Genomic DNA, 121,896 nt, shown 5'->3' with positions numbered 1-121,896 from the left:
AGGGAAGTCCCACAATAGATGCTTAAATCTATTATCCCTAACCCTCTTCGGTAGGTATAACCCCCTTTTACATGTTTAAAAAAAATAATAAAAGGGGCTGTATTAGTCAGGGATTTCCAGGGTGATAGATCTATACCTATATATGTATATAGATGTACAGGGTGAGTCAGCAAGTTGGAGATGATCTAGGAGATGCGATGGTATAGCTCCAGTCCAAAGACTGGCAGGCTTGAGACCCAGGAAAAGCAGATGTTTCAGTTTAAAGGCAGTTAGGCAGAGAGAATTCTCTCTTCCTCTTGAAAGGGTCAGCCTTTTTATTCTACTTAGGCCTTCACCTGATTGGATGAAGCCTACCCACATTAGGAAAGACAATCTGTTTTACTTAGTTTATCAATATAAATGCTACTCTCATCCAAAAACACCCAGAATCATGTTTCACCAAAATCTGGGCACTCTGTGGACCATTCAAGTTGACACATAAAATTAACCACCACAGAGATCCACAGAAAATTATTTCTTCAAGTGGCAAAGCAGGGATTTAAACCTAAGTCTGATTTACAAGCCCCTGATTCTTGCCCCAGTCCACACGTTGCCACCAGAGGTAATAAATGCAGTTAGAAGCACTTCCAGGTTGATAAACCTTTGGTCTTTTTCATAACAGCTTTCTCTTTTCCCAAAGCAATGTCCAGACTTTAAATATCCCAAGTGCCACGTTTCCCCCCAGTTATGAAGCATCACGTGCAGACCGTCTTCAAACAAACTGATCTGGACAGCAGTATTTGCTCGTTGGTTTTTATACTAGAAGTTCAGGCACAGTTGATTAAATAATAGCCAATCTGGTCAGGATAAGTAATTCAGTAAATTTTCCTAATAGGCATGATCAAAAGTCTGTAATACTGGATATAGAGGAGCAAATTTAAAAAAAGATAATCAGGATTTGGAAGCAGAACAAGACAGAAATATTGACTTTTTGACAATTACTTTTGTATCCTTTTAAAATGACATTAAAATCTCTTATTAATTAAAACAAGTATTTATTGAGCACCTGCTATGTACTTGTAACTGTTTGGGGTACTGGGCATATTGTAATGATCAAAATTTGAAACATTTTCCTTCTCAGAGCTAAAAAAAAAAGAAAAGAAAAGCAAGTCATGTAGCATTACCAATGTCTTGGCAAACCAGATGCCCAAAACACAAGAGAGTCACAGAACTAAAAACGAAACTTGCCAGTGACCAGACTTCTGGGCTATAAATAAAGGTTCCTTAAGGTCAGGGACTTCAGTGCATACACTGGATGGCACTGTTAAATTAAGAAATGTAATTTATGATTTAATATTCTCATTACCAGAGAGTCTACACTAGGTGGCGTTCAGGGTCAGGATAGAAGCAGTAACCAGCAATGCAAAGTCAATATTGTTTCAGTGTCTGTGCTAGAAGCAGCTTCCTGGTGGGTCCTGAGAAACAGTATTAAATGAGAAAGGGATGAGGTTGCTTTAAGTGATGATCACAATGCTCTTCCCTGGAAGGGCTGCAGAGGTGAAGAGATAAAGAAAAGGTTCATGTGATGGCTATAGAGCAGACTGCAAGTTGGAAAGACAAAGGCTGACCAATTCTAAAAGTGTAAAATCGTGATATTAAGGGGAACACAGCCTTACTGTCTAGATCAAGGAGTGGTAGCCCATACCAAGAAAGTTTAGGATAAAGGATTGCTGTGCAGTGATGGAGTACATAAATGGAACTCTACCTTTCATAGTTGGGAGATTTTGAAATAAATTTAACAGATTTAGCTAAGTTTAATGGTGGATACAGCCATAAGAAACATCATCTCTCATGTCTATCTTATATATGGTGTGAGATGAGCCACTGCCTAACCCAATAATGAAAATGTCTATAGGCAGTATTACCAGCAGAAAAACAATTTATCCTATAGTAATGAGCATGTGGGCAATGTTCAAAATTATTTTAAATGTAAAATAAAGCTGGAAATCTATAAAACTCTGATACTTACAAATGAAAACAACTTTTGAAATGGCACTTGAAGAAGCAGGTCTTGACAGAAATTGACTTCTGCTCATCTGTGACAGGTTGGAAGAACTAGAAAGAAATAGACTATCCTCAGAGACACAGGTATTACTGCAAGTGAAGAACATCCAGTTTACACAATGCCTAGCTGACAACATTCTCAGCTTGGCACTCTTCAGTGCCATGTTTGAGGTCGCACTGCCTTTTTTGTTGTTCAGAGACCTTAGGGCTAACGCCATATCGATACCCTTAATTTATAATCTGAATGATATTCACCCATTTACTGATTAAAATTTTATTTCTAGTCTTTCCCCTTGGGCATGAGTCCTGGTAACTTCAGCTCATATATGCATTTTTTTTGTTTATGAAATACTTCTTAGGTCCATAAAAAATACTTTTCTCAGAAAACGCAAATGTGCAGTTAACAATCATCTTGTGCAAATCTCAGTGTTGTGTATTTTATTTAATCCTTTAAAGTCATAAGTTGTGAAGGGATTGGGATAGACTGGCATTATTCTTAGTTTGGATCATGACGGTAAGTTGAATGAAAGTAAAACCACTCTTTTACATTAATAACTTTGCATGAAGCCTCAATGCATTGTGTTAATAGTCATATATGAAAAATTTCAAATACACAAACTAAATATCAAAATCCATAAAACTGTACTGTTTTAACACCTTTATAAAATAATTACTAAGTCCCAGAACTTTAGATTAAAACCTTGGCTTTAGATAAAAACGTGGTTCCAGATATTTAGATTTCATGGAGCAGTTAAAAAAAAAAAAAAGTGGGGGCCAAGATAGGGCTGCCAACTTTTTATTTTGCCAAGAATATTGAAAGCAACTAATACTACTATCAATGCCATTTCATAAAAGGATACTTCAATACCACAAAAGTTGGTATAATCATGTAATAAAAATTAAATTCAAGTTGATGACCTTCTGTCAACTTTTTTTTTTTTCCTTTAGGGATGCTGAAATTTTAGTCTTGGCTTAGAATTGGGGAACAATGCCTAAAATGCCATTTTGTCCAACCATTTCAATTAAAAGGCTAAGAGGTGAGTGGCTTTGCCTGACATCAGATAGCGTTAAAATCGGGGAGGAAAAGCAGAGCTTCTGACAACCAGTAGAATAAAACACTGTCACAGATAACCCAAGTATTGAACATGTGGCTAATTAGGAACCTTAACCAATGTTTATCTTAAAACAAAATCATTCATAACTAATACAAAATCAAATAAACCCACCTACTCTGTAGAAAGACTTGGTATACATGACTGCACCTGTTACAATTTGTCAAGGAAAACAACCCCAAGTCATAAACTATCATAATATAACCCATGTCATAAATGATATAATCTAAACTGTGAGCTTTGAATTCTCCAAAATGTTGTGTTCTCAATTACATCGTCTATAATAAATGCTTAGTAAATGTCTGCATGAACAGGAGTGTGTCACTCTAAACTTGTCACTGCAAAACAAGTTTCTTCATGACATTAGAAACTTCTCAACCTGGCACAAAATCTTACTGCAGAAATTACTGAAACATAAATGATACAGAGAAGAAAAGATGGTGATGGTGTTGGGGAGCCCCAGTTGCCTGATCTCTCTATCAAATGAAAAAGCAATTAGAAGATTTAGGGTATTTCAGTGAGAACAGTAATTGTACACAATGATTTTTGTGTAAAAACATCTCACATTAACTTAACCACACCTACTTTACTTTTTAGGTTAACTAATAACATGAAAAGGTTTTCATATCCTAAAGGAATTCTAGTTCAAAAGCATGTAATAGAATTTTAATATGACCATGGGACTACATTTATCTAATTATTCTGGACTATCAAAATGCTACAGTAGATCTGCATTTCACAATAAGGTGACCATTTCCAATTTTACCATAATCATAGTCACCCACTTACACCATTGAAAGTAGTTTTGAGAATTGGCACTAGTTTCTTTTTTTTTTTTCTCCCACTAGCTATAAAAATGCATGACTCATAATAATTTCAAATTCAAAATTAAGAATACAGCTTAGTGTGTTCAAAGGATGTCCTCCCCCCCTTTTTTTTGGCTGCACCACGTGGCTCATGGGATCCTAGTTCCCCCACCAGGGATCGAACCTGGGACCCTGGCATTGAGTGTGGAGTCCCAACCAATGGACGACTGGGCAATTCCCTCAAAGGATGTCCTTTTACCTGTAACTTTGGGAGTTCATAGATGTATTCTTCTTTAATAAAACAATTAACCTTTAAAAGCATGATGCTCTCTATTGCTGACCCAATCATACTTATTTGAAAAAGGAGGAAGAGGCATGAAAAAATTCATCCTAAGAATCTTATAGGTAGAATCAGGGTTTGTAGTACTTGAGATTTTCTGCTTAAGATGTGCCTTAAAGACAAGTTCAATTAAGTCATGTGGACTACTTAAAAACTGGTACACACAATTTTGGGATCAACTTTACCTACTATAATATACAAAACCGTACATTAAAAAAATATCAATGATCATACTTAATATAGGAACACTGATGTTTTAGTTGCACTGATTCCTGTTACTTCCAAGGTAATTCTGGATCCTACCAAGTAGAAACATGATTGACTACTACTGAGAATTCAAGTGTCTGCAAAGAAATGAGAATGTTTACCTGTTACCTTTGTCAATTTCAAATTCTGTCTGCTATATTACGTATATATTTTCCCTTCTAACCCATGAAATCCAAAAACCTAATTTCTCTTAAAAAATATAGTAACTACTCCTGTCTTAACTCTTTTATTGCTCCTAATTATTTTCAGTTTTCATATCTGTTTCTGAATCAGCAATGAAATGTAATGTTTCTGGTCTGAAGAAAGTCTCTTTGAAGAATATTACATAAACACTTGTCTTCAAATTTTTGCTTTTAAGATTATACAGTTTAAAAGAGGATGTAATTCTTATTTTTCTCCCAAAACAGCTTCTTTACTAGAATTAATCATGGGCCTGATTATCGAGAATGAGGAAATAAAAATCTTCCCATGCCTCTGATCTACCCTCACGACTACTATTTCTGTCAAGGATGTGTGGCTCTGCGTACAGGAGACTTGATATTATGTGTTCCAATACCTTCAGTGTCCCCAGTTCAAGTGTTTGCCACTCCTTGGCTAGAATTCTGGAACATTATTACATTTTAAGACATCCTTCATGACAACTTTAAATCTCATATCACTTTGATCTAAATTTCCACTACTGGTTTCTTTAATGGATCAATTAAATATCCATGAAGATGAATACAAAGAAGCTACTGTCCCTTTATTATTGACCTGGCCCACTTATAATTATCAGAGTTCATTTTGATTGAAAACACAGAAGCCGTATTTTCTCAGTGTCATTACCACGATCAAGAAGAAAACCAAGGTCATAACAGATTTTTCCTAGATTGTTATTAAGAGATTAACGTAGCTTAATCACACCCAATTTACTTTCTAGGTTAACTAAGTAATATTGAATGGTGATAAGAAACTTACAAGTACAATCTGCACATACACGATTTTGAGAATAATTTAATACGTTAACTTCGCCATACAACTATATTGTAATGCCATTTTTAAATGTAAAGAAATGGATCCTTACAAGACCAAAATAACCCACAGTCCATGAGATTGGATTTTCCTTTTTCCTTGTTTTTTTTTGTTTCAACAAATGTGCACCACGATGGTTCAACAAGTAAGGCAAATGCCGTGAATATGAAAGCTGTAGTTTGCAATATACCACATCTAGAACCCAGGGGAGATGAATTAGACACAAGTGGTACTCATTCTAATTAAACGATCAGGAAACATCATGACAGGTTGGTCTGCAGCATCAAAAGTGTCCATTTAAGTGTCTTTTTTCTTAATGATCAGAGGTCCCACGTTGTCTCCAGTTTCTTCATTGTGTTTTGTGTGAGAGCCATCACAGAGTGGGAACTAGGAAGAGAAAGAATGTGAAATGTCTAATTGCAAAATCAGTATTACGTTTTGGCAGAGTGGGGGTGATGCTTAATTCACATGACATGATAACTCAATAGATTTTTCTTGGCTACCTTTTACAGGTTTTCTTAATGAGCATATGTGAAGTGTACACACTAAGGAGGAGGAAGAAATTGACTTGTGGATAATACACAGATCATTAATTGAATTTCCATTTGTGACATTTGATTGTGGATGTGGAAAACCTTTTCCATGTTTATGTACTAGTTATATTTCCTTTCTAGTGAACTACGTCCATGGCCTATCTATTGGTAAGAGCCTAAGTTCATTTGTTTAAAATCAATCTGTTCATTATTCTTTTGCTGATCATCTTTGCAGCAATTTTTTACCCAACCCTTTTTATTTTGCTTATTCGTTCATATCTTTAATTTCTCTACTTTCATACAAATAAGTATTTCCCTTTTTATCATCCTTCATGGAGACTTCTTTCTCCTGGAGATGTGATAAATTTCCATTCCTTTCCAAGATTTCACATTTTAGAAAAAACAGACATTTTCGTGTCCAGTTGAAGGAAAAGGGACAAAACTAAATATTTAACACAGTGTTTCCCAGAGTGAGCTCTGCAAATTAAGAAGTCCTACAAAATATTCTGATTTAACTTCATTCTGTGTTTAAAAAACATATACAGTTAAGTCACAACATATATTATTATTTTAAAGAGGTTCTGCTGTAAAAAACACGATTTTAACCCCAAATTTCCCAAGCTGATTGGATTATGGACACTTTCACTTTGATACCCATTATCACGGTGTTCTACAGAGCACAATTTGCAAAATTCTGTTCTAAGATCCTGTTGCTTCAATATTATTAGAAGTGATTGCTTCCCAAATTGTTATACCTTTATTCATAAATTTATAAAACTTAATTATACATATAAAAATGCTTATTTATAGGTTCTACATTATCATATTCATCATCATATTCATAATGGGATAATGACTGTGTTTAAAATGGGCTTCAATATTTGGTAGGGCTGGTTTTCCTTCACATTACTCTTCTTTGTTAAACCTTTCCTATTTATTCTTTACCTAACTTTATTAAACTTTACCTATTTATTCCTCCAGATAAACTTGAGAATTTTTTGGCCACGTCCTATTTTATTCCTCTTGTGTTTTTCATCCTCAGGTCTCATGCATTTTCTAATAAGATCATTTCTGCCTTACATGTTTTATGGTTATTATAATTAGGTATATATTTTCATACCTGATTACTCTTGATATATATTATATATATAAATATATGTGTGCGTGTGTCTGTGTGTGTATATATATCACTGTTTTTTGAAAATGTCCTTCCTACTGTTAAATGATAAAAATAAGAATGCAACGTTTTAGGTGTCTCCTCGGGATTTTACGATTATCAGTACATTATTTTGTTTTTTCCTTCTATATTATACCTTTAATTTTTTATTTCATGTCAAATAATGATAGCTAGCATCTTTGTTTTATTCTTGATGTCTGGAATGTACCTGCACTCTAGAATCTAGCTTCACTGTTTAGTATAAGGTACACTGTTGCACTAAAGGAGCCTATTTAGAAGAGTAAAGTAACAGGAGTCCTGGCCTGAAGAGTAAAACCACCCATTACTCCATTAAGGAAGTATAATTTTCAATACCTGAAACTAGACAATGATGGTATATAATCTTAAACTTTGATGAGACTTGTCTATTCTAAGATTAAAATAATATTTGGTTGATGTTAAAGAAATTCAATTTTAATTTTACTATCTGCATATAATTCTGGGAGGCGGTAAATTAGTTAAAAACTACAGAAAAACTCAAGGTATCGTCACATCTTATATTTCCAAGTATAAATTATATCTTGGGTGCCAATATAAATTCAATGTATATAAAAGTTACATTATTTCTGTCAATAAGATATGGTGCAGTATATTCATATTAAAAACAAGTCCATGCAACAAAAACATGACCCCAAGCTTTCAGTGTTTTCTTGGCATGGATGAGGAAACAGGCCATAAAAAATCAAACTGAAATGTATCCCACAGCAAAGAACAGCATTTCAAAGTGACATATGTTTAATAAACAAACACAGATGATTTTACAGTGAGAATAAAAGTTTACATTGTAAAAAAACTCCATTTTTATAAATAGCACACACAAAACACGTCACTGTATGGTTTTATGCCCACAGGTTATAAAGTACATTTCTGAAAAATGAAATATTCATAAAGTAAAAAATCTCGAATAATTTACTAAAATAGCATATTTAACTTTTTTTTTTTTCAAGATTTTTTTTTCATGTGGACCATTTTTAAAGTCTTCATTGAATTTGTTACCATATTGCTTCTGTTTTTCGGGGTGTTTTTGGTTTTTTGGCCGCAAGGCACATGGGATCTTAGCTCGCCGACCAGGGATCGAACCCGCGACCCCTGCATTGGAAGGCTTAACCACTGGACCACCAGGGAAGTCCCTAACTTTTATTTTTATTTTAATATCACATTGAAAATACTAGAAAACTAATATATTTTCTCAAATTATTTTTCTCCATATATAAAGAATAGGAGAGAAATCTATAGAGAAATATACAAAAGATAAGAAAGCCATACATCTAAAATGAGGACATAATTTTATAATAATCTGGTTCTGCCTAAAAATGGAAATTCACATGTTTCATCATGGTCTTAAAAGTAAACAAGTAAAAAATAAATATTTCTTTAGGGCTTCCCTGGTGGCGCAGTGGTTAAGAACCCACCTGCCATTACAGGGGGCACGGGTTTGAGCCCGGTCTGGGAAGATCCCACGTGCCGTGGTGCAACTAACCCTGTGCACCACAACTACTGAGCCTGGGCTCTAGAGCCGGCAAGCCACAGCTACTGAGCCTGCGTGCCACAACTACTGAAGCTTGTGTGCCTAGAACCTGTGCTCCGCAACTAGAGAAGCCACCGCAAAGAGAAGCCAGTGCACCACAATGAAGAGTGGCTCCCGCTCGCCGCAACTAGAGAAAGCCCACGCGCAGCAACAAAGACCCAATGCAGCCAAAAATAAATAAATAAAATAAATTTTTTAAAAGATTAAAACAAAAAAACAATCTAAAAAATATTTCTTTAAAAAGTAGTGAGTGGGGGGAGGGATACTTTGGGATATTGGGATTGACATATACACACTACTGTATATAAAATAGATAACTAGTAAGGACCTACTAGTATAGCACAGGGAACTCTACTCAGTACTCTGTAATGACCTATACAGGAAAAGAATCTAAAAAAGAGTGGGTATATGTATAACTGATTCACTTGCTATACACCTGAAACTAACACAACATTGTAAATCAACTATACTCCAATAAAAGTTAAAAAAAAATAGTGAATAAGGAGATCCTGGCTATTTGTTAATAAACTTTCATGCTTCTTTTAAGTACAGAAAGCTTTGTATGCCTTTAAAATGTAAACTCGGTATTCAAAATCATTCTGCTCAGAGGCACAGATATCTCTTAATAGTACTTCCTATATCACTTAACACTAGTCAGAATAATCTCCCAAACTTCATGTGAAGATTAGGCATTCTCATATTTATCCATTAGAGATGTCTCATTTTAAGTTAATGAAAAGACTAAACATTTTTTTCAACCAAGAGCCAAAATGAGTTATCTCAAGATAGGATTAGCAATTTCTTAAGAATACATTGTATGTGTTAATGGAATATATTTATTAAAATTAATTCATGATTCTGATATACAGTATAAATGAATGAATGGTAATTACTTGGCATTAAAATTCAAATGGTAAATTACATAACAATATTTGTGTTTTTCCAGAAGGTGCCTTGTTTCATTTTTGACCTTTCTATACAGGAGAAAAAAAACATGTGGTGGATATATACTTTCAAATGTAATCTAGGAAGTATAGCAGTTTTTGTATTAAATAATAATATAATGAAAATGTGAATTTTATTAACACATTACAAATTTTAAATGTGTTAAAAATGTCAAGCAAAGAGCTGAAATTGCAAAAAACACAAAGGGTATATTTAATTCAGCTCATGTATCAATACTTAAAAATAAAAGAATCAGAAAATTGATGACAAAAAAGTTTAGCTCACAGATGATTCTAACATTTGTTCTAAGATGTTAACCTTTGTTTATTAACAAATCCTGGAGAAAAGTTTGTGAATTAAATTGGTTGAATTTCCTGTATGTCCAGAAAATATCTTATCATATTCGTTAACCCAATTAGAAAACTACGAATCCCAAATACCTTTAAAACTAAAGAGAGGGTGTGGAGAAGAGGTGGAAATAAATGTTTAGGGGTAAAAAACACTAGAGATCCTTGCTCTCTACTTGGAAAGCTAGCAACCTTGTCAGGGTCTTCATAAAAAACACAAAACTTGTTTCTTTTTAATGGTCCCACATCTCAAGTTACGATGTTTCTGTTTTTAGGGTGATTCAAGATGGATATAAATAACTGTTCATCCTTGACTTATCTCTTCTACTTGCAAAAATTAAAAGAAAACTTTTTTGAATCTTCCTTCTCCAAACTTTGTATTTTTAATTAGAGTTTGGATTATATTTTCCAAGGAAGTTGCCTGGGGCCATTTGGCTCATTACTATAAACTGCTCTGAGAAACAAGCTTGCTTCGGTTGAGAAAGAAAATAAAAGCAATGAGATCTTTGAGACTAAACAAGAGAATATGACATTTTATACCATTCTTATGTACTTACTTTAGTAAGACGTATGATAGTAGATATAGTAGGAAAATATGTAAGAAAAATTAAGATTTTACAAGACTGTCTTTTTTTTTTTTTAATTTAAATTTTATTTTTTTGGCTGCGTTGGGTCTTCGTTGTTGCGCATGGGCTTTCTCTAGTCACGGCGAGCCCGTGCTGCCCTTCTTTGCAGTGCACAGGCTTCTCATTGCAGTGGCTTCTCTTGTTGTGGAGCACGGGCTCTAGGCACACGGGCTTCGGTAGTTGTGGCACACAGGCTCAGTAGTTGTGGCTCACGGGCTCTAGAGCGCAGACTCAGTAGTTGTGGCGCACGGGCTCAGTGGCTCTGCGGCATGTGGGATCTTCCTGGCCCAGGGCTCGAACCCGTGTCCCCTGCATTGGCAGGCGGATTCTTAACCACTGCGCCACCAGGGAAGCCCTACAAGACTGTCTTTATGTGGATTGGGCAAGCAATGTAACCAATGATCAGAATATTGTTTCTATGAAGAAATGGAGTCAGTGTAATTCACTTTTTTTTTTTTGTGGCCCCGCTGCGCCACTTGTGGGATCTTATTTCCCCAACCAGGGATCGAACCCATGCCCCCTGCATTGGAAGCGTGGAGTCTTAACCACTGGACAGCCAGTGAAGTCCCATTTCTAACCATTAATAGGGTGGAGACTTTCCATAACTCATGCACACACACCCACACCCACACACAAACCCACCAAAAACAAACCCACCACGAATAAAAAAAGCCAACTCAAATCCAGAAATTGTAAAGGAAAGAAAATGATTCCACACAGTTACATTTCATTTCAATTTCAGTTGAGCTCCTGGCATGAACTGGCTCACCTTTCCTCTCTTTCTTGATTATCTCTTAGTCTGCCTTCTCCTGCTGTCCTTGTTCAAATCTCTCCTGCCTCCCCAATGGCCACCATACAACTCAGCAAACGACATAATCTACCCCAGGTGAGTGGGGGGTGGGAATCTAGTAAGACTATGTTGCACATTCTTCCCTCTGACACCAATGTTCCCTCACCTTGTTTCGAAAGTAAGACTATCTCTTTCTTTCTAAGGCTGAGTCTGAAATCTGTGCTCCTACTCTCCTTTCCTTCCACCCCCTCAACATACCACTGTCTCAAATAGTATCTTTCCCTGTAGTTGCTTTAATCATTTCCTTTGTATTGGTTCCTTTTCTTCTCACTTCACTTAGGGACAGCCCTTTTGTGAAATACTATGAAACAGTCCAGTTTCTGAAACAGCAGAGGGCACACCAATCGGGGGGAAGAGAGGAGGAATGAAGTGTGTTAAAAACATGTAATTTCTGCACATGACTAAGAGATCTGATTCATTAGGTCTGAGAAAACTGCTCAAAATGATAGAAACACACAACAGGTTACTCGTGACTGTACCTTAAGAATGAATTAGAGGGGGGAGGGACAAAATTAAGAGTATGGGATTATCAGATACAAACAACTACACATAAAATAGATAAACAACAGGATTTACTGTATAGCACAGAGTATTATATCCAATAGCTCGTAATAACCTATATTGGAATATAATCGGCAAAAAAAACCCTCCAAAACTGAATCACTATGCTGTACACCTGAAACTTACACAGTATTGTAAATCAATACTTCAATTAAAAAAAAGAATGAATTAAAACTGAATTAGTTTATATCACATATAACTTTTTTTTTAGATAGTAGTTTAAATTTCGTTGTATTAGAAACACAACTGGTGTATGAGGAAAAAACTACTGAACATAAACTCAATATAGCCATCTAATCAAAGGTATCAAGCCTTCTGTGGACAGGCATGTAAGTGTGTGACTTGGCACCTGCGTGACAACCTTAGGAACCTCAGGAATGTGGGAAGATTCCAAAGATGCCTGGAGAATAAGAACATACACTAACTTGAATAATATTCAAAGTGAACTTTGAATCGACTCATGTGGGAATAAAAAGTGCCCAAGATTCAGGGAAAATTCAGAACCGACAAACCAAAGATGCAAAGAGGATTAATAATGGTATAAAAGATAAGCTTAAAAAGAAAGAAGACATTGAGAAAATTGAAAATAAAATGACTGGTCTCGCATTCCTTTCCTTGAAGTCTACCTAAGGGAAACTCTAAATAGTATGATGAAAGAATAATCCTGGAACGTTCTGTTGACTTATAAAGTCTAATAAACATTTAAACCACTAGCTTGGCCTGTCTCCATTTGTGATTCTTCCTGAAATACTTGAGATCTTAGTCCATAAAAGTCCACATTTGCTTTATTGACCCTTTACCCTCTGGAAACACCCAACCAAAGCAAATGCCCTTTACTTGGCTTCAAAGCAAAGCTTCAGCGTTCACTCAAGCAGTCATCATATTTTTTTCTTTCCATCCACTGTCATATTTACCGAAATTTTGCCATATATTCAGACTTCTGGCATTTCTTTAGTAGTAATTCATACTGTAATCCATTTGGACACAGCTTCTATTCTAATTATTCTGTGAAAATGACACTAAAAGGTCAGTAGCCTAATTGTTTAACCCCACAGTCTTAGTATAATAGTCTATTCACCTCCTGGTCTTTTGCACAAGCCGATGTTCACAATCAAACCTTCTTTGAAACTTTTCCCTTTTCCACTGTGAAGCCACAATATTCTTAGTTTTCTTCTAACTCTGGGGCCCATTTCATCTCCTTTTTTGGCTCTTCTCTTTACAAAATGCAGAAAATTCTCCAAGATTTCATACTTAGCCCTTGATTTTTATCTGTACCAAGGATCTGCTGCATTCCTACCCTTGACTCATCAGTTTTGCTGATCGCTATCTCCAACCCTCATGTCTCAGCTTTAGTCCCGCATTTCAGACTGTCTGCTGTACATTTCCATTCAAATGTCACCTCAATGTCACTCTTTGAAATTGAACTCCTCATTGGTGTCCTGGAAAATGAGCCATTCACCCCGAATTCCTTATTTCCGTTGATGGCACCACCTCTTCTAACCCTACAATCCTATCTTAAGATACTTCAATGAGCTTTAGTCTTCCTCCCCCAATCTTTCACACAAATCAGTCATTGCATTTGGCTGATCCTTGCCTCAAAATGGTTCATGTATCTGTTCATGCTTCTCCATTTCCACGGCCAGCACTCTGGTGCAAGTATAACTTTATGTCTGAAATCCCTGACAAGAAGCTCCCCCATGTTGGGAGGCACAAATTCCTCACGCTGGTACTCAAGACTCTCCTCAATTTGGACTTATTCCTGCGAGGAGGGAGGTGCAAGGACCAGACTAGATTCCTCATCCATCCCACTTTCACTCATGAGTCCTTTCCCACAGATTCTGAGAAAGAGTCCCCAATACTTGCTAGTGTATTCCAATGCCACCAATCTTTCCAGGGGCAATTTAACTCCCATGTATATATTACTATGCCTTCCCAGAAAATTCTAGCCCACAGTGCAACAAGCTCTTCCTTTTATTTAAAGCACTCGTACTGCATCTACTACACACATCTATGATACCTGCTGTTTTACTATTTACCTGTTCTCAAGCATGTATATAGTAATAGAAACTAAATGAACTACTTAAGATCACTGACTAAAGAACTATTACAACTCCGGACTTAGAAATTCCTTAATTTCTAAAGGTATTACTTTTTATGTTTTGGAGAGCAACAAGAGAATGAAACCTATTATAGGTGTTAATTTTTAAAAAACAAACCAGATCTAGTCTACAGAATATTATTGAGGATTATTTTCTAGCAACTCCACTAGTACTTATAAACAATCCCACATTCCAAATGAACAGTGCTCTTCTTAAGGAACAATTTTTGTAATGGGACTATTAATTTTTGGTTCATATTCCATATGTTCATCAAGCAGTTTTCAGACACAATGACATAATCTAAGCACTCTATCACCACTGGATTATACAGTATCAATTGTATCCAGAGACGGGGTTAGTGGAATATGCTTTCCAGTACCTAGTAATGTGACTTCTTCCTTATCTGTGATACGTGATTTATGATAATGGCTTTCCACTGTGGGAAGAGGTCCCTGACACAACATGTTTTCAGAAATAGATACATCATTTTTATTGTCTATTTTCTTAGGCCTTATAGTGTCATCTTTAGTAAAATCCATTTTATTTAAATGCTAATAGTGGCAGTACACACAGTATTTCACCATATTTCTCTAAATATACCAGAAATTCTGAAGTCATTCAATGTATGAAGCTTTTCAAGATGACCTTAGGAGAGCATTTTACCATCTTCAGATCACCAGCTGTCATCGCTATCTAAAAGCTGCAGGTATCACAGAGATAATTCCAGACGGAACTTGATAAAATGCAATTCTCACAAAAGAAAATAAAGATACAAAAAAATCCTGTGTTAGATAAGATATTTAAATATAGGAGCTGCAGCTTAAAAAAAGCTTAGGATACAGAGTCAATACATATGTACCAGGTAAGAAATTTTCAGGGGTAATTTTCCAAAAGTTTCTCTTGATATTTCTAAAACTTGTGCTAGAATCTAGGAGCTTGAAATCTCAAGGGAAAATAAATGACCTCTTCTGTTTCTCTTTGTATTTAGGCTGCATACTCCTTTTCCTGGGATAGTGAATGCTAACACCCACCTGGGGAGGAAATTCTAAGTGTAAATAAAGGGATTTTTCTCTCTTCTTTGGCCAAGAATGTGGTTATATTTGCCTAACTCGACAAGGGTACGATGCAATTTCACTGCATGGTGGTTATACATTTTAGTAAATATATTCCTGAAGAGTACACAGAAAACAGAGAAAAACAGAATCCATTAAAAAAAAGGAAGCAAAGGAGAAGGGATATCTTGATATTTGATGGTACCAGTGTGACAGAATAGTTTAAACGAAATGTTGCATTAAAGACGGCACTGGCATAAAGGACTTGCTTCTCTTACCTTCTTGGACCTCCAACAACGGCAGTACACAGCTTTATCTCCCAAATCCTCCATGTCAAAAGCGTGTACTACCTTGGGGTTGTCTTTCTGGATGTGAGGGTTTACCATAGATTTGTTGCGATGATCTTTGACATAAAATCTTTTGTAAGCTAGATAACCAACTGCAGCTGTCCCAGCAGCAATGGTAACCGCTGCAATCCATTCAACTAGAGCAGGAAAGGAAAACAGGAATGATTATCAAAACCAAAATCTATACTAATAATCTAACACGAACGTTCAGGAAATCCAGTTTTTGAGTACTAAGCATCCCAACAGTCAAAGGTGTTTAACATTAAAAAAATGATCGGAACACACTGGTGAAGTAGTCCCTTGTTAAAACCTTCCCCAGCCCTTACAGAGGCAATTGTGTATCCTCTATTCAGTATTGTTAGCTAAGTTAAGATAGAAGAGGGAAACTTAAAAATTATTTTATAATTGGAGAAGAAACAAAGTTTAGTAATCTTTTTAAAGTGTTCATAAATAGATTTAAAATAACCTGTGAGCCTGCAGATACCTATTGCTTTAAAAAAAAAAAAGATACATATAAAAATTCAGATTACTAATAAGGCCATAAAAATTCAGATTACAAACAAGACCCTCCTCATCCCTCTAAAGATCAGGAGGTGATTATGTTAACAAAATGACTCATCAGAGTTCTTTTTTTTTTCTTTTTGGCCACACCTGAAGCATGCAGGATCTTAGTTCCCTGATGAGGGATTGAACCTGTGGCCCCTGCAGTGGAAGAGTGGGGTCTTAACCACTGGACCGCCAGGGAAGTCCCGGAGTTCATTTCAATAGTAGGTCCCTTAGTCATTTAAAAATGCATAACCACAAACAGAATTGGTATCCAAAGAAAAAGAAAGGACAAATAAAACAAAACCAACCCTTAATATTAAACATTCAGAGGAATATATCCAGCAGCATTCTGGGCTTCAAGTCATTCAAAAGCTTTGTTTTTGTTTTGTTTTTTTAATTTCAAAGTGTCTCATTAAAATAAAACTCAGAAGGTACTAATTTTATAGAAAACATAATACAATTAGTTAGATTCTCCTTTAATAAATTCTAAATTTCCATTATCCACCAGTGGATGATCTGAATTCCCTATAAACTTCATTTTAAATTTAATGACATTTTTTCTGCGCAATTATTTGCTTGACTAATAGGCCATCTATTAGTCAAGTAGTTTTTCAAGGATCCCTTAGAAATCCAAGCACTTAACAACTACCCCAGTTCCAGAGAATTTTGGAGAGGAGAGAGTTCTGCATAGTCTGGTTAGCCTCAGCCTCAGAGGAGAGCTGTCTATTCCCAGCATGGAGTGGACTGCAGGAAGAAGTTGAACAGGGGTCAGGATAAACACACTGGACTGCGTCCCAGCATTTCCTAAGTCAGATCTTCACAGTGTTTGAAATAAGTTCCCAGACTATCAAATAAAGCCCTAGAGAGATAAGTACAAAAAACACATTCCAAGACCAAATAAAAACATATAATGAATAATTAACTGTATGGCTTACTTGCACTACTGAGTCAAATTTCTTATTGTACTAATGTGATTAATCACTGAACCTAATGGTTCCTTACATAAAACTGGAGTTCATTCTTACAAAACTCTAATGGAAAGGAACAACCACTCTCACACTTAGTTCCTTTTATCTTGGTCTTCTCTTCTAGCTTATTTAATAATTTAGTTTTCATCAAGTGTTCCTAATAAGCATGTTCCTTGGATTCTATTTTCAACCACAGTTATTTTTCTCTATGAAAAAATTTAGTTTGTTTTCCTGCCCACACAACAGTTCTATTCCTCCCTGCTATAATCCCCTAAAATAAACATTAACTTTATGCCCTTCCCAGACGCTGTGTGACTGAGAAAAGTTAATAAGTCATTTGATAGCTTCAAACCTTTGGCTTCATTGAAAGATACTTTAAACTACACACCTTGTGTAGATTTGCCCTGAATTTTTTAATTTATTATTTTTAAAAATTTGTTTTATTATGAATGTCATCATTTTTTCTCATTGGTAAAGGATACTTTCTTTTTTTTTTTTTGGCTGCGCTGCACAGCTTGTGGGATCTTATTCTCCCAACTAGGGATTGAACAGGAGCCCACGGCAGTGAAAGCTCCAGTCCTGGAGCTGGAGTCCTAACCACTGGACCGCCAGGGAATTCCCTGCCTTGAATTTTAGTGCTGCTTCATGGTATCATTCTGTGGCAACTCCAAGCAGGGCTTAAACTTTACTGATTTCTAGCTTGATTCATGATCTTCCTTTCCTGATGCATTTTTTACCATGGAAGTCCCTTGAGAAAATGTCAGGAGTTATAGCAATCTACTTCTTAGCTAATGGAAAGCCACTCTGAATAGTTAATGTACCTATCACAAAATGGGCTAAAATACTGCTTTGCCCATATATATTCAATTATGTTTGCTGAATGTTAAATCCTTAGTATAAACTTAAAAGAGTGAAATATCCCAAAAGACTGAAATAATACAATTCCCTAAATGCTGTTGATCTTAGTTAATACCTTACTTTTGAGGTGAAGTTTCAAGTAATCTCTATCAAATTTGTTTTAATGATGCCTACATATTACATAAAGGTCTGAGGTCCAAAGAACAACTACAATTGGTTAGGATTAATTGGTCTCATGATATAAAAAAAGAATCCTATAGGAATTTCTACCTGAAACTTATGATAGGCCAGAAGAATCTTTCTCAGCCATTAAAACATCCTTCTATTCTCTTTTCTCATTATTACCAACTGAATCCATATGGTGACTTTTTAAAAACCTTTACTTCCCTTGGATTTTTTGATGGTGGAAGAAATGACAGAATAACTGACACAGAGGGAACTAACTCTAGATATTACCCAAGAGTGGCTGCCCTGTGGGGAATCAAAACATGCACTCTGTGACCCTACCCCCTAAGGAGGGTCACTGATGAACCTTATAAATGTCATAGCACCATATGTGTGTTAGGAAATGGCTTTGCATTTGCTCCAATGAGTTTTTTAGACTCACAGAGCCAGATAAGGTCTTAAGAAAACAATTTCCATCCCTCCCCCCTTCCCAGATTCTAATTCTCTAACCTCATTAGAGACAAATGTAAAAGTTCCCAGAATAAGAAAAATGTTGCTGTTTATCATTTCATTACTGTAGCCTGAATCAGTCTTTTCTGGCAAAAAGCTATGGATGCCACTGGCAACTCTAGGGAAAAGAAAGAAAAGGAAACTATATGGAGATAGACAAGAGTGATGATGGATTCAAAAGTCAACAATTACAATAGAGAAAGAACTGAAAACCCAAGACAGTAAACAAATAAACAATAAAACCCAAGTAACATTTAGTTCTTGATAGCGTACATGCCTATTAAGTACAGACACCATCTCAGGTTGAACAAGGGACTATATCAAGACCCAATTTCTAAAGATATTTCAGTTGGCACCTTTCAGACATTCTTTCAAAACTGGTGTCCAGAAATATCCTAAGCCTTATTTTTGCCTCTTCTACTTTATCCTTACTTCCCTTTTCTGTACACCTCTCTCAAGGTATAGTGTTCCTATAGTTAGATAAAACCCTTACCTTGCTTAACAATGCTCTCTATCTATACAAATACCATGAATACATCAATATAAAGAAAATACAAAAAATACATTTCTAAATAATCCCTCCCTCTCTTACTCTTCCCCTGGCAATCTTTGTATAATCTTTGGTTTTCTCTCTTAGGATTATTCAGAGATAGAGAAAACATCAACTTGTTCCCAAATCCCACACCCATATTTATCCCACACCCATATTTATAACTCATTTCTTTACTGTGGGAAATCATTTTGCTTTAACCTAAGACAGAAATCTCACCCTGCTTCTTTTCCTTTAGCCCCTTTGGTAGCCCCAAACTGTCCTCTCCTACCCAATGTCAACTGCCATAGAATCAGAATGTTCCTTCCACCTCAGGAGCGGGGGAGGGGAGCTGTGTTTAAATCTTTGCCTCCCTTAGGTCCCCCTCAGATTGGTAGGCTGTGCCTGGTAACATTTTTCTCTCAAGGCCTGGTGTACAGGCAGTGTTCAATGTTAGTTAAGTAAAAAGAAATAATAGATTCCTAATTTGAATTTGCAACTCCATCTGTCCATCCTACTATCACATTGCTCTTACACCAAATGACTTCTCTTTGGCCTCATCTTAACCTACTGTATCAAACTGTGGAATTTCAATACTTCCTGAGATTAAAAATAAAACTTCATTATGGAACCCTTCAGACATATACAGAAAATACTGTAATGACCTCCCATTTACTCTCACCCAGCTCCAACAAGTATCAACTCACTACCAATCTTGTTTCATCTACAGCCCCCAAATCCCCTATTATTTATTGTTCATAACCCATAGGAGCGAACTCCTGTATTCACAGTATGATCTGCACATTCCTTCTCAGATTAAAAGCAAACCCTTGAATAGTTACTTTAAATGACTCAATAAATTTATTGAACCCAAACAGTAGTTTTATATGTTGAAGTTAAATGGATTGGAAAATTATGAGTTAGTTTCAACAAAAGAGACAACGATATAACAGTCAAAGAATAAGAACTTATGAAATTTAGTTTTGGTTACAAGCATTGTAGTGCTCAGGGTTTGGGAAGTACAATAAAGCACAGGCAGATAGACTAATGCCTATTTGTAACTGGATGGTAAAGCAAAATATGAAGAAAAAAGTGACTTGAGGGGACAGCAGGAAGAAGGAAGGCCTTTAAAAATATTTGGTTTAGTTGGCTTTTTTTTTTTTTAATGAGGGTGAATTATGAGTGACTTTGGGCTGAAGAGAAGAAAATCCCTGTGAGTGAGAGGCCAGAAGAATTAAGAGCCATTGGTATCATTACTGAGGCAAGAGCTTAAGGAAGCAGGAGAAAATGGAATCTGGATGATATAGAGAGAACAGCCTCAGATAATCTCTTCCTTGCAAACAGAAGGGAAGGGATTCAGAATGAGAGCAGATTCAATGAGTCTTGGAGATATTAAGGAGCAAGAAGTTTAGTAAACTTCCTAGAGGTCATCTATTGGGTATGAGGAGGAGTCACTAGAGAATGGGGACTCTGTAGCAGTGAAAGGCACTTAATGTTTCTTAATGTTTCTTACAGTTTCTGAAACTGTAATAAATATTTGGTATCACATAAAAAATAAGTTTGGTATAAGTATGTCAATTATACCTCAATAAGGAAAAAAGAAGTTTGGTAATATCGACCAAAAGGGCATCAAAAGCCATCTCACTGACTGGGATCTTCGGATTACCATTCCAATCACTCATCCTCACTGCCTTTCCCAGATTCATGTCCTGACCTGATCTCCATTCATTTTATTTCTAACCCACCCATTATTTTTTTCCTGAATATAAACAAGAATTCTGCATGCACATACACACCCTTTTATTTATTTAACATATACTTATATAGTGCTTACCACTGCCAAATACCATTCTAAGTCCTTTATAATTATATAGTATATACACAAATTATAAAAATATATATATAATTCACTTACTTAACTGAGAAAAGACATGGTCATCTTCCCCCAAATCAAAAGATCTAAATTGATTTTCAATCTATAGGAATGAACAGGTTTGGTTTAAACACTGAGAGTAGAACAATTTGAGATCTAAACATTACAAAACAGATATTCTGTCCCTACCTTGCCACACCACTATATTTGAGGAAGAAAGCACGGGTAGAAGTGATTTACAAAAGCTTTGGGGTCCCTCCCCATAGTCCTCACAGCAGTCCTTACGCTTTTAGGTGAAATAAAAAGCAGTTACTTCTTGGGCTTCCCTGGTGGCGCAGTGGTTAAGAATCCGCCTGACAATGCAGGGGACACGGGTTTGAGCCCTGGTCTGGGAAGATCCCACAGGCTGCGGAGAAACTAAGCCCGTGCGCCACAACTACCGAGCCTGCGATCTAGAGCCCGCGAGCCACAACTACTGAGCCCGCGTGCTACAACTACTGAAGCCCGCGCACCAAGAGCCCGTGCTCTGCAACAAGAGAAGCCACCGCAATGAGAAGCCCACGCACCGCAACGAAGAACAGCCCCTGCTCGCTGCAACTAGAAGAAAGCCCGCGTGCAGCAACGAATACCCAACACAGTCAAAAAAAAAAAAAAAAAGTAGTTCTCCTAACAAAGTTGAGTACCTAAAGTTTAAGCTAATAACCCAATTGACGAAGCAATTTCCTATCCCTTAGAAAATGGCAAAATAATGGGAAAGTCACCTTTGGATTCCCATATAGTTAGATCAAAAAAATAACAAACTTGTCTTGATTACAAGAAAGATTAGCTTATAGTCTTAAGAAGTCTTAGGGTTCACCTATTTCACATTTCAATAGTATGCTACCTAAATGGAGTTTAGTGCCCAATTATACAAAATGACTCCACATTAAAAAAAAACACTTGGAATCTTTGTCCCATATCACACAAGTGCAAACTGTCTTCCTATAAGATTATCAGTGGCTCAAGTCACATGAATATCTTATTTTACACAACTGTCGAATTCCTGGGAAAATTTTTCTTTTTACAGTAAAAATCACTCCCTATTTTAAATGTACGAAGGTGCCTCTATTTAAAGGAGCCTAAAGATGAGTATCCTTTGAAATACGGTTTGCAAATAATCACCTCCTATATACCCGCATTAGTAACTTAAAAATGTCATGGGTTATCACCCTCACTCTGACAGATAACTTGGCAACAAGTGGAATTCTCCAATTTATAGAATCTATTACAAAATTAGGGCCAAGTTAGTAGGGACCTTTTACAGAACCTGGCACTCCAGATGCTCAATATTTACTAAATGAATCAAGTAGACTATTTTAAATTAATTTCAATTATACCTCAATAAGGAAAAAAGGACAATCTACCTTTACCTAACTACTGTTACAGGTAACCAAACCTTGAGGGTGGTATTTTATACCTGGGCAAAGATCACATGTATCTCGTAGCGGTACAAACAATTATATTAACAATTATACTACCACCAAGAATTGTTATAAAGTGAAGCTCTAGAAAGTCTCTTAATTTTAATCGGACCTTCTGTGAAGTAACATTTCCAAACGCTAGGTACTAGCACAAGGGAAGCAAGGCTGAGAAAGGTGAAGGCTCAATGAGCTCAGTTTTCAATCCTCTCTCCTGGACTACTGCCACCGAGGTCCAGATGCCAGAGGCATTAAAAACAAACAACAACAACAACAAAAAACCCTGGGAAAACTGAAGACCTCGGATTGGGTGCCTTCCCTTTAAAAAATGTGCAAAACTAAGCTGTGATTAGTCATGCATCACTTGAGGGTTGCAGGAAATCTACGTTCTCACTCCACGGTAATTTAAACGTTGAGAAGGGGGAAGAGGGGTTTTGTTTTTTGTTTTCACCTTTCCTTTTTTTCCAGGCCCTGTGACACAACAGAAAGGAGTCTCAGGGGAGAACAAGAAAAGCTAGCAGCGCCGCGGGACAGTTAGGGGACTACCCAGACCTGGGTAGATGCCTGCATGGCCCCCACGCCACTTTTGCCCCGGGATCATACCCTGACCTGACCCCCGTGCCCCGTGTGGCCCGGGGAGCCCGCAGGTCCGCGGAGCGCTTGCCCTTCTCCATCTCAAGGTTACAAGACTGGCGGGAACGCAGGGCAGCCGTAACAGCCCTAAGAGGTGCTGACGAAGCTGCAACCGGTGCGCAGGCCGCCAGCCTCACCCGCTCCCATGCCCCACTTCACCTCGTACGCTGGAAGTCATACTCATGGCGCCGTCGCTTGCAAGGATGTGCACAAGACACTGAGCACAGACCGGCTCGAGCGGACAGCGGGAGTCAAGGTGCGACAGGCGTCTGTCCTAAGGGCGAACTGCAGGCTGCGACCGCGCAGGCGCCGCGATAGGCCATAAGCACGTGTGTATTAAGCAGCCGGGCTGATGCTGAGCATGCGCGAAGCTGCGTTCCGGGCCTTTAGGAAGTCCTAAGTCCGGATTTTGACAGCCGTAAGAGGTGGGAGGAGGAAAAGACCAAGAGAGGTAGCAACTGAGTTTGCGCAATCCTGAGGGGCTTGGTCCTGGAGCCCAGCGGACGGGCCTTTGGAATAAGGAATCCGGACCAGGTTTTACGTCTCTCCCAGGTGTGCGGATTTATGGGGGCAGAGGGTGTGTGCTGCTATAACACTTGCCATAATCAGTTATCAAAGGTTTTACCCAAAATTTTCTTGCTTAGTCTGGTACCTGCAAGGCCAGGTCCAGTCTTCACTTGAAATGCCGGACACAGGAACCAACTGTGGTGTCCCATCCCAGAATCTTCCCCTCGCTCCCAGCGTGCATCCCCTTTCTCTGCCTTCCAGCCAATTCTTCTTGATCACCTTGGAACTTGCGATAAGGGTCGAGTGGGAGAGAGAAAAAAACGGCTCATCTCTTTAAAAAAAATGTGCTCACTTTTTAAAAAATTAAGATTATTCCCTATCTTCTACAGTCTGAAATCAGTGTCGGTTTCAAATTTTTTATATTAGCTGTTTAGGGGCAGCAATTTGGGGAGGGGGGATAGGATTACTTGAAGGATGTTTTGGAGGTGCGTCTTCTAAGAAGCTGCCTGTTTTTACTCCTGTTGTATCTGTGCAGGGTGGGAGTTGGAGGAGGGAGGTGATTGCAGTTAAAGGGTGGTCTTCCAAGCCTCCCTGGGCACCGCTACTGCCTCCCAACTCTCCTAACGCGTGACTGACTGCCCCTCACAACTGGGAGCCCCTGATGTCTTTGAGCTTAACCCCGAGAAGCGCTGAAGCGCGCACTGAATGAATGAAGGCACACCAGCCCTGGCGGCACCGTAAGGCCAACCGGGTGGGAATGAGAAGAGTCGTGAGCGTGGTCACCTCATCCAGGTCGCCTTCCGCTCGCCCCGGCAGCGCCGAGCGCGCGCCCTGCCGCGGGGGTCCCGTCTGGCGGCCTCTGGGCATGCTCAGTAGCGGCGGCGGCCGCGGGTCGCGCAGTAGGAAGCTCGCGGCGGAGGCGGCGGTGCTGGCGGTGCTGACGCGCGCGCGGCAGCTAAGGGGACTGGAGGACGGCGGGAGGGGGCGGGGGCACGGGAGGTGGGGCCGCCGTCGCCGTCAAGGCCCCAGGGAGCGCGGGGCGCCACCGCTGCCGCCGCTTATCCGCTGGGGTCAGTCTCCTGGGCTGCGCCCGGGTCGGCGGCCGCGGCGGCTGAGCAGCGAGAGCCGGGAGCCGAGAGACGCGCTCCGCCGAGAGTTGGGCAGGGCAGAGCCCGCGCCTTCGCGGCGTCATGGGCCCCCTCCTCGGGCCACAGAGGGCACCAGCCGCAGGAACCCCCGGGCCTCCTCGCGGCCGAGCCTGAGCGACCCCCGGGTTCTCCGGCGTCCCCTCCCTCCGCCTTATTTTCTTCCCTGCTCCCGCTGCTGCTGCCGCTTCAGCTCTCCGTTATGGCAACGGAGCCGCCATCCCCTCTCCGGCTTGAGGCGCCCGGCCCCCCAGAAATGCGGACCCCACCGGCGGGCGAGACCGCCCGCGAGGGCACCCCGAAGCCGGCGGGCGGCAGGCTCCGCTTCCTCAACGGCTGCGTGCCCCTCTCGCATCAGGTGGCCGGGCACATGTATGGGAAGGACAAAGTGGGTAAGTGGGGGTGGCGCGGAGCTCGCCGCACCCCTTCCGCCTTACGCGAGCCCCGGGCCGGCCGAGGTAGCCTGGGGCCCGCTGGCCGGGCCGGACGCCCCTCCGGGTGTGTACGCCGCACCCCCGGTCTCTTCCGCTTTCCCCCAGAGCCTCGCGACCCGTGCAGCAGGGGCTCGAAAAGTGGTACGATTTCTGGGGTGTGGGGCGTCAGGCGGGCAGCAGGAGGTGGCGGGGAGAGGAGTGTCTGGCCTCCGCAGGGAGGGTGGGTATTGATTGAAGACGGCTTTCGTTGTTAGTGAAAATAAGGAACTTCATTTTTACTGGACGGGGAAGTAAATTCTCTCCTGAGCACAAGGTCTGTTTATTATAGGCGGGCAGCTAGTATTGCAAAAGAAAAGGAATGAAATGCAGATGATGCTAATCTAGTGCTTCTCTTTTGGGTGCAGCTGCATAGCTGGAGGGGAAAAAACAAGTGTTTTTTTGTTTTTTGTTTTAAAATGTTTGTTTGTTTGGGTTTTGGTTTTGGTTTTGGAAGCTTGTCCTGGTTTATCCGGGATCTCTCTCCGCGCCCCCTTGAGAGGTTTTTCTGATATCTCCTGGATTTCTCCGGGAGGCGTGGTTTCAGGAATGCTGAAACTCGGATTCACGTTAGGAAATACACCCTACTATTGTACTAGGATGGTACACAAATAAGACAATCAGTTATTCTTGATCATCTTTATAAGATTGTGTCATGGTCTGTGTAGTACATTTTTTGAGTCACGGCGTTTAAAGCACAATCCAGGGCCTTTTTATTCTCTTGGTGATGTAAAAGTTCGGTTTAGAAACTGGAATTCACCTGGCTTACACTGGTTCCTAGGCCATGATTACTTGGGGAATCAGATGGAGGCGTATGTGAGTAATGCGGATCTTAGACCTGGAAACCATTGAGGACAATTTGGTTTGTGCTGATAAGATGATTCCGGTTTAGGCTGGTAAGATAATACTGACATTTTTAGGCGAGGTAACTGAAGCCAAGGCTGGTTAAGTGACAAGCCTAAAGTCACAAAGCTACTGTGTGTAGAATCTGGAAACCAAGGGTCCTGCTTCAGAGCACTGTTTTTTTCCCACCGTGTATTGTGCTTGTAGAAAACCACTCAAACAAGGATTTTTGAAAATGGATGAGATTGAATGTATGTTATTTCCGAAAGAACAACATTTCCCACTACTTTGATCTTTACCTACTCCTTTTCTCTTTTTCAAAATTAGGGGTTAATGATGTGTCAGTTGCGTGCCTTTCTACCCATTAAATTGTTAGTTAACTTGTTCCTTGAAGTTAGCTCTCTCTATATATTGATACATACGTAATTTGTTTTTTTCTGAACTATTTGAGAGTAGGTTGTATATATCATGCCCCTTTACACAGTAATACCTCAGCGAGTATTTCCTAAGAATGTACTTTAGTGTGTATTTCTGTAACCACAGCGCATTTATCAAATATGGAAAATTTAACCGTGATACAATGCTTTAATCTGTAGTCCATATTCTGATTTTGTCAACTCTTCCAATAATGTCTTTTATCATATTTGGTTTTTTTGGCATAGGAACTAGTCCAGGATCATTTGTTGCATTTAGTTGTCATGTCTCTTGGAATTCTTTAATTTGTAAGTTTCTCAGCCTTTCTTTGTGTTTTTTTTTTTTTATGATATCAATTTTGAAGAGTACAGGCTAGTTATTTTATAAAATATTGTTTAATTTGGATTTCTGATGGGTTCTTATGATGAGATTCAGGTGATACATTTCTGGCTGGAACATTATAAAAGTGTGTCCTTCTTAGGGTATCACGTCTAAAGTCCACAGTGTCTATCTGCCCATTATTAGTGATATTAACTTGATCATCTGGTCCAAGTGTGGTCTGGCTTCTCTACTACATAGTTAATATTTTCCACCTTGCAATAATAAGCTGTCTACGGAGAAATGATTTAAGGTCATGCAGATATTGGGATCCTCATACTTTACCCCTAGATTAGACATCTATTGATGATTCTTGCCTGAAGCAGCCTTTACTCTGATAGTTGAAAAATTGTGATTTTTCCAATTCTACCACTCCCTCTATTTTAACAGTCAGCATTCTGTTGTAAGAAATAGCCCTCAGAGAGGAAGAAAAAAAAAAAGCCTTCCACTCACAGATACAGAGAACAAACTAATGGTTACTAGAGGGGAGGGGCAGTGGGAGGAGCAAAATAGGTGAAGGGGATTAAGAGGTACAAACTACAAACTATGAGGTATAAAATAAGTTACAAGGATGTTATGTACAACACAGGGAATATAGTCAATATTTTATTTATTGAAGTATAGTTGACTTTGTAAGAAAAGGAAAAAAAAAAAGAAATAGCCCTCCATTACTACTATGCATATGTGTTCTTTTTTATGATCACTTTGGAGTCGTGGATTCTTATTTTATAAAGTGTCATAACCCATTATAGAGCTTGTTTATTTTGCTGTCCCAATTGTCCTAGATTTGGCCAATTGGGAGCACTTCCTTCCTTTCTGTCACAAGTTATTTTTGCCTTATCTCGTGCCTTCCCTTCCCAGCTCTGGAACCAGCCATTTTCTCTAAGGAGCCCTGGTTCATTTTTAGTGGGAAATGGTATTTAGAAACCAAGATCTGGGTGCAGGTTTGCTCATTGCCACTAGGGTGTTATTGCTTCCAGGTCTTTTCAATACACGTAACTAAAAAGTATGTATAAATATTTTAGAAATCATAAGTACACACTGATACTTCCAGTTTCATTCCAACTCCACAGAGTTGTTTTCCTTTTCCTGATTCTAAATGTTTCCCGTTTGCCTCAGTGAGAACCTGGCTCCCAGCAATATTAATTTTTTTTTCTTAATCCTATAATCTTCAGGATTTCTATACCCATACTACTCTAGAAAACAAACCTAGAATAAAGAGTGCAAGATGAGATTCCCTTTTATTGAAGGTATGTGGTTGGAAACTCTTCAAAAGTTATTTGGATTAGGATTTTTTTGGTGTGTGTGGTTATTTTTACCCCCCTCTTGTCAATGGTAATATTATTCATTTGAAATACAGTTGGATTCATTTGTTTCTGTTTAAATTCAGTTCCCTTCCTTCAGTGATATATCAATATTTTTGAATGGTTATAAAATTACTATGCTTCCAAAAGTCAAAACTTTACAAAAAGGTATATCAGAAGTGTCACTCTATTCCCTATCACTCCATCCCATTTCTCAGCATCCCTTGTAGGTAACCAATTTCATTGTTTTCTGATTTATCCTTTCTGAGTTTCTTGTTGCAGAAATAAGCAGATCTCTGTAAGTTTTCTCATTTTCCCTTCTTTCTGACACAAAAAGTGGTATGCTATATATACTGTTTTGGACGTTGCTTTTTAAACTTAACAATATCTCCTAGAAATCAGTATTATCAGTTCATAGAGTGCTTCCTCATTGTTTCTTACAGCTCATTTGTACTGTATTGTGCATATACCCCAGTTATTTCAATTTCCTGCATTTCCTTTTGGACTTTTGTTTCACTGATTTGTTTATCCTAGCAATAATACCTCATTGTCTTAATTTAAGCTGCTGTATAATAAGTCTTGATGTATGGTAGAATAAACATCCCACTTTTTTTTTCAAGATTATCTTGACTATTTCTGGCCCTTTGCATTTCTGTATAGATTTTTAAATCAACTAGCCATTTTCCCCAAGAAACCTGATAAGATTTTGTGTCTGCTTTTAATCTATAGATTGCTTTGGTGAGATTTGATTTCCTTATAATCCTGAGTCTTCCAGTATTTGAATATGGTCTATCTCTCCATTTATTTAGGCCTTCTTTAATTCTCTTAGACATAGTTTTCAGTGTAAAGGTCTGACACTAGATTTTCTCTAGGTATTTGATGCTACTGTAAATCATGCTTCCTTTTTAAAGAATTTGTGTGTGTGGGAACATTTCAAACTTAGAAAAGTTGCAAGTATAGTACAATGAACTGAATGAATGAATGAATATATTACCATTCATCTAGATTTACCTTTATTAATGTTTTGCCACATTTGCTTTATTACTCTCTGCATATGGTAATGATTTTACAGAACCATTTTTAAAAAATTGCAGGCATCATGACCCCTTTCCTCTAAATAATTGTGTATCTTCTCAAAATAAGAATATTTTCTTACCTAACCATGGTAAAATTAGCAATTCCAGAATATTTCCATTTGGCTTTTGCCATTATTCCTATAGTATTCTTTATAGCAATTTTCCCCTAATATTCTTTATAACAGTTTTTCCCCTTCTAAGGCTATATACATTGCATTTAGTTATTATGAGCCTTTAGTTGCCTGTCATATGGAGCAGTTTTTAAATTTTTTCTTTATGTTTCATAACTATGAAATATTTGAAGAGTATAGGCATTTGGCTTTTTAGAATATTCTTTAAGTTTGTCTAATTATTTCCTCATGCTTAGAATCAGATGAATGCATTTTTGGTAAGAATACTTATGAATTATATTGTTTTCTTGAAGCATCATATCATAAAGCACAGGATGTCAGTTGCATTACTGGTGATATATTGGGATGGCCAAAAAGTTCCTTTGGTTTTTAAGGAAAAGCAAAAGACACATTTTTCATTTTCACCAAGAACTTTATTGAACATTGTATTCACCATTTTCTTCTAATAACCTCTGCCATTTTTCAGGCAACTTCATAATTCCACCTTCCCAAAACTTTTTATCTTTTTGAGCAAAGAACTGTTCCAGGTGCCTTTTACAGTCTTCCAGGGAATTGAAATTTTTCCCATTAAGAGAATTTTGTAAAGACCGAAATAAATGGAAATCCAAAGGTGCAATTTCTGGTGAATATGGCAGATGAATCAGAACTTCCCAGCCAAGCTGTAACAGTTTTTGCCTGGTCATCAAAGAAACATGCGGTTTTGCATTATCCTGATGGAAGATTATGTGTTTTCTGTTGACTAATTCCAGATGCTTTTCATCGAGTGCTGCTTTCAGTTGGTCTAATTGGGAGCAGTACTTCTTGTGATTAATCGTTTGGTTTTCCGGAAAGAGCTCATAATAGAGGACTCCCTTTCAATCCCACCATATACACATCACCTTCTTTGGATGAAGACCAGCCTTTGGTGTGGTTGGTGGTGCTTCATTTCGCTTGCCCCACAGTCTCTTCAGTTACACATTATTGTACAGTATCCATGTTTCATCACCCGTAACAATTTGTTTTAAAAACGGAACGTTTTCGTTATGTTTAAGTAGAGAATCGCATGTGGAAAGAAGTTTTTTTTCGCTTAATTTATGTGGAATCCAAACATCAAAGCGATTAACATAACCAAGCTGGTGCAAATGATTTTCAACCCTTGATTTGTATATTTTGAGTATGTCGGCTATCTACCACGTGGTATAACGTCGATTGTTCTCAATTAATGTCTCGATTTGATTAATCACTATCAATTTCAACTGGTCTACCTGACCGTGGAGCATCGTCCAGTGAGAAATCGCCAGCACGAAACTTTGCAAACCACTTTTGGCACGTTTGGTCAGTGACAGAACCTTCTCCATACACTGCACAAATCTTTTTTTGCATTTCAGTTGCGTTTTTACCTTTCTTGGAATAATAAAGCATAATATGCCAAAAATGTTGCTTTTTTTTCTTCCATCTTCACTATTAAAATGGCTACACAAAAATTCACCAATTTTGATAAGTTTATTTTTAGTCTACGCTGATATGACAGCTGTCACAAAATAATCTAACAAAATTGTTTCAAATGAAGTTAAAGACAACTAAGTGCTACTAGAGCCAGCTTACGGAAAAAACCGAACGAACCTTTTGGCCAACCCAATAACTGATCACCTGATTAAATGATATCTGCCAGATTTTTCCACTGTGAAGTTTTATTTTTCCTATTGTAAGTAAATAATTTGAGAGGAATATTTTGAGACTGTTAAAATATCACGTTTCTCATCAAAGTTTTCATCAAATGTTGTAAGCACCCATTGATGGTATTTGACCAACTCACTAATTACTGTTAGTTGGAAAATGGTAATGTTCTAACTCTCTTATTCCTGCTACATTTGTTAGTTGTCATTCTTTTTTTTTTTTTTTTTGGCCGCACATCATGGCAGGCAGGATCTTAGTTCCAGGACGAGGGATCAAACCTGTGCCCCCTGCAGTGGAAGCGCAGAGTCTTAACCACTGGACTGCCAGGGAAGTCGCTATTTTCTTTTTTTTTTTTGGCATTCTTCTATAAGGAATATAGATTTCCCTCCTCTCTGTCTCTGTCTCTCTCTGTCTCTCTCTCTCTTTAATTAGTAGGATGGAGTAATGGATTTTTCAAACTTCAGTGAATGGGTCTTATCCATTATTGTTGCTACTTATTTTGATGCTCAGTTGTCCCAGACTTCGGCAGTGGGAGCTTCTTCAAGCTGGCTCCTGTGCCTTTTTTTTTTTTTTTTTTTTTTAATAGTTATTTATTTATTTATTTTGGCTGTCTTACCCACTGAATCACCAGGGAAGTCCCTCCTGTGCCTTTTTAACATTTCCATATTTTCTTTTAAAGCATTTTCTCACGTTGTGGCATAAAAAGATGTCCCATGTTCATCTTGTACTTTCCCTGTCCCAGTCCTAGAATGAACCACTATTTTCCTCAAGAATCTAGTTCCTTTGGGGGTAAATGGTATTTAAAAACCAAGATCTGGGCAACAGGTGTATTCATTGCTCCTTTAGTGTGGTTGCTGTTTGTCCTTTCAGCAGACTAGATTAAGAAATAAATAATTTCATATTCTTAAAAAATAGAGTTCATATTCATACCTATAATTAAAATCTAATATCACAGGGTTCTTTACCTCCCCCTGTTCTGTATTCATATCTCCCTTTTTTCTCACAGAGAACTGTCTCCCCAGACATCAGTATATTTACTCATTTTGGAATATTTATTTATTTATTATTATTTTTTAAAGGTTATTATTATTTATCTTTATTTTTGGCTGTGTCTGGTCTTAGTTGCGGCACACGGGATCTTCATTGTGGCGGGAGGGTTTCTTTCTACTTGTGGCGTGTGGGTTTTCTCTCTCTAGTTGTGGCACGCGGGCTCCAGAGCACGGGGGCTCTGTAGTTGTGGCTCGAGGGCTTAGTTGCCCCACGGCATGTGGGATCTTAGTTCCCTGACCAGGGATCGAACCCGCATCCCCTGCATTGGAAGGTGGATTCTTTACCACTAGACCACCAGGGAAGTCCCCTGAAGTGTACTATTTTTTGTTTTGTTTTTGTTTTGTTTTGCTCCACATAGAGTATAATCCCTTCCCTCTGTTTAGGGTGAGGGGCTGATAAATCATATTCCCCCTTGGATTTAATTGAGCTGGTGTGGGCTGCAGTCTTAGATTCAGTTCATCTGGTATTCGTTCAGCCTTCCAAGATGCTTCCTTTCTTATCATGACTGTTTTTTGGCTGTGAGGTATTTGGCTGCAGTATAAGGTACTATTGGTTTACTTTTAGATCCTGGAATTCATTCACTGGGAGAATGTCTGGTGTTACTATCTTCTACTCCATGTCTGCTTTCTCTGAAAACTTGGAGGGGGTGTTTTGCAGAGTGAGTAGTGTGGGAGAATTGCTGGACCAAGCAATCTATTTTTGTGTTAGGACTATTGTCTCTAATCCATCCTGCTACCCCCCACTGTTGTCTACAGTCTGGCTGATTTCTGCTTGCCTGCTAAAATATTTGTCTAATGGCAGGTTCACCTGTCTCTAGATGAGGTGTCTGCCCCAAGGTAGGGAAGCTTCATGGTTCTCTTCTCACTTATGAATGCTCCATTCCCCCCCCAACCCCCAACCACAGTTCAGTTCATCAAGGAGTTTTTACATCTACCATTCTTCATTAGCCTATTGAAAATGTCTATTACCATGGGAGTGAAGGCCTTTCTTGTTCTACATCCCAGCCTTTGGGAATAGAATTTCTCTTTAGTAACTTTTAGCTATATTAGACTGCTCCTTGAAGTCCCAAAAACCCCTACCAACCAATCTGATCCATATGAATTAATGTTTACCTTCCTTCTAGTCTATAACTAGGACTTAAAACAAATAAACTTGATTACTGTTTCTCTTAAGTTGGTACTTTCTGCCTCTGTTGATTAAACTCTGCATTTTTGTCATGATTAAAAATTCCTGGCATTGCCAAAAGAAATAGAAACTTAAGTGGCGTATTTTACCAAAATTGTAAATAGATTTATTTGAGCTATGTTGTGTTCTAACTAGTGTGATTTTATGAAATCTCAATATCTGAAAATTTAAGATTTTAACATATAAACTTGGGAGTGAATCTTCATGGCATAGTGACAGGGGCAGTGCTAGTATATATATATGATGACTTTAGAAAAAGTTTTTCCTTTGAGTGGACATATTATAAAAAGTTACCCTTTCCTGCTCCAGGCTTGGCCCCTGATTTCAGCCCCCACTTTTCCCATTGCCTAGGTGCCCTCATGCTATCTGTACAGCTGTACACAGTGCATCTGAATCAGAAAAAAATTTTAGTTGCTTTCTTATAACAGATGAGAGAAACAAAAAAACTACAAAGTAGGAAATTCATATAGAACCATTGTTAACATTTTTTTGTTTGCTTAATAAAAGGGGGATCAATTTATGCTACTGCTTTTAACTTGCTTCTTATTTAACTATAAATTAACATCTCCTGGAAAGTCTATTACTGAAGAATTTCTGTAAAAATTTACATGTGTTCTATTTATTAGAAAGTCTGAGGGGGCTACAAGGGAAACAGTGGTTGGAGACAATAAAACCAAGCTGTTTAGAATTTGTGTTCTGGTGCTTTGCATATAATAAGCACTGAAATATGTTGGTTGAATGTTAAAATTTCTGAAATAAGTATAAGGAATCCCTTAAATTTATGAAAGTGGTTTATCTGTAACTTTAGGAACAAATCTATGATGCAAGATACACTATTATTTAAACCATTTTAAAATATGTGACTTCTGTTCTGTAGGTATACTGCAACATCCAGATGGCACAGTTCTGAAACAGTTGCAGCCACCTCCAAGGGGTCCAAGAGAGCTGGAATTCTATAATATGGTAAGTGAGGTAAGATATGTTTTGTTGTGTTCAGAGTGTTTTTCATAGTCTTCTAGTGATGACTCAGTAAAAAATACATTTGACGGCATGTCTTAGTATACTGTGTATGTGACTGAAACAAAAGCTTCAAGAAATACAATGCTTATCTTTACCGATGCATTCTAGTATTTTCTATTCTACTTCATTTTTTAAAGATTTGATCTACTAAATTGATTTCAGTTGATGGGTTGTGACCTACATTTTGAAAAATGCTTAGCTGAGAGACTGTATTTCTCAGAAATGCTGAGTTTAAATAGGTGTTTTTTTACTACAGGATTTCTTAGAGCCTTGAATGTGCTAATGTGTACTGTGCAACTCCAAAGGAGGGTAGGGGTGAAGGGGGGCACTTAACATCTAATTAACCATATTACTAGGAGTACTTTTTGTTAAACTTATTTATTTATTTAACATCTTTATTGGAGTATAATTGCTTTACAGTGGTGTGCTAGGAGTACTTTTCAGAACATTCACAGTGTTTTGCAACTGCCACTTCTATCAGTTACAGAACATTTTTATCACATGAAAGAAAACCCTGTACCCATTAAGCCATGATGCCCTCTTCCTCCCTCCCCCCAATCCCTGCCAACCACCAATCTGCTTTCTATGGACTTACCTATTCAGGGTATTTCGTATAATTAGAGTTTCACAATATATGACTTTTTGTGTCTGGCCTCTTTTGTTGAGCATGTTTTTCAGGTTTGTGGTATGCATTAGTACTCTGTTCCTTTTTATGGCTGAGTAATAATACTCCATTATACTTACATACCACATTTTGTTTATCTATTTACCCATTGAAGGACATTTGGATTGTTTCCATCTTTTGGCTTTCATAGATAGTGCTTTTATGAACATTTATGTATAAGTATTTGTTCGAGTACCTGTTTCCAGTTCTTTTAGATATATACCCAGGAGTGGAATTGCTGGGTCATATAGTAATTCTACACTTAACTACTTGAGGAACTGTCGGAAGTGTTTCCCAAAGTGGCTGCACTATTTTACATTTTCACCACTGATGTATGAGGGTTCCAGTTACTCCATATCCTCACCAACACTTGTTAGTTTTTTGTTTTTTGTTTTTTTTAATGGGCATTCAAGTGAGTGTGAAGTGTTAATCTTATTGTGGTTTGTTTTGATTTTCATTTCCCTAATGGCTAATGATGTTGAACATCTTTTCATGTACTTACTGGCCATGTGTGTATCTTCTCTGGAGTAACGTCTAGTTAGATCTTTTGCTCATTTTTTCATTGGGTTGTCTTTACCTTTTTTCCATATTTTAGATATAAATCCTGTATCAGATATGTGATTTGTAAACATTTTCTCCTGTTCTTTGGGTTGTCTTTTCACTTTCTTGTTAGTGTCCTTCGAAGCATAGACTTTGTGTCATATTTAAGGTCATGAAGGTTTATGCTTATATTTTCTTCTAAGAATTTTATAACTTTAGCTCTTAAATTTAGTGCAAGTAAAAAAACGATGCAAACCAAAACAAAAAACAAGTACTGCTATAATGCTTTATCACCATTAGCTCATTTAACAACCACCTGTGAGTTAGGTACTATTCTTATCCTCATTTTATACTAAGGCATAATTAGTTTAAATAATTTGACCAAGATCATTCAAACAGTTAATCATGGCCCCTGGATTTGAACATAGGCAGTCTTATCTCTAGAATATGCTTTTAACTGCTAACACTGCTTCTTTTTTGAGGAAAGTATTTTATATTTACTCTGTAAAAGTCTTGCACATAATTTGTTGGATTTATTCTAGGTACCTTATTTTTTGTTTCTATTGTAAATAGTATTTTTTTGAATTAAGTTTTCCAGTGATTGCTAATACACAAGAATGAAATAGATATTTGTATAGTGTTCTTATATATAGTAATCTTGCTGAATCCTTTTTTTTTTTTTTTTGCCCACCCTGCGAGGCATGTGGGATCTTAGTTCCCCGACCAGGGATCAAACCCGCATCCCTTGCAGTCAGGGACTTTAGTTCAGTGCCTAATTGAAGCAATGGTAGGGGCATCTTCCTCTCATTTAGTAGAACTGCTTCTAACATTTCCCCTTTAAAGTATGACTTTCAATCTAAGTTTTTGAGAGGTGCTTCTCCCCAGGTTAAGGAAATTGCTTTCTTTGTGAGTCAAGATTCTGTCAAGGAACAAATGGTGCACTCTGTCAGTTTAATAAAAGGACTGTAGTCAGAGTTTAAGGCCACCTGCAAGAGATAATGCCATACCATCCCTGGGCCTAATCGGCAAGGAGAGGGAGTGGTTACTGGAACTCAGGGAAGGTAACTTTATGAGAGGACTTGAACTGATAAGGAGGGAACTAGAGAAGTAAATAAGCTGACCTCAAGTCTTCTCCTACCCTCCAGTCTCTTGTACCAGGAAGAGACAATGGCAAGAGGGCAAGGAACCCTCCCTGATGCAGTCGATTCATATGAGCTTCTTGGAGAAGGAGAAGAAGATACATAACATCCTTCCTATTTTTATTTCAAGAAACAATTCAAAATACGAATGGGTATTGAATATTTTTCAGCTGCCTTTCTGTATCTATTGAAAAGGTCATATGAGTTTCCTCTTTTAATCTGTTAACGTGGTAAATGCCATAATGGATTTCTAACATTACACTACCTTTCATTTTTGAAATAAAACCTACTTGGACATGTCTTTTTTAATTTGTTTTTTAATAATATGCGTTACTGGATTTTGTTTGCTAGTGTTTTATTTAAGATTTTTTTTCCAGCTATACTCATAAGTGAGATTGGACTATTATTTCTTCACATATTGTCCTTGTCTGGTTTTGATATCAAGTTTCTTTTAGCATCATAAAATGAGTTGAGAAGCATTTCTTTCTCTATTTTGTGGAAGAATTTGTATCAGATAAGGATTTTGTTCCTTAAAGGCTTGATAAAACTTAACCTAAGAATTCATCAGAGTGGCCTGTTGTCTCTTTTTCTTCCTTTCCTCCTTTCCATCCATCTTTTTTTCTCTCATTCTTTCCTTGGAAGGGATGTGTGTGTGTGTGTGTGTGTGTGTGTGTGTATATTTTTTTTTTCTTTTTTTTAAAACATCTTTATTGGAGTATAGTTGCTTTACAATATTGAGTTAGTTTCTGCTGTATAACAAAGTGAATCAGCTATATGTATACATATATCCCCATATCCCCTCCCTCTTGCATCTCCCTCCCACCCTCCCTATCCCACCCCTCTAGGTGGTCACAAAGCACCGAGCTGATCTCCCTGTGCGATGCTGCTGCTTCGATCTACTTTACATCTGGTAGTGCATATATGTCAGTGCTACTTTCTCACTTAGTCCCAGCTTACCCTTCCCCAAGGGATGTATTTTTAAACTAATGATTCAGTTTCTTAAATGTCTTGATTTTTTCTTTGTTAATGTGATAGTAAAATACAGATTATAGTTTTATATAATTACCCACCTGGCAGAGTTCTTCATAGTATTTTTTAAAATGCTATGCTAGTTTAGTTATGACTCCCTTTTAATTCCTGATATTGTTTATTTGCTGTTTTTCTCTTTTTCTCTATCAGCTTGACCAAAACATTCTTTATTTACTCTTCTTGTTTCAGTATAGTAGCTCTATCCTCATCTATGACTAGTCCTTAAGTTCATCTATCCTTTGGTTCAAGTCTTCAGAGTGGACCTCTGTGAGCCCAACATCACTGCTCAGCTTAGCACTTTGGGTTTCCTCTTTATTTTGGATCCCTATGAATTTCCTTTTTAACCTTGGGAGCTCAGTTATGCGTTTAAGAAAATATTTGTTATATTTTATCCTACATTTCTAGGTAGAAAGCTTTTTAGGTTAATCTTGCTTGGCATATTGCAGTAAATACCAGTCTTACTACTTTAAAAAAATATTTAAAGTAAGAAGAGAAAGTTTACCTTTCTACTCTTCCAGTTTTTATCTTTTCACTTATATATATATCATAGACTTCTTTAGGTAAGTACATAGAGATAAACTTGGTTCCTCCATCTTGTTGTTAGGTCATCATGAACACTCTGTGCCCTCACTGTAATTGTGCCAGGAACAGAGGGATGGTAAGGTACACCCTGCTCTTAATTACCTTGGCCCAGAAGTGACTAATATCACTTCTGCTCATATTTCAATAGGGGAACCTGGGAAATACAATGTATCATGTGGATATTTGGTGAGTTTCTGTCATACTTGAGTTTATTCTGTAGAATTATGTTGTATGTAACTACTTGACATAAATGTGGTGTGACACATAGAATTCTGATACTGAGATTTCATGAGCATTTTACATGAGTAAACTTAAGTGGTTTTGGATAATTAGGTAGACCTTATTTGGCAAGAGTTAATGGGATAAGATGTCTTACAAGTTGTTTTTAAAACAAAAATATTTTCTCTCCTTTTCTAGGAAAAAAGTTAAGAATCTAGTTCCAGGATATCTGGATATTTCTAGTCTTTTCTAGAATTATTACTGGTTATAAATCAAAGAATTAAATGAGCAATAATAGTTAGACTTGCATTGAGTTAAACGATACTTTTTTTTTGAGGTAAAATCACAATTTCCTTACAGATATAAAATAAATACATGGTAAAGATTTTGTTAAACTCATTATTTAATGAGGGAATAAGGCAGATTTAAAGCTGGCTCAAAAGAGAACTCAAAGAAGCACAAATTTATTTGGCATAAAGGGAAGGTGAAATGAGTGTACATAGGAACACTGTAAACTCTCCCCTTTCAGGGGGGTTGGAGGGAAGTCATTTGACCCTCCTCTGGCCAGAATTTATTTTCATGTCTATGGGCAAGAATTCTTTTACATTTGCTAAGAGTTATCTACAACTTACTTTGTTGTAAAATAGTTCAAGGACAGTGAAAGGCTAGAATTACATAACCAAGAAGAATGTGCTCTAAACAGTACATGGTTTTTCATTGAAGACAGATAGTAATCTTTTTTTTTTCCCCAGATTTACTTACAGTTAAAACTCATACCAGATAAATTATGATTCAACAGTAGTGTGTTATTTGAGAAATGTATGGGGCAATTATAAATAAAGCATTATAAGAAACTAACATGAAAATATTATGTTTCTCTTTGTTTCAGGTTTATGCTGCTGATTGTACTGATGGTGTTCTTTTAGAGCTACGAAAATATTTGCCAAAATATTACGGTATCTGGTCACCTCCCACTGCACCAAATGGTAATCTTTTCTTTAAAATCCATCTTTTAGCCTTAATTCATGAGAGTTGCTTTTTAAAAGGCTTAAATAAGATTAAGCCTAGTATATAAAAACAATATATCCGTTTTTCTTACTACTCTCTCTTCTTCATTAAAGAAAACTTATTAATATTTTTGCTGTTCATAACCAGTTTCTTAGATAGCATATACAAATTAATGACCAATCTCTTATAATTGAATGAAAATATATATACTAGTATTTAATACTGTATTAATTTACAGATGTTCTTTTTTCCGAACTTTTTTTTTTTTTATAAATTTATTTATTTATTTATTTATTTTATTTTTGGCTGCATTGGGTCTTTGTTGCTGCACGCGGGCTTTCTCTAGTTGCGGCGAGCGGGGGCTACTCTTCGTTACAGTGCACAGGCTTCTCATTGTGGTGGCTTCTCTTGTTGCGGAGCACGGGCTCTAGGCCTACGGGCTTCAGTAGTTGTGGCTCGCGGGCTCTAGAGCGCAGACTCAGTAGTTGTGGTGCATGGGCTTAGTTGCTCCGTGGCATGTGGGATCTTCCCGTACCAGGGCTCGAACCCGTGTCCCCTGCATTGGCAGGCAGATTCTTAACGGCTGCGCCACCAGGGAAGCCCCTTCCGAACATATTGAGCAATCTCTTTTCCCATTTTGAAAAAAAGAAAATCAAGAAAAATATTTTCTTTGTGTACCTTCCTCCCTATCTTCTGTCTCACTCCTTCATCCCCCACCTGCATGCTTTAAATAGCAGTCTTTTAAAAAATACTGGTAAGTTTCATAGTTAGAGGACAAAATGATCTATGTAAGGGCATAGCATTTCTTTCTTAATATTAGTTAATACTTGAAGCAGTATTTGCCACATCAAGGCCTTTGACAGCAGACAGAATTCAGTTAAACTGGTAGCATGACTGCTAAAGATTGAAGAAGATTCATGAATGAGGGAAGAGTTTCAAACTTGACTGAGTTTAAGAATAACCCATAGGCTTATTAAAATGCAAATTAATAGGCTCAATTCCCAGACATTTTGATTATGCAGATCTGTGTTGGAGTTTAGTGATATGCTTGTTAAATAAAAGCTTCAAGTTTTTTGATATAGATAGTGCTTGAACCACATTTTGAGAACAGGAAGAGAAGGGGGCTCCTTCTCTCCTTCTCTGAGCAGTTTCAGCTTGTGCTTTTCCTCGGTTCTTTGTCTCCCTTCTACTCATTCACTGCTTTTGCGAAGTTTCATTAATAGGGAATCGTGGTATCTCCCTGTGAGTATCCTCTGATAATAGTAAATCACTGGTTCCCCAGGGTATTTAGGATTCTTCTGTATTTCAGTTGTATGGCGGGTGGGTGAGCTTTGCTTTGCTCTCCTCCCCTCTTCTCCTCTCCCTGCCCATCTCCCCTTCTTTCCCTTTCGTTTCCTTTTCTCCCTCCCTGCCTCTTTCTTTCCCCTTCCCTTCCTTTCCCTTATCTAATCTAGCCTCGGGATAGTTAAATGCTCAGTTTAAAAAATTATTTAGAAGGGGTAGAGGGAATTCCTTGGCGGTGCAGTGGTTAGGTTTCCCCGCTTCCACTGCAGGAGGCACGGGTTCAGTCTCTGGTTGGGGAACCACATGCTGTGCAGTGCAGCCAAACCAAAAAAAAAAAAAAAAAAAAAAAGAAGGGGTAGAATAACTGACCAAACAGCATCATTATTTGGAAAAGTAGAGTATACTGAAAGAGTTTGGGTAAGAGAAGAAATATTTTAATTGAAAGTAACATTTTATAGTTTAGGATTACTGGCACGTGATTTAAAAATCAAAGACTTACTAGCAATCAACAGCCTTTTTGGTCTTCAATACCAAATAATCTTGAGGGACATCTCTGCTAATGTATTGTAGAGCAGTAACTTTGAAGTCAGAAGACTTGGCTTCTACATTAGTTATTTCCAAATTTTGTGAACTTTGCTAACTCATTAACCTTTTGAGCTCCACTTTTCTTCTATAAATGGAAAATAATATCACATAGAGTTGTGAAGATCACGTTATGTGAGAATGCTTTGTAAACTCTAATACTCTTATTTTAATATAAATGGAGATATTGGTGCTACTGAGATGAAAAGATGAGGTGAGGAAAATGAGAAAAGAGAGGAGAAAATGTCAATAGAAGTGTACATATTTAGAGTGGTCCTGTAATACCAACAATTGTCTCAGGGAATTTCCCATTCCTTTCCAATTAAAAAAATATATTTTAATTTATTTTTAAAAATAAAAACAAACAAACAAACAAACAGTTTTTTTTGGCTGTGCCTCGTGGCTTTGGGGAGTTCCCTGACCAGAGATTGAACCCGGGCCATAGCAGTGAAAGCGCTGAGTTCTAACCACTGGACCACCAGGGAACTCCTGTCCTTTCCAATTTTTTTTTTTTTTTTTTATATTTAGTTACTTTTAGCTGCATGGGGTCTTTGTTGCTGTGCGCGGTCTTTCTCTAGTTGCGGCGAGCGGGGGCTACTCTTTGTTGTGGCGCGCGGGCTTCTCATTGCGGTGGCTTCTCTTGTTGCAGAGCACGGGCTCTAGGCGTGCAGGCTTCAGTAGTTGTGGCTTTAGGGCTCTAGAGTGCAGGCTCAGTAGTTGTGGTGTACAGGCTTATTTGCTCCACGGCATGTGGAATCTTCCCAGCCCAGGGCTCGAACCCGTGTCCCCTGCATTGGCAGGCAGATTCTTAACCACTACACCACCAGGGAAGTCCCCTTTCCAGTTTTTTAGCTCTGGAAGGAGTTAGATAAAACTGTTGCACCATACAGATTGTTCAGCTTTGATTTTGCTAGAGAGTTCATGGAATCATCATTCTGTTTTTATCATTTTGATTGTAAATGAAATAAATATAAGATAGGAAACTTTTTGACATCTTTAGCCCACGGGATCATGAAAACAAATATTTTCTTAAATTTTAGTAGAAAACTGGTTTGTATTACTGAACTTTACATAGTATTAAATTAATGACATAATTTATTTCTTGACTTTTTTTTCCCTCTTTTTATTTGAGCATCTTTTCTTATGTGCTCAAGGTAGAGTTTTATACAGCTTTGTATAATTCTTATAATCCAAAGTTGTAAAATGTGGAAAGTACTGCCAGTTTGCTCAGCAAATTATTGTCACTTAAGAGAAGCATAAGGATGTGCTGACCAATAGGGTGTTTTTTCTTTTAAATTTTGTACGGCAGTTTTATTGAGATATAATTTATGTACCATAAAACTCACCCATTTAAAGTGTACAATTCAGTAGTTTTTTGTTATAGAGTTATACAGTCATCACCATTAGCAAACCTTAGAACATGACCAGTGGGTTTTGTTTTCTTTTTGTTTTTTAAGGTAAAACATTTGTTAGTAATTACATTTGAAGATTTGGAGCTATTTATACACATTAAATCTCATTTTACTTGTGTGTAAGTACATAGATACCTAGTACAAGTACTATCAAAAGCCTTTTATTGTTAGTTATTTGGAGGAATGGAAAAGTGTATCTTCAAGTAGGTTTGAGCAAATTGAGAGTTCTCAAATGTAATCTCCAGTCTCATTGATTGGTAGGTTTCTGGATCTAGCTACTAGTCAAGTTTCAGGAAGCATGGACTGAAATTAGCTGTTCCCTTTATCCCACATTTGGAGGCTCAAGGTCTCTTCTATTTATAATTCCTTTTACTTTCAGCTTCTGTTACTGTTAGAAATAGCTGAAGATTGATGTGAAAAACAGAAATTTGGCTTCATAGATGGGCAGGGATTCACCACCAGGCCTTTTCTCCTTTTTGGGAGGTTCAGAAATGAAGATGGTAGCCAGTACCTAGATATGGTGGGGAAGAATGTGATGAAACTTGGAACCCATATTCTAATGATTTATACAATCAATAATATTCATTAAGGGGATCTGAATAAGTCTTCCTTCAACTCTCTAAATGTCTTCACCCTTGTCTTTCCTTTAAAAGAACTAGTTATCTCATCTTGACTGTTTAGTTTTTTGTAGGTCTTTCAATTTTTCCACAGTATTTCAAATGTTTTTATTTTTTTCTCCTTTGATACTGGGGAATTTTCTGCCTTTTTTTTTCTTAGAGTGTCAGGACTATATTCTGTCAGTAGAATTTTTTTTATGCTTAATGTATTAGAAAACAATGTAAGTATTTAATTTATATTAATATTTAAGATAATTATATTTAATTGTATATATTTAAATAGAAAATATATTTAAAATAGAAAAACTTTTTCATTTATAGTAACCTTGTGTAATCTTATACATACTATCATCAACAGCATGAAATATATAAATATTTTGAGCATGTTAACTATGCCATTGGTATAGCCACTGAGAAGTCTTACTTAATAGTCTGCTTATAACAGCATGAAGTGGTGTATTTTAGAATACCTGGTAGTTATTTTCATGATTTTTACCTCAAAAAATTAAGGAACTATGGAAATTCTATATATATTTTCCATAAATTAATATGTAAATAACAGATATATCCCTTATGGCCACAGCCCGTTAAACTAAACTATACTTCTAGTCAGTGTGACCTCTTGTAATGAGATCCATGTATTTATGAAAAATAGATGTCCTATTATTTATTATACAAATACCAAGACTAAGCTTAATAGAATATCTTTTAGCTCCGAGGTTCACATATGCCAGTCCTTAGACCTCTGACAGACTGGCTTCATCAGAATCTGTTGTCCTAAATAGAGCTTTTAAGAATTTAAAAAAGTAAATGTAGTTATTTTGCTATCTTTATGATTTATACACACATGCATATATATGTGTATATATGAAAAAATCAGCTCTCTTCAGTTTTTAATATTCAAAAATCTGTCTTTACTTACAAGTTACATCATATCAAATAGTCATAATTATTTTCCAAACATCATATTAATATAGTTTAATTTATTTCTTTGACCTTGGTTACAATGAACCTAAACTATTCCAGATAGAACATTATCTTATTCTTAGTTCATCAGATTTTGGCAGTGGAGTTTTAGAACATATTTTCTGCATACCTAAAGATTGAAAAATATTGTTCCACTATACCCAGAGGGGCTTAGCTGAAAAAGTGTCCTTTGTTATCCAGTCTGTAGCATTGCCTTATAAATGAGGCTCCCCTGTTGTAAAATGCCTTTGGTCATTTAAGTTATTAAGTCTTGAGATTGACCTACTTTGAGTTGAACTGTCTTCTACTGAAATAATTTGCTAATAGCATTTTTTCAGAGGGAATTAGTATTCAGATTAATTTCTAGTGATAATAACCTGTAAAAAAAAAATCAGCTTAGATCTCATTGCTCAGATCATGCCTCATTTTCCTATTTACCTATTTTATTCAAAAGCAGTTGTGGCAAGCTGCTAGATATATAGCATCATATTCTGTTTTTAAAACTCTACATCTCTAAAGCAGGTTTTTTTTTTTTTTTAATAACTTAGAGAGAAAGAGAAATGAGAATTTCAAAATCTTTTCACTTAAAAAAATCAAGGCCAGAGAACTGAAAGAATACACTAAACCAACTCTCAGTAGGCCTTAATTTAAGGATTATTAACTTAACACTAATAATCAATAATTTAGCAGTTATTTGGTAATTCCAATCATATAAAACATATCAAGAACCCGAAAGTAAGATAGTGACAAACATTTGCCTAGTCAAAATAAATGTCAAATAAAATCGATGATACTTAAGCCTGTTTACTGAAGGAATGGCTCAACTTATTACAGGATGAGGAAGGCCAAACCCAGAGTTCCCCTGGGCAGTAAGAATGAGAAGGGCAAACATTGATTCTTTCAGCAAACATTTATTGTATTCCCACTATAAAGAAAGTTTGCATTTGTATTTTTCTCCTTCGCAAGAGAAGGAAAAAATGGGGATTTTATATGCAGTTTGCAAAGTCTCTACTCTAGCTTCTGACGTTTCTATCTTATTACAACAAACAGGTTATTTTTTGTTTTTAATCACTACCAAATTGGCAAGTAGAAAATAATAACCCTACACTGAACTATAGATGCTGTGATAGCTAGGTTTACACACTATCTTTATACTCACATACATAGCCTCACCTCAGTAAGGCTTTTAGGGTTTCTTGAGTTATGGAAATTAATGATGATAAATTTGTGAATGCTAATGATTTACTGTATTAGGATCTAATTAGTCTTTTCTGATACTTGAAATATAAGCCTAGTTACTGAAATTTGTATACAACTTTAGGGAGAGGATGGATTGGTTTCCTTCTGTTTTGCTCAAGGTAGCTGAAATTGGGAAGAGAGAATCTGAAGGGGCCTGTCCTGTGCTACCTCCTTTCTCTTCTCGTCCGCCCCTGTGGTTATCTTTTAAAGCACAGAAATGGGTTGGTTCCAGTTTCTTGATCAGGATATTCCTACCTGTCTCATTACCTTTCACTGTCGGCAGGTTCATGTGTGTGTCCAGACCTTTTACTTTCTCTTATCCTGTTGAAGATGTCCATTTGTTAGAAACTTTCTTAAAATGTGGCATGCTCCTTCTTGTTTCTGCCAGTGCTGGTCTCTTAGGCTGCAGTTCCTTTTTTGTCACTTGACTTCACCTAGTTCTACAAGGTTATAATCCTCCCTCTCGCCATTTTCCTTTCACTAAGAGATAAAATTTTAAAAAATAAATTTATTTACTTATATTTTATTTACTTTAAAGAAGTAAAACCTTGTTACTTTGATAAAAAGAAAATATAATCACTTCTGTCTGTGAGGAAAAGTTTTTACGAGAAGTGCTTCCTATTACATTCGTAACTGAAAATTACGATCTCATTCAGAACTTTATTTGGGAAGATTCATTCACCCAGAAAGTGGGGGAAGAATTTCTTTCCTTACTTCTTTCCCTCAGTGCACCTGGACTCTTATTCAAGCTAAAACTATAAGGTCAGCTACCGTGTGTGATAACTGGGATGTTTATTTTTTTACTTGAATCTCCATTTATAATAGTTTTCTGAGGAAAGATGTATACAGGATGCCAAAGTTATTTACAAATGAACTTTTGAGGATTTCTTGTGTTCTAAAAAGCAAGATATTTGTTTTTCCTTTGGGACTAGTAACACTAGAATGTATATTTGGCAGTGACCATCATTTGGATTGATTTACCTTTCTTAACCTATACCTGTTGTGTCCTCTGTGGGAAGGATTTATTCCTATTACTAATTTTAAATGAAGACTTAAAAATTATTAAAATACTGATATCTGCTGAGGCATATATGATATAAACTATATTCAAAAGGAGAATGTATTCTGGGACAACTTTTAAAATAATCTCATTGCCTTTTTAATGTCCTTGGAAGCCTTATATCTAATTCATACCTTTTGTTTATGGTTGAATATTATTTATTCCATCTCCTGCAAGAGTTTCCCTGTGACATTTATACCTGTTGTAAATTGGTTGGTCAGTCTTTTTTTTTTTTTCTCTCTCTTCAGGTGGAGTAATAATAATTGTTGACTCTGGACTTGTTTTAACTTTTTTCTCAGTTTTAAGATTTCCTCATTTTTGTTTTTCCTTGAGTAGTAATATGTTTTCCTATTACTAATTAGGATTTTTCTTTAATAACAGATTTATACCTAAAACTGGAAGATGTGACCCATAAATTTAATAAGCCCTGTATAATGGATGTAAAGATAGGGCGGAAAAGCTATGATCCTTTTGCTTCATCTGAGAAGATTCAGCAACAGGTCAGCAAGTACCCATTAATGGAAGAGATTGGGTTCTTGGTGCTTGGCATGAGGGTAAGAGTGATTTTTAGTGTAATACACACGTTTCTTGTTACATATTCTTCCCTTGAAAATTATGTCACATATATTTTGGAATTAGGTTATCCATAACTCCCCAGTGTGGGCAGAGATTTTTACCTCTTCTGTTCACTGGTATGTGGGCAGTGTCAGGAATTATTCTGATATACAGTACATGATTAATAAGTAAATGAATAGCTAAACCTCAAGGCTCTGACTCTGATAATTTTGTATTAAAGAAGTCTTAAGTTTAGGTGCAAAATAAATAACATGATAAGTGAATGTGATATTATTTATGATTTTCCCACGAGAAAAGTGCTAAGTTTATATATTCAGTAATTTTTCTGTATATTTAAAACAGAAGAGTGAAATTAAAAATTAGGATATTGTTTCAGACTGTGATTTAAAGCTGTTGTTTTCTTTGCTCATGTTTCTCTGGATTGGCAATTTGAGTTGGGCTCAGGTGGTCAGTTCTTCTGATCTCATCCAGGTTCCCTCTTGTGGCTGCACTCATCTGATGGCTCAGCTGGGGCTAGGTGGTCTAAATGACCTCACTCTTATGTCTACAAATTGATACTAACTGTTGGCTGAGCCTTTTCCCATGAGGTTCCTCATCTTCCAGAAGGCTAAGTGGAGCTTCTTCATGTGCTACATTCCAGGAAGGCAAGAGTGAGAGCTACAAGAGCTGTTAAAATCTAGGTTTGGAAGTCACTTTCTGTCATTTCTATGGAGTTTTATAGGTCAAAGTACATCACAGGGCCAGTCCATATTGATAGGGAGAAGAAGACCCCACTTTTGATGGTGGGAATAGGGGAGTCAAAATACAAAGGGCAGTGTGCACAAGGATGTTGAGGCCATCTTCGCAAACAATATGCCACAGTTAAGAATGTGGAATAAAATCCTCTAAATAAATGGTATGTCTAGATGTCTGGAGGTAAAATTTGTATATATGATAAATTATTGCTTCTATAAAAACATAATGGGTCATTTTGAAATTCATCATGTAAGATGATATACAGTCTTCCTTTTGAGTTTTAAACAGGAGAGTTAATAGGAAGCATTATAAATGAATTGTTACTGTGATAGTTAAAACAGCACAGTTGAATTTGGTAGTCTGTAAATAAAACCAAAGAAATTATTGACACAGTTATTTCATTTTAGAAAACTCTAAATGTGGGTATATAGTAAAGGGGAAAAGGGTAGTGGAATAATGGTAAAACAAACAAGGAATAAACATCTCAAAGGAATCTGACTGGGCAGTTATTTAAACCTTCACTGTTTTCAAATCTCTCACCCTCCTGCTTTCCTTCTCTTTTAGCAGATAACTTTGCCTTCTGCTTCAGAAAAAATAAGCCATCACACAGGATTTCCTTTAATTTCCTGCTAACAGATGTACATACCTAACCTGCAAGTGCTTTCATTTCCTCCTTATTCCTTCCTGTCACGTTGAAGAATTTTCCATCTTCCTAAGGACAGCCCTTCCCTGTGTCCTCTGGATCTCATTGTCTCCCACCTCTTCAGGAGCCTAGTACTGTTGATTCTCTCTTGTCCTTTTTATATCTTCAACTTCTGTCTCTCTTTACTCTTTTTTCCTTTTGTTTTAAATATGTTCAAATCACGCTCAAAAAAAAAATCAGAACCCATCTTTATCCTGTTCTGCTCTCCAGCAATGGGTTTAAATTGTTTCCACTTTGCACCCAAACTAGTTATATTTGTTTCTGTTGCCTTACTTCCCACTCAGTATTCTTCAGCCCATTCCAGTCTGACTTCGGCTACATCATGCCACTAGATTGGTGTCTCATGAAGGTCCCTAATGACGTCTCCATGTCACTAAATCCAAATGGCATTTTTCATTACTCATCTTACTTTACTTTGAAAAGCAGCCTTCAGCACTGACTAGGTCCTCCTTGAAACATTCCTTTTTGTGTCCACAACACTACACTCTCTCTTGTTTTTTTCCTAAGACCACTTGGCAGTCTTCTTTGCCAGCTCATTTCTTTCTGTTTGTTCTTTAAATATTGAGGTATTCCGCTTAGTTCCATTTTACTGCCTCCCTCTCTTTTTTATTTCTTCCTAGGTAGCATCCTTTGTTCTCATTGGTTCAGTTTCACTTACACTGATAACTCCCAAACATATATTTTCAGCTTCTGGTTTTTCTTTGATCTCCTAATCTATATAGCTAACAGCCTATTAGACATTTTACTCGGATAACTTAAAGACATCTAGGACTAATGTGTAAAAAACTGACATAGATCTGTCTTGCAAAATATCAACCACAATAGTAGCAGCAAACCTGTTATTCTCTGTCTCAGTAAATGGCATCACCATACATCCAGTTTTACGAGGGAGAAACCTCGTAGTACCATCACCTCTCAGATCCATCCATCAATCCTGTTGATCTTAATTCCCAAGCACCTGAGTCCCATTGTCAAAATTATTCCTCTCTAGACTAGTGAACTCTCAATTTCAGTTTTGCTGAAATTTACTGAACTCTCAATTTACTGAACTCTCAATTTCAGTTTTGCTCTCTTCCAGTCTGTTCTCCAAACATTGCAAAATGTATATCTAATTGTGACATTCCCCAGCTTAAAAACTCTTCAGTGGGTTTCCATTGCCTTTAAGATATGATTTTGCTCTCCTGTGTTGTGTTATTTCCCCAGACAAATGAGGTTCCTCTGTTTATATTTTTTAATAACATTTTTATTGAGATATAATTTATATACCATTCAATTCACTCATTTAAGGTATACAGTTGATTGGTTTTAGTATATTCATAGAGTTGGGCAGCCATCATCATATTCAATTGTAGAACGTTTTCATCACCCCAAAAGAAATGCCGTACCTATTAGCAATCACTCCTCATTTCCTTCCAACTTCCAACCCCCTAGCCATAGACAATTCTAATCTACTTTCTGACTCTATAGCTTTGCCTCTTCTGGACGTTTCATATAAACGGAATCATGTAATACAATAGGTGGTCTTTTGTGACTGGCTTCTTTCAATAATGTTTTCAGAGTTTGTCTATGTTAGCATAAATCAGTATTTTATTCCTTTTTATTGTTGTACGGATATACCACATTTTGTTTATCCATTTGTTCGCTGGTCAACTTTGTGTTGTTTCCACTTTTGGGCTATTATTAATAATGCTATCGTGAACATTCATGTACAAGTCGTTACGTTTTTATTTGGGGGGGGGTAGTTCCTGAATTTGAAATTGGTGGGTGCTATGATTAAGTTTAACTTTTTCAGAAACTGCCAAAGTGTTTTTCCAAAGTTCCTGCACCATTTTACATTTCTACCAGTGATATATAGGAGTTCCAGTTTCTCCACATCCTCACCCAAAACCCAAACCTTGTTATTGTCTCTCTCTCTTTTTCTTTTTTTAACTATAAGCCATCCTAGTGGATGTGAAGTGGTATCTCATTGTGGTTTTTATTTGCATTTCCCTAATGGCTCATGGTATTGAGCCTCTTTTCATGTGCTGTTGCCCATGTGTATATCTTTGGAGAAATGTCTATTCCAATCCTTTGCCCATTTTTAATTTGGGTTGTTTTTTCTGTGGATTGTTTTTCCACTTTCTTTATAATGGCTTTGGAGTACAAAAGTTTTAAATTTTGAAGTCTAATTTTTTTTTTGTCTTTTGTTACTTGTGCTCTTGGTGTCATAGTTAAGAAACCATTGCCTAAACTAAAGTCATGAAGATTTACTCCTATTTTTCTTCTATAGTTTTAACTCTTACATTGAGATATGTGTACATTTTAAGTTAGTTTTTTGGGTGTGCTTTGAGGAAGAGGTCAAACTTCTTCTTTTGCATATGGATATTCAGTTGTCCTAGCACCATTTATTGAAAAGACCATTCTTTCCCCCACTGGATGCTCTTGACACCCTTGCTGAAAATAAACTGACCATAAATGTAAGAGTTTATTTCTGGACTCTCAGTTCTCTTCTGTTGATCCATATTGTCTATCTTTATGCCAGAACCACACTGTCTTTTTTTTTCTTCCCCCCAGCTTTATTGAGGTATAATTGACGTAAAGATATTTAAAGTATACATTGTGGTGATTTGATATGCATACACATTGTGAAAGGATTCACTCATCTAGTTAATTAACATATCCATCACCTCACATATTTATCTTTTATTTGTGTATGTGAGAACATTTAAGTTCTAAGTTCTACCCTCTTAGCAAATTTCAGTTATGCAATACAGTGTTATCAATTTAGTCACCATGTTTTACATTAGATCCTCAGACTTTATTCATCTTATAACTGAATGATGAATACCAACCTCTTCCTATTTCCCCCACCTCCTCCCAGCCCTTGGTAACCACTTTCTACTCTCTCTTTCTATAAGTTTGGTTTGTTTTTTTGGATTCCATGTATAAGTGATACTGTGCAGTATTTGTCTTTCTCTATCTGGCTTATTTCACTTAGCATAATGCCCTTAAGGGCCATCTATGTTGTTGCAAATGGCAGGATTGCCTTCTTTTTCATGACTGAATAATATTCCATTGTTTATTTACAGGCGTACTTGGAAGTATTGTGGGTTCAGCTCCAGACCACTGCAATAAAGCAGATATCACAATAAAACAAGTCACAAGAATTTTTTGGTTTCCCAATGCATATAAAAGTTATGTTTACACTATACTGTAATCTGTTAAGTATGCAATAGCATTATGTCTAAACAAACAATGGGCATACCTTAATTTAAAAATACTTTATTGCTAAAAAAGTGCCAAAACAATTATAATAGTAACATCAAAATTCACTGATCACATAACATAACAATATAATAATAATGAAAAGTTTGAAATATTGCGAGAATTACCAAATGTGACACAGAGACATGAACTGAGCAAATGCTGTTGGAAAAATGGTGCTGATAGACTTGTTTAATGGAGGCTTGCCATAAACCTTCAATTTGTGAAAAACACAGTATCTGTGAAGTGCAGTAAAACGAGGTATGTGTGTACACACCACATCTTTATCCATTCATTCATTGATGTACACTTAGGTTGTTTCCACATCTTGGCTATTGTGAATAATGCTGCCATGAACAGGGAGTGCATATAGCACCACGATATCCTATTTTCTTTTTCTTGGGTGTATACCCAGAAGTAGAATTGCTGGATCATAATGGTAGTTCTAGTTTTAAGTTTTTGAGGAGCTTTCATACTGTTTTCCATAGTGGCTGCACCAGTTTACATTCCTGCCAGTAGTACTCAAGTGTTGCCTTTTCTCTATATTCTCACCAACACTTGTTATTTGTTGTCTTTTTGATGATAACCATTCTAACAGGTGTGAAGTGTATCTTGTGATTTTTTTTTTTGCACTTTTTTTTTTTTAATTTTTGGCTGTGTTGGGTCTTCGTTTCTGTGCGAGGGCTTTCTCTAGTTGTGGCAAGCAGGGGCCACTCTTCATCGCGGTGTGTGGGCCTCTCACTATCGTGGCCTCTCTTGTTGCGGAGCACAGGCTCCAGACGCGCAGGCCCAGCAGTTGTGGCTCACGGGCCTAGCCGCTCCGCGGCATGTGGGATCCTCCCAGACCAGGGCCCGAACCCGTGTCTCCTGCACTGGCAGGCAGACTCTCAACCACTGCGCCACCAGGGAAGCCCCTATCTTGTGATTTTGATTTGCATTTCCCTGATGATTAGTGATGTTGAGCACCTTTTGATGTTCCTGTTGGCCATTTGGATGTTGTCTTTGGCAAAATATCTATTCAGTTCCTCTGTCCATTTTTGAATCAAAAAATTTTCCCATCAAATTGTCTGACTTCTTTATATATTTGGAATATTAACGCCTTATCAGATATATGATTTGCAGATATTTTCTCAGAAGCACACTGTCTTTTTTTTTTTTTTTTGGCTGTGCTGTGCAGCTTGCCGGATCTTAGTTCCCTGACCAGGTGTTGAACCCAGGCCCACGGCAGTGAAAGCACTTAGTCCTAACCACTGGACCACCAGGGAACTCCCAAGAACTACACTGTCTTGATTAGTGTAGCTTTGGAATAAGTTTTGAAACCAGGAATTGTTAGACTTTCAACTTTGTTCTTCTTTTCCAAGATTGTTTTGGCTGTTCTGGGTCCCTTCAACTTCCACGCGAATTTTAGAATCAACTTGTCATTTCTGCAAAGAGGTGTTGGCTGGGATTTTGGTGTAAGGAATAGTTTTGGATCTGTAGATCAATTTGGGTTCCCCTATTTTTGTTTTCATGGCTTCCTTTATATAGTAGTTAGCAGTTTATAATTACATATTGTTTACTTATCTGAGAAAGGATATGATTGAAGTGTGAAATAATAAATGAGAATGAGAATGTGAATATAAATTTAATTATGTTATTCTAGAATGTTAAAATTGGGAGACATACCTTGAATTTAGTAGGAGTTATGTTAGGATTTTTTTCAAATAGTTATTTCTTTAGTAAGTGGTAAATTCATTAAACTTTTTAATCACAGTGGGTTTATAGACTAATAATAAAGATAGACTTGAATAATTTTAGAATGAATGTTCCAAATTTTAAAAATTCTCCTCCAAGACAGTCCTGCCTTTAAATTAAAAAAAAAAAACCAAACCAAAAACAACCCTTAATATAACTGAATAGACTGAAATTTACCAAATATATCAGTTTTAACATACTTTTCTGTTATGTTTAACCAGTAGTAGGAAGAGGTTTGGTGGGTAGAAGAACATGCCAATTTAGGAATTCCTTATTTTTAAATGACTGTCAGCAATTATACTGTTATTTCCTTGATCCCAAGATGGTGTAGATGATAAGACTCACTTTGATTTAACAACAAGATTTATTAAGATATGTGCAACAAAAGAGATAGAAACTGAATAGGAACTATATGAACGAGGGAGTCACAAAAGGAGGAGTATAGAGTGCCTTTGGAAAAGGTGGTATTTTGAACTGGCAACGGGGAATATAATAGGTAGAAAACCAAGAAGCAGAGCATATTATGAAATAGGAGTTTATGTAAGGTGACTGGAGCATACTATATGTAGGAAGGTGGGGTGTATTTTAGCTTAAAGTATCAAACTTGAGAGAAGTTAATATATCAGCAGCTTGCTTTGGGACTTACTGGCTTTTTGACATAGCATCCTTTTGGGTTAACTATTTGAATGGTTGTTTAATTTTCCAGTTTTGTATTGACTCGGAAAACACATGCTGTATAACTGTAGGGGTTTATTATATTTATTAACCACAAGTAATTGAAATACAATTTGTAGAAATTTACCTGAAATTTCTTTAGAACTTGTGATTCAAGATTTTAGATGATTTAATTTTGGATGTTCCAGTATATTTTTGGCAATAACTTAAATTTTTGGCAAAGAAATAAATATTTGCACTTAAGAGAGAAGTCACGTTTCTTAATCACTGATTCCTAATTACTGGGGGAAAAGATTCTTTTGATCTTTATTTATCACATTGTCTAAAAATCAGACTCTTTTTTTGTATACCTTTTCTTCCTCTATAATAGTGGATAACAGTAACCCTTCAAATTTCTTTTTTCCATTAATAGGATTTGATTTAATAGGAAATGTGTTTTGCTAAAGATATTTGAATTGGTTTGCTCCTGACATGAGTTCCTGTAAAATAAGCAACTCATATGATCCAGGAAGTGCTGGAGCTTTTTTTTTGCTTGTTATTCTGTCCTACTCATGTCTTCCAGCTTACCATTCCGTTAAAAATATTTTCAAGGTGGTACTGTAACTTTTGATTTATAGATATCTTTGTGACTGACCAAGACTGGACAGTGGGTAGAGACTGAAGAAATTCTCAGACCTCTTGATATTCTAGCTTTAACTAGTAAAGTAGAAGTAAATAAAGATGCCTGAAATTAATACAGCATTGTAAATCAACTATACTCCAATAAAAAAATAAATGAATAAATAAAAATAAGTAAATAGAGGAAGAGAGAATATCAATAAAGGAGTCCCACTGAAACTAATTAGCTTTAGTCTATTTGCGAAATTTATATTTTTCATATGTGAAATCTAACTTAGCTCAGAAAATACATCCCTGAATAGTATTTGAAAATTCTTCTCGTTTGTTTTTTGTGTTTATTTAATATATTTCCTCTGATTATTAATTTCTCAATTTCATCCTTTTTTATTGCAACATAAATGATATATAACATTGTGTATGTTTGAGTTGTACAACATATTGATTTGTTACATTTGTATATTGCCATAAGATTGCCACATAGCATTAGTTAATACCTCTGTCACTTTGAAAATCCTCTTTTACACATATTTCTGTGCATAGAGAACATGAGTATATTTTTTTAAACACATTTTGGTTATGATTAACTGTTCTTATAAAAATATTTTTTCCTGTAGTCAAATGTAATTTTGGTATTTATGAAATGCTTTCTTCTATTCATAGTAACACTTTGTTCAAGATAAATTATCTTTCTTTAATAGGCTGTAAGAACACGGTTCTAATTTAACTCTTTGAATAAAGTGAAGCATTTGAGATAGATGGTAATTAGCCATATCAGACTGAAAGTTATAAAATATCAGTTTCTAAAGCAATGTATTCTTTTTTTTCTTTTTTAAAATATTTATTTATTTATTTGGCTTTGCCGGGTCTTAGTTGCGGCACACACGGGATCTTTAGTTGTGGCATGTGGGGTCTAATTCCCTGACCAGGGATCAAATTCGGGTCCCCTGCATGGGAGTGTGTGGACCACCAGGGAAGTCCCTAAAGCAATGTATTCTTAATGCTTCTTAAAAATATTTAATTAAAATTTGATGAGATACATTGTTATACGGCTCAAACTCCAAAAAGTATAGAAATATATACAGTGAGAAGTCACTCTCCACACAGGATACTATATTATAGTGATTTTTTTCTCCAGTGTATCCTTCCAGAAGTATTTTAAACATATACAAGTAAATGCTGCATATATGTATTCCTTTATTGCAAAACCTACCTACTTTGAACACTGTTCTGTATCTTGCTTTTTTTTTTTGTTTAACGTATCATGAAGATTTTTCCATAGTGGCACAGTATTATAGTTTAACCAGCTTACTTTGATGGATCCTTTGACTTGTTTCCAGTCTTTTGCTCTTACAAGTAATGTTACAGATGACTAACCGGAGACCTACCTCATTCCACCAGTGTGCTAGGGTATTTATGGGATAAGCTTCCAGAGGGGAATTGCTGAGCTTGTATGCGTTTATAATTGTGGTAGATATTGGCAGTCTGCCTGATATCTAGAGCAGTGGTTTTGAACCAGGGGCCGTTTTATTCCCCAGGGAGTCATTTGGCAGTGTCTGGAGGCATTTTTGGTTGCCACAATTTTGGGGTAGGCTGTGTTCCTGGTATGTTTGAGAGCTGTTTGATTTCAGTGAACTCTTCAGATAATGTTGTTCATTTTCCCATAAGAGTAAACATGCCCTTTGTTCATCATATAAATTTCAAATACCTTTTCTCTGTTTGTCTTTTGATTTCTGAATGGCAAAAACACTATGAACATTTTAAAAAACATATTGTATGTGGTAGAAATTTTTGAGTTTTAGTTGGAAATGCCTTCCCTAGTTATCAGTTATTGAAGGATTCTTCTATCTTCGGGTGGGGAGGCATTTTATTTTGCTCATTTTGATCTTTGATGTATTTGGAATTTATCCTGGTATAAGTTATAAATACAACTTATTTTTTCCAGATCACTAGTTAATCATACTAACACCATTTAATAATAATCCATCTTTTTCCACTGGTTTAAAATACCATTATCACATACAAGCTTCTCATGTTTTTTGATTTTGAAGTATGTTTTAATGGAATTACTATCCCAAAGAGATATCTGCACTCTGTTCATTGCAGCAATATTCACGATAGCCAAGATATGGGAACAACCTAAGTGTTTGTCTACAGATAAATGGATAAAGAAGATGTGCCTCTTTAAACAATGGAATATCATTCAGCCATGAGAAAGAAGGAAATATGGATGAAACTAGAGGGCATTTTGCTAAATGCAATAAGCCAGCCAAAGAAAGACAGATACTGTGTGGTAGCACTTATATGTTGAGTCAAAAAAAGAAACCCAAAAGACAAAGCTGATCTCATAGAAACAGAGAATAGAATGGGGGTTTCCAGGGATTTAGGGAAGGGGGAAATGGGGAGATGTAGGTCAGAGGATACAAACTTTCAGTTATAAGATGAATAAGTTCTGAGGAGCTAATGTATAGCATGGTGACTATTGTTAATAATACGATATTGTATACTTGAAATTGGCTGAGAGTAGATTTTAAGCATTCTCACTGCATACATACACTAAAAATGAGTTAACTGTATGAGGTGATGCATGTGTTTATTTTCTTGATCTTAGTCATCATTCCACAATGTATATATATACCAAATAATTACATTGTATACTTTAAATATATACAATTATACTTGTCATTTATTCCTCAATAAAGTTGGAAAAAGTATAAATAAAATATGTTTTAATATCTAGTAGGATGGCAAGGTTAGTCCCTCCTTACTGATCTTATTTGGATTTTCCTTAGCAATTCTTGATTTTCTATATGAACTTTAAAATTAGCTTATATGATTAAAATAATTGTTGGTGTTTTGTTATAATCTGATTTTACTCCTAGATTAATTGTATCTTTTATGATGTTGAATCTTCCTTTCTGAGAACATGGGTATGTGTTTATGTGTATATCTTAGGAGTGTTTTAAAGACGTCTTTCTGTAGATCTTAGGCTTTTTTAGTTTATTCCTATGTTTTATTTCTTTTTTATTTGATTTTTAAGTAGGGTCTTCCATTACATTTTCTAGCCAGTTGTTTGTATATATGAAAGCTTATTTTCTGTTTACTAATTTGTACTGTCACCATTTCAAGTTTTTATTGTTTTTGTTAGTTTTTAAATTGATTTTCCAATATACAACCATTATCTACAAAGAGTAGTATTTTTGTTGCCGCCTTTTCAAATTATTATGCCTCTTATTTCTTTCTCTTATCTATTTGCATTTGCTAGAAACTCCAGAACAATATTAGGTAATAATGATGATAAAACACATTGTGGTTGAGTACTTTTTGTGGAAGTTTCTTGTATTTTAGGACAGATGCTTCCTTATTTCTACTTTAAACTTGAGGCTAACTTTTGGTGGATTGAGATGGATAATTCTTTTCATATTGGAAGTACTCATCTGTCTTTTTAAAGAGTTTTCATTGATAGTAGATGTAAATTTGCTAAATGCCTTTTCAGCATGATAAGACAATATGATTTTTTTTTTTTCATCTTAACTCCATTAGAATGAATTATATGAGTAGATCTTCCCATCTTTAACCATCCTTGCATTGCTGGGATTCCCTCCACTGCTCCTCACTCCCAGCCCTGGGTCAAGGAGTATTAGTGTTTAATATTCAGTGCTTTTTTCTGACAGGTTTATCATGTTCATTCTGATAGCTATGAGACACAAAACCAGCACTATGGAAGAAGCTTAACAAAAGAAACTCTAAAGGATGGTAAGGATTGAAAAACCATACTTCAATGCTTTTATTACTACACAGTTATCAAAATAATTCTAAAGTGATTTCAGTTTTAATTCTCCTTTGGTATAATGATTCAGTTCACAATAAAGTCTTAACATATATGCTTCTAAAATATTTATGGCCAAGATATTATAAAAGCAGTGATAGCACAGATTTCCAGAAATAATATTCTTTTAAAGTTTATTATTAGCTCTATCCAAGATGGGGCAGAACTTAAGAGTGATGTAAATACTTTGAAGAATTTTTATTTTATGTATACAGAATAATCATCTATAGTGTGCCCTTAACAATTAGTATTTGCCTTGGTATACTTAACCAATAGCAAGCTAATATTCAGATTGGCTGTTGTTTTTGGCCATGCTGTGCAGCTTGCGGGATCTTAGTTCCCTGACCAGGAATCAAACCCATGTCCCCTGCAGTGGAAGCATGGAGCCCTAACCACTGGATTGCCAGGGAAATCCCCAGATTGGCTCTTTATTAAAATATTTCTCAGGCTAATATGACTATTTTTAGCAGTTTCTGTTCCGAAGTAGGGGAACAGCAAAATTTAATTACATATATCCATAAATTCCCAAATATGATAAAATATGCATAAATAATTTTATAAGAGGCCTAATCTGATAGGTTAAAACATGTAAAAGTCTCAATTTTGAATAACATACTCAACTTGGAGTAGTACTAGTCCCCATAGTGAGCTCAACTTTTGTGAAAAGACTGATTTAATAAATATTTTCGAGAACATAAATTAAGTACAGTTATGGTTTGGTATTTTGGTAATGGGCTGTTTGACATCATTAAAAATGGTTATGATTTGACTCTAGGTTCTAGATTAGTTCGTGAATGTGATTCTAACAAATATGTAATCTTACTGTAAAATTCCTCATAATAGCAAATGACGCAAATCTTGGAATCCTGTTCCTTAAGAGAATGTATAGAGAGAGCACTAAACTAGCAGTCTACCTGTAGTAAATTTTTTGTCTAAATAAGGTACTTCACGTTACATAAGTGTCATTTATATGTTTTCTAGCGAGAATATCTTCACCAGAAATTAAGTTGAGCTCCAAGATTCTGTGTTTGACTAGAATTCTTATCTGTTCACTTAATTGCAGGGGCTGATGGGAGAAAATTAAAGAATTGTATCTAAGATGAGATTACTTCCCAAGTGATAGTTATTTCATAATTTCATTATAATCCTAGCATTTTCCTTTTTATAGGAGTCTCCCGTTTTTTTCATAATGGATTCTGCTTAAGAAAAGATGCTATTGCTGCCAGTATTCAGAAGATTGAGAATATTCTGCAGTGGTTTGAAAGCCAGAAGCAGCTTAACTTTTATGCAAGTTCATTACTGTTTGTTTATGAAGGTTCATCTCAGCCAACTACTGCAAAATTGAATGACAGAACTTTAGCAGAAAAGTTTTTGTCCAAAGGACAGCTCTCAGACACAGATGTACTAGAGTACAATAATAACTTTCATGTGTTAAGTTCCACAGCAAATGGAAAAATAGAGGCTTCAGTGGGCAAAAGCTTGTCCAAAATGTATGCTCATCACAGAAAAATGTATTCAAAAAAGCATCACAGTCAGACTTCGTTGAAAGTTGAAAATATAGAACAAGACAATGGGTGGAAAAGCATGTCACAGGAACATTTAAACGGAAACGTACTTTCCCAACTGGAAAAAGTCTTCTACCATCTTCCCACTGGTTGTCAAGAGATTGCGGAAGTAGAAGTGCGAATGATAGACTTTGCTCATGTGTTCCCTAGCAACACAGTAGATGAGGGATATGTTTATGGGCTGAAGCATTTAATTACTGTACTGCAGAGTATTTTAGACAATTGAATCCTTTGCTGCAATCTTTTAAAGGGGTGGGGCAATCATAATGAAGAGTGGCAGTTAATAACTCTGCACTTGTAATGCTGTGTAAAAAATTTGTATTGTGAGTCTACATTTTATTTGTCTTTATACTTTTGGTAGAAGGGTTAACTTTTTTATAATCTTACTCAGGAAAACTAATTATTTGTTCTTTAGAAAACTATAAAGAATAAAGAAACTTAGGAATGTTAAGCAGGGAATGTGGTGGTACGTGGCTTAAACATCTATTTGGCTTAAGCAAAATGCAAACCATTATTTAGTCATTACGAGTTTAGTTAGCTTTCTGTAGCCAATTTATTGTGAAATCTCTGTCCACCCACCCTTGACAATGAGCCATATCTAAACTCATTACATTATTAGAACACTTTCAAAAATCTAGAAAGCACAGGTTGATATCCTTAGTATTGCTATGTATGAAGTTATTAAAACTGGAGAAAATTCTACAGAAATAAGTACTGTTTAGGTTTTATATTAAAAGTTCAGACCAGCATATCAAAAGGTGCTTCTTAGAAGTAAAATGATTTAGAATTATTGTATTCCAAAAGCAGATTTTCCCTTTAATTTCCATTTATATGCATATTTCAAAATACTTCTTGAAAAAGATCATTGAAATGGACAACAACAACAACAAAAGTCTGACATTAAGGGCACTAATAATTAGTCTCGCCAAGTTTAGGGAAGAGAGAAGTTATTTGCAAGGAACAAAATTTTTTCTTTTGAAATCTTTATGGGAAAATTGGAATTTTACTACATTGTGACAAGTATTATAAACCATATAATACCTTTTACTGCAGCTTCAAAAAGGTGGATGATTGAAGCTCTTCTTATTTCTCCTTTAAATAACTTTTGAGAGTTTTTTTCTTTTACAATTCTTGTAATTACATGTCCCCATTTAGTTAAGCAGTGGTATGAATATATGTTGCTAAAAAGTGTTTCTCAGAATTCTAATAGGCAGTGAAAGACAACATCCAGTATGGTGAGTGTTAGCAAAAATACTGTGTGTAAATTAGTACGTCATACAGAGTTTGGTACATGTCTAAATTCATGCTCCTGTTTCATTCTTAAAACAGTTGTATATCATATTCAAGAGAGAAATTATAATTTAACTTCATGGGGGGGCAGTACTATTTTTCTTGGAAAAATTAGATTTGTAAGTATTATCTCTGTTTCACATCTACCCCTTTTAAAAAATAACTAGTTATTTGTTATTGGAAACATTTAGAACTTTGAAATTAAATTTGCAAGTATGTTAAATGTTTATGTTTTCATTTCTTGCACTTTGATTCACTAATAAAACATCTAAGTAGTCAACAGTCTTGCCATATTCCTGGAAATTGTTTTAGACTTGTGAACTGTTAGACTGTTTTCCCCCCAAAATTACAAATTAAACTTTTAAATTCAAGGGCCTTTTTTTAGTGTGAAGGAAAGTATCACAATTTTATGTTTATCTCACCTTCCCAGCCCTCTCTGAGTGTACTTTTGCAAGTATCTGAGCACAAAGAAAAGTAACAAATGCCCTATGGATTCTGTGCTTAGTAAATATATTAGGCCTGAATACCTTTAAAATTCATATGCATTTGTTATAGCAAAATTTGATTATTTAACCTTTTTTATTTAGAGTCAGTGTAGGTATTTTCCATAAGGACTTCATATTTTTCTCTGCTGCCTAAATGGGTATTGCCATAGCTTTTTTTGTGGGGATGAAGTTCAAGTCATAGTTAATAGAAATTTTTTAGTTTTACTTTTTTTGTCCCACAGCGTAGACTTTTGTTGTTGTTGTTATTTGGATAATGGTTCAATAAATCTTAAGCTCATATAATTTAAACACTATTTTGAATCTTAACAAAATGAGACTTTTTTTTTGTATGGGGTGGTATCAACCTATATGTACAATGAAGTTAATAAATTTAAGTATTATCAGATTTTTTGCGCATTTTAGCTCAATAAAGTGTGAATCAGTTCCATATTTTCTTTATCCATATTTGGAAATTTAGTTTTGTATAATCAGTGTCTTACCTTTTTGATACAATAGATAATGCTTTGTTTTAATAAAACAAGAAACACTTTTATCTTTTGTTCTTCAGGGAAGGGATTCACATTTAATTCTGTTTGTTTACATTTTTTTATCACTGTTATCCAATGCCCATTTTATGTTACTTTATAAGTAAGCTTACATGTAACAGAACAAGCATCTATTTGTGTTATCTACATGTGACTATTTTACTGTCTAGTCCAGTCATTTAACATGCTGAAATTTACCACTGTGGGGATGAGTGATCACTTTTCACCAAGCATATTTAAACATTTAAATGTTCAAGAAATAATAATAAGGATATAGTTTGGGTTAATAGGATTACCGTAGTTTTTTCCCCCTAGGAAATATAAATGATTTTAGTGTATTTCTTATGGAATGCACTCATGAAAAGGACTTTAAGAAATTGTGGATAATGAATAATACATTTCTCTAATAAAAATTTAAATTGTATAATAGTTTTATAATAAAGTATTTACATTAATTGATATTTTAATATGGATGAAGTTACATAGATTCAAATAAATTAAAATTGATACATGCTAAATATTTTATCTGAATAGTTTTTCAAGAAACAGTTGTGAAAATGTGTGTATTAAATGACTGTAACATGGAGCATGTCGTATTTTCAACTCAGTATTCGTTATTTGTTTTATGTGTCTGGAAATTGTACTTACTATGCCTCTTTACACTACAATTTGCTGTTGTGGGGCTTCAGATTGTGTTCAACTGAATAAGATCTTTTTTTATGATTTTAGTTGAGTATAATTTACTATTTTATGATTTCCAAGATGATGTTCTTCATATCTCTATACTGTATACACATCAAATTTATAATTAACTTGAGAAGATAGAATTAATTTTCAGAGATATCTCAGTTGCGATTTTCTTGTTTCATGCAACTGGAAACATATTTGTTTCTAGGACTTGGAATATTAAAGATGATATAGGATGAAAGAAAATGGTAGAACAATGAAAGAATTTTATTTGTGAAATTACAGAAATTTTGTCCACTATTTTAAAGCATTGTCATCATTTTAGTACCATTTGCTCTTAGTAGTTTGGCATTTGATACTTTAAAACTTGATTTGCTTTAAAAATTGTTTACAATGCTTTGTAATAATCTTCCTTATCCAGTGCCTTTAACCTTGATTTGATATATTTGTAGCCTTGGTTATCCTTCCATTACATCCTGTAATGTCTTCATAGCCTAGACTTCAATTAAAAAAAGTCAATTTGGTCATGTAAAGAGGATGCAATTGTCTATTAATGCTTTAGGAAAACAAGTAATGTTGTGTATGGAGGCCAGGCATCTTAGTTCATTCAGAAATATAAATGTGACAAACATTTTTAACCCCTGAATATATAGTTGTGATCCAATCAGACAAAGCCCTAACCATTTCCAGCATTCTCTCTAGATGGGGGTGGGTTGGGGGCTAAATTAAAATAGAGTTATGGAGAAATGCTTATTTAAAGATAATAAAGTTAACTAGCATTCAACTTTGTGTAAAGATAAGGTAATAATTGAGTTGAGGTGAAGCAACTAACAATATGTTAAAAGAGGTTAAAAATAATACTTTGCAGCATTGTAACCTCTATTTGACATTTGAGTTCAGGTAATAATTATAGATAGCATTAGAAGGCCTTAATTTTTCACTTTTACTGGTAAAGGTACGTTTACTTAGACCGTTCATGTAGAATAGTGTTTTAACATAACATTACTGTGAAAAACATTCCATTACACATTCACAAGCAAATTACTGCACATTTTAAAAATTGTACTTTACAATTTACTGCAAATATTTTAGGGCTCAATCTTCAAATCATTTGTATTTTAAATTTGGCAATGAATATGAAATTACTTTTTTGACTTACAGAATGATTGTATTGTTACTTAAAATGCTCGTTAATATTTTAAGAAGGTTGGAGTCTCCATGTTTCTGGAGTTAATATTTAAATTCTTATTACTTATTTTGATAGTGTTTAGTAAGAGGAAATAGTACTCATGCAATTAAACAAATTAGAATATACTGTAAAGAATATTTTTAATTGTTAAATTTGTCATCACTGAGGTTAAATTTTGGCCTGGTATTCACTTACAATATATATTAACATGTTTAATTATGAAGTGAAATAGTCTTAAGTATGATGTATGATGCACCTGCATATAAATGGATATGGTGTGCACAAAGACACTTTATTGTGGGAATTGAACTGGAAGATACATGAAAGCATGTGAAATTGCACCTAAAATTGTGTTATTAGTGACTATGCTAAATTTATTGTACTTGATGAATGAATGTATTTAGTCTAGTCAAAGTTACTTTGGTTTAAATGTCTAAACAATGTCTTTTTTAAAAATGTGTTTGTAATTTGTACTATTGATGGGGGTGGTTCTTGGACTGCAGGGGTTGTCGTCAATGTGTGATTTGTGTTTTTATTTTATAGAATCATCTAATGTGATACACCAATTTTTATATAAGTGATATTTAGATAATTCTAATTACTGTATATTTGACAGCCTATTAAAATGTTTTGCATTGGAGGTTTTTTCATTAATTGTAATATGCTAACAAACTCACAGTAGTTTGAAAATAACCTGTTCATTCAACAAATATTTGAGTACATGTTATATACCAAAAACTATAGGGATCATTAGAGATTCAAAGATGATTAAGACAGGATGTTAATGGAAAGAAGCATATGCATTGGAAATGAAGAAATATATAAACTATTTTGTATGAATATTTATTTTTTCTATCATAGTCTAAAATCTTTGGAATCAATCTAGTAGGAGAAGTAGACTATAGGAGAAACAAGTTGACTTGGCTGTGAAAATATATACTGTAATTTTAAAACACCAGAAATAGGTAAGATATTTTTGTTTGTATTTTACATGAATCAGTTACTTAATTAGTGACCAAGTTGTTTTTTTTTTTTTCCATTCATTAATTAAAAAGAGAGAGCACAGTCCAATACCTACCTATGCCTTATCATGCAGTGTATTTGGCCTTGGAGATTTTAAAAAGTTGAATAAGGGATCTAGTACTTGTCCTCGAGATATGTGCTGTCCGGTAGAAGAATACCATGTAAATGTGGGAAAAATGTTATTGGGGCTATATTGTATACTTACCAATATCCAGCAGGGATGGAGAGGGGAATCAGTTTTGAATAACATGTAAGAGGGTGAACAGTTCACAGCCTCACAGCAGTTGTGAGTCAAAGCTCTCAAAGGTGGTATGGCATTGCTCTTTTATGTGCTGCTGTGAACTGTGGGGAGGAGCAGTTGCGTGTGAAGTACACTCCCTCGGTATCCACAGGGGATGAGTTCCAGGGGCCCCCACCTATACCAAAATCCATGGGTGCTCAAGTCCCTCATATAAGATAGCTAGTACAGTCAGCAGTCCGTATCCATGGGTTTCAAATCTGCAGATACAGAGGGCCTACTGTATATCTAAAAACCATATATAAGTGGACTCACCCAGTTGAAACCCATGTTGTTCAAGGGTCAACTGTAGTTTCTTCCTTTTTAAGATAGGCTGCCTAAGGAAGAAAAAAAAAAAGACTGGCTGCCTAACTGCTGAAAATAACAGGGAATCCCATTGCCATAGTCTCCAAGTTAGGGCTAAGTATAGGAACTAAATAAAACCTGAAATGAAATAATAAGTGAAAATAATAGTATAATTAAGAGTGAAAGTAATCACTTGGGGATCTTGTTAAAAATGCAGATTCTGATTCTGCAGGCTTGGGAGGGGTCTGTCATGCTCGTGGTTCATGGACCACACTTTGAATAGCAAGGTTTTCTAAAAGATTTTTTTGGGGGTGGAGTGTGTAGTGGAACTTGGATTACTTTGGTCCAAGGAACAGAGCTGTTTGAAAGCCAGGAGAGAGCTGACAAAGAAGTGGGTTTACAATGTGCAAAAATACAGCCAGCAATGGTTCAAGGTAATATGGCCATTCTCAATTGGAAGAAAAGTTCATTAGCTATGCTAGACACACCATTAAACCTTCCTTTGGTAACAGGTGTTAAGAATTCTGTAATAATGGACTTGTCATTTTCTATTACTTGTATGTGAATGTTGACTACTTTGCCAACTGAAGGAAACATTTCTGCATATGCTTGTTAATTATGTTGTACTTGCCATCTAACAACATTCTAGATATGCTTTAGGCATAAATGACATTATACGATTGGTTTAGATACTCTGAAATATTTTAAGTCAGATCTGTGTGTTTCTAAGAGAAGTTAGTTTAAATTGTTATTAAGTTAATATAATTTGACAAACTACTTTGGGATGGGCACAAAAAAGGTGATGAATGTGGAAGCACCATGTGGACACATGTTAGTCTGTGGAAGAATAAAGAGTATCACATACATTTTGAAGAATATAAACTTAAGTTAAATGTATAGGCTTAACTTAACAGCTTATAATTCAAAGAATATCCTTGTTTTTTTAAATTTGTAAAAAAACCATAATATAACTTTTAGTTTTCATCAGTCTTAACTTCCATTTTTCACTCCCTAGTATGGTTGACCCTAATCCAACTAGGTTACGCCTGAGGCAGTAAGTTTTGGTAGCCTGACCACTCTGTCAGCAATTATTTCTGCATAACACCTCAAAATGTAAGTGGCTTAAACAATCGACCCTTCTTTATTATTTGTATGGATTTGTGAGTCAGTTGAGTGTTTCTGCTGATATTGGCTGGACTTAGGTTTCTATCGAAAAATCAGCTGGCAGGTCACCTGAGTGGAGGCTAGTGAGGATGGGTTGTGAGCTAGTCTAGTCAGGCTAGCCCAGGCGTTTTCTCTTAATGGTAGTAGGGGTCCAAGAGAAGATGATGAAACATGCTAACAGGTTTCAAGCTTGTTTGAGTCAAGGTTGCTACTATTGGCAAATCCTGAGTCAGTGTGGGAGGATACTACAGAAGGACGTGATGCTGGGAGGTCACAAGGCAAACAATAGCATACTCCAATCTCAGGCCAGCTCACACAGGGCACCAGGAAATTGAGTCTTAACATGCCATGGTCCATGGTTTCATCAGGAAGCAATATTGAATCAAGTTAGACAATGGATATTTAATTCTGGTGATGAAATCAGGCAGAAGGGCAAGGAGCATATGCAAATTTTAAAATCTCTTGTTCCTTTTTTTTTGATTTCACTGAAGCTTCCACCCATGGCCTCCCCTAGGTAGAACCCACTGGGCAGTTTCACAGTGTTGCCATCCTCAGTTTATATATATATATATATATTTTTTTTTTGAATTTGAATTTTATTTATTTTTATACATCAGGTTCTTATTAGTTATCTATTTTATACTTATTAGTGTATATATGTCAATCCCAATCTCCCAATTCACCCCCCCCGCCCCCGCTTTCTCCCCTTGTTATCCACACGTTTGTTCTCTACATCTGTGTCTCCACTTCTGCCATGCAAACTAGTTCATCTGTACCATTTTTCTAGATTTCACATATATGTGTTAATATACGATATTTGTTTTTCTCTTTCTGACTTCACTCTGTATGACAGTCTCTAGGTCCATCCATGTCTCTACAGATAACCCAATTTCATTCCTTTTTATGGCTGAGTAATATTCCATTGTATATGTGTACCACATCTTCTTTATCCATTCATCTGTTGATGGGCATTTAGGTTGCTTCCATGACCTGGCTATTGTAAATAGTGCTGCAGTGAACATTGGGGTGCATGTGTCTGTTTGAATTATGGTTTTCTCTGGGTATATGCCCAGTAGTGGGATTGCTGGGTCATATGGTAATTCTATTTTTAGTTTTTTAAGGAACCTCCATACTGTTCTCCATAGTGGCTGTATCAATTTACATTCCCACCAACAATGCGAGAGGGTTCCCTTTCCTCCACACCCTCTCCAGCATTTGCTGTTTGTAGATTTTCTGATGACATCCTCAATTTATATTACTATGTTGTTATAATTTGGGGAGTGGTTTGGTATCCTCGGCAATCTTGTCTTATTCATGAGTTTCTTTGGTAATAGCTTGAACGTCAGTTGATTTTCTTCCAGTTGTGTGCAAACTCTTATGTTTCTATGCAAAAATTATGCAAAAAAGTACTTTCTATTACATATTATAGACACCAGTTCACCAGTTGATATTAAAACTATTTTTTAAAATTGAACTAGTAGTTTGGGTTCAGTTTTTAGGTACAGAGGCTGTTTAATTCTAAAATAGTATTTGAACTTGAATGTGCTGTTTTATTGTCTGTTTAGCTGGATTTTAGTTTCCCTAAGTCAGAATTTCACATCAATTCATTAATTGTCATTTTCTCCCTACTGTTTTTTTCCTGTTATTAGTATGTAATATAACAGCAAGGGTGAAAATTCTTAGAATGAATGTCTGTTTACTTCCCTATTTCCCTTTCCTATGCATTTCCTATTCATTTTCCCCAGAGGAGATACCATTATGGTTCTTACCCTTTAAATTTGTTCTGAGTATATTTCTTGGAGAAAATAAAATTAATGCCTTTTTAAAAGAATGACACATCTAGTGTCATTCTTAACCTGTCTAAAGCAGTCAGTGGTTTTATCCCTAATTTCTAGTTTCTAGGTCTATGATAATTCTGTATAACCTTAAGTGGGATGATTAATCAGACTTGTGCTCAGTAACTACGCAAATATATGCTATGTAGCTTTTCCTAGCTGTTTAATTTTTATTTTTTATAGCTTTTGTAGAGACCTTGCTTTTACAAAGGGTTCAAGTATCTCACTCTTTGAAATATGATTTTTATATTACACCATAAATAGCAGATAACATATCAGAAGCTTCCACACAACAAATCTACAAATAACTTCAAGTATCACAATGTTCTTAAACTATTTATAGTAATTCTTCCAAAAGGCTTTGTACAATTTCTTTCATTTACAGAAGAAGATATTGAAGGTACATGGCGACTGTTTTTTTTCCCCACATCTAAATAAGTTTAGGCCAGGAGGTACTAGGTGTTCTGTAGTCATTTCCAGAATCATTGTTATTTCTGCCTCTTTCCTTGAACAAAACAAAAAATATCTATAATCAAATCAAATGCTGAAAATATCATCCAAATTCAAAATGTGGGTTTATGGGCTCTTACTCTTTTTTTTAAATTGAAATATGATTGACATACAACATTATATTAGTTTTAGGTGTATAGCATAATGATTTGTATACGCATATATTTTGAAGTGATCATCACAATAAGTTTAGTTAGTATCCCTCACCACACATAATTACACAAATTTTTTCTGTGTATGATGAGACCTTTTTATGATCTACTCTCAGGCAATACTTATTTCAAATATCCAATGCATATAGTATTATCAACTATAGTTGCCATGCCGTACATTACATCCCCATGAATGACTTATTTTATGACTGGAAGTTTGTACTTTTTGACCCCCCTCACCCATTTTGCGCCCCCGACCCCCCACCTCTGACAATCACCAATCTGTTCTCTGTGTCTATGAGGTCTTTTTTTTTTTAATCCCACATACAAGTAAGATCAGGTGGTATTTGTTTTCTCTGTCTGACTTATTTCACTCAGCATAATGCCTTCAAGGTCCATTAGGGGCAACATGCAGATACTCTGCATGTTAAAGATGTTGAAAGCCAGAACTAAATATCGGGTCATTTCTATTTGAGACTACTACATAACACAGGAAAAGAGAGTTTAAATATATACTTAATTACATTGGATCAGATTATAGAAATGAATTAAAATTTTTAACTTGTAGCTAAGCAGAGAGCTTTCTTATGAATATACAAAGTATATGAATGCTCTCGATATGCCATGTATAGAAATGTTTATTTTCGCTTTTTTTTCCTTTTTACCATTTTATTGAGGTACAATTCAAGCCCTTTTAGTAAATTTGTGATTTAAATTTGTAAGCCATCACCACAATCCAGTTTTAGAACTTTTTAATCGCCCCTCAAATTTCCCTCAAGCGCATTGCACTCTTTTCACTGTTCTTAATGAGACAGAAGAAACACACACACACACACACACACACACACACACACACACAATCATCTTATCTTAAAGGGAAAAGAAAAATCACCCAGTACCACCTAGTGGTAAGTAGATAGCAAGTTTAGCAAGTTGTTACTCGAGTTCTTGAAATCCTCAGGTTCACGTTTCCTTGTTTTCTTCTATGGGATCACTAAATCAGCTAAAAATAGTTGTGGTTTATAATTGAAAGTCATCTTAAAAATTTATACAAGATTATCTAAAACCCTTACTAGATAAATTTTTTAAAGTTTAATGAAAATTAATGACATTCTTTCTTAAAATGAGAGTTTAATTGGAGCCTCAATATGTTTAGCTGTTAAATGCTTAACAAGTTTGATTGAAGCAGGGATGGGGGGCCACTTGTTCCCCCACTTGCTGAAATTAACTTTATAAAGAAAAGACTGGAGAAATACACAAAAAATAGAAAGAATGGTTACCTTTGAGTATTGGAAAATGAGTGAATTTTTCCTTTTGGTTTTATTTTTCTCTTGAGTATGTATTTATAATTAAAAACTTTATTTTTAAAGGTGAACATCGAATTTCAAAATATTGCAAAAATGTTCAGCAAAATCCGTGAAAGATAGTAATTTTCCATGACTATCCCCCATCTGGATTCTTCCCTCTTGGTGGCAGTAAGTACATCACTCATAGCATAAGATTGAAGGCAGTGGCTAACCGGAGGGGCTCCTGCCCCAGCCTCACAGTCTGACTCTTTTGCTGGGGATTCCACCTGTTACCTGACTTCATTGGTGCTCAATGTCCCAAGATTAATTAAATTGTGATCTACAGTGTAAGATTCATATGGTGAAATGCACGTAATTCTGATAGCATTCCTAGGAAACAGTGCTTTAGTACAGAAAAATTATTCAGGGAAACAATAATTTCAATTATATAATTAGAGACATCAAATTAATAATAATGAATACCTAATATAGATTCCAGTTCTGGCTCTGATTCTTACTATCTGTGTGGCCTTGGGCAAGCCACTTGACCTCCTTTTGTTGAATTTATTTCTCAGCTATAAGCCGGAGATAATAACCTACCTTATAGGGTTCTTAAGGTATTAGGTGAAATAATACATGTATACCATATATTAAGAACACAATAAATGTTAGATATTGTTACTATTATTTTACTATTAGTATTATTTTCTTAGAGTGGTGTGTGAGAGATCTGGCTTAACCTGTGACTGTAGAGTAAATCTGATCACACCAGTCCCATAGGTGTAGATAGAAAACTAAAAGTATGGAAAGGTAGGATTCAGGTGCTGTCCTTGGTTCTGAAACCACCATCACTCAGCAGGGCAAGATGTTGTGAACCTTAGGATACTGGTGATTCCCAAGTGAAGGGAAATGTACACATACACAGAGAGAGAGAGAGAGGGAGAGGGTGAGGGAGAGCGAAGCATAGCTCCTGAGAATTTACCAGGATGTTTGGTGGGAAAAAGTGCTTGCTGTTTTCAAATTACATTGCTTGCTATCATCAAGACAGAAACAAACAAACAAATCCCTTGCTTTTGGCAGAGAGCTTTGGGTGTGTATCTGGGGGAAGTTTGTATATTTCTTCCCTCAAGCTATCTTTGGTGTATTTCCTTATCACAGTAGCTAATCACCTTGAGATTAGTATCTAATCACTAAGCTGCAAGTTCCCCGAGGGCAGGGACTGGGTCTTGTGCACCCTTGTGAGGACAAAGAATAATGCCTGTTTCATAGTCAGCTCGAGCTGCCTTAACAAAATACTGTAAACCAACTGGCTTAAACAAAAAGAATTTATTTCTCACAGCTCTGGAGGCTAGAACTGTGAGATCATGGTGTCAGCCTGGTTGGCCTTCCTGCTGTGTCCTGATATGGTAGGAAAAGAAAGAGAGAGAGGGAGAGAGAGAGATTGAGAGGATAGAGAGTTCTCTGATATCTCTTCTTATAATGGCACAAATCCCATCCCACCTACCCTTATGACCTCATCTAACCCTAATTACCTCCCAAAGGCCCCATCTTCAGACACCATCACATTGGGGATTAGGGCTTCAAAATATGAATTTTGGGGGAACAAAAACATTCAGTCCATAACAGCCCGGAAAGTGGGAAGCACACAGTGCCTGTCGTACTGAAGGCCCTCAAGAAATTGTAGTTATATATAAAAGGGAAGCTGCAACCTGGGCCTCAGTGTTTTGGTTTCACTGTATAATTCTTTCCCATGTTACAGATCACATAAAATGAACTGGGTAGTAGCACATACAACTTTGTCAATGTCTTTGTTTCCTTAGCCACATGTACCTGCTTAGCATAGAGATGTTCAGATTGACTGTGCTGGGAGAGGTGATGAGCTGGAGATGTGAAACACATCAGGATGGAGCCTTAGTGCCGGAAAAGGCCCTAGCTACACTCAGCGGAACACTGTTGGTTGGAGCCTATGTGGACTGCATTCTAAAGGTAGTTTAATGTAGCCTGCAGTCATAGCTAAGACTTACATAGCAGTTATTATGTGCCAGCTGTTCTAAGCACTTACATATGTTGACTCATTTTAATTATTACAAAAACCCTAAGGGATTAAAAGTATTATTATTGCAATTTAACAGATGAGGAAACTGAGGCAAAAATATGTAAAGGACCTTGACTAAGGTCACACAGTGAGTGTCACAGGGGAGGTTTGAATTCAGGCAGTCTAGCACTAGTGCCTGTGCTCATAACCACCATTATACAGTATCTTCCCTGAAATTTAAGCAACATACTAAAATTACACCTTTTCCTCTTGGGTTTAGTCCCTCGGCATATACTCGTCTTCTTCCTGTTAATATTCAAAGACTGTGAGGAGTGGTGGAAGGAAAGACTGGGGATGGGCATTGAGAAGTGACTTCCTTTGGCAAAGGGATTCACTCATGTAAAGGAATTACAGTGTCTTTAAGAAGGTGGGGACCAGCCTCATCAGGCAGGGGCAGAGAGGCTGGTTCAATTGTCTGAGAAGGTTCATTTGGGGTGGGATGTTGGAGGCTTAGTGTAGTCCAAATCTTCTAAAACCTGCCATATATCCTTAGTCAGATTCTTGGTATCCCACTCCTTTATGACCGATGCTGTAACTGCCACGTAAGAAATCATGAAACTGTCAACTCAGCAACCTGAAGGAGTTTGGTCCCCAGCTATCTTCTTCTCAGCCTTAGGTTCTAAGTAATAACAGTCTCTAGTTGATCCTGGCCCAAAGAATTTAAGGATTTGAACTTCTCTTTGTTTAACTTTCTGGTTTTGTTAGAAGCATCCACCCACAATTTTGGATTCCTCATGGTCTTCATACTATTCTATGGCCAGGAGAGCAGTTCAGTTCAGTTCCTCTAAACCTCCCTCAAAAGTCAATTCATTCCAGGTGATACCAAGAATTAGTTTAATTAGGTGATTCACCACAGCATGCTATGAGTTGCTAAAGTTTCATTTCTAAGCATTAACATGGTTTTCACTGCCTTCAGGCCACATAACCAATGCCAGATTTTTCCCATTCCTGAGGGTCTATTGCCTGCAACTAGCTCCTGATGATGTAATATATTAGGAAACTAATCCATCTGGATTAGTTTCCTAAGGCTGCTGTAACAAATTAGGTACTGGGTGGCTTAAAAAAACAGATATTTACTCTCTCACAGTTCTGGAGGCTAGAAGTCTGAAATCAAGGTGTTTGGCAGGGCCATGCTCCTACTAAAGGCTCATGGAATCCTTCCTTGCCTTTTTCCAGGTTCTCGTAGTTGCTGGGCCACGGCATTCTTTGGCTTGTAGCTGTGTGACTCCAATCTCTGCCCCTTTCTTCACATGGCTTTTCCTGCCTATGTATGTCTGTGTCTCTGTGTCTCCAAATCTCCCTCTCCTTATAAGGACAGGAGTCATTGGATTTAGGGCCCACCCTAATCCATATGACCTCATTTTAACTTGATTACTTCTGCAAAGAACCTATTTCCAAGTAAGGTCACATATACAGGTACTAGGAGTTAGGACTTGAAACTCTCTCTCTGTTTCTCTCTCTCTGTCTCTCTGGGTCTCTCAGCTGCTTAATGGTTTAACGTTTACTTTTTTTTTTAAATTTTTATTTATTTATTTTATTTATGGCTGTGTTGGGTCTTCGTTTCTGTGCGAGGGCTTTCTCTAGTTGCGGCAAGCGGGGGCCACTCTTCATCGCGGTGCGCGGGCCTCTCACTATCGCGGCCCCTCTCGTTGCGGAGCACAGGCTCCAGACGTGCAGGCTCAGTAATTGTGGCTCATGGGCCCAGTTGCTCCATGGCATGTGGGATCTTCCCAGACCAGGACTCGAACCCGTGTCCCCTGCATTGGCAGGCAGATTCTCAACCACTGCGCCACCAGGGAAGCCCCTAACGTTTACTTTTAAATCAAATTATACATTCACCGTGTATGGAAAAACCTAGTTTTTTCCATCTGTGTAGGGAAAAACTCAGTTCTTCCCTACTGTGTCTCTCTTTTTCCTGTGTTTCTTTCCTCTGTGTCTGCTTTACCTTCACAGAGAGCACTTCACGTCTAGTCACCAAAGGTGTGAAAGAAGCACACATTGCTTGTTGGTGTGGGGAAATGTGTTTTCCTCACGCCAACAAGCAATTATTGGATACCAACAGAATGCCCAAGAATTCAGCTCAATTCTGACACTATCTACCTAGAGATAGTATTAGATTCCATAGGTTAAGGGCTCAGTCCCACAAGAACGTTCCTCCCCACCTGCCTTCAGATGCTTCTGACCAACCAGCTATAGACTGGAGGCTCCAATGACTCCCTCCTTGAGTTCAATTAATTTGCTAGAGCAGCTCACAGAACTCAGGGAAATGCTTACATACATTTACCAGTTTATGAAATTATATGATAAAGGATATAGATGAACATCCAGATGGAAGAGATGCATAGGGCAAGGTAGGTGGGAAGGGGCATGGAGCTTCCATGCTCTCTCCGAGCACCTACACATGCTCCCAGCCTGGAAGTTCCCTGAACCCCTGCTATTGGGATGTTATGGCAGTTTCCTCACATTGGCATGATCAATTATTAATTTCCATTCCCAGCTGCTCTCCTCTCTGGAGGATGTGGGGTGGGGCTGAAAATCCCAAGCTTCTAATCATGGCTTAGTCTTTCTGGTGACCAGCCCCCAATGAGGACCCCACCCAGAGTCACATCCTTAGGACAAGAGATGCTCCTAGTGTTCTTATCACTTAGGAAATTAAAGAGTTTTACGAGCTCTGTGCCAGGAACTGGAGGCTAGACCAATATACATATTTTGTATACTCTCACACACATAAAGTGCTAAATCATTCTGGAAATCTCACTTTTTAAAACAGCCCTTGTATACCCTCCATCCCATTTCTTTTTCTCACAGAAAACCCTTTGGTCACAGAAGCTGCTTTAAAAATATTTTAGTTTTCATTTCCTGAACACTGCTACCTGTGTTTCAGCTCCCTCGGAAGTCTTGCCCTCTTTGTGAGGCCTGATGAGCATTCCTTTTTGTGGGACATAATTCAACTCACAATACTGTCCTTGCCCAACATTGGTGTTTATAGCTCCTCTTAATCATTTTCCATTTTTGCATATCTTGTACCTGCACGTTCCTGCCAAACCTCTCCCAAGACTTGACTTCTGAAGTAGGCGTGAGGACCAGTGATGGGAAATGCCTCTGCGCAAACACATTTCAGAACTCAGGACACAGGAAAATGTATGTGTCACGTAAAAAGAAGCTGATTTCCACTGGCTACAATTAGATCCATGCCTAGGGTATCATGAATTCCTTACCTGGTACTGGGCACTGACTGGTAGGCAGCTAGTGGTACCCCCAGTAAAGAGACAGTGGTGCCACTTCCTACATTCCTCTCCCTTTTATGTACTTTTTTGGAACAAATGTAAATGTTAGATGGATTTTAGTTGTGTATCTACATTTCTTTGAGTGATATGGGAGACAGCAGAGAAGAGATAAAATAAAAAGTGGTATTTCATCCCTGTTCAGTCAGTGGAGTGAGATCTTGGTTCTGCTGAACTGTGATGTAATTACAGTGATCTTGAACTCTAGTACTGGCACCTTGCTTTGTATCACAACCCTCCATCTCTTGGTTTTTACTTTTCTCCCCATTCATTCTCATTTTCCTGCTTGCTTCTATCATGAGTCATAGGTGCCAATAGGTCTCTTGAATCTTTCTGTGTGTGACAGAATCTTAAGATTTTGCCGTGAAGGTTGGAACCTAAAATGTGCCTATGTAAAGAAATTAGGCTTTTATAAATTGATAAGCCTTGGCTATCTTTTTTCTTGGGAAATAACTGGAAGGGGTTGGTGAGAAGAAATTATGGCTTTTCAAATTAATTGGGAGGAGTCAGTTATTCCAAAGAAAATATTCTGCTCTGTATTCAATTAAACAACTAATTGATTTGTCAAATGCCCATTCATTTAACAGAGATACAAAAGAGATATTAAAAGTTCTTGTCATATTCAGACTATACTACAAAGCTACAGTAATCAAGACAGTATGGTACTGGCACAAAAACAGAAATATAGATCAATGGAACAGGATAGAAAGCCCAGAGATAAACCCACGCACATATGGTCACCTTATTTTTGATAAAGGAGGCAAGAATATACAATGGAGAAAAGACAGCCTCTTCAGTAAGTGCTGCTGGGAAAACTGGACAGCTACATGTAAAAGAATGAAATTAGAACACTCCCTAACACCATACACAAAAATAAACTCAAAATGGATTAAAGACCTAAATGTAAGGCCAGACACTATAAAACTCTTAGAGGAAAACATAGGCAGAACACTCTATGACATAAATCACAGCAAGATCCTTTTTGACCCACCTCCTAGAGAAATGGAAATAAAAACAAAAATAAACAAATGGGACCTAATGAAACTTAAAAGCTTTTGCACAGCTTTAAGGAAAACATAAACAAGACGAAAAGACAACCCTCAGAATGGGAGAAAATATTTGCTAATGAAGCAACTGACAAAGGATTAATCGCCAAAGTTTATAAGCAGCTCATGCAGCTCAATATCAAAAAAACAAACAACCCAATCCAAAAATGGGCAGAAGACCTAAGTAGACATTTCTCCAAAGAAGATATACAGATTGCCAACAAACACATGAAAGGATGCTCAACATCACTAGTCATTAGAGAAATGCAAATCAAAACTACAATTAGGTATCACCTCACACCAGTCAGAATGGCCATCATCAAAAAATCTACAAACAATAAATGCTGGAGAGGCTGTGGAGAAAAGGGAACCCTCTTGCACTGTTGGTGGGAATGTAAATTGATACAGCCACTATGAAGAACAGTATGCAGGTTCCTTAGAAAACTAAAAATAGAACTACCATACGACCCAGCAATCCCACTACTGGGCATATACCCTGAGAAAACCATAATTCAAAAAGAGTCATGTACCACAATGTTCATTGCAGCTCTATTTACAATAGCCAGGGCATGGACGCAACCTAAGTGTCCATCGACAGATGAATAGATAAAGAAGATGTGGCACATACATACAATGGAATATTACTCAGCCATAAAAAGAAACGAAATTGAGTTATTTGTAGTAAGGTGGATGGACCTAGAGTCTGTCATAGAGAGTGAAGTAAGTCAGAAAGAGAAAAACAAATACCGTATGCTAACACATATATAAGGAATCTAAAAAAAAATGGTTCTGAAGAACCTAGGGGCAGGACAGGAATAAAGACGCAGATGTAGAGAATGGACTTGAGCACATGGGGAGGGGGAAGGGTAAGCTGGGACGAAGTGAGGGAGTGGCATGGACATATATACACTACCAAATGTAAAATAGATAGCATAGGGAGATCAGCTCAGTGCTTTGTGACCACCTAGAGGGGTGGGATAGGGAGGGTGGGAGGGAGATGCAAGAGGGAGGAGAAATGGGGATATATGTATATGTATAGCTGATTCACTTTGTTATACAGCAGAAACTAACACAACATTATAAAGCAATTATACTCCAATAAAGATGTTAAAAATTTTTTTAGAAAGAAAGTTCTTGTCATAGCATGCAAGGAGGTTTATACTTTTTTTTTCAGAGTGAAAAGATTTGAAAAGATAAAAACATCAGTGAATCATGGAATATCATAAACAGAAATGCAAAATAGCCTGATTTTAACTATATGTAGTTGACTGCCATCAATCCCCAGGGTTTGAACTATCTGTCAGTTCCACTTTATAAGACCACAGATAGCATTAATTCGAACATTCCATGTAAGGCACATGCTTAAAAACTCCAAGTAATTAAATACTGGACTAAAAAAAGTTAAGAGTTTCCTAGAGGAAACTCCATACTTTTTTTTCTTTCTAAAGCTACTTTTGGCATGTTTTTGGAATCCAAATCTGAGCAGCAAAGACTGTTTTACAACTAAATGAATTATCTGACACCATCACAAGGGAGCTGGATTCCTCATAGAAGTCCAAGAGTTAAAAAAAATTTCACTTCAGCGTGTTACCTGTGACAGAGCATGCCAGCTCTCTACCCAGTATCCATTCTCTGCTCCTTCAACAGTAATAGAAACCCCAGTTAACATGTTGGTACATGGAAGTCTTACAATAAAGTATACGTATCCCAGACCTTCAGAAAGCTCTGAGGTGTCATGTGTAGTCATGTGACAAAGTTCTGGTCTGTGGGTTGTGAGTTGTGGTCATGTGTGCATCTTTCAGGCCATGTGCTTTTATTTATTTATTTATTTATAAAATTTTAGCATTATTCTGGTTTAATTAAATAAGACAATTTGGCAATCATTAATGAAGTTATCAGCTTTCTACATCATCACCATACTGGGAGGAGTAGCATAATTCTAAAAACTATCACATAATTATATTAAATTTCACAAGTGTTTTCTGTATTTATACTTTGAAAATGTTGTTTAAAAATGTGGTCTTCTAAAAAAAAAAATGTGGTCTTCTTACTCTACTATGTGCATACAAAGATCTGCTGTCCTATTTGATTTTTATTTCTCATAAAAATGAAACTGAATTGTGTAAGCTACTATGTTTTCTTTCTTTCTTTTTTTCCCCTTGTTGGTTATTTATTTTAAATATAGCATTGTGTACATTGTCAATCCCAAACTCCCTAACTATCCCTCTCCCACCACCCTTTCCCCCGGTAACCATAAATTCGTTCTCTAAGTCTGTGAGTCTCTTTCTGTTTTGTAAATAAGTTCATTTGTATCTTTTCTTTTTTTTAATTCCACATATAAGCGATATCATGCGATACTTCTCTTTCTTTGTCTGACTTACTTCACTCAGTATGACAATCTCTAGGGAAGGGATTTCCCATTCCCCTCCATTTCCTTCTTTTTCTGATGTCTGGAATGCAAATATGGACTATGCAGATGTGTGTAACAAACCAGCCTGTATCTCATTGTTTTCATTTGCTTATCTCTGAATATTAATGAGGCTGAGCGTCTTTTTTCATACACATATTAGTCATTCAAGCACAGCATTTAACTCAATGAATTGGAAAAGGGTAACTAAGCACATCCATAGAGGTAAGAAGAAAAGAAGTAATAAAGATTTCTATTTTTAGCCTTCTTAATTTCTGAGTGCATGTAGAACAATCAATTTCCTTCTAAGTACTGCCTTAGCTATGTCAAACAATTTTTTACATGAGTGGTGTTTCGTTTGAATTCAGTTCTAAATAGATCTTCATTTCCTTTGGGTTTTTTTTTTTTTTAACCCCATGGGGTGCTTGGTCTTATGTTATTTATGTTATTTAGTTCCCAAACATTTGAAATGTCTTAATTGCTATATTTTTGGCATTAATTTCTAACTTTATTGCACTATGGTTGAAGTAGTCTGAATTGTATATTGACCATTTGGGATTTATTAAGATTATTTCAAAGGCCTAAAAGGGTTTACTTTTATAAATGTTGTGTGTGTGTCCAAAATGTGTATATTGTTCATTGGCTGTATGTATGTGTGTTTGCATGTGTGTGTGTTTGTGTGTGTGTGTATTCCAATATTTATTTTATACATTTAATATATTTCATAAATCCAGTACAGTATTAATTGTTCATATCTTTGATATTGTCACTTATTCTTGTCTGCTTGTTATATCAGTTTCTGAGAGGATTATGTTATAAATCTATAACATAATTTTAGAATTATATCAATAGTTGCTCTTAGAATAATGCTTTTTGCAATTATTTTGATGAGCATCTTACGCTTATTCTGGTCTTTGTCAAACAATTACAGAAGTTGATTGTATTTATATCTTGGCTTGATTGGATTTTTTCAATTATTTTGGCATTTGGAGTGCATTCTTATTTTGAGAGGGGAATTTTATTTTAGTTATTATTTCTCTCTCTCCTGCTGTGCTCATCCACTCTTCTTTAATGGTTTTGCAACTGTAAAAAGAAGGGTGGAATTTCAACAAGAAGGAATGTTTTCAGGGAGTTTTACCCAGAGTGCCTAACATCATGAAAAGATTCAGCTGAAAATGTGGGGACCATGCAGAATGAATGCATAGTTATGTTTAGCACTGGCGGTGTTGTGCATCTCTGGGAGGGGAGTCTGGAAATGGATGCTGGATCCATGACAGTGAGAATCTTTGAAACAAGGCTCTTCACTTTATTCTGCAGAATTTGTACAGTTCTTAAATACTCTGTTGTCTTGGCTTTGATTCTGATTTCTTAATAATAGAACAGGGAAAAGATTTACTTAATATTATTCTCAACGTTGTCATGTGACTATTTGTGACATTATTTGAAGATCTGAAATGATAAACTCCCAATGGCTGAAAAATTATCTCATTATTATTCTCAAAACAATGTCTTCAGTGAATGTCTAAAGCTATATGTGATGTGCCTGAAGTCTCTGGCTGCCACAATTTGACTTTTATTATTATTTAGTATTCTTTTGGATCAATGATTTCCCAATTTGGCAGTGTTATCAGGAAACCAATTTGAATTATAGCTGCTTAGCTTTCCAGAAATATAAAGCCAAATACATTATTCCCTTATTTTGTCTTATTAACACTTACTAGCTTGTATTGCACTATAAGTAATTATTTAAATCTGTGTGTTAAAAACTTATAGTTTTTCCCCAGTATTCATTGTTCTCATCCCCAATTTTTAAACCCCAATTTTTGGTTCTGTGCATGGTTACTCACAGATTTCCCAGCCTCCTTTGTAGCTAGATGTGGCCAAATGACTCTGTTCCACTCAATGGGATGTATCTAGAAGTAATGTTTAAAGGCAGAATGCATCTGCCTTCTTTATACTTCCTTATATTTCTTGGCCAGAAAAAGATGTAATAGCTGGAGTTGCAGTGTTTATCTTGGACAATGAGGTGACCTTTAGAATGGAAATCCTCCAGGGAGCAAAAACAAGATAATGAGCCTGATCTTTTACACCTTTGAGTGCTTTAACAGTTCTGATCTGACTACCATTGGGCTTCTTGAATATGAGAGAGAAATAAACTTCTATTTTTGTTTAAACAAAAATTTTGTTTAAGTCTGCTAAGTCTGGAAAGAAAGAGGCTCAGGGGTAGAAGTGGCAGAGGGTATATTAGAAAACAAATGAACTTTTAATAAGTTTTGTTAAAACTCATTAAAATATACCAAATAGGCATTATTAATTCCAGTTTACCTAAGAGAAGTTGTATAAATGGCCTGAGGATTCACAGTCCATGTAGCCAGGGCCAGGACCCAATCCCAGATTTGTCTCACTCCAAAAACTGTGACTTTTCCTTTCCACCAGTTTGCCTTCTTAAGGCTGACTTTATTTGGTGAGACCGGGCACGTTCACTGTGGTATGGCCGTAGACAAGGCTTACTTTATTTGGAATAAAAACTCCTATAAAGCACACAGACTTACTTCCCCTTGAGTTTTGTCATATAAGTGTCATGCCATAGGGTAGAGATAAATACCTCTAGTGGCACAAGGGGTAAGTGTAAAGTGAGGGTTATTGGGGAAGATTTAAAGAAGGTCAGCCCATCATGTGTAGGGTGCTTAGTTTAGGCCCACCTGGATGCACTGTCGAAAGTGGTCCATGAGAATAATCCTGCCATGGTACCTCTTTAAATATAAATGGAGAATGCTGTGGTCTGAATGTTTGTGTCCCTCCAAAGTTCACAAGTTGAAAACCTAATGTCCAAGGTGATGGTATTAGGAGGTGAGGCTTTTGGGAGGCAATTAGGTCCTAAGGGTTGAGTCCTTGTGACTGGGATTAGAGCCCTTATGAAAGAGGCTCCAGAGGGCTAGCTTGTCCCTTTCATCACGTGAGGACACAGTGAGAAGTTAGCAGTCTGCAACCTGGAAGAGGGCCCTCACCAGAACCCGACCGTGCTGGCACCTTGATCTCAGACAAACAGCCTTGAGAGCTGTGAGAAATATGTTTCTGTTGTTTATAAGCTACCCAAGCTGTGGTATTTTGTTACAGAAGCCTGAAAGGACTAAGAAAACAAGGGAGGGGAGCAGGAAACACTTGTCTGATCACATACAGTGAGAGTTTTCTGATGGTAAGAAGTGGCCTTGTTGAAAAAAGGGAGTGTCTGGAGCCCAGGTGTCAATAGTTTAGGGGGTTCACATGCAGGTGCTGGTAGGAGCTACTTACCTTGTAGGGCTTCAGCTGAGCCAGCTCCCTCCTGCTGAGTGAACTCTTTGGCAGACCACTCAAAGGGTGGGCAGTGATAAGGGGGACAGGAAGGAACCAGGTGTAGGTGGAGCCACCAGGGCCATCCAGCAGGTTTATGGTTTGTCTTTTTTCAGCAAGTGTGTAGTTTCCTGACATGACTATTTTATTTGAATGGATATGTTTGTTTGTTTTGGTCTCGTTCATTTTCATCTTATCTCCTCTTATTACTTTACTCCTTATTGCATATTTCTAGAGTGTGCCTCCAAATGGTAAGGGATGCAATTCTCTTTCGAAAATGAGCTGCTGGAGAGTATATCTTGGGCATATACTACCCAGGACTCTCAGTTTGCTGTCTATTTGAAAGAAAGTCTCCCAGGAGCTTCAACAGAGAAGACGAGTATCTCACAGTTATCTTGAGCATGTATGGTGATAATCACTAGCCAGAACATCCCAGGGTAACAAAAAGGTCCAAGCCTCTCTGATAGTATCATATTTTCTCTATCTGATCTTTTGAACCTAATCCAGAGACTGGAATAGAGGCAATGAGTCAGCTGTCTTGATGGACACACATGTTGCTGTCTAAAGATAGAGGTTGTTGTTATTTTTAAAAAGGTCGTCTAAGCCTTTGGGCAGGAGGCTTTTGTTTTACCTGCTTCTTCTCTAACCACTCAACAACATCAGTTTCCAGTGGTGACTGTGGAGTGGAGCACTGTTACATTCTGTAACTCTGTGTGTTGCCTGTTCAAGAAGTGGCTGGAAATTTTCTGCGATTGCAGCATGTAAAAGACAGCTCTGCTGTGGTGCCTTTTATAAAGAAAAGGATGGGGACTTCCCTGGTGGTGCAGTGGTTAAGAATCCGCCTGCCAATACAGGGGACATGGGTTTGATCCCTTGTCTGGGAAGATCCCACATACTGTGGAGCAACTAAGCCTGTGTGCCACAACTACTGAGCCTGAGCTCTAGACCCCATGCGCTGCAACTACTGAGCCCATGTGCCTCAACTACTGAGCCCATGCGCTGCAACTACTGAAGCCCACGCGCCTAGAGCCCATGCTCCGCAACAAGAGAAGCCACCACAGTGAGAAGCCCACGCACTGCAAGGAAGAGTAGCCCCTGCTCACCGCAACTAGAGAAAGCCCACGCGCAGCAAGAAGACCCAATACAGCCAAAAAAAAGAAAAAAAGAAAAAAGAAAAGAAAAGGATGGGCCAAGCTGCTTCTGCCTTTTAATGGGGACCACAGAAACAATACCAGGAGCAAAATGAGAGGAGGGTTCTAGAAGCAGATAGCTGGGTGATAAAGGGAAGTCAAGTGTGATCTGCTAACAGGCACAACTGCTCTTGATTCCATCATTTCTGGGCTGTGTGATTCTGCACAAATGACTGAACCTCCCTCTGCCTCATATCCATCTGAAAATGGGAATAATAATAATACCTTGTTAGTTTGCAACCTTGGGAGTTCCCTGGGTGAACTTTAGAACTGGTCCCCATACACGGAGGGTAGGGGGAGACTGAAGAAAGAGGCTGACCCCTACAGATTGGTAGGTGGCAGGTTTAATAAGCAAGAAAACTTACATATGAGGCTTGTCTTGGGCAACCACAAGATGAGTAGAGCTCTGCACCCGCCCACCAGAATCTTAAAAGTTTTCTATAGAGGCCTTAAGGAGTTCAGTGATATAGACCATCCAGATGGTCTCTTAAGGCTGTGTCCTTGGATCTGCTGCTGGTGTGGGAATAGTAGGCAGAAGTACATTCCAGGGACGGGGAGGGGGTGAGGAGCCTCCCACTGCCGGGGTCCGGCTGAAGGACCCACCTGCAGCCACATGGTCTCAGTGACCTCCTCCAGCACATCTACCCCATAAAACTGTTGGGGAGATTAAATGATTGAAACATACTTCTAGAATGTCTGCTGTGTACAGGCATCAAAGTAAGCAATAAAAGTGTTCATTTTTGTCATGATGATGATGATGACAATAATTATAATTATTGAGGACATCATGGGAGAGGATGGGCATTTTGGTGGCATCTGGCAGGGTATATCAGTCTGCATCCAATCAGGTGACAGAAACCACAAAATAATTTAAACAGGGCTGTATAATGTAAAGAATTATTAAATGTGGAGAAAAGAGTAACTGTAGGATAAAAGAAGATTTTACAGGGTACCTTAGGACTGAGGGGGAGTACACAGGAAAGACACACCTGAGAGAGGGGCTCACCCTTAAGGCTGGAGTACACATTTTGTTGGAGAAGTTGTAGTCAGAGCCCACCGGATGGCAAAAAATTTTGCCGGTTTGCATGGGCCAGAGGTGGTCTGCATATTCTGGGCAAACAGGAAACAACTCTCCAGGAACACGTGGGGGCACAGGAAGAGCTGCAGGGCTGGCACGCGGCTGTGCAGAAGGAGTGGGAGCGCCAGTGCAGGTTGCCGTCGGTGTTGAGAGGGCTCTGGGAAGGTGATTGCTAGGCTAGGCCGGTGCTGCAAGGTTGTCAAGGGACTGTGCATTCTGGGCACCTTTTGCTCTCACACCAACACCACGACTGACCTTGCAGTCACGGGAAACAGACCTCCTTCCTTTTGGAATTTTCCTGCAGCGCCCTCTACTGAAAACGTTTAAAACTGCACTCACTGTTGAGGAGAAATGAGTAAGAAAATCCACCCCTTGTTGCGCAGAGTGTGTCTCAGGGGGGCATTTACAGCTGAGAGGCACTAAGTGGATAACTGGCACACAGGTTTTCCTTGTAGCTCATAGTAAGTGCTCAATAAATATTGGCTTGATCCTTTGCCCCAAGCCAGCTGGATGAGCTGGTAGATATTTGACTTAGAAAGAGCACTGGCTTGAAAACCCGAAGACAGACGTGGAGTTTTAGTCCCCCCCTGTAGCATTACTTTTGTAACCTTGAACAAGTCACTTATCTTCCCTAGGCCTTAGCTTCCTCATCTAGAAAACAAAAAGGGTGGACTAGATGCAGAGCCTCCAATATCCACCTTTAAGATATAAAAATTTAAAAATACAAGCCCCTCGGCCTCCAGAACCAGGCCATCAAGGGGTGACTGGGTGGCAGCTGCAAAAACCAGGGCATGAGATATGTGTAGAAGCTCCTCTCTGGGAGATGCTGGTGCTCAGGATCTCAGCAGAGGGAGAGCAGGAAAGTGCCATCCACCAACCTCGGTCCCCTGAGTCCCCCAGCAGGCCCCTGCCCCTCAGTCCAATGCTTTTAAAATAGCAAATGAGCCTCTTTCACAGGAAATCTGGGCACTTTTCAAAGAGCTGCTTCTGTGCTGAGCCCTAAGGTGAGTAAGTTGTGTGGGAGCCCGTGAAGAGCTATTTCTCAGTCCTCCACAGCCCCGTGGGTCTTGTGGATGTGGAGCCCCATTGGTTTTCAAAGCTACATGTTTTGGGGGATTGTCTCTCAGGTACAGGTCTTAAATGTGGGGTATGAACCTTTCCTTCCTCAGGGAGAAGCTCCAGGTTTCCAGTTCCCTTCTGATTGTGGTTCACCTCACAATGGATGTGGTGTATAATGAGATTGTGTCCCAGCCTCTCCTACACCTTCAGTGTGGTTTTTTTTTTTCCTTATTTGACAGCTATCTTTAAAGTTTTTTCCCAGCGTTTCCCAATAACAAGTGTTATTGGGAAGAGGTGAGTTCAGAATCTTCCTGTGTCACCATCTTGAACTAGAACCCCTGAAATACAATGTAATTTAAATAGCACAGTTCCTTTAATGTTGCTGTGATATGATGGTATATCAATTGTCTTATCGAATGTCATCTTGCAAAGGATGAGGATGCTGATTTATAGACGTCCTTCAGAATCTGTGGGGCATTGGTTCCGTGACCTCTGTGGATACCAAAAATCTGCGGATGCTAAAGTCCCTTATATAAAATGGTGTAGTATTTGCATATAACCTACACATATTCTCCCCTAGACTTTAAATCATCTCCAGATTACTTATAATACCTAATACAACCTAAATGCTATGTAAATGGTTGTAAATATAATGTAAAAGCTATGTAAGTAGTTGCTGGTGTGTGGCAAATTCAAGTCTACCTTTTGGAACTTTCAAAAAAATTTTTTTTTTTCCAAGTAGTTTTGATGCACAGGTTGGTTGAATCCATGGATGTGGAAACTGTGAACATGGAGGGCCAACTGTATTACCTTTAACATTTAACATTCCAAGGAGTTCCTTTCACATGTAACACTGCTAGGATAGTTGTAATCTTATTTCTTGTGATTATGGAATAAGAATTTTATTCTTTCCTTTTATCCTTTTTCAGATGAGTCATGCAGAAAAGCATAAGGATACAATACATTTTTTCTTGTCACCATCACTCAACTATTGGCTTTTTCTCTAGAAAGAAAGATGTAACAAACAGCAAAAGTTCTTTAGAAGGATTCCTTTTTTGACACTTTCATAAGAAAATAGCAAGTTAGTTAAATTTCTCTCCCTCTAGATGTGACTAAATGTTCCTTATGGTTTCCAGTCCATTTTTTGATTAAAAAGATATCAAAGAGGTAATCCATTTCCTGCTATCTTATAAAGGCATCTAGCAATATATTTTTGTGCTCAAGTGGGAAAATCACACAGAGGAATAAATTTTTATCGCAAGAGGATAAATTTGGAACTTGTTGGAAGGATTTAACTTGCAAATGTTTGAAATTATAGTGCAATATAGACCCAAAGGGTCCAAATGATATATTTCTGCTGGTAAGATAAATCAATGATCTTTCATTCATATGACCAAATCAATACTCCTATAGATGAAAATACATTTTCTTTGCCAGTTCATGTGTTTTCTTTCCCTCACTTTTATGTGAACTTGGATGATTTCCAAATATCTGATGAAATAATATCTTGCTTAGGTTGTCATCTTGCTGGATAACTTAAGATTGTCAATGCCTTTGATGTGAGGCATATTAAAAAATGACAGAATCGAATCTTTAGTGACCCTTGGTAAATATTCTATGTGTACATATAATGTATTGAGGTCACTTATTTCTAAATACTAGCTGCAAGGTGGACGATACATGATCGTTCTTAGTTAAAGAAAAGCACAGAAGAGCCCTGTTATAATTTATCTCATTATTGGAAAGCATTTTATAGAGCACACATCAGGTGAATTCTTCAGAACTCAATACTATAGCTCTTTGTCACTAATTTGGATGAACTGGGTAGAAATTTCTATGTAAATTGAATAAACTTGAAAAAAATTTGTAAATGAATTCAGTTGACTTTTTCCAAGTGCTTGCTGGCACTCAAAGCCTCCTAGAAGGCTTACTTTAATGAATAGATAAGTTCACGAAACCACCAGCTTAAGTATATTATGGTTACATTACACAGACACAGAAAGACACACACACACACACACACACACACACACACACACACACTAAAGTGATAAACAGTGAGGTTTGTTAGAACCATGTTTCAGTTCTGACTAGGACTACATATCAACCAAATCAAGGGCACAGGACCATCTCATGTTGTTCACTTAATTTTACTCTGTGTTCCTTGTAGATGAGCCCTGCTGGTGAGTAGGAGGTTCATGGAAGAAAATGAGGATGAATGACAGCATATTCACTACGGTGGGAGAAACTCTGGATGACATATCAGTACTTTCCTTATCTTCTCCTACTAAAGAACAGCATATAGATGTTTATACGTAATGAGGCAAAAGTGTTTGCTTCTTAAGTGAATATTAATTTTTGCAAAAGAATTCTATAAAGTGTTTAAACGCTTTATTTTTCAAGTTAAGAATCACTTTCCCATATGTACTATCAACATCACGGATTTTCTTCATAAACCCTTTCTTGCCATAGATAAGAAAATTTAAAAAACCAATCACTGTGTGAATTATAATCGATTTCAGGCTGGTAAAGTTAAGTTCGATGCATGTTGATTGTATGTCTGTTAGTTAAAGTCTGATGGAAGATAATTTGTAACAAAGCAGGAGCAGATTGGAGAAGATGCTCCTGCTTTGGCCTGCTTGGGAGACAGCAACAACCAGAGCCCGGAGGACAGGCTGTGCAAGCACGGTGATCTTCCCTCAATTTCCCGATCCAGGCAGGTCATTCCTCTTCTCAGGTGGGAGCAAGTGAGGGGAAGAGGAACCAAGTGCTGACAGAAACTTTCCCCTTAACATTTAGGGGAAAATTCATGGTGAAAGTTCCCATTAAATGAGCCAGTGTAGGAACAAAGAGAAATAAAGAGAAGGGTTCCTCCTGCTGTCTGGAGCAGAGGGTCTCAAACCTGGCTGACCATCAGAATCACTGGGAGTTTTAAAAAGTTGTACAATAAATTTGGGGGCCTCAGCAGAATCAGATTCAGATGCTCCAAGATGGAGCCGGGGAGCCTGTATTTTTGAAAATCTGAGCAGGAAGTTCTGATCATTAGTCAGGTCTTGAACTACTGACTTAAACCCTGGGAGCTTTCTTTTCCTAAAGCTTTTTCACAAGCCAGAAATACATTTTGTCTACTGGGAGGAAATAGTCCAACACATATGAGTAAAAAAACCCAGTACAAGAAATTAAAACCATAGAAAATACTCACTGATTTAGATTGTCTTTAAAATTTTTGTCTTAAATTACCTGGCAAACTGTAAATGTTTGCAAATGTTTTAAATGTTTGTAAATAATGTGGATGCATAATTACCGATATTGTCCAACCTAGTAGAAAGGAACTTCAATTATTATGCAATGGTCATGTTGTGCAACCAGGAAAAGGACTGAGGTGGTGAGACAATGATGTACACCATTGTTAGAGCCATGACAGTCATCCTGGGCTTGCTGCTGTCAGAGATGGTGGTCCAGGAATGGTTTTGTGGTTTCCTTCTTCATCATGACACTGAGCCATGCTTTCAGGAACCAGCTGTCAGAAATATTTACCACTGGGAAAGAATTAGACATTTCAATAATGGTTTTCTTTCCTTCCTTCCTTCCTTTCTTTCTTTCTTCTTTCTCTCTCTCTTCTTTTTTTGGAAAAGTGAAGTTGTTCAGTTTCTGATTTAAGTTTAAATGGCATCACATTGAGATATTTCTCTTTTGTTTTTATTGGGCTGAGAATAAGCTGTCAAGGAAGAATGTATAATATTGTGCTGCAGCGGACAGTGTAGTGCAGTGTTTAAGAGCCCAGATTCTAGAGCCAGTTGCCCATCGCCTGGGTTCTTTAAAAACTGACATGCTTAAAAACTTTTTTCCCCTAGTTCCTAGAGCCCACTGGCTTGCGATACCAAGGATAAATGGAATTCAGGGATTCCCTGGATGTAGGGAGGACCCCTAGTTCTTCCAGTCTGATTGGCACAGGGTATTGACAGTTGACTGTATCTCCATGGAGTAGTAATGTAGGTGAAGCACAGTGCCTGGTACATCATAAGTGCTTGTTTGATGCCCGTTAATTTCAGTGGTGCCTGGATAAATTCCCCTGATAACTGTTAGTCCTTTATTTGCTCCCAGAGGGTCATATATATTTTATCCTTAACCTGGAAGAGGGCAAAGAGGATTGACTGCAATGTAGAGGTGGAACCATGAGGAAGAAAGGGCTGGTTATCCCCGTAGGTTCCTCTCTCTGAATCCATTGCCTGGTGATCCATCCCTACTCACATTAGCCATAGGACAGCCCTTACTCTGGCTGGGGAAAGGGCATGAAACCACATACGGTACACCTGCATCTTTGCTTCGACAAGAGCTTTTACCCCTGCATGTAATAGCTATTCCTCAACACTTCCCTGTAAGTTCAGGTTTATTTTATTTAGTGTCTTTATCACCATCACCTGGGGAGATAGGGCTGTTTAGTCTGGCCCCAGGCATTTCCTAGGGACAGAACATTTTGATGTGAATTATATGTTGTGAAATGTAAATTTCAGCACCAAAATACTACAGTCCTCACTGTTAACTTGCTGTTACGCTCTTGTTGAAATTTAAATTACTGTAATTGGACAGACTACCTCCAGCCAATGAGGAGCAAAGCTTCTCAAGATTAGAGATGTGCATGTAGAAACCACCTATCTGACTACAGGATCTGCTCTGCAAACATGTGTTGTTCCAACTGCCAGTTTTGTGGACCCAATTTAATGAGAATGAGGGTCAGGCAGACGGATCACTACTTTTTGGACTGATTTTCATAGTCTTCAGTGAGTGAGTGAGTAATGGGTGCAAGTTTTTGTGTTTTTATAGGTTTTACCCAGAAATAATACCTCCCACTATTACCCCCAAGCATTCCAGAATTGACCTTAGCTAAAGAAAGCAAAACTGAAGAAGGCCTGAGGTAAAGCAGCTGCTTCTCTCTGAAGATTGACAGATGTTATGCTGACTTTGAACACTAGGTGGCAGACGTGCTCTTGTTAAGTTTTGACGATTGCGTTGGGAGAGCGACTTTGTCCTGACAGGGACGATGCTCTTTCTTAATTAGTCACCTCCTCACACACAAAGGACACACAGGATGTTCCTATCGAAATAGACATCTCTTTTGCAATCCACGGGGACCATGTTTTTGCATTATTGATGGCTTGGCTGGGGATGATTTTTGAGGCCTTTCGATTCATTTTAGTAATGGAATGGAGTCACGCAGACCTCAAACTCTCCTTCATCAGTGGTGAGTAGGAGGAGAAAAATGAAATCTGATTTAAAACCTGGATGTCATGCTTAGTACTAAAAATCTTGGGGCTCTAGAAGAGGCTAACAGAACAGACAGTGGGACGTAATTTTCTCTCATGATTGTGGAGAAAGAAAAGTTTCATTGCATATCACAGAACTTCAGAGGCAGGATGGCCCTCAGTGATCATCTGATGACTAGAATCTCTTTGAGAGGGAGTCAACCCTGACTGTGACTGAAACTCACCTGGGTACTTTCAAAAAGTACAGGTGCCTGGATGCTAGAGACGGCATCCCTGGAGGTGGGATACAGGCCTGAGCATCTTCCATTTGAGAAGGTGCATGGGTGATTCTGGAGTGAAATCTCCACCCTGGAGTAACATTTGTAATTTCTTTTTCTTTTTTTAAATTAATTAATTTATTTGTTTATTTTTGTCTGCATTGGGTCTTCATTGCTGCATGCGGGCTTTCTCTAGTTGTGGTGAGCCGGGGCTACTCTTCCTTGTGGTGCACGGGCTTCTCTTTGCAGTGGCTTCTCTTGTTACGAAGAACAGACTCTAGGCACACGGGCTTCCGTAGTTGTGGCATGTGGGCTCAGTAGTTGTGGCTCTCAGGCTCTAGAGCACAGGCTCAGTAGTTGTGGCGCACGGGCTTAATTGCTCCGCGGCATGTGGGATCTTCCTGGACCAAGGATCGAACCCGTGTCCTCTGCAGGTGGATTCTTAACCACTGCACCACCAGGGACGTCCCAACATTTGTAATTTCTTAAGCATAAAGTAAACACATTCTCAGGATCAACTTACCAGGGTGACAGACCACAGCGGTGGTTTCAGGAACACAGAAAAACCCAGGGGCCCCAAATCCATTCTCCCCTTTAACCTATAGGAAGTTTGAGTCTTCTCACTGGTTCCTCCTTTGTGTCTCTTAGGCTGAAGTGCAACAGTAATATGGGGTGTCATTCATCATCAGCCTTTAGCTTTATAGTTCTGAGTTGTTTATTTTATTATCAAAAACAGTCAGTAAAGCACTGGGCATTAAGCACTAGGTTGATCAGAACTGAGAAAGGTTTAGGATTTTGCTGTCTTCTTGGGAAGGGCAGGCTTAGCTCTGGGGAGGCACAGAAATTCACTGGTCACCAGACCATAGCAAGGCAGGAGAAGGATTCAGAGAAGTGGATTTGGAGGTTCCCCAAAGCAGACTTTGTATGTTTTCCAATTTTTGCAGTGCACTGTCCAGGGACACTGCTTCGTATGGAGGAGTCAAGTGTATGGTGTAATTCTTCCTTGGGCAGGAATGAAGCAGCTAAGTCCGGTGGTGTTAAAGGCATGTTTTAATCTCTGAGCTGTGATGGAGATGAGGTCAGATCTCCTGGTCATGAGCACAGGGCTCCTCTCTGTGGACGTCTTAGGGTTCAATAGAATTACTACTGAATCTATGTCTCTAAGACACCACAACGGTAGATTAAAAAGTACAACTGTTGCCCTTCAGCCAAAAGTATGAGAGCATACTCGTTTATTGTTGTTCCTCTGGATCTGTTACTATAGTGTTATATAAGCACATCCTGAATAGTCAATTTGAGTCAGTTTTGTCAAAAACTAGTCAGTTCAGTGAAAAGGAAAATCAGTTGAATATTTCATTTGGCATAAACATAGCCTAAACCTAAAGGAATTTTGATTGATCATAGCTTTCACTTTTAGCATTGGAATGGCATGGTAGTCAATCTAGCCTTTAAAATACCCAGAAAGATGATCATGTATTATTCACTTTAAAATGGTTAATTTTAAGTTATATGAATTTCACTTAAGTAAAACAGACACATACACACACACACGATAACTAGAAAGAGCAACATTTCCCACTTGGGGAAAAAGTTTCTACTTATCAATTCTAAATTAGCCATCTACCACATTAATTTTTATTATAAATCACTAGAGTTTTTCTCTGTATTGGTCTTTATTACACTCAGGGAAAGCAAACGTAGAATTCAGGATATAGAATGAACTGTGTGCTAGTGACATTTGGTAGTCTCTGGCTGTCCATGTGGTTAATCAGTCTCAGAAATATGTGCTTTGGAAACTGATTTGCTTAGCCTTCCAATATTTTATAGTGATCTTGTCCCAGTTCCTAATTAATGGGCAGGTTGTAGCACAGTAAAAAGAACCAGGATCTACCAGAGAGGTCTTCAGCCAGGGCAGCCTACACAAGCACTCAGAACAGCCCAAGCCTCTTAGGTTTTGCATATGGCACCCAGGCAGCACTCAGGGTTGGAGAGATGTGCCCTAGTGCCTCTTGTACCATGGATTCTGAAGTTCTGTGAACCCAGAAGGAAACATACATTTCCCAAACTGGTTATATATTGTTTTACAACAGACATTTTTGAGATTGCAATTCTTTCTCAGGGGAAAAAACATCTCATAAATATTCCTTTGGAATTTAGTCAAGTATTTATGACTTCAGCTCGAGATGGAATTGTTGGCAACTGTAAATATTTCTGACATTATGCCTTAAATGCTTCTCCTCTTCAAGTCACAGGAAGCATGGTCCAGGGCTTGCCATTCTCTTTGGAAGAGTAGTACACAGAGTTCACAGGAGTGCAATGGGATGATATGAAAAACTTCTCACTCTACCAGGCTGAACTCTATTTAAAATCAGGGCGTCACATAGTCATATACAGGATGAACCAGATGCCTGAAGGATCCTCCTCTTAAAAAATAACATAAAAGTGATTACTTTATTCACGGAGAAAACAAATTTCTCTCCTCTTTTTGATTTTCAGCGACTAATCAGTTATAAATAAATTAGATAATGTGAGTACTATCTATTTTCTCATGATTGATTGGATAAAAAGAGCTTGCTTGGCTTAGGCCTTCACAGTCAGACACCTTTGTTTAATGAAAGGTGCTTTCAATGATGAAACTGACTGAACACCGCCAGTGACAGAAAAGGTTGAGGTATTTGCATAGTGCCTCTGTGGCTTTGCCTGATAAAATGTGAACCGCTTTATCTAGGTTTCCAATAAATAATTTGCCTGCATTGTAATGAAAATGATAATGGAGTATCCTGAATGCTATGCAAACGCCCTGTTCATCATGAATTGTCCAGGTAATTGCTGCAGTTTTTTGCATTGTGTGAACTGTAGCTATCAGGCCAACAGGTGCTTTGCAAAACAGAAATTTGCTAATGTAATTTGCCTGAGAAGTTGGAAAGCTGATGATAAATAGTGAAAAGATCTCTCTCACTTAAATACCCCATAAATCATAAAGCACATTCAAGCCTGAGATTAATTGAGCTTAGTTTTGAGTGAGCCAGAAAGTTTCATATGTTTACGTTATTTTATTAATTTCATATAGTTGCAAGTTGATGTTTATATATACCCAAATCATCCTACAGATGTGTTCTGTTTAGCCTTCATGTTGTGGCCCCTAAAGTTTCATTTATTATCATCTTGTTTTTCTTACAGTAGAATAAAAAGGAAAATGCAATTATGTCTTAAGAATATTTTTCCATTAAAGTAGAAAAGTAAAATCCAGACCGAGAAGGTCATGCTTTCCTAGAATGGATCAAAGAATGATTGTGTGCGTGTATGTGTGTAACTGGAGAGTAGTCTATATGCAAAGGGGGTCTTTGTCAAAAGAGTAAACTTAAACCACCATTACATAACAAACCTTGCCTCTGTTTCATTTATTTATTTATTTATTACTGGCTGTGTTGGGTCTTCGTTGCTCTGTATGGGCTTTCTCTAGTTGTGGCAAGTGGGGGCTATTCTTTGTTGCGGTGCATGGGCTTCTCATTGCGGTGGCTTCTCTTGTTGCGGAGCATGGGCTCTAGAGCGCAGGCTCAGTAGTTGTGGCACACGGGCTTAGTTGCTCCGCTGCATGTGGGATCTTCCTGGACCAGGGCTCGAACCCGTGTCCCCTGCATTGACAGGCGGAGTCTTAACCACTGCGCCACCAGGGAAGTCCCTGTTTCTTTTCCTAACATTTTCTACCTGGACCCTATAAGTCATTTTGGTTTGAGAACACTATTTTAAACAAGAATGGGGTTTCCTCTTGATATCCTGTGCTTTTTTTTTTCAAATTACATGGATTCTTTTGTTGTTTTATTTTGATTTGAGGTATAGTTACCATTGCACAAAGAGGAAAGCCTGAAGGTATTAATCACAGTGGATTTATGAACAGAGCATTTTTTTTAAACTTTTTATTTTATATGGAGTATAACAACTAACAATGCTGTGATAGTTTCAGGTGCACAGCAAAGTGACTCAGCCGTACATATACATGTATCCATTCTCCCCCAGACTCCCCTCCCATCCAGGTAGCCCCATAACTTTGAGCAGAGTTTCCCTGTGCTATACAGTAGGTCCTTGTGGTTATCCTTTTAAAATATAGCAGTGTGTACATGTCAATCCTAAAGTCCCTAACTATCCCTTCCCTCCACCCTCCACCCCACCCCCCCAGTAACCATAAGTTCATTCTCTAAGTCTGTGAGTCTGTTTCTGTTTTGTAAATATGTTTCATTTGTATCATTTCTTTTTAGAGTATGCATATAAGCAATATCATATGATATTTCTCTTTGTCCGACTTACTTCACTCAGTATGACAATCTCTAGGTCCATCCATGTTGCTGCAAATGGCATTATTTCATTCTTTTTTATGGCTGAGTAATATACCATTGTATATATGTATCATATTGTCTTTATCTATTCTTCTGTCAATGGACATTTAGGTTGCTTCCATATCTTTGCTACTGTAAACAGTGCTGCAATGAGCATTAGGGTGCATGTATCCTTTCAGACCATGTTTTTCTCTGGATGTATGCCCAGGAGTGGGATTGCAGGGTCATATGGTAGTTCTATTTTTAGTTTTTTAAGGAACCTCCATACTGTTTTCCATAGTGGCTGTATCAATTTACATTCCACCAACAGTGCAAGAAGGTTCCCTTTTCTCCACACCCCTCACCAGCATTTGTTGTTTGTGAATTTTTTGATGATAGCCATTTTGACTGCTGTGAGGTGATATCTCATTGTAGTTTTTTTTTTATAAAGCTATTTTAAAATTTTTATTTATTTATTTAGTATCATTATTATTTTTAGCTGCGTTGGGTCTTTGTGCTGCGTGCAGGTTTTCTCTAGTTGCGGCAAGTGGGGGCTACTCTTTGTTGTGGTGCACAGGCTTCTCATTGTGGTGGCTTCTCTTTTGCGGAGCAGGGGCTCTAGGCGTGTGGGCTTCAGTAGTTGTGGCACGCGGGCTCTAGAGCTCAGGCTCAGTAGTTGTGGTTTGTGGGCTCAGTACTTGTGGCTCGCAGGCTTCAGTAGTTGTGGCACATGAGCTTATTTGCTCTGCGGCATGTGGGATCTTTCTGGACCAGGGATTGAACCTATGTCCCCTGCATTGGCAGGCAGATTCTTAACCACTGCACCACCAGGGAAGTCCCTCATTGTAGTTTTTTTGTTTTTTTTAACATGTTTATTGGAGTATAATTGCTTTACAATGGTGTGTTAGTTTCTGCTGTATAACAAAGTGAATCAGCTCTACATATACATATATCCCCATATCTCCTCCATTTTGCATCTCCCTCCCATCCTCCCTATCCCACCCCTCTAGGTGGTCACAAAGCACCGAGCTGATCTCCCTGTGCTATGCAGCTGCTTCCCACTAGCTATCTATTTTACATTTGGTAGTGTATATATGTGCATGCCACTCTCACTTCTTCCCAACTTACCCTTCCCCCTCCCCGTGTCCTCAAGTCCATTCTCTACGTCTGCGTCTTTATACCTGTCCTGCCCCTAGGTTCTTCAGAACCTTTTTTTTTTTTAGATTCCGTATGTATGTGTTAGCATACGGTATTTGTTTCTCTCTTTCTAACTTACTTCACTCTGTATGACAGTCTCTAGGTCCATCCACCTCACTACAAATAACTCAATTGCGTTTCTTTTTATGGCTGAGTAATATTCCATTGTATATATGTGCCACATCTTTATCCATTCATCTGTCAATGGACACTTAGGTTGCTTCCATGTCCTGGCTATTGTAAATAGAGCTGCACTGAACATTGGGGTACATGACTCTTTTTGAATTATGGTTTTTTCAGGGTATATGCCCAGTAGTGGGATTGCTGGGTCATATGGTAGTTCTATTTTTAGTTTTTTAAGGAACCTCCATACTGTTCTCCATAGTGGCTGTATCAATTTACATTCCCCCCAACAGTGCAAGAGGGTTCCCTTTTCTCCACACCCTCTCCAGCATTTATTGTTTGTAGATTTTTTGATGATGGCCATTCTGACTGGTGTGAGGTGATACCTCATTGTAGTTTTGATTTGCATTTCTCTAATGATTAGTGATGTTGAGCATCCTTTCATGTGTTTGTTGGCAATCTGTATATCTTCTTGGAGAAATGTCTATTTAGGTCTTCTGCCCATTTTTGGATTGGTTGTTTGTTTTTTTGATATTGAGCTGCATGAGCTGCTTATAAATTTTGGAGATTAATCCTTTGTCAATTGCTTCATTAGCAAATGTTTTCTCCCATTCTGAGGGTTGTCTTTTCGTCTTGTTTATGTTTTCCTTTGCTGTGCAAAAGCTTTTAAGTTTCATTAGGTCCCATTTGTTTATTTTGTTTTTATTTCCATTTCTCTAGGAGGTGGGTCAAAAAGGATGTTGCTGTGATTTATGTCATAAAGTGTTCTGCGTAAGTTTTCTTTTTAAGAGTTTTATTGTATCTGGCTTTACATTTAGGTCTTTAATCCATTTTGAGTTTATTTTTTGTGTATGGTGTTAGGGAGTGTTCTACTTTCATTGCTTTATATGTAGCTGTCCAGTTTTCCCAGCACCACTTATTGAAGGGGCTGTCTTTTCTCCATTGTATATTCTTGCCTCCTTTACCAAAAATCCTTATTGTAGTTTTGATTTGCATTTCTCTAATCATTAGCGATGTTGAACATCTTTTCATGTGCCTCTTGGCCATCCATATGTCTTCCTTGGAAAAATGTCTGTTTAGGTCTTCTGCCTATTTTGACTGTGTTGTTTGTTTTGATGATATTAAGCCGCATGAGCTGTTTGTAAATTTTGGAGACTATTCCCTTGTTGGTCACATCATTTGCAAATATTTCTTTCCAGTCTGTGGGTGTGCTTTTTTTTTCCCCTTCCTGTTTTCTCCTACTTTTCTGTCTCTTTAGTAAAAAGTGATCATGTCTTTAGTAAAAAGTGATCATGTCTTTAGTAAAAAGTGAACAATGTCTCAATTTATTATTATTTTGTCTTACTACTGCCTATTCTGTATCTAGCTGTCCAAGGTTCTGAAACACTGCTTGAGCATTGGTTCTTTTTTGTTTTTGTTTTTGTTTGTTTTTTTTTTTGGCTGCGTTGGGTCTTCATTGCTGTGTGTGGGCTTTCTCTAGTTGTGGCGAGTGGGGGCGGCTCTTGGTTGTGGAGCATGGGCTCTAGGTGCAGGGGCTTCAGTAGTTGTGGCACACGGGCTCCGTAGTTGTGGCTCATGGACTCTAGAGCGCAGGCTCAGTAGTTGTGGTGCACAGGCTTAGTTGCTCTGTGGCATGTGGGATCTTCCCAGCCCAGGGATTGAACCCGTGTCCCCTGCATTGGCAGGCAGATTCTTAACCACTTCTCTACCAGGGAAGTCCCGAGCATTGGTTCTTAATTTTGGCTGAATATTGGAGTCCTCTGGGGAGCTTGAAGGAAAAAAAAAACAAAAAACACCCCACCAACCTCATGCATGGGTCTCATCTCTACGGATTCTGGTTTAACTCATCTTTAAAATGCTCACTAGGAGGTTGTAATGTGTTAACGTGTGAACTAAGGTGAGAGCCACTTTTCTATGGCCATGTTGTTTCAGTCTGATACTGCTGTTTAACTTCTCTGTGCATACTTTGATGTTATTAGTTAAAATTTTTCTTCCTTGGTGAAGATAATTTGTGATTTTTGTCATAGTTCTAGGGCAAACAGAACTTTATTTTTGTTTCATGATGCGTAAATAGAAATTTTGGTTGACCTATTACATTTCCGTCAGATATAAGCATTTCCTCCTCTTGGAAATGTTTTTATGATACTTAAAAAAAAAATCATTCCTGATATTTCATGGAACAATATCATGATTATATAGAACCTAATTTCCAGCTCAAGTGTTGCTGAAGAGGGAAAAGGGAAAGGGAAAGAGCACAATTGTAATTAGAGAGAAATGTGGCCTCTGCAATTTGTGAGAAATATCATGGGGTAAGAGGGTTGTATATGACCCAAAACCTTGGAATAAATACTATTCCAGTTTAATCATTCAAAGTCCCCAAAGGGAATATATATTAATAGGATAAAATGGTGGAACCCAGGATCATTCTTTATTATACTCTGGCTCTGACCCTTAACCCTGTTGTAGAACTTTAATGGTCTATATCGGGTCGTACAGAAAACATTTTTTTCCTTCCCGAGGGTGGTTCTGAGATTTGGAACCAGAACAGGTTATGTGATCTATTTCACTAGTTGTCCATTGGAGTGATCTGAGATTTAAAAGAAAAAACAACAACACTGTTTTATTGGTTCTCCTCTTTTCTGCTACCAGAGATACTGGCTGATTTGGTATAATATGTGGTTTGGCCAATAGAATTTAAAAAACCTAACAAGGTGGATTCTAATGTGTAGTCAAGGATAATAACCACTAATCTATTCTGCTTCCTTTCCATTAAGTGCACCCCTGAGTCTCAGATCTTTCTGCTCCAACGGCAAAGGCCAGAGCATCCAGCAATGAATAAAAGAATAAGAAGCTCTAGAAGCCCTTAGGAAGGAGTCATCTCCAGACTCATCTTTTCTCACCAGTTGGGATGATGTAGGTCTAAAAAGGGAGAAGGGAGCCAAAATGAAGCAGAGATGTGCAGATTTTCCCCCAGGACAGAGCAGGTCCTGTTCTTATCTTCCTTCTCCAGCTTCAAGGAATCAAGGAAATACAAGGAAAGAACATACATGTATGCACATGATCTTTAACTCCCTTGAAAGTGCACATTCAAGGACAGAGGTCAATCCAGAGACGAACTTTTCATCCCAGAGTAGAATGAGATGTAAAGGTCAGGAAAATATCAGGGTCCTGATCCCACTGAGATCACTGGCTCAGTCTCTGCCTCTGCACTTGTGGCCATGAGATGGGCAGCTTGGTCTTTCAAGGCTTTTATGAAGGCCTCTGACATTGCCCAAGGAGCCTTTTTGAGGTTAGCTCCAATACCACTCTGTACAGTACCTGAGAAGTCATACTCTTTTTATTTTTGACTTTAATTTTGTTGAAATATGTTTTATTTGATCCCTGTCACGATGATAGTCCCTGGAGTCTTATCACTGGGGTTTCCGCTCCTAGAGTCACTAATTACTACCTGTGTTGACCTTAGTAAAATGCTTAGTCTTTCTGAACCTCAGTTTCATCATCTTTAAAGTAATGGTACCTATTCCATAAGGTTGTGCTGAGTAATAAATAATAAATAAAAATACAAATACATAATAATTGAATAATAACTAAAATTAAAAAAAATAATCTATGTCTTGGCACTCAGTACAGTGTCTAGCACACAGTTAAGTGCTCATTCAGTGCTAGATGTTCCTCCTCCTCCCCTACTTCTCCAACCCAGTGATCAGACAGTGTTTTACTATTTGCCCCAGAGTAAAGTCCAGAGAAAAAAAAATGGTTATTATAATAAGAGCATCTAACATTTATTGAGCAATTATTATGGGCTAGGCACTTTTCAGGCATTGTTTAACTCAATTCTCACATTAACTTTCTGAGGTGGTTAGTATTATTATCTATCTCATTTTACAGGTGAGAAACCTGAGGATCAGAGACATCAAGTAATTTGCTAAAACAACATGCTAATAAACGATGGATATAGGATTTAGCTATATAGGATATAGCTTTATAATGCTATAACATAATTAACCTAAAGTTGACCAGTATGAATTTCCCTAGTAAGTCAATCCCTTGTTTCACCCGAGAAACTAGTATAATAAAATGGATCTCCTTTCTTCTTGTTGCCATAAAAAGATTAAAGTCCCTAAATATGTATAACAACCATTTTTTCTTGGTGGACTCATTTGCTGTCAGTGGTGGCCTATTTGGAATCTGGGTTTCTCCTATAGCAGCTGCCTTCCTCTGGAACTGAGGTTGCTTCTTCAACACCACTAAACATCTCAAAATTTGAGGTAATTTAATTCCAGGTTCCACATGTGTCTTACGGTTCTGCAGTTCCAACAATACAGATAACACCTAAAATTGCAGCACACAAATATTCATGCTTCAGCCACTCTCAATCACACAGCAGTAGTTTCCTTATATAGTAACATGTCCTCCAACAAAGTATGAGCTGGAAATTAACATATATGTATTCTAGATCTACATTGTTGATATGAACCATAGACTAAGAGAGTCATATGGGAGAAGTGATGGATAGAGTCAACAGGAGAGCAAAATACAGAGATTTCTTGTTTCCAGCATTGCCAGGGTGGTAATCAATCTATGCCAGTTTTCTAGAGTGGAGGACGTGTGAACTTACAACTCCATTGGGAGGAATCTCTCATCAGAATGTTAATTGTGACAAAACAGCTCTTACACTCTGGGGGGAAATCCGCCGCTGTTACAAATTGTCTTTTCTCCACAGGGGGCTCCTGTCTTTTTGCAAAATTTAGCAACCTGCTAGAGTGGCATTGCCCATCCTCAGGTTTTTTCTGAAGTCTCCTTCTTCCTTTCGGTGTCCATTTTCTTGTTTAAAACTCCTAAATTTTCTTTCCATCTTCTTCTTGATTTCCTACTTCCTTGGGTTCCATTGTTGAATTTTAGTGAGTGTATTAGTCAGTTCAGGCTGCCATAAGAAGATACCACAGACTGGGTGTCCTAAACAACAGAAATTTATTTTCTCATAGTACTGGAGGCTTGAAGTCCTAGATCAAGGGGCTGGCAGATTCAGCTTCTGGTGAGATCTCTCTTTTTGGCTTGCAGAGAGAGAGCTGCCTTCTTGCTGTGTCCTTACATGGCCTTTCCTCTGTGTGCACGTGGAGAGAGAGAGAGAGCTCTCTGATATCTCTTCTTCTTCTAAGGACACCAGTCTTATCCGATTAGGGCCCCACCCTTATGACCTCACTTAACCTTAATTACCTCCTTAAATGTTCTATCTCCAAATGTAGCTGCATTGGGGGTTAGGGCTTCAGGGTATGAATTTTGGGGGGACACAATTCAGTCCATACAGTGTGGGTTTCTTTAGGGATTTAGCACTCATTCCCTCTTGCAGCAAGATACCCTACATTTATAACAGGCACACTCCTGAGAATAGTTCCATGATCTCTGTATTTTTTGTCTAGCATGATTCTGAGTCTTTCTGGGCCTTGTACTGTCATTATGCCATAGTACTTTTTCATCTGGAATTCCTTAGGTCTGTGAGGATTTTATCATGAAGGAGGAGATCCCTTAAGATATTTCTGTTGCTTTACTTTCTTCTCCTATTTTCTCTAGTTTAAGCACTACCCTTGTTGGTTTTGTGTGTGTGTCTGTGTGTGTGTGTGTGGTGGTGTTGGTGGGGGGTTCCTTTTATGTACAACCCTGTTCATTTTTCCAAACCAGTTGCTTGAGATCACCTTGCTTTCTCTCAGTCCAAAATAAAGTGGAAGATTTAGTCAGACCTCCTTTGAGCCAATTCCACCTCTGCTCTCTTGAGCCCCTAGGAATAAAGTATATTTAAAGAGAAACCATGATCATGTGTGCTTGAACTTCAATCCCTTTGGAAGCTCTACCTCTTAGAACTGTAGTCCAGGAACTTGACCAATCTATAACAATATTCCTTAGTCTTTGGGGTGAAGTAAGAGGTACTTGAAGGGAATAGAAAGGAGCCATGAACTCTCCCCAATTAAACCTCAGAGCACAACATAGATCCTGAGCCCATCCAACACTAAAAATTTAGGGATTCATGGGGAAGCTCAGTCAGGCACCTGCACTGCCACTTGACAGTCTCTCTCTCTCCATAGTGCTTTACTTTGTAAGCATTTCTATCCCTGTATTTATATAAAAACCCCTTAACTCTAAATATAAAATGAGGCATGCCACTGCTGACGTGTTTGCCTTTGATTGTGGAGAAGTATCTAATGCAGGCAAGTTTTGTAGTGGTTAAGGACACAGACACTAGTTTCAAATTCTGCAACTGCAACTTATTAGTTGTGTGAACTTTGGTCCAGTTAATTAAACTCTCTAAGCCCCATTTCTCATCTGTAGAATGAGGATAATGCTAATACTGTGACTACCTAGTAACATTATTGTAAGAATTAAATCAGATAATGTGTGTTAAACATCTAGCACGGGATATAGCACATCGTGAACACAAAATGAATTGCAAATCACTCCCCTCCCTCTTCCTCATCATTATCATAATCATGAACATCATCTCTGGAGGATGCAAGATGGTGGGAGGCAAAGAGGGTTTAAAGGAGCACAGTATGTGGACAAAGAGTAAGCCTACAAAAGATAGCAAATTATGTTGCTGCTGATGATAAATAATAATAGTTACCATTTATTGAGTACTTTTAGTTACATATAATAGAGATTTTATATATATATATATATATATACATTATTCTCATTTAATTCTCATAACATGTTATTTCTTCATAGTGGAAATAAAGCTCAGAGAAGTTAAACACGTTGCCAAGGACACACAGCAAGAAATGATTTAATGTGTATGTGCTTTCCACTTTTCAACCTTTATTTCCTTTCACCTGACTTCCATGTTTATGCTCTTTTTATTTGTCTATATCAAATTTTTTTTTGTGGGGGGGAAAAGTAAGCAGAGGAGCAAATGAAGAAGAGAAGAGAGAGAGATGACACAGGAGGAGAGGAGAAGAAAGGAGGTAAAAAGGAAGCAAGCAGGTGAAATTAAAGGATGACAAAATGAACGGCTAGAAGAAGGCTGGTAGAAAGAAGGTTCATTTATGCGGTTTCTTCAGTTTTCATGTTTCTTGGCTGTGAATTCCTGGTTAGTGTATTCTGGGTCATTGGCCAAATTTTACTGACACAACGAAGCCTGTGGAGTGCTAGAACTAAACTGGCATCATGGTCCCTTCCTCTTCCTTGCCCTGTGGACTCTGTGGCTGCTGAGTTGGGCCCTGCAGAATGATTAGAAGTGTCATGATGAAATCAGGCTGACTGCTCACAAGCTTCTATTAACAGTGGAGCAGGATTGCCAAAGGAAGGAATTCAATGCCAGTGTGTATCATAGGAGATGAGGCGAGGGGATGCAGATCAACCCAAGACGGTTAACATCTAGTGAAAATGAATGACCCTCTAAATGGATTTTCAGGGAGAAGGGACAAGGCCAAGATATTACTTTTGAAGGATTTTATTTAAACAAACCAGAAGAGTCGACTACGTTCCTAGTACTGTGCTGAGTGTTTACCATATCAATTGTTTCACATTTTCAAAGACCTCCCTCCACCCCTGCCCCCAAAGCAGGAAGTCTTACGCTGAAGGCAACAGAAATAAGTGGAGATGCCCAGGATGAAAGTTTCCCCTACCTTTCCTTCATATCCCTCTGAGTTATCTCCTTGGATTCTTGAGGATCTTGAGGATTCCCTTAGCATGGTGGGAAGCTCCTGCCCTTAGATAAATCCCAGAAGCTAGGGATGGTAAACTCTATTTTAATTCATACATGTGGACCTAAAGTAAGTGCTTTACTAGAACATGGTGCCACAGTTGGGGGACCTTGAACACTTTTACATTTTATTTATTGACTGTATTTATTAATCAGTTATTGATCAGCCTTAGTATTTCCATGCAGGAATCCTTCCTTGTAGCTCTTGGGACTTGTATGTTCTTTAAAATTCCAGATCCTGAAGGAATTAAAGCTTAACAATCAATATAGAGATATTACTGGTTTGAAGGAATTCACTGAAGTCAAGTTAAAAGCGAGAACAGGAAACCTGACATGTGAAGTCGAAAGTTAAGTTTGACATTTCTGGGAGCTGGTACAGGAGCACATAGGAGGGAAGTGGTCCTGATATAATCATTCAGTCTTAGAGCTGATGACATAACTGGGTGTTTGCGGCCTTGTCTGCTTTTCATAGTGAGTCATTTTTATAAATAAAAGAGATATTAATATTAATAAGTTTACATGCATTATATACTATGTGCAAATTATATGAGTGGTATTCCAAGAAATAAGTTTTGTAGGTAAAATAGTTCTTAAATTGGCAGTTTTGACACATGATTTCTGGTAGTGCTGCTAACTTTTCTAGAAGATCTGAATTTCAGGCTATTAGAATATACCCAAAAATGTTTGCTGGTGTTTTCTGGTATCTAAAATTATAAACACTTTAATAGAAAAGATGTGTATATTTATGTGGAATACTCTGACATACAATCACAAATGATCTAAGATCTGTATTAGCAAAAGCAATATCAATTTCAATGTCAAACCCAAAATCAAAGCATGAATGAAAATGAGCTTATCAGAAGCAACGTGTATACTAACAATAGAAAGATGTTTTGGGATGCACTCTTCAACAGTATCAATGTGCAATGAACAACAATTTTTCTTTGAAATATTTGTTACAAAACAAAGATCAAAACTATTGGATAGGGCAATTAATGCCTTTTCTGCTTTGAAGTTTCCCTTTAAGAATAATATGTCTAAAATATCAAATGTTTGTGTACAGGGTTCAGAGAGTTTCCAGGTTGAACATATCCACGTACCAGGAGGGTGAGACACCCCAGCTCTGTGGAGGCGGAAGCTCCGCAGTTGGGACCTTTTCAGACCTCACCCTGTGTACTTGATCTTCATCTGGCTGTTCATCTGTACTCTTCCTCATATCCTTTATTATACAATAAACTGGTAAACATAAGTAAGTGTTTCCTTGAGTTCTGTAGCCAGTTCTGGCAAATAATTGAATCCAAGGTAGAGGAGGTCATGGGAACCTTGGATTTGTAGCCAAGTGGGACAGAAACTGTGGGTAACCTGGGGGCTTACTACTTGTGATTGGCATCTGAAGTGGGTGGTAGTCCTGACTGAGCCCTTAACTGTGGAATCTTACGTTGTCTCCAGGTAGGTAGCGTCAGAATTGAGTTAAACCGTAGGACACTCAGTTGGTGTCACAGAGAATTGCTTGGTGTGGGAAACCCCCCCACACCCCTGGTGTCAGAAGTGTTGTGTGGTAGTAATGGGAAGAGTAAAGGAGAAACACAGGAGAACTGAGTTTTTCCATTACACAGCTCCTCCCCAGGATAAGCCCTCTTTAATCCCGCAACCCACGCGCCAGAGATGAAGAACATATTATCTCATTGGGGTCTTGTTCAGAGGCGCAGATATTTTGTGCTTCCTCTAATGTTCCCTGTGTCTTTTCATGACCCCTGGCTCCTCAAGGCTCTCCACTTTTGCACCCACTCCAGAGGTTGGTACTCTGCTTATTCCCTGCCTATCTGTCCCCTCCTGGTGAAATGGGTTCTATTCTCTTTGGCCTCTGTTATTTAAAGGGACAAACTAATTTATACTAAAGCATTAGCACAGTGGTTCCTAGCCCTGGCTGCAACATGAGGAACACCTGGGTAGCTTTTCAAATGTATCCACGCTGAGCTCTGTCCCAACCAATTAAATCATAATCTGTGACACCAAAAAAAAAAAAAAAAAAAAAAAATTCTATAAGCCTTTCAGGTGATTCTCATACGCAGTCAGGTAATGGCTCAGGTGGACCTGTATAGCACGTTTGAATATGAACTGAGGCTCTCAATGTCTAACTCCAAAGGAGGATGTTGGGCGGGACTTCCAGTCTTCAGGATAAGCATTTATAGGCTGAGGGAATGGGCTGGGGCGGAGAATGGAGGCTTCCTTAACCCACACCAATCAGGGCTTGATCAGATAGGAGTGTGGTGGGGAGGCTGGAGCTCGACGTTGACTGCTTTTTTCTCTGTAATGAGATGAAGAGCACAGGAGAGCTCAACTGGCCAAGTAAGGAATAAAAATTGCTGTGTTAGGGACACATTTTCTAGAGCCATTTCTGTCTTGTAGCATAATGCAGAGTTACGTTGCATATATTGCACTTCCTTGTCTTCTCTGAATGTGTCTACATATATGTGTTTTTGTAAAAATAGATTGTTTGGATCTCACCCTTTGTCATAGCTAAGGAGGCTTCCAGAATAGCTCAGCTTCCTGAGTGCTTGACACACACAATTATTGTCTCATTTTAATTTGCAACCATAACTAGTATCATTAATGAAATGAGTCTGTGGGGGTCTGGCTGACTCTTGTGAAAAACCGCCATCCAGTAAGTGAAAACACATGCATAATAATTAGTGACCAGAGAGTCACCACTCATGTCTCCTCTGGCATGTTCTTGTTTCTGCTAAAACTGCTATAATTATTTGTTTTATGTGCTTCTGTCCAACTTACTATTTTAAAAAAGTATCTATTTATCATCTCTTCTACCAGGATGCAAGCTTCATGAAGATGGGAACATGTTTTTTTTTCCCCGTTGTATCCCTAGCATCTAGCCTACTGCCAGAGCATGGTAGACACTCAACATTTTCCATGAATGAATGCTTAAAGCATTGGCTCTGGAGCTGGTTTTCTTGTTCCTTCTACAAATCAAGAAAATCAGTTGCAGAAGTAAAATTGCTCAGCCATCCATTTTCGCTAATTCCTATTTAGTTAAGATAATTACATTTGAGGCATCTTTGTTTACTCCTCTGTAAAACTGCTTCCTTTATCTCTGAGAAGGATTTTCTATCATGTCTTATTTTAATTGTACCTCTAAGAAGCCAAACTTTAGCAACCTTCCCTTGTTTCATTTAGAGTTTTGTGAACCTTCCATGTTTAATTCATGCTGATGTTTTGTAGGCTGCTATCAGCCAAGGGCTGAAATCTAAAGTCCTGGAATAAAGCATCCCTTAAAGAATATTATGACAGTCTAGCAGTGACCATGATGTTCATATACTGTGAAAGTAATTTCATACCTTATTCCCCATGCAGGTTTTCCAGTGTTATCTACATATTTGGATGAGACATAAAAAATAGGATTACTTCTTCCCCTTTCCTCACTTCTTCAATTCTATGAATTTTTTCAATCAGAAATGAATCTCATTATAATGGAGACCCATGCCTCAGAGTACTTAGTGGCCTGTCCATCACTGACTGGATCTCTCACATTTTCTAAGACGGTGAGTTGTGATGCCATAAACCAAATATCATGTGGCATATCCCATGCAATGTTCAGGATGTCTGCTTTCTTATCCTTTGGATTTTCCTGAATGAATACTTAGTTAAAAATACATATATCACATTTTATTTCAATGTCTTGCCAGTAGAATAGAGGAGCAAATTGTATCACTGAGGTTCTCTTCAATTTACCAATTGTTTTAATCAGGTTACACTTTTGCTAATTGCTTTAATCCCAATACATTTTCAAAGAAGCTTGCCAACAGCTTGCTAGTTATTCTCCTAAGAATTGTTTGTATCTCTTCTAATTAATAGGAAGGAAAGTGGCTCAGTGAGGTTGTGACTGTTGATGGGGTGCAAACATTTCAAAGAGTAAACCAGAGCTTATAAATTGAGATGCCATTCATTAGTGAGTTAGACTTCAGAAACAGTTTTATAATTCTATGAACCCTGGGATGAAATCAGAAATTTCATTTACTATGTGATGCTGTTTGATGGGGTGTTGAATATAAAAGATCAATACCTAGTAGGTGGGACCCAGACAGTTTATTTGGATGAGGATTTAATGCAGTTATATATCCTTCCTATAAATGACATTTATTAAATGCAAGTTAAAGCGACCTAACTGTGATCTAGGTTGGAGCTTTAAAAATTGGCATGAAATTGGAAACTGCTAATGAATTTGTAAGTATCTCTGCATTTAACCTATTTATTCTTCAGGATAAAAGTTGTCATGAAGAGCTAAAGTCACTCTCTTGGGTCTCCTTATAAAATTGCTCATTTCTAAGTTCTGGAAATGGATAGTGGTAATGGTTGCACAACACTGTGAATGTACTTAATATCTGGAATTGTACACTTAAAATGGTTAAGACAGTAGATTTTAGCACAGTTAAAAAAAAGGACAACAGCCACAAAGAATAATAGTGAAGATTAGCAAAACTGAAGCTGGTAGACCTTTGGCAAGGCCAATCAAAAAAAATAGGAAAAAATAACAGAATTATAAAGGAAAAATAACTGTAGATACAATAGAGATTTTAAAAACAATAATAACCTTATTTGGATTCTGGTTTGAAAAAGCCACCTGTTAAAATGTATTTGTGAAACAAGTGGTGGTAACTGAAGACTGAGTGGTATTGAAAACTATCAATAAATTATTGTGAATTCTGCTGAATGTGTTATTGATGTAGTGGATATATATATTTTTAAAAAGGTCTAATTTTTGGTGATAAAAGCTAACATTTAAGGAGAAATTTTTATGATGTCTGGGATATGCTTGAAAATAATCCAGAAAAAGAATTAGTGGGAAGTATATGGAATGGTAGTGTCAGAGTGTTGGAAACTGTGGAAGCTGGTGATGGATACATGGAGTTATATTATTTTTTCTGCTTTTGTATTAATTTGAAACTTTCTAAAATAAAATATAAATAAAATAAAACAATAATAAAAATTAGGAACAACTAAAAAAATTGCATATTTCTGTGCTTTTGTGGTATCTTCCCCCACCTCCCTGAAGACAAAGACCAAGGGAGACAGAGAGAGTTCATTCATATTCAGAATGTTAACATTCAATTTCATGCTTAAAATAATTGTTTCTTTGGGTGAAACTCCATGGGCCAATATTTCAAACTGCATTTTAAGGGAAAATATGTTTAGTTTTCACCAACCGTTTTCATTTCTATGAGATTTCCCTGGCTCTGTGCATCAACTGGAGATGGAAAAGCTACTTGAGTGAAAGAGGCTGTTGAAAATTAGATGGTAAATTTCAACAAACAATTCTTTTGTGGAAAACAGAAAGAGCAGGATGATATTCTCTAAAATGTTTGAAATGCCTTAGCTGGTAGCATTATTTTAACCATGACTAGAAAAATAGATCAACTTTATTCTAACCCTCCCCACACCATCTCGGAATAGGAATGTGCTTAGTGCTTTGCCTCTGAAGGAGGTAAGTCTCCACTGGTCCCTGTGGTGGCTGGATAACGGTCCCCAAGCATATTTCTTCTGCTCCATCTCTCTTTCTTTTCCTTCTTCCCAGTGTGTATATGCTACACCTTTTGTAATTGACCCATAGTTCTTGGACATTCTGTTCCACATTAACATTTTTTTTTCTCTTTTCATTTAAGTTTGGGAATTTCTATTGGTATTTCTTTAAGTTCACCGACTCTTTCCTCAGCTGTGTCCAGTCTACTGTTGACACCATGGAAGGCATTCTTAATTTCTGTTACAGTGGTTTTGGTTTCTAGCCTTTTGTTTTGATTCTTTCTTATTCATCTTTCTAATTACATTACCTATCTGTTCATGCATGTTGTCCACTTTTTCCATTAGAGCCCTTAGCTTATTAATCATAGTTATTTTAAATTTTGTTCCAATAATTCCAGAATCTCTACCATATCTGAGTCAGGTTCTGACACCTGCTTTGTCTCTTCAGACTGAGTTTTTTTCTTGCCTTTTAGCATGCTTTGGACTTTTTTTTGAAAGCTTGACATGATGTATTGGGTAATAGGAACTGAGGTAAACATAAGTTTAGTGTGAGATTTTATGTTTTATCTGGCTAGGAGTTAGGCTATGTTTAATGTTTCCTATAGCTGTGCATGGCAGAGGTTCAGTTTCCTCTAGTATCCTTGCTTTTGTCTTCCCTACTGTCTTTGTGTTTCCCTAGAAACTCTTTCTTATATTGAGTCTCTGCCTTGTACCTCTCTCAGTGGTAATCCACTGTTATTATACTGGAGCCTTGTTAATGTGGTAGTAAGGTACAGGGGAGGGAAACCATTCTATAATCTTATGATTAAATCTCAGTATTTTAGTGGGCCCAAGTCCCTGAAGTATGACTATCAGGAAGGTTTCTTAGCTCTTTATTTTCCTGCCCTTAGGTGAGACAGGAAGGCTAGAGGGGACCGGAGCTGTCTAACTGCCCTTCTGATAGGTCAGGTCAGGTTCTGGTAAAATAGCATTCCTTGAGGGCTACCCTTTGTTATCGAGAACAGAATGCTCCAGGCTTATTTCAAAATGGTTACTTCTTCCCCCTCCCTTTACTCCCTGCCCACACCCACCTGGGAGCAGAGGCTATTTTTCTCAAGTCTTCACTGGGACAACCTGGTGGGGTGCCTAGATGTAAAACTCACAGAAGTGTAGGAGTCCCCCCTAAGACTGTATCTTTAGGATTTTTTTTTAACTCTCAAGCGAGTTCATACTCAGTCTCCAGCAATTTCAATTACTGTTTAAGTGTTCCTTTCGCTTTATAACTTTATAGCTCCAGTGGATTCTGATTGTGGTGAACTGTGATCCTCTGTTTTCACATGTCTTGCCAGTTTTCAGGGCAGTGATCTGCCCTGTGACCTCAATTCTCTGATGGATCCAAGAAGAGATGTTGATTTTTAATTCATTCAGCTTTTTTTCTTTTAGAAGAACTGGAGAGATGACTTTCAAGCTCTTTATGTGTTGGAGCTAAAATCAGAAATTCAGTCCATTGATTTTTTTTTTTTTTTAAATTTATTTATTTATTTATTTTTGGGTGTGTTGGGTCTTCGTTTCTGTGCGAGGGCTTTCTCTAGTTGTGGCAAGCGGGGGCCACTCTTCATCGCGGTGCGCAGGCCTCTCACTGTCGTGGCCTCTCTTGTTGCGGAGCACAGGCTCCAGACGCACAGGCTCAGTAGTCGTGGCTCACGGGCCTAGCCGCTCTGCGGCATGTGGGATCTTCCCAGACCAGGGCTCGAACCCGTGTCCCCTGCATTGGCAGGCAGACTCTCAACCACTGCGCCACCAGGGAAGCCCCCAGTCCATTGATTTTTAAAGAAGCTGAAACAGCACCTTTTTTTAAAAAAAATTATTTATTTATTTATTTATTTCTGGCTGTGTTGGGTCTTCGTTTCTGTGCGAGGGCTCTCTCCAGTTGCGGCGAGTGGGGGCCACTCTTCATCGCGGTGCGCGGGCCTCTCACCATCGCGGCCTCTCACATTGCGGAGCACAGGCTCCAGACGCGCAGGCTCAGCAGCTGTGACTCACGGGCTTAGTTGCTCCGCGGCATGTGGGATTCTCCCAGACCAAGGCTCGAACCCATGTCCCCTGCATTGGCAGGCAGACGCTCAACCACTGCACCACCAGGGAAGACCCTGTAGCTTTCTTGTAAATGTTCTTTACAGGTTTCTGTAATCAAAAGTTGGGGTACATTTCTTCCTGCCCTATTTCCTAAAAGGGTTTATGTAAGATTGGTATTATTTTTTAATGTCTGGTACAACTCACCTATGGAGTTCTTTATTCCTCTATTACCTCTTTCTGGCCTTCTTTGGGTGAATTCATATTTTATTATTATATTTTATTTCATGTATTGACTTTTAGCTATACATTTTTGAATATTTTATGGGGTGCTTTATCCCAGAGTTTACAATGTGATCTAAGTTATTGCAGTCTACCTTTAAATAATATTATCCTACCTTATGAACAGTATAAGAACCTTAAAAGTCTCCCCCCACCCATTTGTTTTTGTTGTCTTATATTTAACTTCCAGATATGTGATAATTTTCATAATACTTGGTTGATATTTTTTAAAGCAATTTATTTAAAAAAATTAAAAATACACACACACTTGGCTGTGGCCTTTACATTTTCCTTCAGATTTAAGGTTATATCTGGTTATAATTTCTTTTCAACCTGAAATAACTTTTAGCATTTCTTGTAGTACAGGAGACTAATTCTTGCTGCTGTAGTCACTCTGAAAATGTCTTTATTTCACCTTCTTTTTAAAGGATATTTTCTCCTGATATAGAATTCTAGGCTGAGTGTTTTTTTTTATTTGTCACTTTAAAGATGTTGTTGCATTGCCCTATGTTCTTCCTTGTTTCAGGTAACATGTTGGTTATTATTTATATGCATTTTACCCTGTATATAATGTCTTCTTCTCCTCCTCTTCCTCCCCTTCCTCCTCTTCCTCCCTCTCTCCCTCCTCTTCCCCCCCCTTATCATCCTTCTTCCCCTTCCTCTTCTTCTTCTTCTTCCTCCATTCTGCTTAAAAGCAGAAAATCTAATTTTAAAATTTACTACTTATCTTTGTCTTTTATTGTGTTTGAAAAGGTATGATGTTTGTGTTTATCCTGCCTTGGGGACCATGGAGCTTAAAAGTTCTGTAGATTGATAGCTTTCATCAATTTTGGAAAGTTTTCAATTATGATCTTTTCAAATACATCTTTAAATGTTATTTTGTCATATATATGAAACTACTATATTTTTAGGTCATTTGATATACAACCAAAGGGAATTGAAACAAAAATTGGTATGCAGAAATGGGATGTTGTTTTAATAAACACCTGAAATACATAGCATTATTTTTAGGGCTAGTTGATGGTGGGAGTTTGGAAAAATGGTGAAGAAACTATTATAGGAGACTGAAAAAATGGTAACCCATTTGGTGAAATGGTCACTTGTGGTTTCTTGGAAGACAGAAAATGTACTTAAACAAACTTTGGATTTGGGCAAGGAGATCTCCCAGGGAAAATTTGAAAACATCAGCTGCTTCTCCTTAGCTGCATATAAGGTAGTACAAGAAAGGAAGAACTCAAAAGAACTGGCCATTTGCAAGCAGAATTTATCGGAAAAATCAAGACCCCAGGACTTAATGAATTGGAACATAAAATTGTTTCTCTTCTCCAGCTTCTATAGTCAGTAACAGATTCTCAGAGTAAGGTAAAGTCTGGGCTGGGATAAAGGTCAAACTTGGGGTGCTGCTAGTAAGTGATGGTCTCAGAGTAAAGTCCAAGTCAAAGAAGTGGCTGTATGACTTTTTGTTGACTTCTGAAAGAATCAGGATGAAACCTAATATGTGCTCTCTGCTGTACACAAGTGTTTGTAGGAATCTTAAGGTCAAGGTCCACAACAGTCTGATACAGCAGTTCCTTCAAAGTCTAGAGATAGTGAGACAACTAGAAGAATTGTTCTCAAAGAATTGCTTGGGGCACAGGGAGTAAAATGAATGAAATACACTGGAAACCCACAAAATTTTTGAGAAAACTGTATGAGCAGAAGTGCCATCTGCCTGGACTAGAAGGGATTGAGCAGTACAAAATGTTAAAAGGCTTCTGAGCCCTTAATGTTCTGTATCCAGAAAGCAGGCTAAATTTTTTTCTCAAAGAACATATTTTCTAGTGAGCTCTTTAGAAGTGGCCAAAGAGGATGATGGAAAGGAAGGACATCCTAGAGAGTGAAGCCAAGATCCATGAATAAACTGAACGGGGGATTTACTTTTGGGAAATATAACCAGGGTCAAATCAGGGACTATTTACGACTCCTAAAGCGGAGGGACCTGGAAATATTTTCCCAGCAGACTTTCAGACTTGTTACATACCAGTGACTGTTATTTGCCTTTCATTTTCCTCCTCCTTGAATTGGAATGTTTACTGTGATTATCCTGTCCTTGTTCCACCATTGTATGCTGTGTGCTTTTGAGGCAGCTATATTGCCTTCTTCATTCATAGGTTTCTGGATCAGGAGGACTTGCATGCACATCTATTATAAGTTATTCAAACCTGATGTTGTGTTAGATAAAACTTTTGGGGGTCTTGGGATGGTGGACCCCCACCATCCCAGGTGGGGGGATAGGAGGATCATGAATAATTCTTGCCTAGTGGTGGATTTGTGGTAGATTAAATAGTGACTCCAATCCTTCACTCCTGTTTGTCATGTAAATTTGCAGTACCCTTCTGCTCTGACTCTGGGCTTTGTCATGTGACTTTCTTTGACAATAAATGTAGTTGAAATGCCAGAGTGCCACTTCTGAGCTTAGCCCTTTAAAGATTTTGCTTAATGCACTTTCACTCTTATTTCTGCCATCACCATGAGGAGGTCATGCCCAGGTTAGTTCAGTGGTCCCATGAGAAGGATGAAGTCACATGGTGCAGAGCCAACCTAAAAACACATGTATGAGCCGGCCAAACCACATGAATGAGTGAGTGGTCCAGCCAAGATCAGCTATGTTTAACCTAGATCAGCAGAACCCCTCAGAAGTATGAAAAATATTTGCTGTATGTCATTAAGACTTTGTAGTTGATTGACATACAGCAATTTTTTGCCAATAGCCAACCAATAAAAGAAGTTTCCTGAAAGATTATAGCAGTCTTTTTGTAAATTCTGAGAAACTAACCAATTGTAATTCTCCAGGCATATAATATAATATAATTACATATATATGTGTGTGTATATATATATATATATATATAAAATTACATATACACATACATATATATGTGTGTGTGTGTATATGTGTGTATATATATATATATATATATATATATATAAAATATATCATCTAGTCTAATTCACTTTATAGACAATAAAACTGAGTACAGTGACCTGTAAAGACTGGTAAGGGACAACCAAACTACTTATGCACTTGGAAGTATGTTTAGGCAGTGGTTTGGATTTGAACATAGCAGCTTTCCCCCTGGTTATCCAGGCGATGGATGCGACATAGATTTGTAGTAGTATTTTTTTTTTTTTTCCTTACTGAATTTAACTCTTTTATTATTTTCATGGACACTGGATAGTGTTTTCTTTCTTAACTGTTCAACAACCTATTATCTGGGGTGTTGTCTACTTACTAGGTTAGATCAGAAATGTTGTTGTACTCAGTTTGCTCATGGTATGGAACATGAGGTGCTCTGACTGGGCCTACCTCACCTGTTCAGTCAGATAAGATGTCCTGAGAACTGCTGACCTTCTGGCATGGGTCCACTGTCCTGGTCTCCTTCTGCCATCTTTGTCAAAGATCAGGTTAAGGGTATGCATTGTAGTTTTCTAGGTCCTTTATAAAGGTGGCTTCCAAACTCTCTGAGCAGAGGCAAATGACTAAGCTGTGTATAAAACAAGAATAACAAATATTGACAAAATAGGTAGTTTTTCTTTTCCCACAAATTGTTTTATTTTCTGCCTAGAATATAATATTATGGAATCACTGAGTCTTACCCACACTGGTTTTTCAGCCATTAGCTGGTGACTTCTCTTTCCTTGAATAATTTATACATTAGCATATTGGGGACCACATTCATGGTTCACTTATGGTTAAGCTTCATGGGCATGACCTCAAGATTATTACCTTGGTGGCCAATTGACCTGCCTCCCTCTTTTTAAACCAAGATGATGTGAAATGCTGACACTACATGAAAACATTTACTTTCTTATTTGGGCAGAGAGACAGGCTTAATTTTTTTCATGAATAGAATAATTACAGGGCAGCAAACATGCAAAAATTCATGTGATATTAGATAGAATAAGATGTAAGACTGAAGAATTCCTCATGTTTTTGTTTCCTCCATTTCCCATAACTTGTGCGAATAGACCATCCTAAACCAGTGGCATCATCATCTCCTACTGAGTGTTTTTCATGTCTAGGTGTTCCCAGATGAAGGAAGCTTCATCATACAGCAATGGCCATGGCCTCAGTAGGCTGGAACAGATTGCCCAAAGGCTCCCAGAAACATTGCTGTTCCATGGTATCATTATAATCCTATTTAGTTTAACAAGCATTTCTTGTTCACTGTTTGAGTCCAATACTTGGCTAGTGTAGGATGAGCAATAGTAGACATGATATAATTTAATAGTCAGGAGTAATGTTTAATGGTGTTATAAAGGAAGTATCTTTTTTTTTTTTTTTGGCACACTTAGGGAATTTGTTTTCAGTTGGAATCCAACTGGAATGTGACTGCCTGCTAAAGTACTGACATGCCAAAGAACACGAGAGAGTGGTGTTGAGTTTAAAGAACTGCAGCCTCAGAGAGACAAACACATGCCGTTCCTATACTAGTAAATAAAGTGAGCAGGTCACATTTACAGGTAATAATAAAGGAAGAAAAACTATTTGTAAGGATTCTAAAGAGAACTTTATGTATTTGTAGTTTCAAAGACTCAGAAGAACTACTGGGAACCTGAAATAAGAAAATGGCCTCCCCACATCTAAAATCATTGGAAAAGACTAGGGAAACACAGAGAATGATAAGTAGGATAATGAGAACATGGGGACAAAAAATGCTTGGACTGGACCTGAGCAGACACACAAGTCACATAGATCATTATTGGATCCATAATGAGGAGGCACTTGAAACTGATGCTGTCATTGTCATTGTCATCATCATCATAATCATCATCACATTGACTTATTCTGGACTTACTGTGACTCAGGCTCTGTGTTAAGTGGTTTATGTGTTTGTTTATGAAATTTTCCAAAGAACTCTATGAGCTAGGTCTTCTTATGTTGATTTTATAGATGAGGACCTGGAGAGGTTAACTACTTTGCCCAAGATTACATAACTGGTATGTAGTGGAGCCATTACTCAACTAAATTGTTCTGCTTTGAGATCTTAATCATCATAGTACATGGACCTACCCATTAAATACTGTATACATGATTTCCATTTCACCATTTGGACTTATCCTTCCCCAAAAATCTTTTGTCATCTTCTGTTTCAGAGTTAAATATGCCATCCAGATATATTTATGTATAGACACCCATAACGAATGGACACTTTCTACCCATTGCCGTAAAAAATTCTGGTAACCAGAGTTGATACAAACAGCATCTTTTATAGAATGGTCTGTTTGTAAGTGTTAGTTCTTTCTGGACATGCTGCTATTATAGTCTTTACTGCAATAATTTGAAGCCTTTTTCCATTCACAAAAGAAACTATTAAAGCAAGCATATAAAATCAACCACAAAGGCATCTCTTCTGTTGAAGTAGTACAAAATGTCTTTTAAGATGAGAATACATTGAAAACCTTCAACACTTTCTTTTTACTGTTTCTTTTTTACCTGGTTTGAATCATCATTACAGTGTTCCAGCTTCTCTGGAAAGAACTGCCTTGTATTAAACCATCTTGAGAGCAGGGTTCTTCAGAAATGACAGCCTGCCAGACTGTTGTGTTCTGTGTAGAATGCTGTTGCTAGCTTTTTTTTTTTTTTTTTTTTTTATTTATTTATTTTTGGCTGTGTTGGGTCTTCGTTTCTGTGCGAGGGCTTTCTCTAGTTGTGGCAAGCGGGGGCCACTCTTCATTGCGATGCGCAGGCCTCTCACTATCGTGGCCTCTCTTGTTGCGGAGCACAGGCTCCAGACGCGCAGGCTCAGTAGCTGTGGCTCACGGGCCTAGTTGCTCCGCGGCATGTGGGATCTTCCCAGACCAGGGCTCGAACCCGTGTCCCCTGCATTGGCAGGCAGATTCTCAACCACTGCGCCACCAGGGAAGCCCTAGCTTTTTTATCATCATTTTCTTTTAGAGATTTCTTTCCTCCTCTGAATAAAAAACAGTGAATTCTTTCTATTGGTTTTGTTGGCATGATTGTATTTTGAGTATGGGTTTGAATGTGTCATTTAAATACGATTTTATTAGAGTGACTATGTTTCGGTCTTCATGTTGGAACTAGCTGTGCCTGTCTGATAATCTAGGTCTTCTTGTTATTCCCCTCCCCCTTCTTTTTATGTAATCCTGCATATTTTGGGCAAAAAGCATCAAAAATATTCTTTTCACAGCATATTTTCCCTTTTGAATTTTGCCTTCCACTGAAGGCAAAATTTGTAAAAATGATGAAATTGCCTTTTTTTTTCTTTTTTATCTTTGTGCAACTTTTCTCACCTGGAATTCATCTTGTAGAAACATCTAGGTATCACTGCTTTTCCCTCAGGTAACATTCAGAGTAGTCTTCATTATCTTGAGGGATAAGGAAGAGAAATAAAAAGGGATATGTATATCAGTGGAATCTGAGATCATTATGAACAATTGTTACCTCTGGGTGAAGCTTATTGTAGCTTTCCCAAAAACAGGAGTTAAGTTTGTCCCATTTAACACCAACGAATCTATAACATTTTATACTGCTTTACATGCAGAGGTATATATGTACATGAATTTTATTTTTATTTTTTTATTTTATTAAAAAATATTTATTTGGCTGGACTGGGTCTTAGTTGCGGCACATGGGATCTTTAGTTGTGGCACACGGGATCTTTAGTTGTGGCATGTGGACTCTTAGTTGCTGCACGCGGGATCTAGTTCCCTGACCAGGTATCGAACCTGGGCCCCCTGCACTGGGAGCACGGACGGAGTCTTAACCACTGGACCACCAGGGAAGTCCCCAATTTTTTTTTAGAGTACACTTTTATAATTTGTTCATAGCATCTGCTCTTTTCCCGGAGTTGTCTTTTCTCTGGAAGACAGTTCTGCCCACCCAAGGGCCATCTGATAATAGTAGGAGTATATTTGAGGAAAAACTTATTGTGCTGCTCTAGCCAAAATCACTTAACTTTGAGAATTTGACAAAACTCGAGACATTTGTCAAATGGATACAGAAACTTCACTGAGACAAAGTCCTTATAGATATTTCAAACAAATTGTGACTTAGGACTGCTCTGCCATCAGTTACCAAGGCAGCTACTTTTCCCATCTCTCCCTCTCACTCTTTCTTGGACCACACGCTCTCAGGTGCCTCTTTCTTTATGTTGCTCCAATCTCTTTTTCTGCGGATTGGTATCATCTATTTGCACATCTGTCTCCACCAAAATGGGGAGCTAAGTCAGAGTCACATGTCCCTTTGGTTCAATTACATTCTACCCACTGAGTACAGTTGTATACCTCTTAGTTTAAATTCTTGAGGAAGTATTTTAATTGGGTGCTGGCTAGACAATGAATTGCCTGGTCTTGAATCCTGTGTCTAGTATTGATCCAATCAATCATAGTGATCCTACAACGGGTAACATGTATACTTTAGACAGCTTCAGGGTTGAGAGCAGGGCAGGCACATTTACAGACTATAAGAGGTAATAGGAACTGTGACTGGCTCAGGAGTTAAGTGGTTTTGAGAAAACCTATTTTTTTAAATAGACCAAGTCACCCTTCTTGTTTTTTTTTAAAAAATATTTTACTTATTTATTTATTTGGCTGTGCCGTGTCTTAGTTGCGGCAGTTGGGGTCTTGGTTGCAGCATGTGGACTCTCAGTTGCGGCATGCGTGTGGGATCTAGTTCTTTGACCAGGGATGGAACCCGGGCCCCGTGCATTGGGGGCACGGAGTCTTAACCGCTAGACCACCAGGGAAGTCCCTCCCTTCTTGTTTAATTTATAAATAAAGTCAGCAGTGGGTATTAAGAAAACTACCTCATCATGTCTTTCATCTACTTTGACTCACTGGCATTTTAGGCCCTTTCAGTTTTATTAAAAACCATTGTCAAGGACCCCAATTGCTTTCTCCCAATTGTATTCTTGGCTTGCTTTCTGCCTGGCTCCTGGCCCTAACCTTTTCTCTCATATAGGTACCACTGCAATCCCTTTGGCTAGAAGGCAGATCTGCTGGCTTTTCTGGACCCTTGGCATTTCCCAGCACTGCCCTTGACTCTTTCCTCTTCTAGTGCCTTAGGGAGGTTATCCTGCTTTAACTCAGGTTTTTAGACCCAAACTCTAGTACTAGATTATTTGGTGAGTTGGAGGTGTTGTTTGAATGTTTCGGTTACTTATGTGATTCTTCAGTTTCTTTCTAAGAAGACTAGATTTACTGGCAGAGCAATTAGTTTCTTATAACTTTTTTGGTTATGTCTCAAAAATAGGAGATACATTATTTTCCAAAACATGGATGACAACTAAATTAGCATTTAGGCAGGATGCAAATAGGACTATTACGGTGAGAAATCTAGGTCAGCAAGAGTCATCTTGTTGGAAGGGCATCCTAACCAAGAGGACGATTTTCAGGCTAAAGATATTAGTTAATTGCACTCATAAATTTCTTACGTTCAAATTTCTGACATTTTATCTTGGCTATACTCGAGGCCTGTATTAGACTTTTATTTGAGGTGCAGAGAAATCACTCTCTTCAAAATT

The 121,896-nt window shown here is 37.6% G+C and overlaps 2 protein-coding genes and 1 pseudogene across 4 annotated transcripts; 2 read left to right on the top strand and 1 right to left on the bottom strand.

Annotated features, from left to right (window-relative positions):
* Nucleotides 1-2,906: 2,906 nt before the first annotated feature.
* Nucleotides 2,907-23,568, bottom strand: CISD1 (CDGSH iron sulfur domain 1). Its single transcript, XM_036828634.1, has 3 exons — nucleotides 23,382-23,568; nucleotides 15,615-15,820; nucleotides 2,907-5,966 (listed from the first exon to the last, which is right to left on the bottom strand). Exons 1-3 carry the CDS (start codon nucleotides 23,404-23,406, stop codon nucleotides 5,877-5,879), a joined length of 321 nt encoding a protein of 106 aa, XP_036684529.1. The 5' UTR covers nucleotides 23,407-23,568; the 3' UTR covers nucleotides 2,907-5,876.
* A 1,197-nt stretch (nucleotides 23,569-24,765) lies between these two features.
* Nucleotides 24,766-65,253, top strand: IPMK (inositol polyphosphate multikinase). Of its 3 annotated transcripts, none has more exons than XM_036828632.1 (6): nucleotides 24,766-25,266; nucleotides 34,259-34,344; nucleotides 39,464-39,560; nucleotides 47,124-47,296; nucleotides 58,698-58,779; nucleotides 60,021-65,253. In XM_036828632.1, exons 1-6 carry the CDS (start codon nucleotides 25,077-25,079, stop codon nucleotides 60,641-60,643), a joined length of 1,251 nt encoding a protein of 416 aa, XP_036684527.1. In that variant the 5' UTR covers nucleotides 24,766-25,076; the 3' UTR covers nucleotides 60,644-65,253. The 3 variants fall into 3 exon arrangements, with proteins under 3 accessions (XP_036684527.1, XP_036684528.1, XP_036684526.1); XM_036828633.1 differs by having other exon boundaries at nucleotides 24,770-25,266; nucleotides 34,259-34,353; nucleotides 47,124-47,242; XM_036828631.1 differs by having other exon boundaries at nucleotides 24,770-25,266; nucleotides 34,259-34,353.
* A 55,528-nt stretch (nucleotides 65,254-120,781) lies between these two features.
* Nucleotides 120,782-121,896, top strand: part of LOC118882398 — a 10,440-nt pseudogene continuing 9,325 nt past the window's right edge.

Source organism: Balaenoptera musculus, chromosome 16, assembly GCF_009873245.2.
Source record: "Balaenoptera musculus isolate JJ_BM4_2016_0621 chromosome 16, mBalMus1.pri.v3, whole genome shotgun sequence".
NCBI classification, from domain to species: Eukaryota; Metazoa; Chordata; class Mammalia; order Artiodactyla; family Balaenopteridae; genus Balaenoptera; species Balaenoptera musculus.
Note: the sequence above shows the minus strand (reverse complement) of the source record. Positions and strands in the feature narration are given on the sequence as shown.

What these genes read in the sequence shown, in the direction of transcription:
- CISD1 (XM_036828634.1), bottom strand. Translation starts at nt 23,406, where the DNA reads ATGAGTATGACTTCCAGCGTACGAG. An exon ending in TATGACTTCCAGCGTACGAG is followed by an intron (nt 15,821 to 23,381) that starts GTGAAGTGGGGC and finishes TTCCTGCTCTAG; the next exon opens with TTGAATGGATTGCAGCGGTT. An exon ending in GTTGTTGGAGGTCCAAGAAG is followed by an intron (nt 5,967 to 15,614) that starts GTAAGAGAAGCA and finishes TTCTCTTCCTAG; the next exon opens with TTCCCACTCTGTGATGGCTC.
- IPMK (XM_036828631.1), top strand. Translation starts at nt 25,077, where the DNA reads ATGGCAACGGAGCCGCCATCCCCTCTCCGGCTTGAGGCGCCCGGCCCC. An exon ending in ACCTCCCACTGCACCAAATG is followed by an intron (nt 39,561 to 47,123) that starts GTAATCTTTTCT and finishes CTTTAATAACAG; the next exon opens with ATTTATACCTAAAACTGGAA. An exon ending in TCTTGGTGCTTGGCATGAGG is followed by an intron (nt 47,297 to 58,697) that starts GTAAGAGTGATT and finishes TTTTTCTGACAG; the next exon opens with GTTTATCATGTTCATTCTGA.